Source organism: Eumetopias jubatus, unplaced genomic scaffold (assembly GCF_037043125.1).
Source record: "Eumetopias jubatus isolate StellerSeaLion01/CBP00866 unplaced genomic scaffold, mEumJub1_p1.0 scaffold_10, whole genome shotgun sequence".
NCBI lineage: Eukaryota > Metazoa > Chordata > Mammalia > Carnivora > Otariidae > Eumetopias > Eumetopias jubatus.
Genome location: NW_028274816.1, coordinates 61,815,350 through 61,955,610, shown reverse-complemented (window position 1 = coordinate 61,955,610; position 140,261 = coordinate 61,815,350). Strand labels below are relative to the sequence as shown.

Genomic DNA, 140,261 nt, shown 5'->3' with positions numbered 1-140,261 from the left:
GGGAGTTAATGCTTAATGGTTATAGAGCCTCTGTTTGAGGTGATAAAGACATTTTGTAAAGAGACAGAAGGGATGGTTGCCCAATGCTGTTAGTGTAATTAATACCACTGAATTGTACATTTAAAAATGGATAAAATGGGGAGTGCCTGGCTGGCTCAGTTGGAAGAGAATTGATCTCAGCCTTGTGAATTCAAGCCCATGTTAGGTGTAGAGGTTACTTAAAAATAAAATCTTAAAAAATGGATAAAATGTTATATATGTTTTACTATAATTAAAAAAAAAGAATAAAAGTATAAGGAATGTTTCTAAATCCATCCCTGTTGGAAGGCAGAGCAGAATCTGAGAATTTCTGTATTTTAAGTTTAACTCATTAGCTTGCCAGGGCTGGATGTAAGTACCTGAGTTTGCTTGCTTTATGCAGTTGGACTGTCTCATGTTATATTTTCTAAATGCATTTCCAAATGGTAAGACAATTTAACTCAGTTCCCAAAGGGCACTGATTAGTTAAGGGAGGTTTATCATGTTTATTTATTTTTTTTAAAGAATTTACTAAATGAACACTTATCTTGCTGAGCACCGAGTAATATATAGAACTGCTTAATCACTAGATCGCACACCCGAAACTCATATAACACTGTATGTGAACTGCACTGGGTTCAAAAAATTAAATAAAAAAATATAAAAACAACAAAAAGAATTTACTGGATGAGTCAGAAATAAACGAATTTGTGGTAAGCCACTGAGATGGTGGGATTTTACTATACTGAACTGAGCCATATGTTAACCAAGACCTTTCCAGTGCAATTTCAGTTTTACTTTAAAAATTTTTTAGCTTTATTGAGATCTCATTGACATAGAACGTTGTGTAAGTTTAAGGTGTACAAAGTGATGATTTGAGACACGTGTGTGTTGAGAAATGATTACCACAATAAGGTCACTCAACACCTCCATTACCTTACATAATTTCTGTGTTTTGTTGTTGTTGTTGTTTTTCTTTTTGTTTTGTTTTTGTGGTGAGAACATTCAGGATCTGCTCTTGGCAACTTTCAAGTATCCGATACAGTATTCACTGTTGTCACTGTGCTGTGCATTGGATCCCCAGAACTCATTCATCTTATAACTGGAGGTTTGTACCCTTTGACCAACATCTCCCCATTTCCCCCACCACGTTCTACTCTCTGTTTCCACTTTTTTAGCTCCACATATAAGTGATACCGTACAGCCCTTGTCTTTCTCTGTCTTATTTATCTGACTTAGCATCATGCCCTTAAGGTCCATCCATGTTGTTACAAAAAATGTGAGTCTCCTTCTTTTTCATTGCTGAATAATATTCCCTTGTATACCGCATCTTTAAGATAATTTTTGAAGTACAGTTGACATTTAATATTGTATTGTTTCAGATGTACAACATAGTGATTCAATGTTTCTATACATTAGGAAATGATGACCACATTAAGGGTGGTCACCAACCATCAAAAGTTATTATATTATTGATTATATTATTATCATCAAAGTTATAATATTATTGACTATATTCCCTAGGCTGTACTTGATGTCCCTTGGAAGTTGGTACCTCTTAACCCCCTTCACTCATTTTGATCATCCCCCACCCCCTCCCCTCTGGCAACCACCAATTTGTTCTATTTATGAGTCTCTGTTTTGTTTTGTTTGTTCATTTGTTTTTTAGATTCTGCATATAATGGAAGTCATATCTGCATTTGTCTCTGTCTGATTTACCTCACTTAGCACATTATCCTCCAGGTCCATCCATGTTTTTGAAAATGGCAGGATTTCCTTCTTATTTATACAACACACCTTCTTTATCCAATCATCTGTAGACACCTAGGTTGTCTCCATGTCTTGGCTATTATGAATAGTGCTGCAGCGAATGTGGGGGTGCAGACATCTCTTCAATGTACCTGTTTGCATTTCCTTTGGATGCATACCCAGAGTGGGATTGCTGGATCACAGGGTAGTTTTATTTTTGAGTTTTTGAGGAAACTTTACACTGTCTTCCATAGAGCCTGCACCAGTATTTTTGAGTTTTTGAGGAAACTTTACACTGTCTTCCATTGAGGCTGTACCAGTTTACGTTCTTGCCAGCACTGTTACCTCTTGTCTTTTTGATAATTGCCATTCTAGCAGGTGTGAGGCGATATCTCACTGTGGTTTTGACTTGCATTTCCCTGATGATTAGTGATGTGGAGCATTATTTCATGAGTCTGTTGTCCCTTTGTATGTCTTTTTTGAAAAATGTCTATTCAGTTCCTCTGACATTTCTTTCTTTTATTTTTTTAAGATTTTATTTATTTGAGAGGGGGGAGGGGCAGAGGGAGAGAGAGAATCTCAAGCCGACTCCATGCTGAGCTCGGAGTCTGATGTGGGGCTTGATCTCATGACCCTAAGATCATGACCTGAGCTGAAATCAAGAATTGGAAGCTTGGGATGCCTGGGTGGCGTCAGTCAGTTAAGCATCTGCCGTCGGCTCAGGTCAGGATCCCAGGGTCCTGGCATTGAGTCCATTGGGCTCCTTGCTCAGCAGGGAGCCTGCTTCTCCCTCTGCCTGCTACTCCCCCTGCTTATGCTCTTTCCCTCTCTGACAAATAAACAAAATCTAAAAAAAAAAGAATTGGAGGCTTGACTGAACCACCCAAATGCACCCCCTCTGACATTTCTTTTCTTTTTTTTTTATAATGTTCAGTTAGCCACTGTATAGTACATCATTAGTTTTTGATGTAGTGTTCAACGATTCATTAGTTGGGAGTAACACCCAGTACTCATCACAACACGTGCCCTCCTTAATACCCATCAACTGGTTATACTGTTCCCCACCCCCTCCCTTCTGCAACCCTCAATTTGTTTCCCAGAGTCCAGAGACTCTCATGGTTTGTCTCCCTCTCTGGTTTCTTCCCATTCAGTTTTCCCTCCCTTCCCCTGTGGTCCTCCATGCTATTTCTTATGTTTCACACAAAAGTGAAACCATATGTAATTGTCTTTCTCTGCTTGCTTATTTCACTTAGCATAATCCTATCTAGTTCCATCCATGTCGATGCAAATGGTGGGTATTCATCCTTTCTGACGGCTGAGTAATATTCCATTGTATATATGGACCACATCTTCTTTATCCATTCATCTGTTGAAGGGCATCTGGGCTCTTTCCACAGTTTGGCTATTGTGGACATTGCCGCTATGAACATTGGGGTGCATGTGCCTCTTCTTTTCACTACATCTGTATCTTTGGGTAAATACCTAGTAGTGCAATTGCTGGGTTGTAGGGTAGCTCTATTTTTAGAGCTTGAGGAACCTCCATACTGTTTTCCAGAGTGGCTGCACCAGCTTGCATTCCCACCAACACTGTAAGAGGGTTCCCCTTTCTCCACATTCTCGCCAAAACTTGTTGTTTCCTGTCTTGTTAATTTTTGCCATTCTAACTGATGTAAGGTGGTATCTCAGTGTGGTTTTGATTTGTAGTCCCCTGATGGCTTGTGATGTTGAACATTTTTTCATGTGTCTGTTAGCAATTTGTATGTCTTCTTTGGAGAATTATCTGTTCATGTGTCCTGCCCATTTCTTGACTGGATTATTTGTTTTTTGGGTGTTGAGTTTGAGAAGTTCTTTATAGATCTTGGATACCAGCCCTTTATCTGAAATCCTCCTCTGACATTTCTTAATCAGATTTTTATTTTTTTGTTGAGTTGTGTGAGTTCCTTATATATTTTGGATATTAACCCCAATCAGGTGTATGCTTTGCAAAGATCTTCTTCCATTCTGTTAGTTTACTTGTTATTTTGTTGATCATTTCTTTTGCTGTGCAGAAGCCTTTTAGTTTGATGTAGTCCCACTTGTTGATTTTTGCTTTTGAGGCTTGTGCTTTTGGTGTCATATCCAAAAAAATCATTGCCAAGACCAATGTCTAGGAGATCTTCCCCTATGTATTCTTCTAGGAGTTTTATGGTTTCAGGTCTACATTAAGTCTTTAATCAATTTTGGGTTAATTTTTGTGAGTGGTGTAAGATAGGGGTCCAATTTCATTCTTTTTTCTTTCTTTATTTTAATTTAAATTCAATTAGCCAACATATAGTATATCATTAGTTTTTGATGTAGTGTTCAATGATTTATTAGTTGCGTATAACACCCAGTGCTCATCTTTATTTATTTTAGAGAGAGAGAGCAGGCAGAGGGAGAGGGAGAGAGAAAGTCTTTTTTTTTAAAAAGATTTTATTTATTTATTTTGAGAGAGAGAGAATGAGAGAGAGAGCACAGGAGAGGGGGGAAGGTCAGAGGGAGAAGCAGACTCCCCACCGAGCAGGGAGCCTGATGCGGGACTCGATCCAGGGACTCCAGGATCATGACCTGAGCTGAAGGCAGTCGCCTAACCAACTGAGCCACCCAGGCACCCTAGAGAAAGTCTTGAGCAGACTCCCCGCTGAGTGCAGAACCTGAAGCATGGCTCAATCTATGACCCTCAGACCATAACCTGAGATGAAATCGAGAGTCTGATACTTAACCAAATGAACCACCCAGGTGCCCCAATACCATACTGTTTTGATTACTATAGCTTTGTAGTATAATTCAAAATCAGAATGTGTGATGCCCCCAGCTTTGTACTTCTTTCTCAGGATTGCTTTGACTATTTGGTGTCTTGTGGTTCTATATAAATTTCAAGATTGTTTGTTCTTTTGGAATTTTGAGAGGGATTGCACTGACTTGCACTGTTTTTGAGTAGTGTTCCATGATTCATCAGTTGGCTTTGGGTAGTATGAACATTTTAACAATACTAATTCTTCTGATCCATGAACATGGGATACCTTCCTATTTGTTGGTATCTTCTTCACTTTCTTTTTCTTTCTTCTTTTCTTTCTTTCTTTCTTTCTTTCTTTCTTTCTTTCTTTTCTTTCTTTCTTTCAAGATTTTATTTATTTGACAGAGAGAGAGAGCACAAACAGGGGGAGCAGCAGGCAGAGGGAGAGGGAGAAGTGGACTCCCCACCAAGCAGGGGCTCAATCCCAGGATCCTGGGATCATGACCTAAGCCGAAGGCAGCCGCTTAACCAACTAAGCCACCCAGGCACCCCTCTTCTTCACTTTCATCAAAGTCTTCGATGCATGGTTGTTCAGAGTGTGTTGTTTAATTTTCACATACTTGTGATTTCACAAATCCCACATTGTTGGGATTTGCTTTGTTTCCCAACTCATCCCTGGGGAATGGCTTTGTGTGCACTTGAGAAGAATGTGTATTCTCCTGCTCTTTGATGGAATGTTCTGTACATGTCTGTTAGGTTCATTGGTGTAAAGTGTAGGTCAAGTCCATTGTTTCCTGATTGATTTTCTGTCTGAATAATCTATCAGTTGTTGAAAGTGGGGCATTGAGGGGTGCCTGAGTGGCTCAGTCAGTTAAGTGTCCAACTCTTGGTTTTGGCTTAAGACATGATCTCAAGGTCGTGAGATTGAGCCCTGCATCAGGCTCCATGCTCAGAGGGGAGTCTGCTTGAGATTCTCTCTCTCCCTCTCCCTCTGCCCCCCAAGTAAATAAATAAATCTTTTAAAAAATATTTTATTTATCTGACAGTGAGAGAGACAGTGAGAGACAGTGAGAGAGGGAACACAAGCAAGGGGGAGAGGGAGAGGGAGAGGCAGGCTACCCACTGAGCAGGAAGCCTAATGTGGGGCTCAATCCCAGGACCCTGGGATAATGACCTGAGCCAAAGGCAGATGCTTAATGACTGAGCCACCAAGGTGCCCCCAATAAATAAATCTTAAAAAAAAGTGGGGCATTGAAATGACCTAATATTATTGCATTGTTATTTATTTTTTCCTTCAGATCTGTTAATAATTGCTTAATATATTTAAGTGTTCCAATGTTGGTTGTGTATATAGTTACAGTTGTTAGATCCTCTTGATTAATGGACCCCCTTTATTATTAGATAATGGCCTCCTTTGTCTCTCTTTACAGTTGACTTAAAGCCTATTTAGTCTGATATAATTATAGCTACCTCTGTTCTTTTGATTTTCTCTTGCTTGTGAGGAATATCTTCTTCTAGTCTGTCACTTTCAGTCTGTGAGTGTCCTTAAAGCTGAAGTGAGCTGAAGTGAGCTGAAGTGAGTCTGTTGTAGGCAGCATGTGGTTGAGTCATTTTTTTTTTTTAAATCTATCCAGTCATGGTGTGCTTTTTGATTGGAGAATTTAATCTATTTACATTCAGAGCAATTATTGATAGTTAAAAACTTACTGTCACTATTTTGTTAATTGCTTTCCGTTTTGGGGTTTCTTCATTCATTTTTCTTCTATTGCTGTCTTTCTTTGTAGATTATTGATTTTTATATTAGTATGCTCTGATTCTTTTCTCTTTCTCATTTGTGTATGGGTTATAGGTTTTTGCTTTAAGTTGCCAAGAGGCTTGCATAAAATATCTTATAAGTTTATTTCTTTCTTGTTTTCCCTTTTTTAGAAAATTTAAATTCAATTAGCCATCATATAGTACATCATTAGTTTTTGATGTAGTGTTCCGTGATTCATTAGTTGCGTATAATACCCAGTGCTCATCACATCATGTGCTCTTCTTAATATCCCATCCCCCATCCTACCTCCCTTTCTGCAACCCACAGTTTGTTTCCCGGAGTCAAACCTACGGAATGGGAGAAGATATTTGCAAATGACGTAACAGATAAAGGGCTGGTATCCAAGATCTATAAAGAAGTTCTCAAACTCAACACCCAAAAAACAAATAATCCAGTCAAGAAATGGGCAGAAGACATGAACAGACGCTTCTCCAAAGAAGATATACAAATGGCTAACAGACAAATGAAAAAATGCTCCACATCACTTGGCATCAGGGAAATACAAATCAAAACCACATGAGTTATAAGTCTATTTAAAGCTGATATCCACTTAGCTTCAATTGAATAAAAAATTTCTACACATTTACTTCCCTTCCTCACGTTTTATATTGTCGATGTTCCAAATTACATTTTTTAAAAGATTTTGTTTATTTGTTTGACAGAGAGACAGCAAGAGAGGGAACACAGGCCAGGGGGAGTGGGAGAGGGAGAATCAGGCTTCCCGCAGAGCAGGGAGCCCAATGCGGGGCTTGATTCCAGGACCCTGGGATCATGACCTGAGCCGAAGGCAGACGCCCAACGACTGAGCCACCCAGGCACCACATCAAATTACATTTCTTAAAAAGTAAGCTCTAATGCCCAACATGGGGCTTTAACTCGTGACCCTGAGATCAAGGGTCACATGCTACTGACTGAGCCAGTCAGGTGCTCCACCAAGTTACATCTTTTAATATTGTGTATCCATTTCTTCATTTCTAAAAGATGGATAATAACATAACCTTCAGATTTACACTACAGAGGACCTGATAAGAAACTGAAATCATGTTTAAAGATTGAATATTAAAATATTTTTACGGGGCACCTTGGTGGCTCAGTCAGTTGGGTGTCTGCCTTCAGCTCAGGTCATGATCTCAGGGTGCTGGGATGGAGCCTTGCAGCGCAGTGGGCTCCCTGCTCAGTGGGGAGTCTCCCCTCTGTGCCCACCCCCGATTATTCTCTCTCAAATGAATAAATAAAATCTTAAAAAAATATTTTTAGGACTTCTACTTCCGGATGAAGTAAGCATCACCTATCTTGGCAGTTCATCAAAACAATAGGGAAAGTGGGAAAATGCACAAAATAACTCTGAGGTATTGAATAACATGCAATATAGCACTGTGGTGTCCAAAAGACTGAAACAAACAAGTCTGGCCATATGATTGCTCAAGCATTGTGCATAGCAGTTTCCTCTGGACATCTATCCAGGAAGTACAAACCCCAGCAGAACACAACAACTTCAACAAGTTGAAGACACAGATACAGGAATTCAGGAAGCTGGGTTCATGGCCTCTACAAACTCAGGGTGGGACTGAGGACTACAGGGAGCTATGCAGACAAGAGCTCCAGAATTGCAGAAATCATGATGTGAGATTTGTGAAATTTATGAAATATATATGCAAGAAACTCTGTAAACCTCATTCAAGACAAACACAGAGAAAAAAACACACTGTACTGGAAATGGATATTAGAGAGTGATAAAGAATCCCTACTTTCTTAGTCATCCCCAGCAAGCTGAAATTGTCAGTTCATCTTCATTGAGATAACTGGACCAAGTGATGAGTATTATTTTTCAGAATGTTTTTTTTTTTAAAAGATTTTATTTATTTATTTGACAGAGAGAGACACAGTGAGAGAGGGAACACAGGCAGGGGGAGAGGGAGAGGGAGAAGCAGGCTTCCCGCTGAGCAGGGAGCCTGATGCGGGGCTCGATCCCAGGACCCTGGGATCATGACCTGAGCCGAAGGCAGACGCTTAACAACTGAGCCAGCCAGGTGCCCCCAGAATGTTTCTTATTAGTCAGGACATAAGTTTTGGAATTCAATAATTCTGGGAATTTTTTTTTCTTTACTTATGTTGAGTCTTTCCATATCTACTATTACTACAGAGCATACATATTTTACAAAGGAATTGGTCTTCCACATGTATTCCCTGAGTCTATGTTATCTTCAACCAATCAAGTGTGATCTTTGTCTACTGCACCAGGTTGTTGACTGCTTCAGTGGATTATACATATTTGATTAATTATTTTCTGACTGCATTTAACCTCTTTTTGTCAAAGCCTCTCTCAACTCTCCTCTGGTACACATGCAGACCATTCTGGCTGGTATTAACCTCATTCAGTAAAAAAACATCTCCTTCTTATAGATGAAGAGATCGAGCCTCCCTTTTTAGCCAGAGATGTGGGGTTGAGGTGGGGTACACGTGGATTCATGGGCTGGATTCTAACCCACACCCACATGGTGTGTTGTTCCAGTGCCTCTTAAGGAAGTGGGAAGGTGGGTTTCTTGACATCAGGTTGATCTGTAATCTCAGACTGTTTCTCCCACAGTGTCCTCTTCCCAGTCCTACATCTGGGCAGTGCCCAGTTCTGTGATTCCCTGGGGCAGTTCCATGACCATCTTCTTCAGGATTCCTCCAGGAGTGAGTATTTCATGTCTGCAGAGAAAAAGATCCTCTGCTCTGTGGTATGACAGAGAACCACACAGAGCCCTGCAGGTGGTTGAGTTCTTCATCCAGAATGTGACATACATCAATGCAGGGGTATGTGCTGTGTGTACCAGAAGCAAGGAGTCTGGTCAGGACTGAGTGACACACTGGACCTATGGTGACAGGTGAGGGACACACCAAAGGATGTTGTCCCCCAGCTTTGGTCTTGGCTGCCCCCCACACTGGAGCAGCTGTGTCCCTATCATAGACCCCTGTACTTCCAACTTATCTATCAGAGTCTCACTCTCTGTGTTCTGATATGGTCCCATATCCCTTCAGGGAGGCAGCTGGAGTCCCAAAGGGACTGCACCTCATGGGGACAGGCAGTCATCTTTTCCTATGTACATATGGCCACTCTATGGTCTTGGGTCATGGGAAAATAAGAAAAGTGGGTGTTTTGTCCTGGTGATTTCTGTAAATTGGCAAGGAGTTAATTTCCCCTTGACTTCATCCTTCCTTCTCTCAGGTCAGACCAAGAGAATGATAGCATTGGGTGTGGCTCCCCTTTAATAACGGGCTCACTGTGTTCCAGGAGTATACATGAAAGCACCCTCCCTGACCCCTTATCCAGGCACCAATGTGACCTCTGGAGAGAAGGTGACCCTCCTTTGTCACGTACCTTACCACTATGACATCTACTTTCTGTGCAAAGATCGAAGAACTGTCTTCCCCCAGGACTACTTACATCAGGATCATAACACATTCCTCATCTCCCCTGTGACCTCAGCCCATCGGGTGACCTACAGATGCTATGGTTCTTTTATTTTTATTTATTTTTATTTTTTATTTTTTTTGGCAGTAACACAGTCTTTAATAAGGTAGTCAAGTTTAAATGGTTACCATATGATATTTTGTATTTGTCTCTCTCCACAGTAAATTGTGTCCTAATGGAATACAGAGAATGTGACGAATTGATCTCTTGACATCTCAAAGTGATCTCTACATAAAATAACTACTTTTTTTTAAGTGATGGCCTTTACTTAAAGGACAAGACTTTTAGAAGTGTAAATATTATGGGGAAAAATTAAACTTCCAAATCTCTTAAGTTGACATAGCTTTAACAAGGAAAAATGAATGTTGTACAATATCTGCGGGGCTGTTGATTGTGGCATTTTTATAGTAAAGTATTACACCCTTAGTATTCTGGCTCTGATTTACTTCCTGATTCTTAAAAATCATTTGTTTAATTTGCCTGTATTTGAAGGAGCTATGGTTCTTTTAGATACAATCGGTTCCAGTGGTCACTGCCCAGTGATCCCCTTGAGCTTTCAGTCACAGGTGAGAAATGTCCTAGGCCGGCCACTTCCATCTTTGTGGCCTAGGATGTCCCACAAGGTGGTTGGGGAGGGAGGTCCAAGGCCAAGTGTGTGAGGTGCTTCTAGAGTTGCAGAGCATGTGGGGTTGTATGTAATGCAGCTCTGCCCATGTCAGGGTTGTCATGAAATTGTCATTAATCATGGGAATCTCTGGGTGATGTTGACAAAAAGATCTCAGGGCACTTGTGCCTTTTCTTGACTCATGCAAAGGTGTTATGTGCAAGGGGTTATCCTGGGAACTCTGAGCACAAAGAGATTGGATGCCTTTCATAATCCTCCTCAAACCATTCCCCAGATGTCAGTGCCTCCAGGTGTCATGACACAGAAGTCAGGAGAGGTCATAGTGTTAGAGTCTTCACTCAGGACTCATTTTGTCCAGCTCTCCATTTGTCTGACTGCCAGCTGGTCAGGCTGGATTGTGAAAATGACCTCAAGTAAACCGAGACCAGTGGGAAGGACTGCAGAAATCAAGAAAACAGTGCCTGTTGATGGGTGATCTCCTGGACCCCACATGAACAGTCAGGAGAGCCGAGCCCACTTTTCTATGGGGGGCTTGGTGTTCTGAGGCAAGTATTCCATTTGAGTGGAATCTTGAAAGACAGGCAGGAGTGTTGCAATTGACAAGCAAATGGATCTATATATAGGAAACCAAGGAGACCTGCATCAAGTGTGAACATGACAGGAAGCAGCAGGCTGAGGATGGAATGAGTGACAGGGGAGACAAGGTGACACGGACTGAGATTGGTGAATGCACTCAGAAGACTGGCAAGGGTGTTGGGAATATGAGAGATCAAGTGTGCAAGCCTTCCAGTGTCTGCTGGTGAATGTTGAATATATTTATGAAGCCCAAAAAGCTCCCTGAATTCCTGAATAGTGTATGTGACTCTCTCTCTCTCTATATATAAATTATGTCCAACACAAAGTTATATATAAAAATATAATACAGGGACGCCTAGGTGGCTCAGTCAGTTAAGCGGCTGCCTTCGGCCCAGGTCATGATCCCAGGGTCCTGGGATCAAGTCCCACATCAGGCTCCTTGCTCAGCAGGGAGCCTGCTTCTCCCTCTCTCTCCCTCTGCTTGTGCTCTGTCAAATAAATAAAATCTTTAAAAAAATATATAATACATAACATATTATATATTGTATTTATCCTGTGTATTTTATGTATTTAGCAAATATAATATATGTAAGAAACATATACATATTTATATCCTGAGATGCATGTTTTCCACATTTTTTGATTTTATTTATTTATCTGACAGAGAGAGACACAGTGAGAGAGGGAACACAAGCAGGGAGAGTGGGAGAGAGAGAAGCAGGCCTCCAGGGGAGCAGGGAACCCGATGCGGGGCTTGATCCCAGGACCCCGGGATCATGACCCAAGTGGAAGGCAGACGCTTAACAACTGAGCCACACAGGCGCCCCTGTTTTCCACATTTATCGACTTTAAAATCGGAATGTGATTACATGGTTTAACTGTCTGACTTCATTCTTTTCATCTCCATGTAAAATAATGATGTATCTTACATCAGTGGTCCTCTGTATTGGTTGGATCTCAGCAAACTGTATCACAAATTCCATTTTTGCAGAGTGCTCTTTTTTAAAATTTTTTATTGTTATGTTAATCACCATATATTACATCATTAGTTTTTGATGTAGTGTTCCATGATTCATTGTTTGTTCATAACACCCAGTGCTCCATGCAGAATGTGCCCTTTTTAATACCCATCACCAGGCTAACCCATCCCCCTAACCTCCTCCCCTCTAGAACCCTCAGTTTGTTTTTCAGAGTCCATCATCTCTCATGGTTCGTCTCTCCCTCTGACTTACTCCCCTTCATTCTTCCTCTGCTGCTATCTTCTTCTTTTTCTTTTTTCTTAAAATATGTTGTGTTATTTGTTTCAGAAGTACAGATCTGTGATTCAACAGTCTTGCACAATTCACAGTGCTCACCGTAGCACATACCCTCCCCAATGTCTATCACCCAGCCACCCCATCCCTCCCACCCCCCCAACCACTCCAGTAACACTCAGTTTGTTTCCTGAGATTAAGAATTCCTCATATCAGTGAGGTCATATGATACATGTTTTTCTCTGATTGACTTATTTCACTCAGCGTAACACCCTCCAGTTCCATCCACGTCGTTGCAAATGGTAAGATCTCATTCCTTTTGATGGCTGCATAATATTCCATTGTGTATATATACCACTTCTTCTTTATCCATTCATCTGTCGATGGACATCTTGGCTCTCTCCACAGTTTGGCTATTGTGGACACTGCTGCTATAAACATTGGGGTGCACGTACCCCTTCGGGTCCCTACATTTGTATCTTTGTGGTAAATACCCAGTAGAGCAATTACTGGATCAAATGGTAGCTCTAATTTCAACTGTTTGAGGAACCTCCATACTGTTTTCCAGAGTGGTTGCACCAGCCTGCATTCCCACCAACAGTGTAGGAGGGTTCCCCTTTCTCCACATCCCCGCCAACATCTGTCATTTCCTGACTTGTTAATTTTAGCCATTCTGACGGGTGTGAGGTGGTATCTCATTGAGGTTTTGATTTGGATTTCCCTGATGCCGAGCGATGTTGAGCACTTTTTCATGTGCCTGTTGGCCATTTGGATGTCTTCTTTGGAAAAATGTCTGTTCGTGTCTTCTGCCCATTCCTTGATTGGATTATTTGTTCTTTGGGTGTTGAGTTTGATAAGTTCTTTATAGATTTTGGATACTAGCCCTTTATCTGATATGTCATTTGCAAATATTTTCTCCCATTCTGTCGGTTGTCTTTTGGTTTTGTGGACTGTTTCTTTTGCTGTGCAAAAGCTTTTTATCTTGATGAAATCCCAATAGTTCATTTTTGCCCTGGCTTCCCGTGCCTTTGGCGATGTTTCTAGGAAGAAGTTGCTGCGGCTGAGGTCGAAGAGGTTGCTACCTGTGTTCTCCTTTAGGATTTGGATGGACTCCTGTCTCACGTTTAGGTCTTTCAACCATTTGGAGTCTATTTTTGTGTGTGGTGTAAGGAAATGGTCCAGTTTCATTCTTCTGCATGTGGCTGTCCAATTTTCCCAACACCATTTGTTGAAGAGACTGTCTTTTTTCCATTGGACATTCTTTCCTGCTTTGTCAAAGATGAGTTGACCATAGAGTTGAGGGTCCATTTCTGGGCTCTCGATTCTGTTCCATTGATCTATGTGTCTGTTTTTGTGCCACTACCATACTGTCTTGATGATGAAAGCTTTGTAATAGAGCTGGAAGTCCGGAATTGTGATGCCGCCAGCTTTGCTTTTCTTTTTCAATATTCCTCTGGCTATTCGGGGTCTCTTCTGGTTCCATACAAATTTTAGGATTCTTTGTTCCATTTCTTTGAAAAAAGTGGATGGTATTTTGATGGGGATTGCATTGAGTGTGTAGACTGCTCTAGGTAGCATTGCCATCTTCACAGTGTTGGTTCTTCCAATCCATGAGCATGGAACGTTTTTCCATTTCTTTGTGTCTTCTTCAATTTCTTTCATGAGTATTTTATAGTTTTCTGAGTACAGATCCTTTGCCTCTTTGGTTAAATTTATTCCTAGGTATCTTATGGTTTTGGGTGCAATTGTAAATGGGATTGACTCCTTGATTTGTCCCTCTTCTGTCTTGTTGTTGGTGTATAGGAATGCCACTGATTTCATATCCTGCTACTTTACTGAATTCCTGTATGAGTTCTAGCAGTTTTGGGGTGGAGTCTTTTGGGTTTTCTACATACAGTATCATATCATCTGCAAAGAGTGAGAGTTTGACTTCCTCTTTGTCGATTTGGATGCCTTTGATTTCTTTTTGTTGTCTGATTGCTGTGGCTAGGACTTCTAATACTATGTTGAATAGCAGTGGTGAGAGTGGACATCCCTGCCGCGTTCCTGACCTTAGGGGAAAAGCACTCAGCCTTTCCCCATTGAGAATGATATTCGCTGTAGGTTTTTCATAGATGGCTTTTATGATATTGAGGTATGTACCCTCTAACCCTATACTCTGAAGAGTTTTGATCAAGAAAGGATGCTGTACTTTGTCAAATGCTTTTTCTGCTTCTATTGAGAGGATCATATGATTCTTGTTCTTTCTTTTGTTAATGTATTGTATCACGTTGATTGATTTGCGGATGTTGAACCAGCCTTGCAGCCCAGGGATAAATCCCACTTGGTCGTGGTGAATAATCCTTTTAATGTACTGTTGGATCCTATTGGCTAGTATTTTGGTGAGAATTTTTGCATCCATGTTCGTCAAGGATATTGGTCTGTAATTCTCCTTTTTGATGGGGTCTTTATCTAGTTTTGGGATCAAGGTAATGCTGGCCTCGTAAAATGAGTTCGGAAGTTTTCCTTCCATTTCTATTTTTTGGAACAGTTTCAGGAGAATAGGTATTAATTCTTCTTTAAATGTCTGATAGAATTCCCCTGGGAAGCCATCTGACCCTGGGCTTTTGTTTCTTGGGAGATTTTTGATGACTGCTTCAATTTCCTTAGTGGTTATAGGTCTGTTCAGGTTTTCTATTTCTTCCTGGTTCAATTTTGGTAGTTGATACATCTCTAGGAATGCACCCATTTCTTCCAGGTTATCTAATTTGCTGGCATAGAGTTGCTCATAATATGTTCTTATAATTGTTTGTATTTCTTTGGTGTTGGTTGTGATCTCTCCTCTTTCATTCATGATTTTGTTGATTTGGGTCATTTCTCTTTTCTTTTGGATAAGTGTGTCCAGGGGTTTATCAATCTTGTTAATTCTTTCAAAGAACCAGCTCCTAGTTTCGTTGATCTGTTCTACTGTTCTTTTGGTTTCTAGTTCATTGATTTCTGCTCTGATCTTCATTATTTCCCTTCTCCTGCTGGGTTTAGGCTTTATTTGCTGTTCTTTCTCCAGCTCCTTTAGGTGTAGGGTTAGGTTGTGTATTTGAGACCTTTCTTGTTTCTTGAGAAAGGCTTGTATTGCTATATACTTTCCTCTCAGGACTGCCTTTGCTGTATCCCAAAGATTTTGGACAGTTGTGTTTTCATTTTCATTGGTTTCCATGAATTTTTTTAATTCTTCTTTAATTTCCTGGTTGACCCATTCATTCTTTAGTAGGATGCTCTTTAGCCTCCATGTATTTGAGTTCTTTCCGACTTTCCTCTTGTGATTGAGTTCTAGTTTCAAAGCATTGTGGTCTGAAAATATGCAGGGAATGATCCCAATCTTTTGGTACCAGTTGAGACCTGATTTGTGACCTAGGATGTGATCAATTCTGGAGCATGTTCCATGGGCACTAGAGAAGAATGTGTATTCCGTTGCTTTGGGATGGAATGTTCTGAATATGTCTGTGAAGTCCATTTGGTCCAGTGTGTCATTTAAAGTCTTTATTTCCTTGTTGATCTTTTGCTTAGATGATCTGTCCATTTCAGTCAGGGGGGTGTTAAAGTCCCCCACTATTATTGTATTGTTGTCAGTGTGTTTCTTTGCTTTTGTTATTAATTGCCTTATATAATTGGCTGCTCCCATGTTCGGGGCATAGATATTTACAATTGTTAGATCTTCTTGTTGGACAGACCCTTTAAGTAGGATATAGTGTCCTTCCTCATCTCTTATTACAGTCTTTGTTTTAAAATCTAGTTTGTCTGATATAAGGATTGCCACCCCAGCTTTCTTTTGGTGTCCATTAGCAAGGTAAATGGTTTTCCACCCCCTCACTTTCAATCTGGGGGTGTCTTTGGGTCTAAAATGAGTCTCTGGCAGACAGCATATTGATGGGTCTTGTTTTTTAATCCAATCTGATAGTCTGTGTCTTTTGATTGGGGCATTTAGCCCATTTACATTCAGGGTCACTATTGAAAGGTATGAATTTAGTGCCATTGTATTGCCTGTAAGGTGACTGTTACTGTATGTTGTCTGTGTTCCTTTCTGATCTTTGCTGCTTTTAGGCTCTCTCTTTGCTTAGAGGACCCCTTTCAATATTTCTTGGAGGGCTGGTTTCGTGTTTGCAAATTCCTTTAGTTTTTGTTTGTTCTGGAAGCTTTTTATCTCTCCTTCTATTTTCAATGACAGCCTAGCTGGATATAATATTCTTGGCTGCATATTTTTCTCGTTTAGTGCTCTGAAGATATCTTGCCAGTCCTTTCTGGCCTGCCAGGTCTCTGTGGATAGGTCTGTTGCCAATCTAATGTTTCTACCATTGTAGGTTACATATCTCTTCTCCCGAGCTGCTTTCAGGATTTTCTCTTTGTCTCTGAGACTCGTAAGTTTTACTATTAGATGTCAGGGTGTTGATCTATTATTATTGATTTTGAGAGGGGTTCTCTGTGCCTCCTGGATTTTGATGCCTGTTTCCTTCCTCACATTAGGGAAGTTCTCTGCTATTATTTGCTCCAATATACCTTCTGCCCCCCACCTCTTCTTCTTCTGGGATCCCAATTATTCTAATGTTGTTTCGTCTTATCGTATCACTTATCTCTCGAATTCTGCCCTCGTGATCCTGTAGTTGTTTCTCTCTCTTTTTCTCAGCCTCTTTATTTTCCATCATTTGATCTTCTATATCACTGATTCTCTCTTCTGCCTCATTTATCCTAGCATTTAGTGCCCCCATTTTTGATTGCACCTCATCAATAGCCTTTTTGATTTCGACTTGGTTAGATTTTAGTTCTTTTATTTCTCCAGAAAGGGTTTCTCTAATAACTTCCACGCTTTTTTCAAGCCCAGCTAGTATCTTTAAAGTCATGATTCTGAACTCTAGGTCCGACATTGTACTAATGTCCATATTGAGTAGGTCCCTGGCTGACGGTACTACCTCTCGTTCTTTTTGCTGAGGTGATTTTTTTCGTCTTGTCATTTTGTCCAGAGGAGAATAGATGAATGAGAGAACAAAATGCAAACAGGTTTACAACGTTCCCAGCAAATATGCTGTATACAAATCAGAAAAGACCTGAAACCAGGGGAAAAGAAAGGGAAAGAAAGAAAAAAGAAAGAAAGAAAAAAAAAGATAAAAACAAAAACAGAACAATACAAAAAAAGCAGAATATGATCAAATATGATCAGGCTAGTGCATAGATCAGTGCCACACACTGGATTTTGGGTGTATTTTGGTCTGTTAGAAAAAAGTGCCTCCTAAAATTTTAAAGGAAGAAAGACATATATGTACAAAATAAGGGTTGATACAATGAAGGGATGGAAGATGACTGTAAAGATGAAAATTATAAAAGATTTTATAAAAGGACTTGATAAGATAAGAAGTTGTTTGAAAAAAGAAAGAAGAAGATTTAAGAAAAAAAAAAGGAAAAAGGGAGAGAATGTGATCAGGCAGGAGACTAGAACAAAGCCATACACTAGTGATTTAGGGTATATTTTGATCTGTTAGAAGAAACTGTATCTCAAAATTTTAAAGAGAGAACAACTTATATATATATATGCCAAAAATAAGGGTAACTACTATGATAGAGATAAAATATGACTCTAAAAATGATAAATTTTTTTTTTAAAAGGGATTGATAAGATGTTGGTTGAGAAAGGGAAAAAGAAAAAAAAAACAGTTAACAAAAATTAACTTTGATGAACTAATGAATCATGGTAAAAAAAAGCCATGAATTCTATGTGCAGTATTCCCTTAGCGCTGGAGTTCTCCCGTTCTCCTTGATCGGTAAACTTGGTCTTGGCTTGCTGGCTGTTCGTGCTGATCTTCTGGGGGAGGGGCCTGTTGCTGTGGTTTCCAAATGTCTTTGCCGGAGGCTGAATTGCCCCGCCCTTGTCGGTCCGGGCTAAGGAAGCTACTGGGGTTTGCTCTCAGGAGCTTTTGTTCCCTGCAAGCTCTCGGTACAGCCTTGGAGGACCAGGGCAAAAATGGTGGCCTCCCAATCTCCACCCGGAGGAGCTGAGAACTTGGGGCCCCGCTCCTCAGTGCGCCCCCTGAGAAAAGCAGTCACTCCCATGTCCCCGGTCTCTGGCCGCACTCCGTGCTCACCCGGCCTGTGACCGAGCGTTTCTATCTCTGGCACCCGACCCCGTGTGGAGTCTCCAAACCCAGCAGATCCCTGCGGTGCGCTCCCACGCTGCTCCTCCCGGGGGAGGGAGGGGAGTCTCCCCGGCTCTGCCACCCGTTGGGTCCCTGCTGCAGGAGCCGTGCCCCGACTGGGCTGCGGATCACAGTTTATGGCCACCCTGAGCTGATAGCCCACGCCTCGGCTCCGTCTCTGCAGCCGGCTTCCCCGCTCCGACACCTGGGAGCTCTGCCGCACTCAGGCACCCCCGGTCTTTCTGTGACCCCAAGGGTCCTGAGACCACACTGTCCCGGGAGGATTCCACCTCCTGCTTAGCCACTGCAGCGACGTCCCTCAGCGGAGCCAACTTCTAAAAGGTCCGATTTTGTGTTCCGCGGCTCTAGCACTTGCCAGAAGCGGCCACCGGAGGCCCCTCCCCCGCCGTCTATCCTCCCGAATATCGCCTCGGATTCACTTCTCTGCACGTCCTACCTTCCAGTAAGTGGTCGCTTCTCTGTTCAGAGAGTTGTTGCTACTCTCCTCTTCGATCTCCTGTTGAGTTCGTAGGTGTTCAGAATGGTTTGATCCCTATTCAGCTGAATTCCTGAGACCAGACGAAATCCAGGTCTCCTACTCCTGCTCCACCCCCTGCAGAGTGCTCTTGATCAACACAATCTGTAACCTAAAAATCCTGCCCTCAAACTGTTTCCCTAGCACTGACACTTGGGTCTCCATCTTTCCTTTCTTTCCAGTGAAATATTTTTGTGCCTGTCTCAATTCCTTTCTTTCCCATAAAATCCACACCTAGTGGGTGAATACTTTTTTTTTTTTTAAAGATTTTATTTATTTGACAGAGAGAGACATAGCAAGAGAGGGAACACAAGCAGGGGGAGTGGGAGAGGGAGAAGCAGGCTTCCCACGGAGCAGGGAGCACAATGCAGGACTCGATCCCAGGACCCTGGGATCATGACCTGAGCTGAAGGCAGATGCTTCACAGCTGAGCTACCCAGGCACCCCATGGGTGAATACTTTTTTAAAAAGATTTATTTATTCATTTATTTTATTTTTTAATTTTTTTTAAAGATTTTATTTATTTATTTGAGAGAGAGGAGAATGAGAGACAGAGAGCACGAGAGGGAAGAGGGTCAGAGGGAGAAGCAGACTCCCTGCTGAGCAGGGAGCCCGATGTGGGACTCGATCCCGGGACTCCAGGATCATGACCTGAGCCGAAGGCAGTCGCTTAACCAACTGAGCCACCCAGGCGCCCCTATTCATTTATTTTAGAGTGAAAGAGCGAGTAAGCATGAGCTGGTGGGGGGACTGATCAGGAGAGACGCAGACTCCCCACTAAGCTTGGAGCCCAACACAGGGCTCATCTCAGACCCTGAGATCATGACCTGAGCCAAAATCAAGAGTTGGATGCTTAACCGACTGAGCCAGCCTGGAGTCCTGGGTGGACTATTATTTCTATGATTTCTATCTTGGAAGATGATTATGAGTTTGCAGATTTCTCTCCATGCCCTTAGGTGTTCTCAGGCACCTTCATATGTCACTGGAGTCTAGTTACATCCTCCCTACATGTCTTTATCTTCCACCACTGCCCGAAGCTGTGCTCCCTCCACATTGCAACTAAAGTGATCATTTCATTCTCAAACTCAACACCCAAAAAACAAATAATGAAGTCAAAAAATGGGCAGAAGACATGAACAGACACTTATCTAAAGAAGACAGACAAATGGCTAACAGACACATGAAAAAATGTTCATCATCTTTAGACGTCAGGGAAATTCAAATCAAAACCACATTGAGATACCACCTTACACCAGTTAGAATGGCAAAAATGGACAAGGTAAGAAACAACAAATGTTGGAGAGGTTGTGGAGAAAGGGGAACCCTCTTACACTGTTGGTGGGAATGCAAGTTGGTACAGCCACTTTGGAAAACAGTGTGGAGGTGCCTCAAGATGTTAAAAATAGAGCTACCCTATGACCCAGCAATTGCACTTCTGGGTATTTACCCCAAACACACAGATGTAGTGAAAAGAAGGGCCCTATGCATCCCAATGTTCATAGCAGCAATGTCCTCAATAGCCAAACTGTGGAAAGAGCCGTTCAACAGATGAATGGATAAAGAAGATGTGGTCCATATATACAATGGAATATTACTCAACCATCAGAAAGGATGAATACCAAACTTTTGCATCAACATGGATGGGACTGGAGGAGATGATGCTAAGTGAAATAAGTCAAGGGGAGAAAGTCAATTATCACATGGTTTCACTTATTTGTGGAACATAAGGAATAGCAAGGAGGACATTAGGAGAAGGAAGGGAAAAATGAGGGGGGGGAATTGGAGGGAGAGATGAACCATGAGAGACGATGGACTCTGAGAAACAAACTGAGGGTTTTAGAGGGGAGGGGGGAGGGGGGATGGGTTAGCCCGGTGATGGGTATTAAGGAGGGCACGTCCTGCATGGAGCACTGGGTGTTATATGAAAACAATGAATCGTGGATCACCACATCAAAAACTAATGATGCATTGTATGGTGACTAACATAACATAATAAAATTAAAAAAAAAAAAAAAGAAGACATCCAAATGGCCAACAGACACATGAAAAAGTGCTCAACATCACCCAGGGTCAGGGATATACAAATCAAAACCTCAATGAGATACCACCTCACACCAGTCAGAATGGCTAAAATTAACAAGTCAGGAAATGACAGATGTAGGCGAGGATGCAGAGAAAGGGGAACCCTCCTACACTGTTGGTGGGAATGCAAACTGGTGCAGCCACTCTTGAAAAATAAAAACAAGCAAACAAACAAACAAACAAAAGAAAGAAAACAGTATGGAGGTTCCTCAAAAAGTTGAAAATAGAGCAACCCTATGACCCAACAATTGCACTACTGGGTATTTACCCCAAAGACACAGATGTAGTGAAAAGAAGGGCCATATGCACCCCAATGTTGATAGCAGCAATGTCTACAATAGCCAAACTATAGAAAGAGCCTAGATGTCCATCAACAGATGAGTGGATAAAGAAGATGTGGTGTATATACACACACACTGGAATATTATGCAGCCATCAAAAAATGAAATCTTGCCATTTGCAAAGACGTGGATGGAACTAGAGGGTATTATGCTTAGTGAAATAAGTCAATCAGATTAAGACAACTATCATATGATCTCACTGAAATGAGGAATTTGAGAGACAAGACAGAGGATCATAGGGGAAGGGAGGGAAAAATGAAACAGGACGAAACCAGAGACGGAGACAAACCATAAAAGACTCTAATTTCAAGAAACTGAGGGTTGCTGGAGTGGAGGGCTGTGGGAGGGATGGGGTGGCTGGGTGATGGACATTGGGGAGGGTATGTGAGTGCTGTGAATTGTGTAAGATTGAAGAATCACAGACCTGTACCTCTGAAACAAATAATACATTATATGTTAAAAAAAAAAAGAAATAGGGGCGCCTGGGTGGCTCAGTCGGTTAAGCGTCTGCCTTTGGCTCAGGTCGTGATCCCAGGGTCCTGGGATCGAGCCCCGCATCGGGCTCCCTGCTCAGTGGGGAGTCTGCTTCTCCCTCTCCCTCTGCCTGCCGCTCTGCCTACTTGTGCTATCTATCTCTCTATCAAATAAATAAATAAAATCTTAAAAAGAATAAAAGAAAGAAATAACTGAGGGGAGGAAATAATGTGGATGATGGTGGGGAATGAGAGATGGTTGACCCTTGGTGGGATAGCATATCAGGTAAGACTGTAGACTCTGGAGTAGATGAGCTAACCTGGGTTCAAATTCTCCTTCTGCAACCACTGGCTGCATGATCACGTACACATTTAAAAATGATTCTCTAAGCCAGAAAGACATAAGTAATTTACAAGCTCAGGAAAGGGTGTGATGAGATGCTCAACATCATGAGGAATTAGAGAAAAGAAGATGACAACAATGATGTGATATTACTCCATACCCATCTGCTGTGGGCTGAACTGTGTCCCCTCCAAATTCATACATTGAAGTCCTAACCACCAGAACCTCAGAGTGGGACCTTATTTTTAGAAATAGGGTCACTGCAGATGCAGTTAGTTAAGATAAGATGAGGTCATATTGGAGTAGGGTGGGGCTCCTAATCCAATATAACTTGTGTCCTTATTTATAAGGAAGGAATTAAGGAATTAAGGAATTTCCTTAAAAAGGAAATTTGGGCACAGACATGCACAGTGTGTGTGTGTGGGGGAGAATACCATGTGAACCTGGAGGCAGAGATTGGAATTGATGCATCTATAAGCCAACGAGCACCAAAGATGGCTAGCAGCCCCCAGAATCTAGAAGAGAGGCATGGACTAGGTTCTCCCTCATGGTTCTCAGAAGGAGCCATCCCAGCAGACACCTTCATCTTAGAACTATGAGGCAATAAACTTCTGTTGTGTAAGCTGCTCAGTTAGTGATACGTTGGCAGCCCTGGCAAATTAGTGCACCATCTGCCAAAGATTAGGAGGCTGGGCAACCCCGGGTTTTGGGTGTGTGGGGAGGTCTGGGGACCCTCTTGCCCTGCTGTGGGAGAAGGAACTGGTACGTTGAATATGGAATGCCATTTGGCAGTGAGTAAATTAAAGATACACCGAACTCAAGATCTGGCAATTTCCTGTTGGATACATATTTTAAAGATATTCTCACATACGTTCAGAGGGGTACATGTAGGGTGATATTTAGCTCAGTATTGTTTACAGTGGAGATATTTGGGCATAATGTGGCTGTCCATTATTGGGACAGCAGAAAGATTAATGTGTCGAAGCAAGTAACTGTTCTGCAGACATATGAATGGTCTGGAAACACTGGGTGTGCTATGGAAAGACAAATGACTTCCACAGCATCACACAATTTACAACACAATATACGTTTGCAAGATACAAAACAAAGTTTTGCAGAGATGAACTAATTTGCATGGACCATTTCAGAGCTGCTCCTTGGAGGTGGATAATCGAAATGAGAACCACAGGGGAGAATGATGGCCCGGATGCGCGTGTGCTTGTGCTAAGCCAGAGGAAATCGATTACCCAGCTTCCAGCACCCAACTCTAACTAGAAAAATACATTTTCTTCTAAGTTCAGGTTTTCCCATTTGAATGGGACTGAAGCTTTTGATGTAGTGTTCCATGATTCATTGTTTGCGTGTAACACCCAGTGCTCCACGCACAACGTGCCCTCCTTAATGCCCATCACCGGGCTAACCCATCCCCCCACCCCCTCCCCTCTAGAACCCTCAGTTTGTTTCTCAGACTCCATGGTCTCTCAGGGTTCGTCTCCCCCTCCGATTTCCCCCCTTCATTAATGAATGGTGACTAACATAACAATATAAAATAAAATAAAATGTTAAGAAGAAACAAACTGAGGGTTGCTGGAGGGGAGGGGGGTAGGGGATGGGGTAACTGGGTGATGGACATTAAGGAGGGCATTGGGTATTATATAAAATCGATGAATCACTGAACTCTACCTCTGAAACTAATAATATACTATATGTTAATTGAATTTAAATAAAAAATTAAAAAAAAAATGAATGGGACTAAAGCTGCACCTGTTTCTCAGTCTTGTGTGAGGGTCAAACAAAATATGCCTGAAAAGTGAGTAGGATTACAAAGAGAGATCGTGTACCCAGGTTTATCTGGTCCATGGAGTCCCTGAATGATCCAACCCAGTGGTTCTTGGTTGGCCATGAGCCTCCCAGAAGCACAGGACAGCCTGCTCCCACTCCAACAGTCTCCCGGTTCCAAATGTCAACAGTGCCAAGGTTGGGACATCCTGATCTGACCTGTATAATCTCTTCAGTCTCAGCTTTATGGTCCTCGATTCCAGCCACACTAATCACTTACCGCTTATATGAAAATGCCAAGCTCTTTGCCTCGTCAAGGCTTTGGGGCGTGCTGAACATGCTGTTCTTCCATGAATATTTCTTACGACCAGGTATTATCTCAAATGTCACCCCTCCAAAGGAAAGCTCCATGAGACCGTTCTGTTAATGAGATCCATCAGATAATATTCCATCTCAGTGCCTCAAGAGGCAGACATAGTGTGATCCTGGGTTGGTGACAGAAGATAAATGAGCTTCTGGGAGCTTGTGTGCAAGTCATTCTACTGAGGGATGGCTCCAGCTTGATGAGCCTCACTTAGGAAAAGCCAGCCTGAGGGGGGAAGGGAGGAGAGGGTTCTGTATCCTCGTCACATCCTGCACCTCTGCTCCAGCCCCTGAAGCTTCCCTCCTGGGCTACAGAGCTCTGGACAGGCTGAAGAACCATGGCCCCATCCCTGTCTGCCCTTCTCTGTCTTGGTGAGTCCTGAGGATTGATCTGGGAAACGCTGAAGAATAGGCAGTGGGCTATGAGACTAAGAATGTTTTAAAAATTGCATCAGAACTGAATTTGAGGACAGCTGGTCACCTATGAGGGCCCCTTCCTTTGTTGGTTGGGAAAACCGGGACCCAGGGAGGCGGTGTTTGTCTGTTATTCTGTTCTCTTCTTGGCTGGGTCAGGAGAGAAACAGGTCTTCCAGTTTTGGGTGCAACTTTGTCTCTATACACTGTGTTTTAATTGTTTAATTATTAATTCATATTTTGTATGTGGACTTGGTGACATCAGGACTAGATTACAGATTTGTCAGCAAACCTCACGGCACGGGGACAAATAATCCCGCCATTTGCAACAATATGGATGGACCTTGAGGCCATTATGCTAAGTGCAATAAGCCAGACACAGAAAGAAAATACCGCACAATCTCACTTATATGTGAAATCTAAAAAAGTCAAACTCATTAAGGCAGAGAGTAGACTTGTGGTTGTCAGGGGCTGGGGAGTGGGAGGAAATGGGGAGATAGGTGGACAGAGTACAAGCTTCTAGTTATAAGATGAGTAAGTTCTGGAGATCTAATGCACAGCGTAGGGACTATAGGCAATAATACTATAGAAATTTACTGAAAGAGTAGATCTTAAGCATTTTCACCAAACCAAACCAAAAATCAAAACAACCTATGTGAGATAGTGGACGGGTGGTGCTAATTTGACAGTGTGAATGTCCATCAGATCATCATGCTGTACACCCTAGAATACAGTGTTTCTTTGTCAACGATACCTCAATGAGGCTGGAGTAAGAGCCTCCCGTAGTGGGATTGGTGGTAGGATTATGTGTGTTTATTGCCTGCCCTGGCTAGGCAGGTTGTGTGCACAGTTCCCTTATTTATTCAGAAGAGCCTCATTGCTAAAAGGATGGAGGCTCCAAGGAGCCAAGCAGGAAGGAAGAGCTGTGTTAAGGGGATAAGAAAACACGCCATGAGCACAGACCACCTGTCAGTCATTCATTAACACACACTCACATGGCACTTACTATGGGCTAGATATTACTCCATGTTTTTTAGCAGACACTTACTTAATTCCCAGAATGGCCTGACGAGGTAGGGCCTTTTTCGTACCCCCATTTTACAGAGGAGAAAGCTGAGGCCCAGAGGGATTAAGGAACTTGTTTAAGGTCACACATCTAGGGCTCAAATAAACTCAAGAGTTTAGTGCCAAGTTCACATTCTTTATCACTAAAATATGCTGCTGGTGTTTGAATCTACCTCCTACCAGCTGCAGGATGGTGGACAAGATACGGTCTCCATAGTCTGATCTGTAAAATGGGGCTAATAATGGTCCCTAACCAGAAGGACTGTGGTGATTCAGGGTCCATCCAGGAAGTTCTCAGAAGGGCACTGGGAGTATTTTCAGTCACGCTAGAAGGTTGGATGGAAACCCACGAAAAGACCAAGGTGGGGTTGTGTTGGGCAGCAGACAAAGGTGTGGGTAGAGCTTGGGTACAGGGAGCAGAACCTGGTGTGGATAGAGGTTCAGAGGGGCCTGGAGACAGGTGTGTCACCCCTGAGCTCTGGAGTCAGGGATGATCCAGGTTCTGCCACTTCTTAGCTGTGTCAGCTCAGAGAAACTGCTTAGCCTCTCTGTCCAGTTTCCTTATGTTTATCATGGAGACAGTAACTGCCCCTTCTCGTGTGTGTGCACACCTGAGCGTGTGTGTGTGTGTGTGTGTAAGGATAAGAGTTACCAGGTAAAATACAACATGCTCAGTGAAATTTAATTTCAGGTAAACAACAAATAATATTTTAAGCCTAAGTACATCCGATTATATTTTGTGGGTCATACTATGAAAAGAATTTTCATTGTTTATCTGAAATTTATATTTAAATGGGAGTCCTATGTTTTTATTTGCTAAATCTGTGAGACTACTGTAACCCTAGTGAGACTAAAACAGATTATGCTACCAACCCAGCAAAAAGGTTAAGAAAACTAATGATGTACTGTATGTTGGCTAACTGAACATTAAAAAAAAAAAAAAAGCCAGCTTGAGAGAAAAAGGCAGTTGTTCAACCTAGAGAAGGTAGAAGGCAGATGGAGGAAAAGCACCTCCACCAGAGAAAGTGGAATTGATTGATTATGCAGTTTGACAGGTGTGTAAAATTACACGGGGAGGCTATTTGGAACCGTGGAAAGAATCAGACACAGGGTCAAGGAAAACCATGCAGACGGCACTAAGCCAGACAAATATTGATTCCAGGTTCAATAAATAGGAAAAATATACAGGTACAATACTACACTCCTCAGGTGTGAATAATATTTGCACAGTCATAATGTAATTACAGAATATTGATTTAAACAAAAAGTTAGAACAGTGGGAAATCCATGATTAACACAGCCGGTGATCTCTAGACATGATAGAATGCAGTAGATCCCATCCGGATCTAATGTACAGCATCGTGATTTCTTTTTTTAAAGATTTTATTTATTTATTTGAGAGAGAGAGAGAGAGAGGAGAGAGAGCATGAACGGGGGAGGGGCAGAGGGAGAAGGGAGAAGCAGACTAACCACTGCGCAGGAGCCCGATGCGGGCTCAATCCCAGGACCCTAGGATCATGATCTGAGCTGAGGCAGACACTTAACTGACTGAGCCACCTAGGTGCCCCTACAGCATGGTGCTTATAGCCAATAACACCTTGTTGCCGAATATCCTGAATGTTCTCACCACAAAAAAAGAAATGGTAATTATGTGACGGGATACAGGTGTCAGCTAATGCTGTGGTGGAAATCATTTTGTGATATATAAACATCAAATCAACACATACCTTAAATTTACACAATGTTGTACATCAGTACTCTCGATAAAGCTGGGGGGGGAAAAATAGACCACATCCTGCACACAGCCCCCTTTTCAGAGAGGAGATAGTTCTCTTCACAGTTGTCAAAAGTGTGTGCATGGGGAGGGGGGGCGAGGAATCCCTGGCTGGCTTTTTAAAACTGTGGTAAAATAACAAACTTGACATAAAATGTATCATTAATGACATTTAGTACATTTGCAAGGCGTGCAAACATCACCTCTGCCTTGTTCCAAGACACTGTCACCCCTCCAAAAAGACACCATAACCCATGACAGTCAACCCGCAACCCTCCTTCCCCAGCCCCTGGCAACCACGGATCTACTCTGTGTGTTTCCAGGCAGACTGACCTAGTGAGCACGTTTCAGGTAAATGGAATCATACGATACGCGGCCTTTCATGGCCGGCTGCTTCTGGCACTTAAATTATGTGAGTGTGTGTGTCCTTAAAAAAAAAAAAAAATGAGGACAAGAGAAAGTTACTGCCTGCAAATGTCTAAAATCACCTGCTTTGCATGCAGAAGTGTGGGCTCTGGGAGGTCCTAGCCTTCGGTGCTTTTCTTCTCTGCTCAGGGCTGTGTCTGGGGCAGGTGGTGCAAGCTCAGCACGGTGAGTCCTTCCCCACCCCGGAGTCCCGGAGTCCCGGGTCTCTCCTCTGGGCTCGGGAGGGTGGGGGCGATGGGAGCCCCGGGAGGGGAAGTCTGTTTGGAAGCTGCCCTCCACCAGGCTCCACTTCCCTTCTAGGCCCGCTGCCCAAGCCCTCCCTCCAGGCCGTGCCTAGCTCCCTAGCGCCCCTGAAGACGAAGGTGACCATCCGCTGCCAGGGGCCCCCGGGGGTGGACTTGTACCGCCTGGAGAAGCTGAGGTCCGGGAATTACCAGGATCAGCCCATTCTTTTCATCCCGGCCATGGAGGAACGTTTCGCCGGGTGCTACCGCTGTTCCTATCAGAATGGGAGCCGCTGGTCTCCCCCCAGCGACCGGCTGGAGCTGGTTGCTACAGGTACCTGGTGGGGCTCGGGGCTGTACCCGTGGCCTGGGGGCTCCAGGAGGGTGAGGAGGGGGATGGCGATGACGGCGAACCCCGAGACCCAGGGGGCTGGGATTGGGGTGGGAAGTGAAGCGCTAGCTACGTTTAGGAGAGATGCCCCAAACCGCAGGGATCCACGTAAGTGATACATCAATGCACTATCTTTCCAAAACAACAAAAACCAATGCGAAAACATCCACGCTGAACAAAACACCACACTTTTAAGACAGAATCAGGCAGTGCCGTTTCAAACCATACCTGAGCCGGAGGCAAAAGGCGACATGCATACCCTCTCTCCACGTTCTAATGCCTTCTTTTTTAATTTTTTGATGAAAGAGAGAGTTCTCAGCTTGTCCTTTTATTTCTAATGCATTTTCAAATGGTTATTTTCTGAACAGATTTTGAAAATATCATTGATGAGTTTGTTTCCCTAAAGCCAGGAGAGGAAAAGGATAATGAATTCTTTAAAAATTTTTCTTGGTATAAATGAAAGAAACTTAAAACAACTTGTGAGTTCTAATAGCCTACTTTGAAGTTTTTCAATTTTTTTCAACTATGTTAATAGTGTGGAAAAAATTAACCATAAAAATACACAAAAGTGTTTTGAGCCTTTTGCCTCTCCACTAGGCACAGTTGGAGTCTGTTTTTGTTTAAAATCTTGGTTATTTTGTTCAGTATGAATTATTTACATTAATTCTGGTTTAAAAATTGCATTAAAATAGTAGGCTATTTTGTTACTACTGTCATAGTTTGGGAGCTCCCTATGCATTAGGCAACTATGCTAAGTTGCTTCATTCAGTCATTCCCATTTTCTTTTTTTAAAATTTAAATTCAATTAGCCAACATATAGTACATCATTAGTTTTTTTTTTTCACCTTTACAACTATGGAATTATCTTTATTTTTTAAATTTTTAAATTTTTTGGTTTTTTTTTAGTATGTTGTTAGTCACCATACATCATTAGTTTTTTTAAATTTTATTATGTTATGTTAGTCACCATACATCATTAGTTTTTTTTTTAAGATTTTATTTATTTATTTGAGAGAGAGAGAGAGAGAATGAGAGGGCAGAGGGTCAGAAGGAGAAGCAGACTCTCTGCTGAGCAGGGAGCCCGATGCGGGACTCGATCCAGGGACTCCAGGATCATGACCTGAGCCGAAGGCAGTCGCTTAACCAACTGAGCCACCCAGGCGCCCCATCATTAGTTTTTAATGTAGTGATCCATGATCCATTGTTTTCGTATAACACCCAGTGCTCCATGCAGTACATGCCCTCCTTAATACCTATCACCGGGCTAACCTTTTTTTTTTTTAAGATTTTATTTATTTGACAGAGAGAGACAGCGAGAGAGGGAACACAAGCAGGGGGAGTGGGAGAGGGAGAGGCAGGCTTCCCACAGAGCAGGGAGCCCGATGTGGGGCTCGATCCCAGGACCCGGGGATCATGACCTGAGCCGAAGGCAGACGCTTACCAACTGAGCCACCCAGGTGCCTCCCGGGCTAACCAATTTTAAATTTTTTTAAATTATGTTCAGTTAGCCAACATATAGTACCTCATTAGTTTTTGATGTAGTGTTCAATGATTTATCAGTTGCCATTTACAGTAAAGAACACTGAGGCACAATTTCTTTCATGAGTGTTCTGTAGTTCCTAGAGTATAGATCCTTTACCTCTTTGGTTAGGTTTATTCCGAGGTATCTTATGGTTTTTGGTGCTATTGTAAATGGAATTGTTTCTCTAATTTCTCTTTCTACAGTTGCATTGTTAGTGTATAAGAAAGCAACTGATTTCTGTGCATTGATTTTGTATCCTGCCACATTACTGAATTGTTAGATCTATAAAGAGCTTCTCAAATTCAACACCCAAAAAACGATCAAGTCAAAAAGTGGGCAGAAGACATGAACAGACACTTCTCTGAAGAAGACATACAAATGGCTAACAGACACATGAAAAAATGTTCATCATCATTAGCCGTCAGGGAAATTCAAATCAAAACCACATTGAGATACCACCTTACACCAGTTAGAATGGCAAAAATGGACAGGGCAAGAAACAACAAATGTTGGAGAGGTTGTGGAGAAAGGGGAACCCTCTTACACTGTTGGTGGGAATGCAAGTTGGTACAGCCACTTTGGAAGACAGTGTGGAGGTGCCTCAAAAAATTAAAAATAGAGCTACCCTATGACCCAGCAATTGCACTCCTGGGTATTGACCCCAAACACACAGATGTAGTGAAAAGAAGGGCCCTATGCACCCCAATGTTCATAGCAGCAATGTCCACAACAGCCAAACTGTGGAAAGAGCCGAGATGCCCTTCAACAGATGAATGGATAAAGAAGATGTGGTCCGTATATACAATGGAATATTACTCAACCGTCAGAAAGGATGAATACCCATCATTTGCATCAACATGGATGGGACTGGAGGAGATGATGCTAAATGAAATAAGTCAAGCAGAGAAAGTCAATTATATGGTTTCACTTATTTGTGGAACATAAGGAATAGCAAGGAGGACATTAGGAGAAGGAAGAGAAAAATGAAGGGGGGGAAATCGGAGGGAGAGATGAACCATGAGAGACGATGGACTCTGAGAAACAAACTGAGGGTTCTAGAGGGGAGGGGGAGGGGGGATGGGTTAGCCTGGTGATGGGTATTAAGGAGGGCATGTACTGCATGGAGCACTGGGTGTTATACGAAAACAATGAATCGTGGATCACTACATCAAAAACGAATGATGTATTGTATGCTAACATTAAAAAAAAAAAAAAAAAAAAAAGAACACTGAGGCACAGATAGAAGGGTAGATTGATCTCCAGGATCACACAGCCCCTAAGGAACAGAACCAGGATTTGAGCCTGGGCACTGCGATACGATCCTGGTTACGCTCCCTGAACCCTTTTGTGAGCTGGTGGCAGGGCCAGTGGCTTCTCTAGGATGGATATACCTGGAAAGTTCCCTAACTCTTAGGAGGTGGGGGGACCTTCCCACCCCCATGGCCACACACTGGCCACGGTCTTTAACACAAAAGCTCTTTTTTCTCCCAGGAGTTTATGCCAACAAGCCCTCGCTCTCAGCTCAGCCCAGCCCGGCTGTGTCCCCAGGAGGGGAAGTCACTCTCCAGTGTCGGAGCCAATACAATTTTGACCAATTTGCTCTGTACAAGGAAGGAGATGCTGGGCCCCAGAAGGGATCTGAGAAGCAGTACTGGGCTGATTTCCCCATCACCGCAGTGACTGTTGCCCACAGTGGGACCTACCGATGCTACAGCTTTTCCAGCAAGTTGCCGTACCTGTGGTCAGCCCCCAGCGACCCCCTGGAGCTTGTGGTCACAGGTGAGGGAGCTGCAGACCAAGCCTTTCTTCTTCAGCTCTTGCACACTCTGGTGGAAGTTCCAGGGGAGGGGCCAACAGGTGTGAAGAAGGTGGGAGGCCAGGAGAAACCTGAGGCTTTGGAGGGTGTATTTGTTTCTAGTAGTGCTGTCACAAATCACCACTAACACATTGGCTTAAAAAACCATAAATGTATTATTACATTTCCGGAGGTCAGGTACCGAATGGGTCTCATTGGGACAAAACAAAGGTGTCTGCTGGGTCATGTTCCTTCGGGAGGCCCCAGGGGAGAATCGGTCCTGTACCTTGTCCAGCTTTTAGAGGTGCCTGCATCCCTTGGCTCCCGTGGTCCTTTCCTTTGTCACGAAAGCCAGCAATGTAGCATCTTCAGTCTCTCTGTCTCAGACTCTTCTGCCTCCATGCCTCCTGCTTTCACATTGAAGGACCCTGTGATGATACTGGGCCACCTGGATAATCCAGGATACTCTCTCCACCCCGTCATCCTCCCACTTACCATGTAAGGTGCCATATTCACAGGGCCTGGGGATTAGGACTTGAGCATATTTGGGAGGCTGTTATCCTGTCTACTACAGAGTCTATACACTAGAAAAAATAATTCTCAATACCAGTGATAATGCCTTGAATCTTGTCTAGGTTTCAAACAAACAAACAGCAGCAAAAAGCTTATGGAAATTACTTAAAAAATGCCACTATAATAGGAAGGAAACTTTGCCTCCCTTTACACCACTAACACACACTCAGTCTTTCTTATTTGTAATAGTCTAAGCACAAGGTATCTGAATAACAAAGCTTGCTGCTAAATCCTTTACATCAACTGATGTAATTTAAAAACCATTATTGAAGTTTCCTGCTCATCATTGTTTTACAGTTATGTTCCATCACAAGTATTGAAGCAACTGAAGTATTTAAAGTCTATTTTATTTTTTTTTAAAGATTTATTTATTTACGAGAGAGAGCGAGAGAGAGGAAGAGAGCAGGGAAGGGCAGAGGGAAATTTTAGCAGACTCCAAGCTGAGTGTGGAGCCCGATGTGGGGCTGATCCCACCATGACTTGAGCTGAAACCAAAAGCCAGATGCTCAACCCGCTGCACCACCTAGGGGCCCCAAAGTTTATTCATTTATTTTTTATAATCTCTACACCCATCGTGGGCCTCAAACTCATGACTCTGAGATCAAGAGTGGCATGCTCTTCCTACTGAGTCAGCAAGGTGCCCTAGCAACTGAATTATTGAAAACACCTCAATAGGGGCACCTGGGTAGCTCAGTTGGTTAACCGTTGGACTCTTGGTTTTGGCTCAGGTCATGTTCTCGGGGTCATGAGACGGAGCCCTGCAGAGGGCTCTATGCTCAGCATGGAGGCTACTCAAGATTCTTTCCCTCATCCGCTCCCTCCCACTTTGCTCCTCCCCACCCTGCTCACGCACTCTCTAAAATTAAAAAAAAAAATCTTAAAAAAAAATGAAACGCCCCAATATACAAAAGACTAATGACTCTATTAGCAAAGGGAAAATTCTTATCCTTTTGGTCTCTAGTGGATTAATGCAGGGTAAAATGAAAATGTACTTGTATTCAGACTTATTTTCATTGAAATCTAGCTAGTGAGGTCATTATTCAGTAGAAATTGCCCTCCATTTTTTGTTTTATTCAGGTATGGTTTCTAGACCTACAAGGTTACCCACTTTAAGTGTCCATGGTCTTTAGTGAGCTCACAGAGTTGTGCAACCATCACCACAACCCAGTTAGCCCATCTCCATCACCTCCGAGGGATCTCTGGTGCCTGTTTGCAGTCATTTTCCATTCAACCACTAACTACTTTCTATTTCTATAAATTTGCCTCTTTGGGGGAATTTCATATATCTGGATTCCTAGAACATGTGGTCTTTTGTGACCGGCTTCTTTCAGTCAGCCTCGTGTTTTTGAGGTTTGCTCACACCGTAGCAGCTGTCAATCCTTCATTCTTAAAACATGCCTCTTTCAAAGAGGACAGCACAGTTCATAAAGAAAATGCGCATAAACACAGTGGAATATTATACAGCCCTAAAAAGACATGTGCTACAGTATGGATGAACCTGTAGGACGTTACACTATGTAAAATAAATCAGTCACAAAAGGCCATATACTGTCTGATTCCACTCACGGGAGGCATTGGAAAGTTGTCAAAATCAGAGGCAGAGAGTAGAAAGGCTGAGGGAGGGGGAAAGGGGAGTTAGTGTTTAATGGACCCAGAATTTCAGTTTTGAAGTTGAAAAAGTTCCGAGATTTTTTGCACAACAATGTGAATGCACTTAATACTATTGAACTGTACACTTAAAATAAATAAAATAGTACAGTTAATGCACATTTAAAAAGAACTTGAAAATTAAAAAAAAAGACACATTTTCCTGCTATAATACTCAGAGGCATTTTCTTGTAAATCTTGGTGTCTTGGCCCAACTCCTGCTTTCTACTACATCTCTGAAACCTGTCCCTAATGTGACAACTGAACACCTCCACGGCTCTACCATCCATCATGTAGAACTGGGTTATTCCATACTGGTCTGTGTCCACCTTTGTCCCCTTTAATTTTTTAATATTAATTGAGAGATAATTGACATACAACACTGCATAAATTTAAGATACAGCACATGTTGATTTGATACATTTATGTATCGCAACATGATTGCCACTGTGGCACTAGCTAACACCTCCAACCCATCACAAAATTGCCATTGCTTTTTTGTGGTGAGAACACTAAAGATCTGGTCTCTTAGCAACTTTCAAATCTGTAATATAGTGTGGTTGACAGTAGGCTATGCATTAATCTCCAGGACTTATTTATCTACTGGTTGCAAGTTTGTATACCTTTGCCCCTTTAGAATGTTTGCAAAACTATGGCAAGAGGAATCCTTTTAGAACAGGTTGTTAAAATCAGATGATTTTGCTCAAAGCCCATAGTGCTCCCTGATGCTCTGCCCTCATCCACTCTGCCTCAGATACACTGGCATCTTGCTTCCCCCCACCCCACTTTTAAATTGAAGACTAATTGACATACAATGTTGTCTTAGTTTCAGGTGTACAACATAGTGATTTGATATTTATATACATTATGGAATGGTCACCACGGATAAGTCTAGTTACCACCTGTGATGGTTATATTACTGACTACATCCCATCTTGCTTTTCCTTGAATATGCAGGCTCACTATGTCCTCAGGGACCTTGCACTTGCTGGGATGCTTTCTCCAGATCTCATGGCTCAATCCATTGCTTCCTTCAGGCCTTCTATCAAAGGTCACATTCTTGCCTCTCTGATGCTATCTGCCTCCTTCCCTGCCTAATTTTTCTCCATAGCACCTATACCTGTTCATACATTGTACTGATTTATGGTGTTTATCACCTGTCTGCCCCCTGCATCCTGGAATGTAAGCTCCAGAAAGACAGACGTTTGTGGCTGTTTTCTTTTTTCTTTTCTTTTTTTGAAAATAAACATATTAGGGCTTTAACCCTCTAAAATAAAATTTAAAAATTCAACATTAACATTTAAAGTGTACCAAGCGTGCAATTCTTGGATTTTGAGCAAGTCCATCTTACTGGGGATACATTCAGGTCATCAGTAACTAAGAGAGATCTGAACATTTCCACAAACAAATGAACAACAGTTCCTGGCACATAATAGGAACTTAAGTCACCTGTTTTAATTGTACAATGCAGTGGTTTTTAGTAAATTTAGAGTTGTGTGGTCACCACCACAATCCAGTTATAGAACATTTCCACCACCCTATCATATCCCTCATGTCCATATGCAGCCCCTTCCTCCTCCTCCCTCCAGCCCAAGGAAACCACTAATCTTCCTGCCTTTATAGATTTGTCTTTTTTTGGATCCCTGCTCATTTATTGCTTCTTTCATTGAACGTATTTCAAAAGTACCTATGCTTTTTGTGGCTGTTCTTTGCTGGGGACCTGAAGCTCTCTCTCTATTGTATCTTTTCCTTTACACACACCTATTACACACACACACGTAATACATACATATAGTAATTAGGATAAAGTCTTAAAGGGTATCCGATACCTGCATAGCTGTCGCTGTGACATGCATTATGAATTAGAAGTACATAGTGCTGTTAGAACCTAGAAGGGGAGGCAGTTCGGGAACACTTCTCTGAGCAGTCGCTGTTCGACCTGGATCTTAGGGCAGAGCAAGAGGTAAACAGGTGGATGGAGCAGTGGGATGGGCTGCAGGTGTGCAGGATTGTATGAGCAAATGTCCTGGGGTGAAAGGAGGTGGGCAGGTTGGTGCAGCTACAAAGCTAGGGTGGTGGGGGTGGAAAGGGGTTGTGTTTTGCTACATGGCCATCACCCCTTCTCCCTACACGTATCCCACGGCTTCTGCCTCATCTGCTTTCCAGGACTTGAGAGCCGGTTTTGCTCCTAGGGATAAAGTATGGTGCAGGTCACAGAGATCCAGAAAAAGGGACAGAACTGAAGTTCAAAAAGCAGGGAGGGCAGCTACAGAGACTGTCATTTTTAATTAGTCTCAGAATGCGCTAGATGTGCTATTTAACACCCATGACAGTCCAGTGATGTGAGCTTCTTTGTATTCATTTTCTAGGTGAGGAAACTGGGTCGCAGAAATGCTTTATTATTTGTTCAGGATCCATAGCTAACAGAGCACAGAACTCTCTTTTTCTGATTTCCCAGGGACCTCTGTGACCCCCGGCTGGTTATCCGCAGAACCACCATCCTCTGTGACAGGTAAATTCTGGAGGATTCATCCTGGTGTCTGGGGTATAGACCAATAGACCCCTTCTTTTCTTTCTCCCCTTTATCTAGATTTCTCAATTTAATTCACTTGTCTCTTTCACAAATTTGATTTAAAAAATCACTTATTTCCGCCTGTAAAGAAGATTGGTATAATAATATTAGATAGACATTACTATGCTGCCCTACACCCCCACTTCTATCCAGCCTTAGGTTGATGGTTTATAATGTCTAATGTGAAGAAGAATAATCTGAGTGGCTTATAAAATCATAGATCCCTCGACTCTAGTTTTGAGTCTCTGATTCCATTGTCCAGTGGTTCTCAAACATTAGGGGGCCTGAGAATCACCTGGAGGTGATCCAGGTTTCTGGACCCCACCAGTTCCTGATTCAGAAGGTCTGGGATGGGGTCCAGTTATGTTCATTTCTTTCTTTCTCTCTCTTTTTTTTAAGATTTTATTTATTTACTTGAGAGAGAGAGAGAGCGAGCGAGCACAAGCAGGAGGAGCGGCAGGCAGAGGGAGAAACAGACTCCCCGCTGAGCAGGGAGTCCAATGTGGGGCTTGATCCCAGGACCCTGAGATCATGACCTGAGCTGAAGGCAGATGCTTAACCGATTGAGCCACCCAGGAGCCCCCAGTTATGTTCATTTCTAACAAGTTTCCAGGTGACACTGATGCTTCTGATCTGGGGATGTCACTTTGAGAGGGACTGCACTAAATTTTGAGTGAGCCATCATATTCTCCCATCTTCAAAGTATCTTAGTTGATTCTGGTGTGTTGCATACCACCCTGTGCCTTAAGAGACTGTGCATTAGTCTGTGGCATTTCTAACATTCCCTGTGTCTCAGGGTAGACCCAAATTCTGAGGAACAGAAGCATGTTGAAAAGAGCCAAGTTGGACAAGAACGTGCTGACTTGTGTGGTTGAGGGTGGTATGGAGGCTGTCATGCTAAACGAGGCACACTGCGTGTGCGCATGTGTGTGCATGTATTTCTCATTGGAATTGTAAAACTTTTATTTCTGAGATGTAGGTTCACAAGAAGTTGCAAAGACAATACAGAAGAATTCCCTGTACAGGTAGCACCTGTACCGTTTGCCTAAATTTCTCCAATGGCTATGCCTTGCATAATTAGAGTACAACATAAAACCAGGAACCTGACGTTGATACAATATTTGTATCTAGTTCTATGGCAATTTATCACATGTGTAGATCCATGTAACTACCACTGCACTCGAGATACAGAACTCTTCCATCCCCACAAAGATATCCCCCTCAGACTACCCCTTTATGGTTATATCCACCCACTCCCCTCCCACCGTTCCTACCCCCTGGTAAGTACTAATTTGTTCTTCTATTTAACTTTGTCATTTTGACAATGTTATATATAAAGGGAAAGGTTCGCCTATCATGGACTGTTTTGGGATTGACTTTTCTCATTCAGCGCAATGCCCTTGAGATCCATCCAAGTTATTGTGTTATCAATAGTGTGTTCCTTTTTATGGCAGAGTGGTATTCCATGGTATACATGTACTTCATGTTCAATCTAAATTCAAACAAAAATTTATTTATTTTTTTGAGAGACAGAGTGCATGCATGTGAGATGGGGAGTGGCAGAGGGAGAGAGAGAATCTTAAGCAGGCTCCACCGTCAGTGCAGAGCCCCACATAGGGCTCCATCTCAGAACCCTGAGATCATCACCTGAGCAGAAATCAAGAGTTGGATGCTTAATGGACTGAGCCATCCAGGTGCCCCTCAAACAAAAATTTATTAATGAGGCTCACAGGAAGAGAAATAACAGAGAACAAATAATATCCAAGGTCTTACTATACCACAGATAGGTGAGCATAAGCTAGGCTTTGATGAGCTGGTTCCACCATACAAAGATTGTCCCCAGCCTTAATAGGAGCTACATATTTATAGGTTGTAGGGTTTTAGGAGATATTTTGGTGCCCATGTAACTGGGGAGGTCCCTGGTTAAGAAAATGGCCTTAATAGGGAGGGGAGCCTCTTGTGTTCAGAGGCTGGCACCAACCACTGAGCTTGCACAGATCTACCGGTCCACTTCTTACTTTTTAAATTGAGATATAAGTCACATACCATGAAACTCATCATACCCACCAGAATGGCAATAGTAATTAATAATAATAATAATAAAGCACAACAACAGGTGTTGTTGAGGATGTGGAGAAATTGGAACTCTCATACATTGCTGGTGGGAATGAAACATGGTGTCACTGCTGTGGAAAACATTTCAGCATTTCCTCAAAATAATCATCATATGACAACATCATAAAAGTACCACAGGACCCAGCTATTCCACTTGTAGCTATATGCTCTCCCCACAAATAAAAAAATATATGGCCATTCAAAAATGTGGACCTAAGTGTTCATAGCAACATTATTGATAGTAGCCCAAAAGAGGAAATAATGTAAGTCCATCAGTGGATGAATGGATCCATTTCTTATTCAGCCACTGAGGGATAGAAGATAATATGTCTTATAGCAGCTCTACATTTGTCTCTCCTCAGTGTCTATGCAGTGTGTGTCAGAGAAAGGGGTTCTGGGAAGCCCAGATATCTCAGAAGGGCTATGCAGAGTAGGGACTCCCTGGGCAGACTGACATTATCCACTTTCTTATTACCCTCTTGCCTTCCCAGAATTCCCAGAAGCCTCCAGGAAACTGAGCATCGCACTCATCAACAAGAGCTCTACAATTGGTGAGTAACCAGGCGCTCAGAGCCCAGCAGAAAGGATTATGAGGATAGGTTTTTCTCTCATCATCTAAGGCTTTAAGTCTGCTTCAGGAGATCACCTGACTCTCCCAAGGAAAGTCCTTGGCTTGAGGATCAAGGATGGGATAGAGGTGGGCTCTGAGCATGGGGACAGATATGCATTCTGGGTAATGTGGCCATTTCAAAGATGGCGGAGCCAAGGCTATGATGGGAAGACCATCACTCATTCCTACACACTGCTCTTCTGGCTTTGCTCTGGTCCATGTGTGTAACTTTTGTCCCCTATTTTTCACTGCCTCCTCTTATCATTGCAGTCCCGTGCAACATACCTCCCTCACGCTGTAATTCTCTTTCCCCTCACTTTTCCTGGAAAAAGTATCCACTTCCCTCAAGACAGAAACCTTGACAGATCCCCTGAGGATAGGTCCAATATCTCCACTGGGTCCACCAGACTTGAGCTCTGTTAGACTCCTGATGCCAGTAAGTTCTTTCTAAGACCCTGATGAGATTCTTTATCACCCTCTGTTCAAAATCCTTCTGGGTTCCCAGTCACCCTTAGGATATAGCCTGGGGTTCTCAGCTTGATGTTCAATGCTTTTAGATGCAATGCCCTTAGATCAGCCACTGTCTGATCCCTCCAGGGGAGGGACAAGATCCCTCCATTCTTGTCTTCATTCCTCATGCAAATCTCAGCCACACAGAGTCAGATGAAGCTCTCCTGGATCCCTGGCACCTCCTCCTCACTCTGCATCCAAGCCACTTGCTCTGCTTTTCCTTCCATTTCCTCCTGGCTTCAGTCCCTCAGGAGAGCCTTTTCTGACACTGGGTTGTATAGTTTCCTCTGTCCTATGGACTATTATAGCGATTTACACAGTATATTAAAACACATACCTGTCTGATGTGTATGGCTGAGCACCTGGAAAGCCTCTGGAGATATTTGTGGAATTAGACAAGAGCTACCATGTGTGGGGTGCTTAACATATCCCAACCACTGTGCCTTATGCTGTTATTGTTATTGGTTTAAATTTCACATTAACCTGTGATGTATTATAATTATTTTCACTGGACAGATGGAAAAACTGGCTCATAGATACTAAGTCTATTGACAGAGGCCCCACATCTAATTAGTGATGAATCTAGGGTTCAAATCTAGACAGTCTGACTCTGTAGTTCATGTTTTTTTTTTTTTTTAAGATTTTATTTATTTATTTGACAGAGAGAGACACAGTGAGAGAGGGAATACAAGCAGGGGGAGTGGGAGAGGGAGAAGCAGGCTCCCCACGGAGCAGGGAGCCTGATGTGGGGCTCGATCCCAGGACCCTGGGATCATGACCTGAGCCGAAGGCAGACGCTTAACGACTGAGCCACCCAGGCGCCCAGTTCATGCTCTTCTTATGGTCATGGGATTCTTCCTCAGAAGTGTGTGCATTCAGGATAGGAGCAGGAACAGGGCTAGGGGAGATGACCTTATCCCTTTATACTTTCCCTTTTTGATTCCCAGAGCCTTCTAGGACTATCACCATCTCTCCAAAGGGGCCAGAGTCTCCAACTGGTAAGTGGTTCTCTCTGGACCTCTTCATTTCCACCCCTGTATTTTCCCCTAAAGCTGACTGCTTTCCCTGTACAGAGGCTACAGATCTATGGTCTTGGGTCCTGGTGTATAAAATACTAAGGGGAGGGTAAGTATCCATACTTGGAACTCAGAATTGGGCAATAAGATCAGGTGGGAAGGTTGAGGTAAATCTAGACAGCCTGACTCTGTAGTTCATGCTCTTCTTATAGTCATGGCATTCTGTCTCAAAAGTGTATGCATTCAGGATAGGGGCAGGAACAGGGCTAGAGGTGACGATCTTATCCCTTTATACTTTCCCATTTTGATTCCCAGAGCCTTCTAGGACTATCACCATCTCTCCAAAGGGGCCAGAGTCTCCAACTGGTAAGTGGTCCTCTCTGGACCCTCTTCATTCCCACCCGTGTCTTCCCCTAAAGCTGACTGCTTTCCCTGTACAGCACTATGATCTTGGGTCCTGGTTTATAAAATATTAAGGGGAGGGTAAATATCAGTAGTTGGAACTCAGAATTGGGCAATAAGATCAGGTGGGAAAGTTGAGATTTTCTAAAGGATCAGGGAAAGATAAATTCCATCTCTTTCCACTCCTTGTAACAGTCTTTTCTGCTGCAATTAGCCAATGGCCAGGTAGTGTCTGTGTGTGTGTGAAGGGGTTGTATCAGAGGCCTATGAGGGGGTTGTATGGAAGAAATGATATTTAGAGAATTGGGCTTATCTAGCCCTAACCTTGGTGAGGAGGGGAGGAGCCCTCTAGGAAGGAGACTGACATTCTAGATAGCAGAGAATAGGGTCTCGGATGAGGGATATGGCTATGAGAAACCCAAGATGTACCTTGAAGTGGGTCCTAGAGATAGGCTTTCATCACCTGCTCCTGTCTCTCTTTGTTCCTCCAGATCTTGCCCAGCAGCACTACACCAAGGGCAATCTGGTCCGGATATGCATTGGGGCTGTGATTCTAATACTCCTGGTGGGGCTTCTGGCAGAAGATTGGCACAGCAGAAAGAAATCCCTGCCACGCCGGGTCAGACCTATCCGCAGGCCACTCCCACCCCTCCCGCAGACCCAGAAACCACACAGTCAGCAGGATGGGGGTCGACCAGATGGCCATAACCATGGGCACCACCATTAGAACTCCAAGGCTTGGTTGTATCTATGAGACAGGGGATGTAAAACCATGTGTGGAGTGTATGGAATGTATGAGCAGGAGGATAGTGGTTATAACTGTGGAGGAGGAGGACCTTGGGGCCTCTCCTTGGTGTCCCATCAAGGAGCTGTTGAGCCAGTGTCTATTTGGCTTTCCATCCAAGGACTCCCTTCATTTGGGATTGGAGGTATCTAGTGGATGCCAGTATCTTCTCACTCATATCTTGCACCTTGTGGATCTTATGGCACCCTAACTGGACCGTCACACTGACCTCTTCAACCTTTCCTAATACATATTCCAGATTGACTTCTGTATCCCCAAGCCTCATAGCTGACCCTGTTCTATCCTCTGTACAAAACTCTCCCATGCTTCCTGTTGGCTCCTGTGTTTTCTCTGGATATCCATGGTTTAGCTGATTAATTCAGACTAGTACTCATTTCCTGAGCCTCTCAGCCCAGGCTCTCCCCTAACCAGAAACATTTGGTTATATGTGTGAGTACTCAGGGCTTGCCCCACCACACCTCCCCACCCTGAGGATGCCCTTCTCCTACTCCTTGATCTCAAATGCCATTTCCTCAGACATGGGCTTTGGGTTCATCAATTTATGGCCACATCCTCCTCCTATCTTGCTCCATAGTTAATACTACACTCACAGAATCTCTAAGTCACAGGTGAAATTGGCAGAGTATCTGTCCCTAAACTGATGCACACAGGCTACTCAATTTCTTTTCCCCTAAAGGGGGCAACTATGGGGCATTTTGCACCCAAGGGATATTTGTCAGTGCCTGGAGATATTTTGGGAGGGAGGTGCTGGTATTTAGTGGGTAGAGGGTAGAGATGCTAACACTCTAAGAATGCACAGGACAGTTTCTCTCTCCTCAAGTATCTCTCCATTTTGAGATACACTTAAGATAACAAAGAATTATCTGGCTCCAAGTGTCAATAGCACAGAAATTGAGAAACCCTCAGCTAGAAGACATTGAGATTCCTTCCTAGCTTTAAAAAATTGTGTGCCTCTTTCTTCTTTTAACAACCCCACCCACTCCCACTGAAGGCAGCTACCACACCTCAGACCCTGAGAATGAAGATGCTCTAGGAAAGACCTATATCCAGCTGAACAAGAGCCCTTGAGAGAGAAACAGAAGGAAACTTGTAGGAAAATCCAGGAGCCCACACCATATGCAGGGACATCACTGAGATGATGACACACAAGCACATTAAATGGAGGTTTGAAGGGGATGTCTGGGAATGTGGCGTATTTGGTGAGAATGATGAATGAATGGACCCCACTGAAGAAATAGGGGAAAGTAGGATGATTGGAAGAAAAATTTAAATATTAGTGCTTAATAAAAAAAAAAGTGATTCTTACAGTTGTTGCTTTAAGGACTTTTGGGATTCTGTCTGTCACAAGGAAATGAGGGGGACTCTATGGGAAAGAGCATACCATGAAGTACATACCATGAAGTTATGTCTTCTGTAAGTAAGGTTGGAATTATTAAAAAGCTAATCAGAGCAAGGACATGATCATATAAGGGCTTCACTGAAGTACTTAAGAATGCTACAAAATATTGTAGGATTGGTGGAGAAATACTCTACAAGGAAGACCTACTAGGCAGCTGTGCAGGCAGGTCAAGGAATGCCAGAACTGGGCAGTGACTGGCAAGGTGAACAGACCAGTATGATCACAAACATTTCTGTCCCCCTTTTCTTTCTGGGTTAGGTTCTCCCCAAACAAAGAATCTTCTGTCTAAATTTGGTCAGAATCCATTAATAAAAACCTCCTTCATGAATGCTTTCATGCCTTTATTTCTCTTGATAGACTCGAGATATAGGCATTCCATCCATAATGGGGTAAGCCACCCGTGTGTGTTTCATGGAAGCCAAAGCATAACCAAGGCTACCGTAACATCTGGCCAAGCACCTAACATCACTGAGAGGGCTCAGAGGAAGTTCACCATCACCTCGATGATTCTGGACTTTACTGGGGAATGAATAAGTCCAGGGGATTCAGAAAATAAAGTCATTTGAAGAAGGTTGGTTATTGGCTGGATCTGGATTATCACTCTCAATTGTCAGTTGTGGGTCATGTTCTTGGATTTCTTTCAGCAGCTTCTGGATTCGAGGATCAGATTCATCTATCTTCAACCTGGAGTTACAATGGAGCAAAAAGAATGTTTCTTGTTGCTTCAAGGAGATTCATTCCAAATGCCCAAGTGCCTGCAAGTCTCATGCTTTAGAGCAGGGGCAGGGGCAGTCTTTACTGATTACTGTATGCTCTAAAGTAGGGTTCCATATTGATTTGGTAGGGAAAGAGAGACAATACCAGGTTAACATTGTAATGCTTTTGCATGCTTAGATGTTCTCAGGCGATCCTCATATCATGCTTGGAGAGATGGAATTGATGGATACATCTGTGATGTAGTTCTAACACCTTCCTACTCCATAGCTCACTTTGGCAACTTCTACTTGGTGGATCCAGGACAAAACACATACATTTGAACCAAGTTACTCAGACCAGACTTCAGTCCCCCTTGGCTACATATACTAGCTGACCAATACCTTTTATTTGACCTGTGATAGTGACAGCTTCATTTGTAGGATTCATCTTGTGGTAACCATATACATCTGTGTGATGTGGAAATGGGGAACAGGGTGAGGGGGGAGCAAGAGGGAATAAAGCAAAAATATGTATAGGGAGGAGGCAAGATGGTGAGTAGTAGGGGACCCCACTTCAACTAGTCCCCTGAATTTAGCTAGATATCTATCAAACCATTTTGAATACCCACAAAATCAGCCTGAGATGTAAGAATATATATCTGGATCTCTACAAGCAGAAAAGCAACTGTTTTTGGCAAGGTGGAACATATGGAATCCTGAATCTGCAGGGAGATATCAGAAGCTACACAGAAGGGGAGGGAGCTGCCATAAGCTGGTGCCTGGAAAGTGACACAACACCAGGGCACAAAATTGGAACCCTTAGAAATCTGCTCTAGTAAGAGACACCCCTCCCTGAAGGGGCTTTGGAAATGAAAAGGCAGAATTCTAGGTAGGGCATTATGGTCTCAGATTATGAGGGACCACAGAGCAAAGGGAGATTCCTGAAATGGTAGAGGGCCCAAGCATTGGAGCCAGGAAGCAGGTTCTGGTCAGTGAGCCCAGGAAGGGACTCTCAGCTCGAACTGCCAGAAACCATGAACTGGGAGGGTTGATATCCACTCTTTTCTTGAACAGCCTGAAAAAATCTGGAACCTGCGCCTGCAACTGGGCAAAAACTCACAGAGCAGTAGTGGCTGGGAAAGGGCTTTAGGTCGGAACCCAGACCTGATTCTGGAGCTTTGGGTGCACATGGGAGCCCACAGCCCCTTGTGGTTTTAGGAGCACAAAGATACTTCTGGACCCCTGAAAACACTTCTCAGAGAGTAGCTGTGGGCATGCACCATGGGTGGCTGTGGCTTTCAGAGGTGCAAGCAGAAGTGGAGACTGTTTGTCCTGGACAGTTTATTAAAGATGGAAGACTGCAAATTTTCTGCTCTGGGCCAGAGGTTTGGCTGTGGCCATTTTTGCTCTGATCCCCTGAATAGGTGTTCCCCAGGGAACAAAAGAGGCACAGAAGACTGGTTTCCACTGAGCCCACCCCCTGAGAGGGGGTGGGGCAACTCTGCATATGCACCATGTCCCTCCCCCAGAATATAGGCTGGAAGAACAGGTGGATGACAATCCTTTGGATTCCATAAGACTGTAAAATCCCAACGCCAGGGGAAAATTGTATATTGAGCTCCAGGTTGTGGCCTAATGACTGTTTATTTTTCAGATATAATTCTCATTTTCTTTTTTTTTCTTTCTCCTTTTCTCATGCCATTTTCCCCTTCTGTATTTTTCTTTATACCTTCTCATTTTTAACTAGATGTCTATTATACCAACTCATTATTCATAGTTGCTTTTTGAACTTGTATTTTTACACACCCATATTTTTTATAGATATATGCTTTATTTTAGCCCATGTTTAAGTTAGTTTTACCTTTTTATATATACAAGTTTTACTTTCCCAATAATTTTAGGATGTAGTGTCCTCTAACACAGAGACCAAAATACACCCAGGAACAACTGAAACACCCTGCTCTGTCCACATTGAGAGATTATAGCTCCCTTTCCTCTCCCCCCTTTTTAAAAATTTATTTTAATTTATTTTTATTTTTTCAATTTTGTTCTTGTGTTTCATTTTGGCTTTGTATTTTCAGTGGTGGCGTCTGACCACTCTGGATTTTGTTAGGGTGCATCTAGCTTGGGTTGTAGTTGACATTTTGGAATCCATCCATTCACTCAACCATCCCTTGACAGAATGACTAGGAGAAGGAAGTCCAACAAAGAAAAGAACCAGAGACAATGTCCTCTGACACAGAACTAATGGATATGGATATAAGAAAGATGTCAGAGATAGACTTCGGGAAATCATGAAGTCAATATCTAGGCTTGAAAAAAGCATTAGTGACAATATAGAATCTCTAAGGGTGGAAATGGGATCGAATCAGGCCAAACTTAAAAAATGCTATGAATGAGATGTAGTTTAAACTGGATACTCTAACAGCCAGGGTAAATGAGGCAGAAGAAGGAATTAGTGATCTAGAAGATAAGCTGATAGAAAGGAAGGAAGTTGAAGAAGACAGGGATGGGCAGCTAGTAGCAGATGAAAATAGACTTAGAGAGATCAACTACGCCATGAAATGTTCCAATGTCAGAATTATTGGGATCCTCGAGGGGAGAGAGATAAAGAGAGAGAGAGAGGACTAGAAAGTATATTTGAGTAAATCATAGCTGAGAACTTCTTAATCTGGGGAAGGAAACAAGCACTTGTGTCCAAGAGGCAGAGAGGACCCCTCCCAAAAACAATAAAAATAGATCAACACCCCAACATGTGAGAGTGAAACTTGCAAATCTTAGAGCCAAGGAAGCTATCATGAGAGCAGCTAGTGGGAAGAGATCTCTTATGTACGGAGGGAGGAACATCAGAATAACATCAGACCTGTCCACAGAGACCTGGCAAGCCAGAAAGGGCTGGCAAGACATATTCAGGGTACTAAATGAAAAGAACAGGCAGCCAAGAATACTTTATCCAGCAAGGCTGTCATTCAGAATGGAAAGAGAGAGAAATAGCTTTCAGAACAGGCAGAAACTGAAAGAATATGTGACCACCAAGCCAGCCCTGCAAGAAATATTAAGGGGGACTCTGTAAGTGAAGAGAAACCCCAAGAGTCACATAGTCCAGAAAGAAACAGAAAACCTACAGAAACAGGGACTTTACAGGCAGTACAATGGTACTAATTCATGTCTTTCAATAGTTACTCTCAATGTGAATGGGCTGAATGCTCCCATCAAGAGACACAGGGTTTCAGATTGGATAAAAAGCAGGACTCATCAATATGCTGTCTACAAGAGACTCATTTTGAACCTAAAGATACCTCCAGATTGAAAGTGAGGGGATGGAGAACCATTTACCATGCCAATGGACCTCAAAAGAAAGCTGGGGTAGCAATGCTCATATCAAACAAATTATATTTTAAACCAGAGACTGTATTAAGAGATGTAGAGGGACACTATTTCATACTTAAAGTGTCTATGCAACAAGAAGATCTAACAATTGTAAATATCTATGCCCCCAACATGGGAACAGCCAATTATATAAACCAATTAATAACCAAAATAAAGAAACATATGGATAATAATACATTAATAGTAGGAGACCTCAACACTCCACTCACAGCAATGGACAGATCATCTAAGCAGACAATCAACAAACAAGAGCTTTGAATGACACATTGGACCAGATGGACCTCATAAATATTTACAGAACATTCCACCCTGAAACAACAGAATACTCATTCTTCTCAAATGCACATGGAACTTTCTCCAGAATAGACCACATACTGGGTCACAAACCAGGTCTCAACTGATACAAAAAGATTGAGATTATCCCATGCATATTTTCAGACCACAATGCTGTGAAACTGGAACTCAATCACAAGAAGCAACTTGGAAGGAACTCAAACACTTGGAAGTTAAAAAGCATCCTGCTAAAGAATGATTGGGTCAGGGGTGCCTGGATGGCTCAGTTGGTTAAGTGTCTGCCTTTGGCTCAGGTCATGATCTCAGGGTCCTGGGATCAAGTCCCACATATGGCTCCCTGATCAGCAGGGAGTCTGCTTCTCCCTTTCTCACTCTCCCTTTGCTCTCCCTCTCTCTCTCTCTCTCTCTCTCAAATAAATAAAAATCTAAAAGAAAAATAAAGAATGATCGGGTCAACCAGGAAATTAAAGAAGAACTTAAACAATTCATGGAAACTAATGAGAATGAAAACACATTGGTCCAAAACTTATGGGACACTGCAAACGCAGTCCTAAGGAGGAAATACATAGCCATCCAAGCCTCTCTCAAAAAATTAGAAAAATCCCAAATGCACAAGCTAACCTTACACCTAAAGGAACTGGAGAAAGAACAGCAAATAAAACCTAAACCAAGCAGGAGAAGAGAAATAATAAAGATTAGAGCAGAATCAATGAAATAGAAACCAGAAAAACAGTAGAGCAGATCAACGAAACTAGAAGCTGGTTCTTTGAAAGAATTAATAAGATCGATCAAACCTCTGGCCAGACGTATCCAAAAGAAAAGAGAAAGGACCCGAATTAATAAAATCATGAATGAAAGGGGAGAGATCACGACTAACACCAAGGAAATAGAAACAATTATTAGAAATTATTACCAGCAACTACATGCCAACAAATTAAGCAATCTAAAAGGAACGGACGCATTCCTGGGAACTTACAGACTACCAAGACTGAAACAGGAAGAAATAGACAATCTGAACAGACCAACCAGCAAGGAAATTGAAGCAGTAATCAAAAACCTCCCAAAAAACAAGAGTCCAGGGCCACATGGCTTCCCAGGGGAATTCTACCAAACATTTAAAGAAGAAATAATACCTATTCTCCTGAAGCTGTTTCAAAAATAGAAATGGAAGGAAAACTGCCAGACTCCTTCTATGAGGCCAGTTTTACCTTGATCCTAAACCCAGACAAAGACCCCATCAAAAAGGAGAATTAGAGACTAATATCCCTGATGAACATGGATGCCAAAATACTCAATAAGATTCTAGCCAATAGGATCCAACAGTACATTAAAAGGATTATTCACCACGACCAGGTGGGATTTATTCCTGGATGCAAGTGTGGTTCAACATTCACAAATCAATCAACATGATGGAGCACATTAATAAAAGAAAAGACAAGAACCAGATGATCCTCTCAATTGATGCAGAAAAAGCATTTGACAAAATACAGCATCCTTTCCTGATTAAAACTCTTCAACGTATAGGGATAGAGGGAACATACCTCAATATCATAAAATCCATCTATGAAAAGCCCACAGTGAATATCATCCTCAATGGGGAAAAACTGAGAGATTTTCCCTTAAGGTCAGGAACATGACAAGGATGTCCACTTTCACCATTATTGTTCAACATAGTAACAGAGGTCCTAGCCTCAGCAATCAGACAACAAAAGAAATAAAAGGCATTCAAATTGGCAAAGAAGTCAAACTCTCTTCGCAGATGACATGATACTTTATGTGGAAAACCCAAAAGACTCCTCCCCAAAATTACTAGAACTCATACAGCAATTCAGCAATGTGGCAGGATACAAAATCAATGCACAGAAGTCTGTTGCATTTCTGTGCACCAATAATGAAGCAGCAGAAAGAGAAATTAAGGAATTGATCACATTTACAAGTTCACCAAAAACTATAAGATACCTAGGAATAAACCTAACCAAAGAGGTAAAGGATCTATACTCTAGAAACTATAGAACACTTATGAAAGAAATTGAGAAAGACACAAAGAGATGGAAAGACATTCCATGCTTATGGAGTGGAAGAATAAACATCATTAAAATGTCTATGCTGCCCAGAGCAATTTACACTTTCAATGCCATCCTTATCAAAATACTACTGACATTTTTCACAGAGCTGGAACAAACAATCTTAAAATTTATATGGAATCAGAAAAGACACCGAATCACCAGGGGAATGTTGAAAAAGAAAACCAGAGCTGGGGGCATCACAATGCCTGACTTCAAGCTACATTACAAAGCCATTGTCATCAAGACAGTATGGTATTGGCACAAAAACAGACCCATAGACCAAAGGAACAGATTAGAGATCCCAGAAGTGGATCCTCAACTCTATGGTAAACTAATTTTTGACAAAGCAGGAAAGAATATCCAATGGAAAAAGACAGTATCTTCAATAAATGGTGCTGGGAAAACTGGACATCCACATGCAGAAGACCATTCTCTTACACCATACACAAAGATAAACTAAAAATTTATGAAAGACCTCAATGTGAGACAGGAATCCATCAAAATCCTAGAGAAGAACATAGGAAGTAACCTCTTTGACATTAGCCTCAGCAACTTCTTTCAAGATATGTCTCCAAAGACAAGGGAAACAAAAACAAAAAGGAACTTTTGGGCCTTCATCAAGATAAAAAGCTGCACAGCAAAGGAAAGAGTCAACAAAACTAAGAGGCAATCCACAGAATGGGAGAAGATATTTGCAAATGACATTTCAGATAAAGGGCTTGTATCCAAGATCTACACAGAACTTCTCAAACTCAACACCCAAAGAACAAATAATCCAGTCAAGAAATGGGCAGAAGACATGAACAGACACTTCCCTGAAGAAGACATACAAATGGCTAACAGACACATGAAAAAATGCTCCACATCACTTGTCATCAGGGAAATACAAATCAAAATCACAATGAGATACCACCTTACACAAATTAGAACGGCAAACATTAACAAGACAGGAAATAACAAGTGTTGTCGAGGATATGGAGAAAGGGGAACCCTCATACACTGTTGGTGGGAATGCAAGCTGGTACAGCCACTCTGGAAAACAGTATGGAGGTTCCTCAAGATGTTAAAAATAGAGTTACCCTATGACCCAGCAATTGCACTACAGGTATTTACCCAAAGATACAGATGTAGTGAAAAGAAGGGGCCCATGCACCCCAATGTTCATAGCAGCAATGTCCACAATAGCCAAACTGTGGAAGGAGCTAAGTTGCCCTTCAACAGATGAATGGATAAAGAAGTGTGGTCCATATATACAATGGAATATTACTCAGCCATCAGAAAGGATGAATACCCACCATTTGCATCGACATGGATGGAACTGGAGGGGATTATGCTAAGTGAAATATGTCAGTCAGAGAAAGACAATTATCATACAGTTTCACTCATATGTGGAACATAAGAAATATCGTGAAGGACCATGGGGAAGGGAAGGAAAAACTTAATGGGAAGAAACCAGAGAGGGAGACAAATCATGAGAGACTCTGGGAACCAAACTGAGGGTTACAGAAGGGAGGGGGGGTGGGGGAATGGGGTAACCGGGAAATGGGTATTAAGGAGGGCACATGTTGGGATGAGCACTGGGTGTTATACGCAACTAATGAATCATTGAACACTACACCAAACACTAATAATGTACTATATGTAGGCTAACTGAACCTAATAAAAATTATGTATAAAAGTAAGAGACTGAAGATATTAGCTGCCATGTTTCTTGTTGGCATTGTAGTCCTGGTTTTGCTAACACACACACATACATTTTTGCCCCTACTATTACATTTTACTTATTTTTTTAAATTTTATTTTATTATGTTATGTTAATCACCATACATCATTAGTTTTTGATGTAGTGATCCACGATTCATTGTTTTCGTAGCATATATATTTTTTAAAGTAATTTACACACCCAATATAGGGCTTGAGATCATGACCTTGAGATCAAGAGTCACACATTCTATTGACTGAGCCAGTCAGGTGCTGTGGGAAACAGAACACCACAACGACCACTGGTGCATGTTCATTCAGACTGAGATCTCTGAGAAAACTCGAGATTGCAGGGTTAAAAATAACCCGAAAGGATCAGAGTGAAATGCCCTTGGGACATGTGTGGTCTGTTCTAAAGTACGCAGCAGAAGATGTTTTGTAGATAGGAAGCCAGCTGTAAACAGCACACTGTGCATTCCCTTCTTTGTTCTCTTAACCTGTGTTAAGGGCCGAGTACAATGGTGTTTACAATTAATTGATCACAGCCAGTTACAGATTTCTTTATCCCTTCTCACTCCCATTGCTTCACTTGACTAAGCCTGTGTATGTGGAAGAATGTGCCTTATTAAGCCCCTGTTGTAAATCATTATAGATCTATATCACTGTAGAAGGTATATTAGATTATGGAAAATAAACCTCGGCACCTCGGGCTGTTTGCTCAGGGTCCCCTGTGCCTCGCTATACTGTCATCTCTTTTTCTCAGTTCCTTTGCCACCCCAGGTCCCCGACTCTCTGAGGTTGACAAGGTGCCCCTGGCTTTGCTAGCATATTAATCTATTTTTGTTTTGTGGTTTAAGATTCACAATACATCCATGCAATAAGGCTTCAGTTACAAGTTCTGGAGGTCTAATGTACAGCATGGTGACAATTAATAATTATGTACCATATACCTGAAATTTGCTAGGATAGTAGATCTTAAGCGTTCTCACCACACACGTATACACAAAAGGTAACTATATGAGGTGATGGATGTGTTAATTAGCTTGATTATGATGATTATGTCACAATATTTACATACATCAAAATCACAATAAAATAACTTTGGTTAAAGTAAGGGCCAAGGAGCTTCAAAATATTTTCAACATGACCCTCCAAGGTCAAATTTAATTTTGTCTATTCATGATTGTTGGAGGTTAGTCATGGTCTGCAGTAGAAGCACAAAATTAGTTCCCACAGTCAAGCTGTGTCTGGCCAAGTGATGAAGGAATCAGAAACAGTGTCACCATGCAAGAGAAAATGACTCTAGTTAACTTAAAAGAGCATATCAGAAGGATATGGGGTAGCTGATAAAATCAAAGAACTAAAAACCACATTCTGAATCCAGGGTCTCTGTGCCTGTCTAGGATCTGTGATTCAGGAAGAAGACACCCCTGCCCCCAATTGCTCATCTTGAGATTCAAAGACTCAGGAAAGAACATCTAAAGAAACAGCTCAAATGTTGTCTCTGTGTGGGCTTTACGCCTGGAATAAAACTCACTGATATTATGTAAAGTAAGAGGGCTAGCTCACCAGAATGGGGCTAAAAACAGAAACAAACACCAGAGTCTACACATTCCTTTCGACTAGCAAGCTACCTTGTTAAGTATACATATAATCTGTTTCTTCTACATAATTACCATTTCAAGCCATCAGTTGTCTACATTGCATCTGAGAATTTAAACAAGTCTGTGCAAGACAAAGAAGAGTTGTAGGGTTCTCTGTTGCCATGGTAGCAAGTAGACAACACAGCTCAGTGGCAGCTTGCTTTGATGACCAACAGAGGACACAGACTCCTTTCATTCCAAGTCAGACTCACTCCAGAGAACATGCTTCTAAGGCAGACCTACTGCCAGACCTCTGTTACCAATACGGCCCCAACACAAACTTTTTCAGGACACCACAGGAGAGCTGCAGCTTGATTTTCCTAACACAACAATGGCCGGCTGCCATAACTCTCCCTCACTTAGAAGAAGTCTAGCTTCTTGGCTTCAGACAGGGTTTGGGTCTCATCCTTTGACTCAGTTTCTCAGCATTAGCAACAGAAGGGACCAACGGGAGAATTATCAGATAATCAAACATCAATGGATGAAAACTAAATGTTAGCTGTAGTTGCCTACAACAAATTCCTATGGTTCGCGCTCCCCCCACAAACCTACCATTCCTGGAGGCAACACCGTGAGCAGCAGGAGGATCATACCTGAGTGTCCGGAGGAAGGAACGCTGAAGTTTCAAGGTGTCACACAGCATCTTTATTCCACTATACCCCAAGGAATTCTGGCCCAGGTCCAGAGTGACCAGGCTCTGATTGCTGCCTAGGGCAGATGAGAGGATTTCAGAGCTGAAAGGGGTGATGGCACATTCCTACAACCTACAGGGGAGACACAAAATTATTTAGTTCATTCAACCAATGTGTACTGATATGGTCCTATACCCCAGGCACACTCTTGGGTATTGGGGATCCAACAGGGAACAACAGAAGTCTCTTCCCTCTGAGCTCATGTACTAATAGGAAACAGATGTCTGTTGTGTGTCATATCCAATAAGGTTATGAAGGGCAAAGGGAGAACCTGGGGGGTGCCCACTACAATGGTTGAAAAAGACCTGAGGGGTGAACCATATGAACCATAGAGAGATCTGGAGTAGGAGCTCCCAGGCAGAGACATAGCTTGTGCAAAGGCCCTGAGGTTGTGTAGGATTATCATGTAAAGCAATACTGAGGTAGCCAGCTTAAGCATGAACCAGGGAGGGTTGAAAGAGATGCGGTCACAGATAAGAGGGAGCCATCTCACAGAAGGTTCTTAAGACATTGTAAACTTTGGATTTTACTTGGAATGAGATGGGGAACTATCGAGGGTTTTGAGCAGAAACATGACAAGAGCTATAATTTAGAAGTTATTCTTAGTACTTGGTTGGAAAACTGTAGGGAACAGAGAAGGCAGAATACAGACTAGGCTGAAGGCTATACAACCACCTGGATGTTACCAGGAGGTATTGGGGGTATGAGAACAGATTCTAGATATCTGGAAGACGGCAGCAGTAGGCTTGGATTTGATATTTGAAAGAAAAAAGGAATAAAGGAGTTTGTTTTGAGCAAATAATATTGTACAAATGTTCAAGGGGTTTGCATATATATGTGTACACACACAGACACACACATGAGATTAGGTCATACATTTAAGTATTTCCCAGGATTTAGAAGAGGCTAAACTTAACACCAAACATTTAGCATACTTCCTGGCACACTGAATAACATGGAAACATATTTCATGATCATAGCCAACTCTTCTGGTGAATACAACCAACTCCATTTCCTAGAACACGTAACTGAGATGATACCATCAGGAAGTCAAGGCTTACTAGATACATCCCTACACCAGTAGTGCATGTGGTTAAGAGAGCCCCCTCCTCATCATTATTAACATCACCAGCCTCCTGCAAACAAGCACCTGCCATGAATTGTAACAACCAGAGGTTTCCCCACCTGCAAGCTCGAGGATTTGTTCAGTTGGCATCCTCACCAGTGCTGGGAGCTTTACAAATACTGTTGTCTGGGTCTTGTGGAGATCCCGATTTGAGTGGTCTGAGGTACAGCCTGGGTGTTGGGATCCTCAGAGCTGCAAGCATTTCTACTACACAGTAGAGGTTGGACACCCCAACTCTGCCTTATCTTCTTGCGCTGTAGAGGCCAGAAAACTAGCTACCATCTGAGAGTCCCTCACAAGTAAGGTTCCAGATTCAAGTACGTTTGAGTGATGGTACCTAACTCACACAGGATTGTGAGACAGAACTGAGTTGAAGCCATTTATCTGCTCATGGAGGTGACATTTTCTGCAGTATCGAATTCCTAGCTCTCTGGAGGCTGGGAGCTGGGGCGGCGACTCCTTCTCGATGACTTAAGTGTTGCAGCTTAACATGGTCCACAGGTGGCCTTTGGATGACCTAGACTAGAAGCTCTTCCTTTAACCGTTCTAGTGAATTTTCTCCCCCAGCTTTACTGATGTATAATTGACAAATAAAAATTTTATGTATTTAAGTTGTACAATGATTTAATATATGTACATACTGTGAAATGATCACCACAATCAAGTTAATTAACACATCTATCAGCTCACAGAGTTACCATTTTTTTGTGTGAGAACAATTTATTTGCTGAGAACTGTTTTATTGTTGAAAAGTAGAAGTTTTGGAGATTTTCTTTAATCTTTATGGAGATATAATTGACATAAAACATTGTGTAAGTTTAAGGTGTGAAATGTGTTGATTTGGCACATTTACATATATTGCAAGATGATTGCCACTGTACTGTTAGCTAACACCTCCATCCCAACACATAATTTCTTCTTTTGGTGAGAAAATTTAAGATCTATTTTTTTTAAACAGGCTCTTAACTACAAGGGAACAAACCAATGGTCACCAGAGTGGAGGTGTATGGGGGAATTGGAAAAATAGGGGATGGGGATGAAGGAGTGCACTTGTCCTGATGAGCACTGGGTGCTGTATGGAAGTGTTGAATCATTATATTGTGCACCTGAAACTAATATAATACTGTGTTAATTGCACTGGAATGAAAAAAATCTATTCTTTTAGCAACTTTCAAGTATATAACAGTATTATTAGCTATAATCGCCATGCTATATGTTAGATATCCAGAACTTATTCATTTTTTTAAAAATTTTACTTATTTGACAGAGAGAGACAGAGAGAGAGGGAACACAAGCAGGGGGAGTGGGAGAGGGAGAAGCAGGCTTCCTGCTGAGCAGGGATCCTGATGCAGGGCTTAATCCCAGGACCCTGGGATCATGACCTGAGCCAAAGGCTGATGCACAATGACTGAGCCACCCAGGCGCCCCTGGAACTTATTCACCTTTTAACTGGAAGTCTGCTTTTTTTTTTTTTTTAAGATTTATTTTTTTTGACAGAGAGAGAGAGACAGTGAGAGAGGGAACACAAGCAGGGGGAAGTGGGAGAGGGAGTAGCAGGCTTCCCGCTGAGCAGGGAGCCTGATGCGCGGCTCGATTCCAGGACCCTGGGATCATGACCTGAGCTGAAGGCAGACGCTTAAAGACTGAGCCACCTAGGCACCCCTGGAAGTCAGCAACCTTTGATCAACACCCCTCCCCATTTCCTCCCACCCCTTGGCCCCTGGCAATCACCACTCTACTTTGTCTCTATGAGCTCAGCTCCTTTAGATTCCACATGTAAGTGGTATCATACAGTATTTGTCTTTGTCTTATTTTACTTAGCATAATACCCTCAAGTATCATCCATGTTATCTCAAATGGCAGGATTTCCTTCCTTCTCATGGCTAATATTCCATTGTGTGTGTATATATTTCACATCTTCTTTATCCAATCATCTGTTGGTGGACACTTAGATTGTTTCCTATCTTGGCCATTGTGAAAAATGCTGCAATAAACATGAGAATGCAGATATCTTTTCAAGATCCCGTTTCGTTTCCTTTGGATATATATCCAGAAGTGGGATTGCTGGATCATAAGATAATTCTATCTTTAGCTTTTTGAGGAACCCCCATATAGCTTCCAGAGTGGCTGCACCAGCTTGCATTCCCATCAACAGTACACAAGGATTCCCTGTTCTCCATGTCCTCACCAACACTTGTTATCTCTGTTCATTTAATAACAACCATCCTGAAAGGTATGAAGTGATAGTTCATGTGGTTTTGATTTTCATTTCCCCAGTGATTAGTGATGCTGAATATTTTTTCATGTCCCTGTTGGCCATTTGTCTGTCTGATTTGGAAAAAAAAATCTCTTCATGTTCTTTGCTCATCATTTTTATTTATTTTTTGCTATTGAGTTGTATAAGTTCCTTATCTATTTTGGATATTAACCCCTTATCAGATATATGGTTTCCAAATATTTTTCTGTAGGTTGCCTTTTCATTTTGTTGACTGTTTCCTTTAGTAGACAGAAGCTTTTTCATTTGATGAAGTCCCCCTTATTTATTTTTGCTTTTGTTGCCAGTGCTTTGACCATCATATACAAAAAATCATTGCCAAGACAAACGCTGAAGAGCTCATGTCCCATGTTTTCTTCGAGGAATTTTACAGTTTCATGTCCTAAGTCTTTAATCCATTTTGAGGTAATTTTTGTGTATGGTGTAAGGGTTCAATTTCATTCTTTTGCATGTGGATATCCAGTTTTTTTCAAACCTATTTATTGAAGAGACCATCCCTTCCCCACTGAGTATTCTTGGTGCCCTTGTCAAAGATTAGTTGACTGTGTATGTGGGGGGTTTATTTCTGGGCTCTCTATTCTGTTGTTTTGGCTTATGTATCTGTTTTCATGCCAGCACCATGCTATTTTGATACTATGATTTCATAATATAGTTTGAAATCAGGAAGTGTGATGCCTCCAGCTTTGTTCTTTGTCAGAACTAATTTGGCTATTTGGAGTCTTTTGTGGTTGCCCACAAATCTGGGGATTTAAAAAAATTGTGAAAACTGCTATCCTACTGGATTTTAAAAATAATCAGGTTTGTTCCAATCTCTTGTATTTGCGCTGGGGGATTTGCTGCACCAATATTTTATTTCAGATAGAGAATAAAGTAAAAAAACCTAACTTACCATAGACATTTGAGGTTACACGTTGGCTTCTTCAAAGCCTCACACAGAAATTTCAGTCCAGCAATTCCTATGTGACTCAGCCCCAGATCCAAGTGTGTAAGGCTTGAATTTTGCTGGAGAAGTGTTGACAGATAATTGCAGCCACTGCTGGTTATGCTGGAGTACCAAAGCCTAGAAATCAATCACATGAAGAAAATAAACTGAGTCCTTCCTGAGGAGATGTACCAAAACCAAGCTCGTTGACCTCAAGCCACAGGTTTTACAGAAGCTTGCAGACAATGAGACATGGAAATGAAATCATGGGTGGAGTTATAATTACTATATAAGTGATTATATAGGCCCCACCCACCCCCTCTACTCCACACGTGCAAAGATGTCTACATCCTAATCCCTGGTCCCTGTGAATATTTGATGTTATGTGTAAAGAGGACTCTGCAGGTGTGGTTAAGGATCTGGAGGTGGGGAGATTATCCAGGTGAGCCAATGTAATCACAAGGATCCTTACAAGAAGGAGCATGAGAGTCAAAGCCAGCAAGGGGGAGAGGTAACGAGACAGACAGAAGGACACTGAAGACACTACACTGCTGGCTTTGGACATGGGGGAAGGGGCCATGAGCCAAGGGATGCAGGCACCTCTAGAAGCTGGAAAAGGCCAGGAAATGGATTCTTCCCTGGAGATATCAGAAGGAACACAGCCCTGTGGACACCTTGATTTTAGCCCAGGGAAACCCATTTTGGACTTCTCGCCTCCGGAACTTTAAGACAATGAGTTTGTGTTGTTTTAAGCCTCCGAGTTTGTGACAATTTGTTATAGAAACAGGAAAGTAATACAAATGGTATTTATTATTTCTACCCTAACTATGGGACAGAGAATATCCATCTTGCCTTGACTTGCAACTTCTATTAGGGAAGGGGCCAATTATACTTCCTAAATCCAGTTATTAGACAGGTAGTATCTAGAGGTAGAGGGCACCAGTTCTCATCTGGACAAGTCTGGCACTAGATCTTAGATATCCATTAATCAGCTACACAGGATATCAGTGGTACTTCTTCTTAAGCATTGAAAAAAAATTTTTTTTTGCCTTTCCCTGGTTTACTATTAGTGTTCTGAACTTGATATTAGCAGAAAACCAGAGATGATTGAACTTATCATTGGCTACTTTCATAGGCAGAATAATGTCCCTCAGAGACGTCTGTGCTCCAATCCCCAGATCTTACATGGCAGTTGAGATTGAGACTAGGGATCCTGACATGGTGAGTTACCCTGGACTATACAGAGGGGCTGAATCTAATCATAGGAGTCCTTTCTTACTGAAGTGGAGAGAGACTCAATATGTGGGCTTGACCCACTGCAGCTGGCTTTTTTTTTTTAAGATTTTATTTATTTATTTGACAGAGAGAGACACAGCGAGAGAGGGAACACAAGCAGGGGGAGTGGGAGAGGGAGAAGCAGGCTTCCCGCCGAGCAGGGAGCCGGACGTGGGGCTCGATCCCAGGACCCTGGGATCATGACCTGAGCCAAAGGCAGACACTTAATGACTGAGCCACCCAGGCATCCCCCCCAGCTGGCTTTGAACCAAGGAGCACAGCAGCTGTTAGGGGACAAGGCCAGCTCTCAGCTTGCAGGGACCCCCATCCCACAGCCACAAAGAGGCAAATTCTGCCAACAGCCTGAATGAGCAAGGGAATGAATCCCTTCCTAGAACCTCCAGAAAGGAACACGGCCCTGTGCATACTGGTCTTCTGGCCTATGGAAGTATACAAACCATGTTAAGCTGATAAGCTCATGGTAATTTGTTATAGCAGTAATAGAATACTACCATGGCTGCCTTTTAGTTTCAGTGAACTTTACTAAGTGATTGTATCGGCCTTGGCTCCTACAAGGGCCCCCTGTCACATTGCCAGACCCCAGGGAATAGCAGTCATGTGATATATCCAGGGATGTGGGGCCAGAGGCAGCCTTTCAGAGGAACTAACACACACCCCCGTGGCTTGGAAATTTGTAAATTTATAGAAACTTCCAGGACTATGGGGTAACAGAGGAAGGCCCAAGCAAGTTCTGACAACTTAGTAAAGTGGGGACATAGCTCACAAACAGAATTGAGGTCCAGAAAGAAGAGGTCTTGACCTGTAGTTCCTTAGAGTCCTACCTCCACAGGGGTGCAAACACGATGACATTTAACGTCTGAGTCTTAGCTTTCGCACTGCAAACTGGAGAGAAGATATTTATTTTATAAGGCTGGCTGAGTAAATGAAAAAAATCTCTGGCAAGACCTTAGGAAAATGCCTGGCACATATTAATTAATTCAGGTGCTTGATAAGTGTTGGCCATCACTATTTTTTCTGTTTAGATGCTTTGGGTGGCAGTAACATGTAACATAACTTGAAGACAAGAGCTAGTGGGTTGGTAGCATCTTAATTCATATGGAACTTTATATTATTTTAGAGTTTGGGGGCTGAGACAGAGGGGTAAAATCCTTTCCTTCTACCTCTCTCCAGCCATGAACTGAATGCTTCATGGAATTTTAAGTGAGTGAGTAGTTGTTGGATATTGGGTGCCTTAAGGAATATCCTAGATTAAAACTGGTTTATAGGAAATGCTGACAGTTACTGTCAGAGGTGATTTTGTAGATGGCAAGAACACTGGAGATGTTAACACTGAATAGAATCTCTGAGTAGAAACAGTCGATGCAGCTCCATTCCTTTCTCAAAATTTGTCCTATGATTTTAGTGTTAACAAGAGGATTTTACATAAAGTATCATGTCATCTGTGAAAAGAGAGTTTGACATCTTCTTTGCCAATCTGAATACCTTTTATTTCTTTTTGTTGTCTGATTGCTGTTGCTAGGACTTCTAGTACTATGTTGAATAACAGTGGTGAGAGTGGGCATCCTTGATGTGTTCCTGATCTTAAGGGAAATGCTCTCAGCTTTTCCCCATTGAGGATGATAAAAGACTTCACCCCCAAATTACTAGAGCTCATACAGCAATTCAGTAATGTGTCAGGATACAAAATCAATGCACAGAAATCAGTTGCTTTCTTATTCACTAACAATGCAACTGTAGAAAGAGTATTAGAGAAATAACACCAAAAACCATAAGATAACTCAGAATAAATCTAACCAAAGAGGTAAAGGATCTATACTCTAGGAACTACAGAACACTCATGAAAGAAAATGAAGAAGACACAAAGAGATGCAAAAACATTCCATGCTCATGGATTGAAAGAATGAACATTGTTAAAATGTCTACACTACCGAGAGCAATCTATACCTTCAATGCCATCCCGATCAAAATTCCAATGACATTTTTCAAAGTGCTGGAACAAACAATCCTAAAATTGTATGGAATCAGAAAAGACCCCAAATCACCAAGGAAATGTTAAAAAAGAAAAACAAAGCTGGGGGCATCACATTGCCCGATTTCAAGCTATATTACAAAGCTGTGATCACCAAGACTGCACGGTACTGGCACAAAAACAGACATATAGACCAATGGAACAGAATAGAGAGCCCAGATGCGGACCCTCAACTCCATGGACAAATAATCTTTGACAAAGCAGGAAAAAATACGCAATGGAAAAAAGACAGTCTCTTCAATAAATGGTGTTGGGAAAATTGGACAGCCACATGCAGAAGAATGAAACTGGACCATTCTCTAACACCATACACAAAGATAAACTCAAAATGGATGAAAGACCTCGATGTGAGACAGGAATCCATCAAAATCCTAGAGGAGAACATAGGCAGTAACCTCTTCGACATTGGCCACAGCAACTTCTTTCAAGATTCATCTCCAAACGCTAGTGAAACAAAAGCAAAAATGACCTTTTGGGACTTCATCAAGATAAAAAGCTTCTGCACAGCAAAGGAAACAGTCCACAAAACAAAGACGCAACCCACAGAATGGGAGAAGATATTTGCAAATGACACTACAGACAAAGGGCTGGTATCCAAGATCTATAAAGAACTTCTCAAACTCAACACCCAAAAAAACAAATAATCAAGTCAAAAAATGGGCAGAAGACATGAACAGACACTTCTCTGAAGAAGATATGCAAATGGGTAACAGACACATGAAATTCATTAGCCATCAGGGAAATTCAAATCAAAACCACATTGAGGGGGCACCTGGGTGGCTCAGATGGTTAAACGTCTGCCTTCGGCTCAGGTCGTGATCCCAGGGTCCTGGGATCGAGTCCCGCATTGGGCTCCCTGCTCCTTGGGAGCCTGCTTCTCCCTCTGCTTCTCTCTCTCTCTCTCTCCCTCTGTCTCTCATGAATAAATAAATAAAATCTTTAAAAAAAAAAACCACATTGAGGGGGCACCTGGGTGGCTCAGTTGGTTAAGCAACTGCCTTCGGCTCAGGTCATGATCCTGGAGAGTCCCGGGATTGAGTCCCACATCAGGCTCCCTGCTCAGCAGGGAGTCTGCTTCTCCCTCTGACCCTCTTCCCTCTCATGCTCTCTGTCTCTCATTCTCTCTCTCGCAAATAAATAAAATCTTAAAAACCACATTGAGATACCAACTTACACCAGTTAGAATGGCAAAAATGGACAAGGCAAGAAATAACAAATGTTGGAGAGGTTGTGGGGAAGGGGGAACCCTCTTACACTGTTGGTGGGAATGCAAGTTGGTACAGCCACTTTGGAAAACAGTGTGGAGGTGCCTCAAGATGTTAAAAATAGAGTTACCCTATGACCCAGCAATTGCACTCCTGGGTATTTACCCCAAAGACACAGATGTAGTGAAAAGAAGGGCCAAATGCATCCCAATGTTCCTAGCAGCAATGTCCGCAATAGCCAAACTGTGGAAAGAGCCGAGATACACTTCAACAGATGAATGGATAAAGATGTGGTCCATATATACAATGGAATATTACTCAGCCTTCAGAAAGTATGAATAGCCACTATTTGCATCGACATGGATGGGACTGGAGGAGATGATGCTAAGTGAAATAAGTCAAGCAGAGAAAGTCAATTATCATATGGTTTCACTTATTTGTGGAACATAAGGAATAGCAAGGAGGACATTAGGAGAAGGAAGGGAAAAATGAAGGGAGGGGAATCGGAGGGAGAGATGAACCATAAGAGACTATGGACTTTGAGAAACAAACTGAGGGTTTTAGAGGGGATGGGGTGGGGGGATGGGCTAGCCCGGTGATGGGTATTAAGGAGGGCACATACTGCAGGGAGCACTGGGTGTTATATGAAAACCATGAATCATGGATCACTACCCCAAAAACTAATGATGTATTGTATGGTGACTAATATAATAAAATTAAATTAAAAAAACAAGAGGATTTTAATGAGCTTGTTGGCAAATAACTCCACGTACACTCAGTTGCAGGTAGAGCTTACGTTACATGGTACTAAGAACATGCATAGGGGATGCCTGGTGGCTCAGTCAGTTAAGTGTCTGCCTTTGGCTCAGGTCACGATCCCAGGGTCCTGGGATCCTCCTTCTCCCTATGCCTGCTGCTCCCCCTGCTTGTGCACACTCTCTCTGACAAATAAATAAAATCTTTAAAGGGGGCATGCATTAAAAACCCCCAAACCTGGAAACCAGCTACATCCCCAAATCCCTATGAAATATTGACACTATGTTTTGTATTTTTTTTTTTCTAACACCCTCCTGTCAGGTCTCACCAGATTTAAATGCCAGCATTATAATTGGGGTATTCAAAGGAACTATTGAATGCTTGCACCTGTCCTCTTTGAATCCAGCATGCACACATGCACACACACAGCAGCACAGACTTACACCAGCATCTGTAGTTGACAGTCAGGGTAACTCAAGCCTTCACACAAAAGCTTTACGCCACCATCTCCCAGGACATTCTTTGCCAAGCACAGGTGCGTCAGCCTCTGGTTGATGATCAAAGCAGAGGAGAGCTCCTTGCAACAGGCTTCTGTAAGGCGACAGTTTTCCAACCTGCCAAAGTGTCACACAAGTGGTAAGAGGGTGAGAACATTTCCAAAGCCCAATTTTCTTGGCTGTCGCCAAAGGCTAGAGTCTCCAGCTACAGCTCTTCTTGTTAGCCCCCTTCTTCTCTCATCATGTGTTTAATGCTCAATCATGAAGGACCAAGAGTGAGAGAAGGGTAAGATGCATGAGCCACCTGCCTGGGACCAGAAATGGGAACCAGGTGTCCACATCAGTAGGAGGTCCCATAGGGGTTTCCCTGTATGTCCCGTAGTACTATTGCTCTTCCCTCTGTGGCCCCAGACTTAAAACAGAGATGCTCCATGGGAAGAGAGGCAGTACTTATGATAGCCTCTGCAGGAAGCATCTTGGGCGTCTCAGAGTTGTGCACAACAACTTGGCACTCTCCTCCGGGAGCTCATTTGCTGTGAGGTTCAGGCAAGTGAGGGACTGGTTCATCTTGAGGGAGGAGGAGAAATGGGCCCATTGCTGGATGGTGGCAGAACAAGTCACCAACCTGCCAGAGAAATGGGAACAAGTCATTCTTAAGAATCAACCACTGGATAACTGTCTCCAGTTTTACCCCTCATTCCACATTATGTCATGTCCTGGACTAAATGATGTGGAGCAGTGGCTAAGTGTGGTCCCTGGACCAGCTGCATCAGCATCACCTGGGAAGCAGTTAGAAATGCAAATCCTCAGAAACTCTGGATGCAGAACCCACTGATTTCTGTTTTAGGGTGTCCTGTATCACCTGGAAGATTCCTGGGCCACATCCTCAGAAGTTGATTCAGAGGATCTGAGTGAGACCCAAGAATTTGGGTTTTAACAAGTTCCCAGGTGATGCAGCTGCTGCTAGTCTGGAGACCACATGTTGAGAACTACTTATTTAGAAATCAGTCAATCAAGCATATCAGGCAACAAGGTGCCCATATTCTATCCCTGGAGAGAATATTCTTACCATGGAGAATGGAATTTCATTGGGACATTATGTGTATCATGGCCTTTGGAATGAGGTTTCTAAAAAAAAAAAAAAAAGTTCTGCCATTTATTGTATTCGAAAATGTGGCCAAGTTACTTAACTTCATCAAACCTCATTTCCATCTTTAAATTGGAAACAAGTCATACACTCATGTTGAGTGTTTATTAAAGTTGATAATTCACATGAAGTGCTAAGTGGACTATGTACCATATAACTAAACTTAAGTAAAATTCAATAACACTTTCTTCTCTTAGAGTCTAACCTATAATAGAGGAACCAAAGTTAACTTGGGCATTGGAACACAAAGTAGAGTATTTAATGGCTTCCCATAAAATAAAACAAATTTCTATGGAGTCTCCTCCTTCCATTTTGGGTATCCATTTACTCCTTGAGAAACAAGTTAATACCCCCAATCTTCAAATTTCACACTTGTCCTGGTGAATCCTCACAGGGAAAAGAAAAGAAGGTCATTGGTAACAGTCAATTATGACAGTGGCTACTATCAATAATGCAACAATGAATACATGTGTGCTTGGACTTGGTTTCATTCAGTCCTCAAATCCTTATGAGATGTGCATTACTCCATCCTATTGATGGGGATAAGACCTAGTTAAATAGCCCAAAATCATAGCAGTAGAGGCAGAACCACAATCTGAGACCAACAGATCACCTTAAACTATGTTCCTATTGCTACTCAAAAGTGGACAAGTGAGGATCAATGGAATCCCATGATGATTAATGAAAATCCTCACAGAGAAATCACAGGGAGTACATCCCAAGGTGAGATCTCTCAACCCAGAGGACTACCAAGAAAGGGAAAACCTGATGCTCTCAAAGCATCCTTACCTGGACAGATGAATCTGGACAGAATCTGGTATTCTGAATCATGACATAGGAGAAACATAAACCATGAACAAATTCTGAGAGAGGACTGTATCCAGTTTCTGAGCATTTCTTTGGACTTTTATGGATAGTTGTTCAGGTTGTTCAATGATCAATACAAGTGGAAACTAAACTCCAGCCCATTTTCTGTTCTGGGCCATGTGCCCTGAGTAGGACTGTTTCTAATCAGAATAAGGGATTTCTCCCCCTAATTTATAGAGTTGCTATATAGGCTTGTGGCAGCTCTGTGCACATGCTGGGAGTTTTCAGTGATGGTGGGATATACCTTAGGTATTGCAGATTACATTTTGGGTGTCTTAAGATCTCACACAATATGGGGAGCATATCATTCTGGTCATTTCCTTGAAGGGTCAAATGCGTGAGAGTCTCATGACCACCAAAAACAATGCAGAAGTTCTAATAAGCATCTGCTGGGAAAATATTTTTGAGGCTAGGGAAATGACAAGAGAGGTGAAATCTTGCATTTCTATATACATGGGAACAAAGGGCCACAACAGGTTTAAACATGGGAAACGGTTCATATTTTTCACCTCCACTGAGGTGTGGTAAAAAAACTATATATATTAAGGTATAAAACTTAATGTTTCAATATACTCCTACCTTGTGAAATCATCACCACAATCAAGCTAGTGAACATACCTATAATTCACATAATCACTATTTCTTTTTTTTTTTTGGTGGTGAGAACACTTGAGATCAAGTCTCTTAGCAAATTTCAAGTATACAACGCAGTATTGTTAACTGTTGTCACATTGGTGCACAGTTACATCTCCAGAACTCATTTTGCATTAACTGAAACTTTGTACAGCTTAACATCTAATTTTAGAAACTATCGGAAGCCCCAGTTTCTTTAGTCATCTCAGACTTTTGCAAAGGGGAAGTTGGTCATCAACAGTCGTTTCAGACAAAAGCTGTTCTGTGACTTTTTGAAAAAGATAAGGAAGGGTAGTAGCTTCTTCCCCTGAAGTGTTACCAATGGGCACATTTCAGGAGCACTATGTCCTGCTCAACATCTTGCATGTAGAATCAGGATCACATGGCTGGTATAACCCTAAGTGGCAGAAGAGCTCCTTCTTTCTTTACATTGAGAAAGAAACCTGTGAAAGAGGACACCTGCATCTGGAGAGGGTCTTGCTGGTACCAAAGCCCATTTTGCTGACTAAATCATGTTTGCTCTCCTTCCCTAAACCTCCCCCACAGTCTGCCCATGTGTAATCTTCCAGGACTTTTCCAGCACATGAGCAGCACAGGTGAGCCCCACAGGAAGACCCTGAGGTGCTGTCATAGGTGAACATGAGCACACTCTATTCTGATTACGAGTATTTAACTTGTGTAATTACCTTTTTCTGGTACTTCTGAGCCCCATCATTTCTTCCCAACTTCATTCAACTACATAGATTTTTGGATCATATTCAGACATACCCAGCCCAGGTCACAGGCCTGTCTCAGCACATCGACACCATCTCTTCAACAGTGCTCCCAGTCAGGGGTGATTTTGTACCCCCTGGGGACACCTGGCAATGTCTGGAGACATTTTAGGTTGTCACAACTGGGCATGTGTGGGTGCCACTGGCATCTGGAAGGTAGAGGCCAGGGCTAGGGCTAAAAATCCTATGATGCACAGGACAGGCCCCCACAACAAAGAATTATCTAGCCCAACCCCAGTGTCTGCAGAGGTCGAGAAATCCTGTTTACACACAGCCCTATGGTTGTCTTAATGGTATTAAAGCTGCCCCCAGGATCTGGATGTTCATCACAGTGTTTCATGGACAGCCAAATCATATTTCACATTGCATTAAAATTACTTTATAAGAAAAAGTGAAATGGTGGTTGCCAAGGGCTGGGGAGAAGGGATCATGGGGAATTATTGTTTAATGGGGGCAGGGTTTCAGTTTTGTAATATGAAGAGTTCTGGAGATGGATGGTGGTGGTGGTTGCATAATTATACATTTAAAAATGCATAATTGTGAACTTAAGAATGGTTAAGATGTTAAGTTTTAGGTTATACCACAATAAAAAATTGGAAAAAAGTGACTTCATATGATTCAGTAGACAAATGTAAGGTATGAACCGTCTCAATTATGTCTTGAGTACCCAGTTGGACTTTGGGAAAGGAATTCAAATATTGCTCCAATATTAAAAATGTAAGGAACGTGGTTATGCCCTAGGGGTTTTAATCCTGGGATTAGCTTCTACTTACACCACTTTCCGAAGATTATGGGTAGCAGAGTCCATTTTTTCACAAAGAAGCTTCACTGATGAGGTACTAAGGAATGTCTAGAAATACTGGCTGATGTCTAGAAATACCAGATTCTTGTTTGAGTTGAACACGGAAAAAAGATCCATCCAGAAAGGAAACACATATTGATCATTCTGGAACCTACTGGGAAGAGGCAAAGGATGGAGGGTGCCTGGGTGGCTCAGTTGGTTAAGTGACTGCCTTTGGCTCAGGTCATGATCCTGGAGTCCCGGGATCGAGTCCCACATCAGGCTTCCTGCTCAGCAGGGAGTCTGCTTCTCCCTCTGACCCTCTTCCCTCTCGTGCTTTCTATCTCTCATTCTCTCTCTCTCTCTCAAATAAATAAATAAATAAAATCTTAAAAAAAAAAAGAGGCAAAGGAGGGAATTTACCAAATATTGCTGGAGAGAAAACTAACATTTGTCCATCACTGTGAAGATATTTGGGGGGAGGTTTCTCTGGGCATATAGCCCTAATAAATAAGTGTAGCTCTGAAAGTCAGATGATTTAATCACTTAGCATCACTATCAGACCACTCATCACAAGACATATCACTGGAGAAAGAACACAAACGTCTTTTTTTTAAAGATTTTTTTATGTATTTGAGGGACTTGGGAAAAGATGGTGGAGGAGTAGGCGACCCTATTCCAACTGGTCCCCTGAATTGAGCTGGATATTCACCAGACCACTATGACCACCCACGAAATCAGCCTGAGATGTAAGAAGATATATCTGGATCTCTACAAACAGAATATCGCAGATGGTTGGTTTTGAGGTATGAAGCAGGGAGCCGTGATTCCACAGGGAGATAATGGAAGATAAACAGAAGGGGGAGGGAGCCATTGGGATCCTGCACCACCGGTGTGTGAAAGCCTCCCACGCTGGGGACAGGGCACAGACTTGCAGACTGGTAGCAGTGGGGAAAGGACTTTAGGGCAGGCCCCTGGACTGAAACCTGGAGTGGCAGAGCTGCACGTGTGAACTGGGGGTGGCTGGTGGTTTTAGAAGCACAAAGGGCGGAGACGTGCCCTGACCTGGAGGTGAGGACTGGGAGTGCTGCTGAGGGGCGCACAACCCAGGATGCTGTTTTTTAGCAGCATAGACAGAAATGGAGATAGTGTGGCCTGGAGTGCTCACTGAAGAACTGTGATCTCTCTGTTCTGAGGCAGAGGGTTGGAAATGGTCTCTTCTGCTCTCTCAGAAGAGACGTGGAAAGCCACCAGGGAAAGCCACCAGAGAACAAAAGCCCCCCAAAACTGGTGTTTGCTGAGCCCATCTCCTGCCACAGGGGGCAGGGCAACTCTGCCCAAATAGGGTTGCCTGAGTAACAGTGTGGCAGGCCCCTCCCACAGACGACTGTGGCTGGGAGAACAAGAGGCTGACAACCCTAAGGACCCTATAAGATAGGTGCATCTTGCTTGGGTTGTGGTCAATAATTTGGACTCTGTACATTCCCTCAACCACCCCTCAACAGAATGACTAAGAGGAGGAACCCCCAAGATCGAAAGACTCAGAGACTATGACTTCTGCCACTGATTTACAAAAGGATACAGATATAACCAGGATGTCGGAAATGGAATTCAAGGTAGCAGTTGTGAAGCTAGAATAGCTACAATAGCTAGAAAGGAGAAATCGATTAATGGCAACATAGAGTCTCTAAGGGCAGAAATGAAAGCTGAACTGACAGAACTTAAAAATGCTATCAATGAGATCCAATCTAATATTGATACTCTAACAGCTAGGGTAAATGAGACAGAAGAATGAATTAGTGATCTAGAAGACCAATTGATAGAAAAGAATGAAGAAGAGGAGGCTTGGGAGAAACAGCTCAAAATCCATGAAAACAGAATTAGAGAAATAAGTGACACCACGAAATGCTTCAATATCAGAATTATTGGGATACATGATGGGGTGGAGAGAGAGAGAGAGACGACTAGAAGATATATCTGAGCAAACTGTAGCTGAGAATTTCCCTAATCTGGGGAATGAAACAAACATTTGTGTCCTAGAGGCAGAGAGGACCCCTCCCAAGATCAAGGAAAACAGACCAACACCCCAGCATGTAATAGTAGAGCTCTTAGAAATCTTAGAACCAAGGAAACCATCTTAAGGGCAGTTAGGGGGAAGCGATTCCTTCAGTACAGAGGGAGGAACATCAGAATAACGTCAGACCTATCCACAGAGACCTGGCAAGCCAGAAAGGGCTGGCAAGACATAACCAGGGTACTAAATGAAGAGAACATGCAGCCAAGAATACTTTATCCGGCAAGGCTGTCATTTAGAATGGATGGAGAGATGCAGAGCTTCCAAGACCGGCAGAAAATGAAAGGATATGTGAACACTAAGCCAGCCCTGCAAGAAATATTAAGGGGGGTTCTATAAAAGAGAAAGACCCCAAGAGTGATATACAACAGAAATTTACAGAGACAATCTATAGAAACAAGGACTTCACAGGCAACATGATGACAATAAATTCCTATCTTTCAATAATCACTCTCAACGTGAACGTCCTAAATGTTCCCATAAAATGGCACAGGGTTGCAGATTGGATAAAAAGACAGGATCCATCCACATGCTGTCAAGAGACTCATTTGGAACCTAAAGATACATCCAGACTGAAAGTGAAGGGATGGAGATCCATCTTCCATGCCAACGGACTTCAAAAGAAAGCTGGGATAGCAATTCTCATATCAGACAAATTAGATTTTAAGCTAAGACTGTAGTTAGAGACACAGAAGGACACTGTATCATTCTTAAAGGGTCTATCCAACAAGAAGATCTAACAATTGTAAATATCTATGCCCCCAACATGGGAACAGTCAACTACATAAGCCAACTATTAACCAAAATAAAGAATCATATTGATAATAATACGTTAACTCTAAGAGACCTCAGTACTCCACTCTCAGCAATAGACAGATCACCTAAGCAGAAAATCAACAAAGAAACAAGAGCTTTGAATGACATACTGGACCAGATGGACCTCATAGATATATACAGAACATTCCACCCTATAACAACAGAATACTCATTCTTCTCAAGCTCACATGGAACTTTCTCCAGAATAGACCACATACTGGGTCACAAATCAGGTCTCAACTGATACCAAAAGACTGAGATTATTCCCTGCATATTCTCAGACTATAATGCTTTAATGCTGGAACTCAATCACAGGAAAAAATTTGGCAGAAATTCAAACACCTGGAAGCTAAAGACGACTCTGCTAAAGAATGTTTGGGTCAACCAGGAAATCAAAGAAGAACTTAAACAATTCATGGAAACCAATGAGAACGAAAACACATCGGTCCAAAACCTATGGGATACTGCAAAGGCGGTCCTAAGGGGGAAATACATAGCCATCCAAGCCTCACTCAAAAAAAAAAAAAAAATAGAAAAATTCCGAATTCACCAACTAACTCTACACCTTAAAGAACTAGAGAAAAAGCAACAAACGATGCCTAAGCCACGCATTAGAAGAGAAATAATTAAGATTAGAGCAGAGATCAATGAATTAGAAACCAGAAACACAGTAGATCAAATCAATGAAACTAGAAGCTGGTTCTTTGAAAGAATTAATAAGATCGATAAACTCCTGGCCAGGCTTATCCAAAAGAAAAGAGAAAGGACCCAAATTAATAAAATTATGAATAAAAGGGGAGCGATCACAACTAACACCAAGGACATAGAAACAATTATTAGAAATTATTATCAACAACTATATGCCAATAAACTGAGCAATCTGGATGAAATGGATGCCTTTCTGAAAACCTATAAAACGCCCAAGACTGAAACAGGAAGGAATTGACAACCTGAATAGGCCAATAACCAGTAACAAGATTGAAGCAGTGATCAAAAACCTTCCAAAAAACAAGAGTCCAGGGCCTGAAGGATTCCCTGGGGAATTCTACCAAACATTCAAAGAAGAAATAATACATATTCTACTGAAGCTGTTTCAAAAAATAAAAACAGAAGGAAAGCTTCCAGACTTATCCTATGAGGCCAGCATTACCTTAATCCCCAAACCAGGCAATGACTCCATCAAAAAGGAGGATTTCAAACTGATATCTCTAATGAATATGGATACCAAAATCATCAACAAAATCCTAGCTAATAGGATCCAATAATACATTAAAAGGATCATCCACCACGACCAAGTGAGATTTATTCCTGGGATGCAAGAGTGGTTCAACATTCACAAATCAATGTGAGAGAACACATTAATAAAAGAAAACACAAGAACGATATGATCCTCTCAAGTGATGCAGAAAAAGCATTTGACAAAATACAACATCCTTTCCTGATTAAAACTCTTCAGCATAGAGGGATAGAGGGAACATTCCTCAATTTCATAAAATCCATCTATGAAAATCCCAGAGTGAATATCATCCTCAATGGGGAAAAGCTGAGAGCCTTTCCCTTAAGATCAGGAACACGTCAAGAATGCCCACTCTCGCCACTATTGTTCAACGTAGTACTAGAAGTCCTAGCAACAGCAGACAACAAAAAGAAATAAGAGGTATTCAAATTGGCAAAGAAGAAGTCAAACTCTCTCTTTTTGCAGACAACATGATACTTTATGTGGAAAACCCAAAAGACTCCACCCCCAAATTACTAGAACTCACACAGCAATTCAGTAATGTGGCAGGATACAAAAATCAATGCACAGAAATCAGTTGCTTTCTTATACACTAACAATGCAACTGTAGAAAGAGAAATTAGAGAAATGATTCCATTTGCAATAGCAGTAAAAACCATAAGATACCGCAGAATAAACCTAACCAAAGAGGTAAAGGATCTATACTCTAGGAACTACAGAACACTCATGAAAGAAATTGAAGAAGACACAAAAAGAAGGACAAGTATTCCATGCTCATGGATTGGAAGAATAAAACTGTTATAATGTCTATGCTACCCAGAGCAATCTATACCTTCAATGCCATCCTGATCAAAATTCCAATGACATTTTTCAAAGTGCTGGAACAAACAATCCTAAAATTTGTATGGAATCAGGAAAGACCCCAAATCACCAAGGAAATGTTGAAAAAGAAAAACAAAGCCGGAGGCATCATGTTGCCTGATTTCAAGCTACATTACAAAGCTGTGATCACCAAAACAGCATGGTACTGGCACAAAAACTGACATATAGACCAATGGAACAGAATAGAGAGCCCAGATATGGACCCTCAACTCTATGGTCAAATAATCTTTGACAAAGCAGGAGAAAATACGCAATGGAAAAAAGACAGTCTCTTCAATAAATGGTGCTGGGAAAATTGGACAGCCACATGGAGAAGAATGAAACTGGACCATTCTCCAACACCATACACAAAGATAAACTCAAAATGGATGAAAGACCTCAATGTGAGGCAGGAATCCATCAAAATCCTAGAGAGGAACATAGGCAGTAACCTCTTTGACATTGGCCACAGCAACTTCTTTCAAGATTCATCTCCAAAGGCTACTGAAACAAAAGCAAAAATGAACTTTTGGGACTTCATCAAGTTAAAAACTTCTGCACAGCAAAGGAAACAGTCAACAAAACAGGGAGGCAACCCACAGAATGGGAGGAGATATTTGCAAATGACACTACAGACAAAGGGCTGGTATCCAAGATCTATAAAGAACTTCTCAAACTCAACACCCAAAAAACAAATAATCAAGTCAAAAAATGGGCAGAAGACATGAACAGACACTTCTCCGAGGAAGACATACAAATGGCTGACACATGAAAAAATGTTCATCATCATTAGCCATCAGGGAAATTCAAATCAAAACCACATTGAGATACCACCTTACACCAGTTAGAATGGCAAAAATTGACAAGGCAAGAAACAACAAATGTTGGAGAGTTTGTGGAGAAAGGGGGACCCTCTTACACTGTTGGTGGGAATGCAAGTTGGTACAGCCACTTTGGAAAACAGTGTGGAGATGCCTCAAAAAATTAAAAATAGAGCTACCCTATGACCCAGCAATTGTACTACTAGGTCTTTGGCCCAAAGATACGGATGTAGTAAAAAGAAGGGGTACATGCCCCCCAATGTTCATAGCAGCAATGTCCACAATAGCCAAACTGTGGAAGGAGCCGAGATGCCTTCAACAGAATGGATAAAGAAGATGTGGTTCATATATACAATGGAATATTAGCCATCAGAAAGGATGAATACCCACCATTTGCATCAACATGGATGGAACTGGAGGAGATGATGCTACGTGAAATAAGTCAAGCAGAGAAAGTCAAATATCACATGGTTTCACTTATTTGTGGAACATCAGGAATAGCAAGGAGGACATTAGGAGAAGGAAGGGAAAACTGAAGGGGGGAGAATCAGAGGGGGAGACGAACCATGAGAGACTATGGACTCTGGGAACAATCTGAGGGTTTCAGAGGGGGGAGGTGGGAAATGGGGTAGCCCAGTGATGGGTATTAAGGAGGGCACATGTTGGGATGAGCACTGCGTGTTATACGCAAATATTGAATCAGGGAACACTCCATCAAAAACTAATGATAGACTGAATGGTGACTAATAAAAAAAAAACAAACCCCTACTACCCTGGATACGTACTGTGGCTACTTGAGGGTAATGGAATGGAAGCACAGGAAAGTATCTAACTCACCGTACATCATCACATAGTAACAGAGTTCTAATACAGAACTCAAAGTGAGACAATAAGATCCCAGCACCTACGTTACCTCCTACCATCTTCCATCCCTCAGCCTATAACCGTGCTCAGCTGATTTGAAATCAAGGAATCCGGTTTCCAGATCATAAAAATTTATCTGAATAATTGACTTCTTATATTCCACTCTGCCTCTAAGTCTTGTGAGGCTGGTCATTCATGTCACTCTGTCTTCTGAAGGATAATTGTCCTTTCTCCTACAGATGGGCAAGGCTACACAAGACCGTGTTTGGGGGTTGCTCTTCCAAAGGCACTAATGGAAGAGTAACTTTATTTGAGTCAATGTGAATATCTTCCTGTTTCAAAAGAGCCGGGAGAAGAAATAAGCAGTTTATAAAGGCAAGAAACTTCATTAGTAGATTTGACTCAACAGCAAGTCCTACACAAAGTAGACATTTTGTGGTTTGAAATAAGGGAAGGAAAAGAAGCCAGACAGAACTTAGATTCTGTCACCTCTAGTGCCCATGGCTGTTTTTTTTTTTTTTTTAAGATTATTTATTTGACAGAGAGAGACAGCAAGAGAGGGAACACAAGCAGGGGGAGTGGGAGAGGGAGAAGGAGGCTTCCCGCTGAGCGGGGAGCCCGATGCAGGCCTCGATCCCAGGACCCTGGGATCATGACCTGAGCTGAAGGCAGACGGTTAACGACTGAGCCATGCAGGCGCCCCGCCCATGGCTGTTTTAAGACAAGGTTATACCTTTGGTTTTATTAGTGGTGCTTGCCTCAGTGAAAGACATATTTAAAATTAACAACCTCATTGTAGAACTTGAAGCAACATGAGGAGGACAAGCCATTATAAAGCTAGTTTGTGACTTTCAAAGAGCATGGTCTATATGCTCTGGGGAGAGAAATCTGAGGCTGTGTAGGGTTAGTGCAATGGTCTTATCAAGGTAAGATAATCAAGCCATTATGTAGACCGGGCTCCTTACCACCCTTCTACCTAAGGAAGTGACCTGACTGAAAGCATCTTGTGATTTAAGCATCCCAGGAGTTACAGACCAGCAATGCTATGGGCCTGCAGAAAGGAAAGTGGCAAAAAGCACCTGAAAGGAACGTTCATGAAAAGCATCAGTTTGTGTTTTGGATAAGAATGACCACAATCACACCTAAAGACATCCGTTGCCTTCTTCTCAGATGGGGGGCTCCGAGAACCAAGCAGCCCAACTGTGGTTAATTACCTGTCATTTCAACGTTGGCACCATTGCTGGTTTTAACCAAACCAAGGTTAAAAAAGAAAAAGTAAAAATGGAGACTATTTTGACTTGGGATCTTGGATGGGATAGGGAGAGGAGGCTATTCGTGCAATCTCATTTTCATTCAAAGCAGCTCTTTGATGCCCTCCTGCAGAAGAAAGATTTAGGTAAATCAGCATGTGGGCCTGTGTAAACGCTTGAATGAGAGAAGAAACAAAATCCGGACACAGACAAAGGGATAAGGTCTGTGGACTCCTGGTGATCTGCGAGGTGGAGAAATGTTTGTGCCCAGCTGTCACGGTCCTAACACCCCCTGGGGTGACTTGAGTTCATGGCTCTCTGCTAAATGGGGAAGGAATGTGAAGGAAAGTTAAGGGAATGTGTAAAACAGACACCTCCAACAGGAACGCCAGGAGGGCATTTTATTCTGGCTCCGTGAATATGCATGAGGATTTCAGATACTGAATTTGGATGATAATCTAGGGTTGAGGAAGAGGCAAGTTGATAAAATGAATGTCAGTATGTGTGTGTAGGGGGGAGGGCCCTACACAGGACCATGAGCAGTGGTCTTGGGTTGTGACAGGAGGACTTCATAAGCCAGCAGACTGGAGTTCTAATCCCACTCAAGCACGATTTTCTGAAACCAGGATCCTCAACATGGATTCCTCAACATGGAAGATTACACGTAGCCACCAGGTGATAAATAGTATTTGGAAAGTCTTTATGAGCTGAGCTGATGTTACTTGAGCCTACATCAAGAATAGAAAAGCCTCATGACTGACTGGGGTAATTTCACTGTGCCAGTTGTGTTAGGCAGGTACCCATGATCACCGATGGGGGCCAGCTTTCAGAAACCTTGTGGAATCAACCTCTGACTTCACATCTTTAATGCCTTTCCAACTGTCATGCAAAATGGGACAATCCCATACAAATGGGCAACCTAGACAACCAACATGAGGACTGAAATAAGGTAGAACCATCTGCAAAAATTGCTCAAAGAAAAAAGGAGACAGGTCTCAAAACAAGGTCTGGTTCCAAAGACCCCACTATTAATCTGAGCTTCGTGCTCCCCACCTTGAATGGCAAGCTGGCAGAAGAAATTCTGGCAAGAAGAAAATTCTGACCCTAAGCCACAGGGAGCAGGACACTCTGCCCTGTTCCTAATGCAGCAGGGGATGAGGCTGAAGAGGGCGACACTAACAGAGTGAACAGGGCAGGTCCTTACCGGTCAGCCTGAGCCTCTGATTCCCATGCAGCATCATTCTCCAGGAACATCCCCCTTTCTACCCACAGCCACATTCTCTGCAAGTTTTCACAATGCTTGAGGCAGAATGCTGCGTGCACCGTGTCCGAGGTATCTTGCAAATGCAGGGACACTTCCGTGACCTGGGCCATGGCCTCCTTCACAAGCAGCTCCTCTTGGGATTCAGAGACAGTACAAAATTTCCTTCGTGTCAGTCACCGAGAAGGGTCTGTTCTCGGCAGACCTTATTCTGCATTCCAGTAGCTCCTGCTTGACCTCCGTGGACACCGGGCAGCCAAACGTGGTCCCCAGCTCCCTGGCCCTCTTTTCATTGGCGAGGCCGAATAGGAAGTGCACCACGGGGGCCAGGTGGGGGTTCTTGAGTCCTTCTTCCTTGGACAGCAGCCTCTGCACACCCCCAATGTTCCAGCCGGGTCTCCCCGCGTCTTGGTGGTCCTCGCTGCCCAGAACGTAGAGCGCAGCGGCCAGGAACTGCTGGACGCTCAGGTGGACGAAGCAGTAGCAGCCCTCACAGTCTCTGCCCTTCTGGAGGATACTTGTGTCCAGGAAAGGGCGCAGGTCAGACTCGTCCATGCCCAGCCTGCGCAGGTCGTGTCCATCGAACACCGAGGTCTGCGCCCACGTGCCCTCGGCGGCCAGCAGGCACAGGGTGCGCAGCGCAGCCGCGAGGGCAGCTGCCCCGCACCGGTGCGAACCGACTGCAGAGAAAGCACAGCAGCAGCGACGTGGCGGTCTGGCAGGTGGGGCGGGGGTCCTCGGCCTCGTCCATCTGCAGCCTCAGGCAGGTGCACACCATCCAGCACACCGCGGGCGCCGCGCCCATGCGGAACAGTGCCGCATTGCTCTTCATCAGGTGGAAAGCGCGCAGCGCCCGAGCCTCCTCTCCAAAGTGTCGCAGGAAATACGCCCTCCTGTCGCGTTCTGAGAGCCCTTCCATCTCCACCAAGAGTGGGCGCTCCACCAGGAACCGCAGCTCCCTCAGGGCCTCGGGCCGCGTGGTGACCAGTAGGGTGGCCGTGGGTAAGAGCTTTCTCTTCAGCAAGCTCCCCAGGAGGACAGGCGCAGGTCTCTGCGTCCTCCAGTCGCCACACAGGTCGTGCACCAGCGCCCCCACCCCCGAGGGCACGCGCAGCTCCTCAAAAGCATCAATGACGAACAGGAGTTTCTGCGCCTGGGCGAGGACCTGCGGAAGGGCATCCTGCAGGTCTGGGGCGCTCTCGGCCAGCACCTGTGCGAAGGAGCACGTCCCCTTGCGGCTGAGCACCTTGCAGCTGAGGTAGAAGGCGCGGGGGCAGGTCTGTGCGAGGTTGTCCTGCGTCCAGTCCAGCATGCACTTCTTGGCCAGAGTGGTCTTCCCCGCGCAGGTGGGGCCACCGTGTGTGGAAATGGCCCTGCAAGCATTTTCGGATTACAAAATGGGACCAGTGTCTCATATCTTTGGGTGACAGTGTGAATGTTTTCACTGGCTCCAGGCCAAAAGTTCTTCTTCCAGATTTGCTGGACCTTCTTTTTGAAAATACTTCTATATTTATCCTGTTTACCTTCAGTGATAGGAGGTAGGGGATAGGAAAGATATAGCTGATTATTCATTAGGAAAAAAAATACTTTGTGTTAAGTAGGAAAGAGACAATAGAGAAGTTTACAAAGAACTACCTGACACCAAGCTCACCCAGGAAGATAGGATACAGACCTGGCTTTTCTCCTTTCAAAACTTCCTTTGCTTCTTCTGGGTTTCTGACATCTTCTTCCTGTACATGTGTAAGTGCTACAAAAAACAAATTAAAAATGAGCTTGACACAAATACATGTGAATTTCTTTTACCAGAGATATGGTGTTAAAGCAGGCTCCAAGGAGTGCAGAATCTAATCTCTGTCTATATCGTGTGCTGGGAGGTGCAATGGCCGGGTTTATACAGATGAACAGAGTAAATGACCTTCTAAAGCAAGTCACCTGCCTCTCCTCTGTAGACCCATAACAAGAAATATTTGTTCTAGTTGCTCTACCAAAACTCAACGTGATCTATTGAAACTACTTGTCTATCTTTCCCGCTGGACTAGACTGTGCACCAGGATATCAGGAGATAGATCTTCATACAGCCCAACCCATTATAGCTGCTCAAGTATCTGAGTAAATAAGTCATGTCATGCCTGTGTGGAATGCCAGACAATTCCTGAGTATCTGCCCAAGGTAAATGAAAACGTGTGTACGCCAAGACTAGCACATGAAGGTTCATAGCAGCGTTATACAAGGCAGTTACAAAGTAGAAAAAATTCAGACATCCACCAATGAACGGACAATCGAGTGTGGCATATCCACACAATAGAATATTATTCTGTAATAAAAAGGGATGAATCAGTGATACAAGCAATAATACGGACAAACCTCAAAAACATTATGCTAAGTGATGAAAGATGACAGGAAAGACCACATGTGTCCAGAAAAGGCAAGTCTAGAGAGACAAAATAAAGGGTTATGAACCATGAGAGATGATGGACTCTGAAAAACAAACTGAGGGTTCTAGAGGGGAAGGGGGTGGAGGGATGGGTTAGCCTGGTGATGGGTATTAAAGAGGGCACGTTCTGCGTGGAGCACTGGGTTTTATGCACAAACAATGAATCATGGAACACTACATCAAAAACTAATGATGTAATGTATGGTGATTAACATAGAGATAACAATAAAAAAATTAAAAAAAAAAGTAAGGGTTACCTGGAACTGGGGGACAGAGACCAGGGAGTGACCACATGTGGACATGAGGGAACTTTTTGGGTTGATGTAAATGTTGTAAAATCAGATAGTGGTGATGGTTGCAAAACTCTGTACATTTATTGAAAGTTAGTAGTAGCACATTTAAAATGATTGAAATTTATGGATACATAGGTTGTACTTCACTAGGGTCATTAACAAAAAATACTAGCAGGCTGACTTGAGCAACTCACTGACATTAATCGAACCACAGTGCCTGTTGAGGCGAGTCACCCACCTACAGCACATCTCAACTTTCTCATCCGGGAGTTGAGATTACTAAAGTCTGAACATCTGAGATTGAAAAATCAAAGAAAAACTCCGTATGGTATACTAATTTTCTGTGAACTGAAAGAATTCCAGTTCTCTCCAATGGTCCTTTCCTTGCTTTGTTCTTAAGTGAGGGAGGAAGGCATTCTCTGTGAGACAACTGGTGATTATAAATAGTGGAGAAAATGAGGTTGGGGAGATGGAGCTCCCAAAGGGTGGGGGCAGAGAGGACACAACGGGGTGGGGTATGTGTCACTTGGCTTGCTCCAACCCTGGGTGTTCTAAGACCAACCTGGCTCCTTTTCTTCTGCACACTGTTGGGTTTCTTCTAAGTTTGCACATTTTGGTTCTGGAGTCCTGGTGATGCCTGAGGAAAGAGGGGGCATTATAGACTTGTCACTAGGTTAGTACTGAAACTTCTACCTGGGGAGAGAGTGGGACTTCAAGAAGACTTATGTTTGACAACTGGGTCTCATACTTAAGCCCCGATGACATAAAAAGGACCTTAACATGCTACTGGAGATAAAATTAAAGTGTGTCAGGCCACGATCTCAGGCTGCCATGCCTCTTCTGGCTTCCTGTGGTGGCTTCTTATGCAGTTGAGAACACACAGTGAGTGTTCCATGGGAGGGAGGTGTATGCACAATAATCTCCAAAGGCCCAATGAGCCATAAGACTGAAGAAAAAGGCTGACCAGTCCAGCTTGATGAGAAATGATTTGTTTAAAAATTTTATTTATTTGACAGAGAGAGAGCACAAGCAGGGGGAGCAGCAGGCAGAGGGGGAGAGAAGCAGAATCCCCGCTGAGCAGGGAGCCTGATGCGGGGCTCTATCCCAGGACCCTGGGATCATGACTTGAGCTGAAGGAAGATGCTTAACGACTGAGCCACCCGGGTGCCCCCAAGAAATGGTTTATTAAGGGGATAGAAGTGTGTCTTGGGTAGCTCCAAGACCAGCCTATCTCCATGACCCTGCTTTCCTAGCCCTAGAGGCTGGGAGTAGGAGCAGGGGTCCACCCAGGAGGGGGGTGAGAGTGGGTGTGTGCCACAGTCCCATCTCCAGAGCAGGTCAAGGACGACGTTATGCCCTGAGGGTGTACTTAAGGGTGTAAACAAAAGGAGAGACTGTGAAAGTGTGTGTGTGTGTGTGTGTGTGTTGGGGGTGTGGAGCTCAAGAAGGCTGCAGGTCACAGAGCGCTCATCATGGTGGATTTATCCTAGGTGGCACCAGTCAAGTTCACACAGTGAGAGAAATGAGCACGTGTGCCCCATTACTCTGTCTTGAGGGCATCAGAAAGCTTTCATGGATTAATTTCCTGGTTTCTGATGAGGTAGATAAAACCACACTGTCCAGGGAGGGAATATAGGAACAGGGTGGAGTCCTGAAAGGAGAGGAAGTACTTTAAGCTCAACACTGGATAAAGAAGAGGTGAGTCTAGGAGAGTCCAGAAGAGATTCCCAGGAGGCAATGGGCTGTGGGCATCTAAAGTTCAGGGAAAATGCTGGTCTGAAGTTATCCTTTGGAAAGACTTCAGGCATAAATAGCCAGTAAGACTCCAAGGGATATCTACCAGGACCAGGATGCTGAGTGGTAAAATGGCCAGCCAGTCATCCATTTTGAAGATGAGGCAGAAGAACAAGAATTCTGAAAGAACGGAAGAAAAAATAATCCTTAACAAGCAACAAGGCAAAGGCAACAATGTCATAAAAGCCAAGAGCAGGATTCTGAACGAAGAATTCTGTGCTTTTAGCCCAAACACTTAATGGAATGGATACCAACTTTTTAAGCAGGCAGTATTCCTTTAAGTACTGCCAAATGTAAGATCTGACGGACCACCAGTCTACCTTTGATCTTTATTTAGGTCATCATTGTGGAACCTTTTAACACATCTGTGTATTGGTAGAAGTCAGGACATCCGGGGTTGAGATTATCAATGGTTGTGCCTTTGCTCTTCAAACCACCCTCCTGTTTACTGTTGCCTTGAGCCCAAGTCCTGTCATTAAGGATACTGGTGATTTGGGATGTTGAGAGGAGAGAATGTTGAAAATCACTAACTCAAAAATCCTTTTGGCTGGGGTTAACAAACTTAATTTTCTTGCTCCTGCAAAAGGCCAGACAGTAAATATTTCCTGCTTTTCGGGCCACACCTCTCATCTCTGTCCTTGTAGGGCAAAAGCTGTCACAGACAACATATAAGCAAATAAGTAGGCCGTGTGCAAAGAAAACTTCGTTTATGAATAATGAAGTTTGAGTGAAAACCCTCACCTGTCCATTGAAGACAGGGAACATTAAACTAAAAACAGATCCCTTGCTGGAATAAAACTGGTCATTTTTTTTTTTTAAGGAAAAAGAAATTGTAGGTAAGGCAGAGCCGTTTTGAATACCCTTGCCAAAGAGGAAGACAGAAAAGGTCCTCTAGAGCAGAGTGCTCTCCAAAACAAATATAACACCTGTCACAAAAGCAAGCTACCTATGTAATTTTGTATTTTCTAGTAGCCACATTATGAAAGGTATAAAGAGGTACAACTCATTTTCATAATTTTTATGTATCTAAAATGCTAACACTTAGATGTGTAGTCAGTGTAAGAGTTGCTCATGAGATGGTACATAAAAGCATGCAGTTAAAAGCCCATGTGTATTCTAGCCTTGTAGCATGCTTGAATCAAACCAGCCATGTGCCAAGGGTGTACTAACTGCATATGGCCACTCTGTGAGGCAGCAGAGCCCTGGACATTATAAAACCTTGGGTGCACACAGGCATCATCTGAGAAGCTTTCAAGAACCCCACACCTAGGGGAGACACAGATCATTTAGCTAAATCAGAGTCTCTGGTGACCAGTTCTGGACATCAGTGTATTTAAGCTTCTGAGGACATTGCCCAGAATGGTGAAAGTTGACAGCCACTGCCCTAAAACACTGTTCTCTACTCAGGGGCCATTTGGCAGTGCCTAGAGACATTTTTGGCTGTTGCAAGTGAGGGGACTGTGCTCCTAGCATCTCATGGGTAGAGGTGCTGGAATGCTAGCACTGGGGTCCCAGGGATGCTGCTAAATATCCTGCAATGCAAAATATGTCTCCTCACCCAGCCCCAAATGCTATTAGTGCAGCTGATCGAAGGGAAGGTAGGGGTTTCTGAGTGTGTGGAAGGAAACATGAGTGGGAGCTGAAAACCAAACAGAAGGTGTGTAATAATTTAACATCTTGGATGTATAAGAGAATGGGATCCAGAATATACTCCAGGAACAGTCTTAGAAAAGAGAAGGGATATAGACTGAGGAGACCAGGGAAGGTATACAATACCTGGACAGAGTAGAAATAGCTAGAATGAGAGATGCCACCAGACTTTATGAAGGTCTAGCATTTGAGTTCAGGACAGGTGGCCTCTCCAAGGCTCAATGTTATTCCTATACGTGTAAAACCCTGGAGGCTACTCCTCCTTCCTCCTATGACACTGTGTGGGCTCGTTTCTACTTACCCCTGATCTCATCCTTTGCTCTCTCAGACAGATCTGTTCGGTTCATCTTGTCAAAGACCTGGATGGTCACCATCTCTACCCAGAGGCTGGGGCAGTGATTGGTGAGAATTTCTGCCAGTTGCTTCCCATCGGCCTCCTCTACCTCTGTCTCAGGGATGTGCTGTAACTCATCTTGCAGGGAAAGGGGCCTCAACAGAGACTTGAACTGGCTCAGCTCATCCTGGCTGAGCTGCTCCAGGAGGGGCTGCAGGCTGAAACCCAGCTGTGCAGAAGGTTCCATCTCACCCTGCATGAGAGATCCAAGCTTTGGGCATTAAAGAAGTAAGGAGAGAAATGAAAGAGACAGCAAATTGGTATTCCTGTCTTAAATACTGGTTGCTTCTGTGCCAGAAACTGGGCAATTCTCACTCCTGACCTGCTGCTTTAGGAACCAACTCTCCAAGATAGGAAAAATTCACACAAAACTCCCCTAGTTTTTGCCTTAACACAGCGGTTCCCATTTTGAGAGTCTGGGACTCTTTTGAGAGTGTGCAAATCCCTGACGATAGGTAGGAAGTCCATGCAGAGGCATCTTCTGAACCTAGCAGATCATGTTAATTTTTAGTAAATTTGGTGTACAAATGAGCTAATGAGAACTACTCACTTTAGCTCTCTAGAACAACCTGACATGTTGTTGTCTTAGTATGTTTATGGACCTTGACTACAAAACGGTCTCAAGTTGAAAATATCTCAACAGAGACTCACCAAGCAGTTGGATGGTACACTTTTTCAATTTGCCATTGCTTACAAAGAGTTATTTCCTAACCTCAACAGACATGGGTTTGAAATTCTATTCATTGAACAGATGAGCATTTGAGTCAAGGGTCCAATGGCCAGATTTCCAGTTGTAAAACAAGTATGCCATCACCCACCTCATTAAACGGCCATGGGCACTAGTTTATTCAAAAAAATTTCCCGTTGGGTGCCAGGAACAATTTTAGAACTAAAGGGACAGTTACAAAGATGGGTAAGAACCCTGCCCACTTGGGGTTTATACTCAATTTGGGTACACGTATAGGGTGCGAGAAGCAGACATTTCACAGATCAATTCAAACAGAAACAAGTGACATAAAAATATGAAGACAGTATGATACAGAAGCAGAATGAGGCAGATTTTACATCACATGAGCATGGACATTTTCTCAGAGGAAATAGGTCATTGAGAACATGAAGACAAGGAGCTACTAGCTGTGAGTTTTGTGGGGGGTAAAGTCTAAGCAGAGTGAATGAGTATTAAAGCTCGGGACTGAGTGGAGTTCAGCATGGGCACTCATTGAAACAGATGAACACAGGATGGGACTCATACCCTAGGGTCAGATCTCTGATCATGAAGGCAGTGGCTAGTTATATTTGGATTTTAAAAATTTGATTCCAGGTATAACAGGAAGCAGGTCTGAGGTTTCTAGCAGGGATGCCACATAATCTGACTTATACACAGAAGCACTTTCTCTTGCTGCATGTGGAAGATGGAGAGCCACACCAAGAAGCTGGTAAAGGAAACTTTTCATGACCCTTGAAGATGGTAAGGAAGGCTTTATTGGAGAGAGGGAGCTGCTGCTAGGGTTTGGAGGTAGGGGAGAGATGTGGAACTCAGCTCCCAGCACAGCAAGGACAAGTGGGGCAGATCCAAGGAGGTGGGGGTCAATGGGTGGGCAGTCACCAAGATTTGTGCTGAGGCCGACCAGGTCAGACCTCCACTGTGTTCCTGAGGTGCACGCCCACTCTACCTGCTTCTTCGTCACCAACTCCGTTCACAAAACCATGTTTCAGCCAAGAGCACTCAAGGAACATTGCTAGCCAGTGAAATCAGCTTAAGCCTTTTCGGTGGGGCTTTCTAGAATGTTATTTTTGTCCTGATAAAGAGAGGGCAGAAACAGCTGAGTGGCCTTTGACCTTTGTTCCTCCACCCTGCCAGGCACGTGGAGAGGGTACCTGCAATTGGGAAGTTGCAGTAGAGCTGCAAGAGGGAAGCTGGACCCTGGGGAATTAGCCTGCAGAACCTGCATCTGCTCCAGACCTTGGTGTGAGGGATGAACTCAAATGAAGCATCACAGGTGTCCACATCCTACTCTGTAGAGACATGTCCCCCCCTTCCACAGGTACCAAGGCTGCTGGAACACACAGCTAATAATTCTGTTTGTATTGGGTTTGAAACCAATCTTCTTGACCATTCAACTTTCTTTGTCCATGTAAGCATAGATTTCTCTTTTCTTAAGGTAACATTCACGTAAAATTAACCATTAACCATTTTAAGTGAACAGTTCAATGGCATTTAGGACATTCACAGTGTTGTGTAACCACCACCTTGGATTAGTTCCAGACACTTTCATCCCCCCAAAAGGAAACCCCATACCCATTAAACATTTGCTCCCCATTCTCCCTTCCCCGCAGACCCTGGCCACCACCAGTCTGTTTCCCGTCTCCATGGATTTGCCTGTCCTGGAAGGTTCCCATAAATAGTCACACATTACAAAAACTAACTCAAAATGGACTAAAGAACTAAATACAAGGGAAAAAACCACCTAACATTTTGAGGTATTTATGAGCTGCCTGAAGTCTTATGCCAGTTTAAAAGGAAGGACATTTTTCTAGTGTTTCTTTTCATATTAATAAGCAACTATGATCCTCCCTGCCCAGCTCCCTTCCTCCCTCTGAAGGCAGAGAGCCACTGCTTGAGATCCTCAACATCTTGGTTCCCCCTCCCCCACCCCAGTCTGCAGAGTCCTTCCTGGCCCTATGGTCTCCTCAAATTTGACTTCAGGTCACATTTACCAACAGATTTCATAGGTCTTCCTTTTTTATTTTTATTTCTTTTTTTTTAACGATTTTATTTATTTATTTGAGAGAGAGAGAGAGAATGAGAGATAGAAAGCACGAGAGGGAAGAAGGAAGAGGGTCAGAGGGAGAAGCAGACTCCCCGCCGAGCAGGGAGCCCGATGCGGGACTCGATCCCGGGACTCCAGGATCATGACCTGAGCCGAAGGCAGTCGCTTAACCAACTGAGCCACCCAGGCGCCCAGGTCTTCCTTTTTTAAAAGGGATGATGTCAATGTCCCCCGCCCAAGTGCCATTTATAGGCCAATCAAGCCAGGTGTTCAGCATATAATTTAGCCCTGTTGAAAGAATTGGATGGGGTCATTGGGTAAAAATGATCCTTAAAAAGGCAGAGAAGAGGAATTTACAGAGGTTGCGTGCCAATTCTCACCCAGCTGTTAAGTGTTGAAGACAGTATTCTACTCAAAAGCAGTCTTATCCCAGAACCCATGATCTTGATTCCTCTAATTGATTCAAATAGATGCCACTCTAAAGGCTACAATAATTATACAGAAAAAATAAGGACAATTCAGAAGAGTAAAATCAACTAAAGACAGACTAAAGTATTCTGTTAAGCCAGCAGACAGATTCAGCAAATTGTGTCAAAACCTGACGGATTTTCACGGCTGGTGATCATTATACAATATTCACTGTATAATTACAGTGGAAAGAGAAAAGTTACACTTGCAATGTTGTTTAGAACTGCAGCAACGAAGAGAATCTTATATGGAAATAGTATATATATATACCCAAACATTCTGCAGTCGTATTAACAATGCAATGCAATGGAGGATTCTTATTGCCAGCCTTAGTCTTTAATTAGCATGCATTTTATTTGCAAAACATATTTAGTAGGAAAACAATTCGGCTACATTTTGGAGACTTGTCAGAGAAGGACCAAAAAATATCCTTCGCATTTCGCAGACAAAATCTTAAGAAGAGCAATTTCAGGAGAACAGTAGGACAAGCAACTAGATTGCAATGAATAAAAAATGCACAAAATTCTTGGGTATATGGGCATAGAATGCTGCTTCTAGAAACTCAACTCGAGAGAGAGAAACCTTTGCACAGAAAGGAGTTTCACTTGAAATCTCCCCAATAACCCTCAAAGGTGTGACACCCAAACATTCAAAGAAAGGGAGGAGAAATTTTTATTGTAGAGACTGAACAGTTGAAAAAAGAAATGGAGAAATGAAGTAAAGAAGCGGGAACGTTACTCACCTCCCCAGCCCTAGACCTCCTCTCTGACTGTGAGTGCTGCAGACACATAAAGCCTCCTATATAGGAGTTGCTCCAGACCCAAGCTCTGTGATTGGCTCTTAGGAGCCTTTGCAGAGAACGCCCTGCATCCACAGGTGGAGGCCATTTCCCGAGGGTGAGCCTCACCTTCTCCTAGACTAGAGGTTAACCTTGTCTGCCTATAGAACCCACCACCCTGGGGCATCATTTCAAAGTATCCGTTCCCAGAGATTCTGATTTATGAATCAGATTGGGGCTGCCCAGACATTGGGTTTCTTTAAAGATCCCCAGATGGTAATTGGGGGATGGGCATTAAGGAGGGCATGTGATGTGATGAGCACTGGGTGTTATATGCAACTGATAAATTGAACACTACATCTGAGACTAATGATGTATTATATGTTGGCTAATTGAATTTAAATTAAAAAATAAAGAACCCCAGATGATTGTTATTGCAGCCTATCTTGAAAAGCACTGCTCAAAGCCTTCAGCTGTGAATAGCTGCCCTGTTCTGTCATACCAGATATTTAAAAGTCCACCCACATTTCACGTTAAATATAAGTGACATGTAAATACAAAAGGTATATCAATAGCCAAGTTCATCAGTTTTACACTGACAATATTAATTTTTGTAGATACATAAATAACTTCAAAATTTTAGTGTTCAAAGTTTTTGAAAATTTTTTTAAATTTTATTATGTCACCATACAATACCTCATTAGTTTTTGATGTGGTGATCCACGATCTATTGTTTTTGTATAACACCCTGTGCTCCATGCAGTACGTGCCCTCCTTAATACCCATCACTGGGCTAACCCATCCCCCCACCCCCCTCCCCTCTAGAACCCTCAGTTTGTTCCTCAGAGTCCATAGTCTCTCATGGTTCATCTCCCCCTCCGATTCCCCCCCTTCATTTTTCCCTTCCTTCTCCTAATGTCCTCCCTGCTGTTCCTGATGTTCCACAAATAAGTGAAACCATATGATAATTGACTTTCTCTGCTTGACTTTTTTCACTTAGCATCATCTCCTCCAGTCCCATCCATGTTGATGTAAAAGTTGGGTATTTGTCCTTTCTGATGGCTGAGTAATATTCCATTGTATACATGGACCACATCTCCTTTATCCATTCATCTGTTGAAGGGCATCTTGGCTCCTTCCACAGTGTGGCTATTGCGGACATTGCTGCTATGAACATTGGGGTGCATATGGCCCTTCTTTTTACTACATCTGCGTCTTTGGGGTAAATACCTAGGAGTGCAATTGCTAGGTCATAGGGTAGCTCTATTTTTAAATTTTTGAGGAAACTCCACACTGTATTCCAAAGTGCCTGTAGCAACTTGCATTCCCCCCAAGAGTGTAAGAGGGTTCCCCCTTCTCCACAAACTCTCCAACATTTGTTGTTTCTTGCCCTGTCCATTTTTGCCATTCTAACTGGTGTAAGGTGGTATCTCAATGTGGTTTTGATTTGAATTTCCCTGATAGCTAATGATGATGAACATTTTTTCATGTGTCTGTTAGCCATTTGTATGTCCTCTTCAGAGAAGTGTCTTTTCATATCTTCTGCCCATTTTTTAAATTTTTTATTGTTATGTTAATCACCATATATTACATCATTAGTTTTTGATGTAGTGTTCCATGATACATTGTTTGTTCATAACACCCAGTGCTCCATGCAGAATGTGCCCTCTTTAATACCCATCACCAGGCTAACCCATCCCCCTGCCCTCCTCCCCTCTAGAACCCTCAGTTTGTTTTTCAGAGTCCATCATCTCTCATGGTTCGTCTCCCCCTCTGACTTACTCCCCTTCATTCTTCCTCTCCTGCTATCTTCTTCTTTTTCTCTTTTCTTAAAATATGTTGCGTTATTTGTTTCAGAAGTACAGATCTGTGATTCAACAGTCTTGCACAATCTTCTGCCCATTTTTTAAAAATGATTTTATTTATTTATTTGACAGAGAGACAGAGATAGTGAGAGAGGGAACACAAGCAGGGGGAGTGGGAGAGGGAGAAGCAGGCTTCCCGTGGAGCAGGGAGCCCGATGCGGGGCTCGATCCCAGGACCCGGGGATCATGACCTGAGCCAAAGGCAGACGCTTAACGACTGAGTCACCCAGGCGCCCCTTTCTGCCCCTTTTTTGATTTGATTATTTGTTTTTTGGGTGTTGAGTTTGAGTTTTTTTTTTTAATTTTATTATGTTATGTTAGTCACCATACAATACATCATTAGTTTTTGATGTGGTGATCCATGATCCATTGTTTTTGTATAACACCCAGTGCTCCATGCAGTACGTGCCCTCCTTAATACCCATCACTGGGCTAACCCATCCCCCCTCCCCCCTCCCCTCTAAAACCCTGTTTGTTTCTCAGAGTCCATAGTCTCTCATGGTTCATCTCCCCCTCCGATTTCCCCCCCTTCATTTTTCCCTTCCTTCTCCTAATGTCCTCCTTGCTATTCCTTATGTTCCACAAATAAGTGAAACCATATGATAATTGACTTTCTCTGCTTGACTTATTTCACTTAGCATCATCTCCTCCAGTTCCATCCATGTTGATGTAAAAGTGGGGTATTCATCCTTTCTGATGGTTGAGTAATATTCCATTGTATATATGGACCACATCTTCTTTATCCATTCATCTGTTGAAGGGCATCTTGGCTCTTTCCACAGTTTGGCTATTGCAGACATTGCTGCTATGAACATTGGGGTGCATATGGCCCTTCTTTTCACTACATCTGTGTCTTTAGGGTAAATACCCAGAAGTGCAATTGCTGGGTCATAGGGTAGCTCTATTTTTAATTTTTTGAGGCACCTCCACACTGTTTTCCAAAGTGGCCGTACCAACTTGCATTCCCACCAACAGTGTAAGAGGGTTCCCCCTTCTCCACAACCTCTCCAACATTTGTTGTTTCTTGCCCTGTCCATTTTTGCCATTCTAATTGGTGTAAGGTGGTATCTCAATATGGTTTTGATTTGAGTTTCCTTGACGGCTAATGATGATGAACATTTTTTCATGTGTCTGTTAGCCATTTGTATGTCTTCTTCAGAGAAGTGTCTTTTCATATCTCCTGCCCATTTTTGGACTTGATTATTTGTTTTTTGGGTGTTGAGTTTGAGCAGTTCTTTATAGATCTTGGATACAAGCCCTTTGTAGTGTCATTTGCAAATATCTCCTCCCATTCTGTGGGTTGCCTCCCTGTTTTGTGGACTGTTTCCTTTGCTGTGCAGAAGCTTTTATCTTGATGAAGTCCCAAAAGTTCATTTTTGCTTTTGTTTCACTAGCTTTTGGAGATGTATCTTGAAAGAAGTTGCTGTGGCTGATGTCAAAGAGGTTATTGCCTATGTTCTCCTCTAGGATTTTGATGGATTCCTGTCTCACATCGAGGTCTTTCATCCATTTTGAGTTTATCTTTGTGTATGGTGTTAGAGAATGGTCCAGTTTCATTCTTCTGCATGTGGATGTCCAATTTTCCCAACACCATTTATTGAAGAGACTGTCTTTTTTCCATTGTGTATTTTTTCCTGCTTTGTCGAAGATTATTTGACCATAGAGTTGAGGGTCCACATCTGGGCTCTCTATTCAGTTCCATTGGTCTATATGTCAGTTTTTGTGCCAGTACCATGCTGTCTTGGTGATCACTGCTTTGTAATATAGCTTGAAATTGGGCAACGTGATGCTCCCAGCTTTTTCTTTTTTTTTTAAAGATTTTTATTTATTTATTCATGAGAGAGAGAGAGAGAGAGAGAGAGGCAGAGGGAGAAGCAGGCTCCCAAGGAGCAGGGAGCCCGATGCGGGACTCGATCCCAGGACTCTGGGATCATGACCTGAGCCGAAGGCAGACGCTTAACCATCTGAGCCACCCAGGTGCCCCAGCTTTGTTTTTCTTCTTCAACATTTCCTTGGCAATTCGGGGTCTTTTCTGATTCCATACAAATTTTAGGATTGTTTGTTCCAGCACTTTGAAAAATGTCATTGGAATTTTGATCGGGATGGCATTGAAGGTATAGATTGCTCTCGGTAGCATAGACATTTTAACAATGTTTATTCTTCTGATCCCTGAGCATGGAATATTTTTCCTTCTTTTTGTGTCTTCCTCAATTTCTTTCATGAGTATTCTATAGTTCCTAGAGTATAGATCCTTTACCTCTTTGGTTAGGTTTATTCTGAGGTTTTTTGGTGTTATTGTAAATGGAATCATTTCTCTAATTTCTTTCTACAGTTGTGTTGTTCGTGTATAAGAAAGCAACTGATTTCTGTGCATTGATTTTGTATCCTGCCACATTACTGAATTGCTGTGTGAGTTCTAGTAATTTGGGGGTGGAGTTTTTTGGGTTTTCCACATAAAGTATCACGTCGTCTGTGAAAAGAGAGAGTTTGATTTCTTCTTTGCCAATTTGAATACCTTTTATTTCTTTTTGTTGTCTGATTGCTGTTGCTAGGACTTCTAGTACTATGTTGAATAGTGGCGAGAGTGGGCATCCTTGATGTGTTCCTGATCTTAAGGGAAAGGCTCTCAGCTTTTCCCCATTGAGGATGATATTCGCTGTGGGTTTTTCATAGATGGATTTTATGAAATTGAGGAATGTTCCCTCCATCTCTATACTCTGAAGAGTTTTAATCAGGAAAGGATGTTGTATTTTGTCAAATGCTTTTTCTGCATCAATTTTGAGGACCATATGGTTCTTCTCCCTCCTCTTATTAATGTGTTTTATCACATTGATTGATTTGCGAATGTTGAACCACCCTTGCATCCCAGGGATATTCCCACTTGGTCGTGGTGGATGATCCTTTTAATGTATTGTTGGATCCTATTAGCTTGGATTTTGTTGAGGATTTTGGAATCCATATTCATCAGGGATATCAGTTTGAAATTCTCCTTTTTGATGGGGTCTTTGCCTGGTTTGGGGATTAAGGTAATGCTGGCCTCATAGAATGAGTTTGGAAGTTATCCTTCTGTTTCTATTTTTGAAACAGCTTCAGGAGAATAGGTATTATTTCTTCTTTGAATGTTTGGTAGAATTCTCCAGGGAATCCATCAGGCCCTAGACTCTTGTTTTTTGGGAGGTTTTTGATCACTGCTTCAATCTCGTTACTGGTTATTGGCCTATTCAGGTTGTCAATTTCTTCCTGTTTCAGTCTTGGCAGCTTATAGGTTTGCAGGAAGGCATCCATTTCATCCAGATTGCTCAGTTTATTGGCATATAGTTGTTGATAATAATTTCTAATAATTGTTTCTATGTCCTTGGTGTTAGTTGTGATCTCTCCCCTTTCATTCATAATTTTATTAATGTGGGTCCTTTCTCTTTTCTTTTGGATAAGTCTGGCCAGTGGTTTATTGATCTTATTAATTCTTTCAAAGAACCAACTTCTAGTTTCGTTGATCTGCTCTACTGTGTTTCTGGTTTCTAATTCATTGATCTCTGCTCTAATCTTAATTATTTCTCTTCTAATGTGTAGCTTAGGCATCATTTGTTGCTTTTTCTCTAGTTCTTTAAGATGTAGAGTTGGTGAATTCGGGATTTTTCTATTTTTTTGAGTGAGGCTTGGATGGCTATGTATCTTCCCCTTAGGACCGCCGTTGCAGTATCCCATAGGTTTTGGACCGATGTGTTTTTGTTCTCATTGGTTTCCATGAATTGTTTAAGTTCTTCTTTGATTTCCTGGTTGACCCAAACATTCTTTAGCAGGGTGGTCTTTAGCTTCCAAGTGTTTGAATTTCTGCCATATTTTTTATTGTGATCGAGTTCCAGTTTTAAAGCATTGTGGTCTGAGAATATGCAGGGAATAATCTCAATCTTTTGGTATCAGTTGAGACCTGATTTGTGACCCAGTATATGGTCTATTCTGGAGAAAGTTCCATGTGAGCTTGAGAAGAATGAGCATTCTGTTGTTTTAGGGTGGAATGTTTTGTATATATCTATGAGATCCATCTGGTCCAATGTGTCATTCAAAGCTCTTGTTTCTTTGTTGATTTTCTGCTTAGATGATCTGTCTGTTGCTGAGAGTGGAGTATTCAGGTCTCCTACAATTAACGTGTTGTTATCAATATGACTATTTTGGTTAACTGTTGGCTTCTTATGTAGATGGCTGCTTCCATGTTGGGGGCATAGATATTTACAATTGTTAGATCTTGTTGGATAGACCCTTTAAGAATGACATAGTGTCCTTCTGTGTCTCTAATTACAGACTTTAGTTTAAAATCTAATTTGTCTGCTATAAGAATTGCTATCCCAGCTTTCTTTTGAGGTCTGCTGGCATGGAAGATGGATCTCCATCCCTTCACTTTCAGTCTGGATGTATCTTTAGGTTCCAAATGAGTCTCTTGTAGACAGCATATGGATGGGTCCTGTCTTTTTATCCAATCTGCAACCCTATGCCATTTATGGGAGCATTTAGTCCATTCACGTTGAGAGTGATTATTGAAAAATATGAATTGTCATCATGTTGCCTGTGAAGACATTGTTTTTATAGATTGTCCCTGTAAATTTCTGTTGTATATCACTCTTGGGGTCTTTCTCCTTTTACAGAACCCCCCTTAATATTTCTTGCAGGGCTGGCTTAGTGTTCACATATCCTTTCATTTTCTGCCGGTCTTGGAAGCTCTGCATCTCTCCATCCATTCTAAATGACAGCCTTACCGGATAAAGTATTCTTGGCTGCATGTTCTTCTCATTTAGTACCCTGAATATGTCTTGCCAGGCCTTTCTGGCTTGTCAGGTCTCTGTGGATAGGTGTGACGTTATTCTGATGTTCCTCCCTCTGTACTGAAGGAATCGCTTCCCCCTAACTGCCCTTAAGATGGTTTCCTTGGTTCTAAGATTTGCAAGTTTTACTATTACATGCTGGGGTGTTGGCCTGTTTTCCTAGATCTTGGGAGGGGTCCTCTCTGACTCTAGGACACGAATGTTTGTTTCATTCCCCAGATTAGGGAAGTTCTCAGCTACAGTTTGCTCAAATACATCTTCTAGTTGTCTCTCTCTCTCCCCTCCCTCTGGGATTCCAATTATTCTGACATTGGAACGCTTCATGGTGTCACTTATTTCTCTGATTCTTTTTTCATGGATTCTGAGTTGTTTTTCCCTGGCCTCCTCTTTTCCCTTTTTATCTATTAAATTGTCTTCCAGGTTGCTTATTCGTTCTGCCTCACTTACCCTAGCTGTTAGATTATCTAGATTGGATTGGATCTCACTGATGGCATTTTTAAGTTCTGCCAGTTCAGCTTTCATTTCTGCCCTTGGAGACTCTATGTTGCCATTAATTGATTTCTCCATTCTAGTTATTGTCTTCACAATTGCTAGCCTGAATTCCATCTCTGACATCTTGGTTATATCTGCATCCATTTGTAAATCTGCTGCATAAGTCATAATCTCTGAGTCTTTTCTATTTTGGGTGTTCCTCCTCCTAGTCATTCTGTTGATGGGTGGTTGAGGGAATGTACAGAGTTCGAATTATTGACCAGAACCCAAGCAAGATTCACCTGTTTTCTAGCGACCTTAGGGTTGCTGGTCTCTTGTTTTCCCAGCCTGTCTTCTGGGGGAGGGGCTTGCTGGTCTGTTACTCAGGCAACCCTGTTTGGGCTTTCAGTGGGAACCAGTGTTTTGGGGCTTTTGTTCTCTGGCGGCTTTCCCTGGTGGCTTTCTGTGTCTCATCTGAGAGAGCAGAAGAGACCGTTTCCAACCCTCTGCCTCAGAGCAGAGAGATTGCAGTCTGTTCTTTAATGAGCTCTCCAGGCCACACTATCTCCGATTCTGTCTGTGATGCTATAAACTGCAGCATCCTGGGTTGTGCGCCCCTCTGCAGTGCTCCCAGTCCTGCATCCAGGTTGGGGCACATCTCTGCTCTTTGTGCTTCTAAAACTGCCAACTGCTCCCAGTTCTCATGGGAGACCCCGCCACTCTGGTTTCTGTCCTGGGGGCTGCCCTAAAGTCCTTTCCCCGCCGCTACTGGTCTGTGAGGCTGTGCCCCATCCCCAGCACAGGAGGCTATCACTCACTGGCGGTGTAGGATCCCCACGTCCAGGCTCCCTCCCACTGCCGTTTATCCTCTGATATTTGCCCATGGAATCACGGCTCCTGCTTCGTACCTCAAAGCCGACCGCCTGCGATATTCTGTTTGTAGAGATCCAGATCTTCTTACATCTCAGGCTGATTTCATGGGTGCTCAGAGTGGCCTGGTAGATATCCAGCTCAATTCCGGGGACCAGTTGGAATAGGGTCCCCTACTCCTCTGCCATCTTTTCCTGATGGAAAAGTTCAAAGTTTTTAGAACAAATATATATCTACATCTCTATCTCTCATCTGTCTGCTCAAATTTGAAGAGTCTCCAGACCAATATGATATACAATAAATGGAATACAATAAAATACTTTAATACAATAAAATAACAATATGCATGCACTCTGAACCACATGTGTAATTGTAAATTTTCAAACAGACATATTAAAAAGGGAAAAAGAACAAGGTAAAATTAATTTTTACAATACTTTACATCCAATATATCCAAAATATTATTTCAACAAATAGTCAATGTAAAAATAATTGGGGTATTTTACATTCAACATTTTGTACTAAGGCTTCAAAATCTGGTCTGTACTTCATACTCATAGCACATTTCAATTTAGATGACCCACATTTCTGGTATTCAATAGCCATCTGTGGCTAGTGGCCACCATATGGGTTAGGTCTAGACCCAAGGACAGGAAAGTGACCACTGGTTTTAAAAAGGAGGGTCAAGAGATTGAAAGGGTTGGTCTCCTGGCATGAGTTTATTTCTACAAGGCTCTTGATGTATCTATCAAGAGTCCCTTATTCCACAACTTCTCGAACATTTGTGGTTTCTTGCCTTGTCAATTTTTGCCATTCTAACTGGTGTAAGATGGTATCTCAGTGTGGTTTTGATTTGAATTTCCCTGATGGCTAATGATAATGAACATTTTTTCATGTGTCTGTTAGCCATTTGTATGTCTTCTTTGGATAAGTATCTGTTCATGTCTTCTGCCCATTTTTTGACTTGATTATTTGTTTTTGGGTATTGAGTTTGAGAAGTTCTTTATAGATCTTGGATATCAGCCCTTTATCTATAATGTCATTTGCAAATATCTTCTCCTATTCCATGACATTAGGAGAAGGAAGGGAAAAATGAAGGGGGGAAATCAGAGGGGGAGATGAACTGTGAGAGATTGTGGACTCTGGGAAACAAACTGAGGGTTTCAGAGGGGAGGGAGGTGGGGGAATGTGTTAGCCCAGTGATGGGTATTAAGGAAGGCCTGTATTGCATGGAGCACTGGGTGTTATACTCAAACAATAAATCATGGAACACTACATCAAAGACTAATGATGTATTATATGGTGACTAACATAATAATAAAAAAAAGAGTCCCTTAAACAGACACATGAAAAAATGCTCAACATCACTAGCCATCAGGGAAATACAAATCAAAACCACAGTGAGATAACACCTTACACCAGTTAGAATTGCAAAAATTAACAAGACAGGAAACAACAAGTGTTGGCGAGGATGTGGAGAAAGGGGAACCCTCTTACACTGTTGGTGGGAATGCAAGTTGGTACAGCCACTCTGAAAAACAGTATGGAGGTTCCTCAAGATATTAAAAATAGAGCTACCCTATAACCTAGCAATTGCACTACTAGGTATTTACCCAAAGATACAGATGTAGTGAAAAGAAGGGCCACATGCACCCCAATGTTCATAGCAGCAATGTCCACAATAGCCAAAATGTGGAAGGAGCCCAGATGCCCTTCAACAGATGAATGGATAAAGAAGATGTGGTCCATATATACAACGGAATATTACTCAGCCATCAGAAAGGATGAATACCCACCATTTGCATTGACATGGATGGAACTGGAGGGGATGATGCTAAGTGAAGTAAGTCAAGCAGAGAAAGACAATTATCATATGGTTTCACTCATATGTGGGACATAAGGAACAGCATGGATGACCACAGGGGAAGGGAGGGAAATCTGAAGGGGGAGAAATCAGAGAGGGAGACGAACCATGAGAGACTATGGACCCCAGGAAACAAACTGAGTGTTTCAGAGGGGAGTAGGGTGGGAGGAGGGGGTAACAGGGTGATGGGTATTGAGGAGCACACATGTTGTGATGAGCACTGGGTGTTATACATAACTAATGAATCACTGAACACTACACCAAAAACTAATGATATACTATACAGTGGCTAACTGAACATAATAAAAAAATAAAATAAAATCCTCTTCCCTTAAAAAGAAGACAGTCCTTTAGTAAGAGGAGGTGAAGAGGAGGTAAACTCTGTGCCTCAGTTTCCTCATTTGCAAGATGGGGATAACAACAGCACCTGCCTCATAGGAGAAGAGTATTTTCCCCACATTCCTCAGAAAGATGAGATGTCAGCAAACATCCTCCTGACAGAAAACATAAGGGATTAAGTTAATTTCCCTTCACTCTTGTAGACTTCTGTTTGTACCTTGACCCTTCTCTCCCAGACTCACCAAGATACAGCAAGGTGGGAAGAACCACGGACATGCTCATAGGTCCCAGAAACCCCTTGGCCTCAGTAATGCTGCTTTTATGAGGAACAGACTTCTCTGGCAAGTGACACAAACCCCCCAGGAAGTGTGAGAGGGACCCCACTCCCGACAGGGAGCAAAGGCAATTCTCATCCTCTTTCCTCCTCCCTCCTCGGTGGGGAGGAGCCTTGCAGAATTACCTGACATCACGAAGATGTTAATCATCTGAACTTCCTAATCTGATTCCTATTTCCTGTTCCCAAATTCCATACCAGCTTTTCAATCTTTCTATATAATGCAAGGGGTAAGAAAATCACAAGATAAAGAACAAGAAAGAAATAGTTTCCAGTCTGAGCCCTGCTCTGAAATACTGTGAACTCATGGCCTTTGCTTCTTAATTCTGAATTCCCTTCTTTATATACAAAGTAGAGGGAATGATAATGAGTTCCTGAAAAGCTACAATCACAAGGTGTGTAAATGGTCCCAAATAGACCTTGCTAGAGGCAGTAGTGTAATTATTATCCCCCTCACACTTGGCTTCCATCTCTATTCCCAACATAATGTCAGCATTGATTCTCTCCATGGGTGTCAATGTTGAACCTAAAGATGTTTACATTAGGTTAAGTCACATCTTTCTTCTTGAGTATTCTCACTGGCTGAACCTCCCTGAATAGCTAGGCCATCTTTTCTCCTGGATAAACATGTAGTGATGACTTAAAGTCTTCCCCTGTTATACCCTCATGATGCTATCTTTGCAAAAAACCTAAAACAATGTATAACCAATCTTTTATGAGTTTTCATTTTGCTCCAGACAGGTACATTATGTGGAGCAGGTTTGCATTTAGTCTTCACAAAAAGGTTCGTAGCTTGGATTATTATGCCCAATTATGTAGTCATCCATGTAATCATACTGTGGATCTAAGCCTTTTCCAGTTGGATTCCATCAGGACATCGGGACTACCATGAGTGATGTGGTACACAAGCTTTATTACAGGGATTAGAATGTATGTGGTTGTGATTGAAGATGCATCTGGTAGTCATCCCGATGCCACTGAAGTTCAACCAGACTGGGTGTTGAGAGGAAAAGCTGGATGTGGTGTGGAGCAGACAAAAAGCATGCTAGAACTTTCAAGAGAAATCAGTGTCAGTCTATCACCACCTCCAACCTCAACGATGCGTGGTGTTCTTCATCACAGACCTTCAGTAGTGCTGGTGCAGGTGCCAGTGGGCATGGTGGTGGGCTCACACCCATGGGGGTGAGCCAGCGGGTCCTGTGAAACATGTGTGGGCTGCAACACAAAGACACTGCACTTCCCACATGCACCACTTGAGGGCCAGCATACCTGTGGCTTCCCTTCCACCTTCTACGTATTGTGCCAATTTCTGTTGTCATCCCTGACCCAGAACCACAGAGGGAAGAAAAATTCTAGGAAACATAGTTCATGTTTAGCTAAATTGACATAGTGCAAAGCCACCAGTCTGCTCCTCATCACCTTGGTTTCCAAACACTTTTAAACCATACCTCCTTTCCAAATATGGCAACAGCAAAACCGTGGTTTCACTTGACATGTGCTCTTCATAAAACTAGACATGTGTGATCTCCTCTCAGGTAAAGGGGACAAAGGCTTCTTATCCATCCACTGATGTTCATTCCTTTCCTAGCTGAATCATGCTCTTCCTTTGATGACTTGTCAGGTAAATCACTGAGAAATGACATTAAATAGCTAGTAAGTCTTGACTTCAGCAACAACCGGAAATTTGGTCAAGTCTCCCTCTCTCTTTTTAAAATATTCGTACTGCATGAAGCACTGGGTGTTATACAAAAACAATGAATCATGGATCACTACATCAAAAACTAATGACGTATTGTATGGTGACTAACATAATAAAATAAAAAATTTTAAAAATATTTATTTATTTATTTATTTATTTGAGAGAGAGAGTTAGAGCCAGAGAGGGAGCAGGGGAAGGGGCAGAGAGAGAGGGAGAATCCCAAGTAGACTCCCCAATGAGCACAGAGCCTGACACAGGTATGGATCCCAAGACCCTGAGATCAAGACCTGAGCTGAAACCAAGAGCCAGATGCTTAACTGACTGAGCTACCCTGTTGCTTCAATCAAGTCTCTTTTTTTAAAATAAGGAAGGGTAGTGGACACGGAGATGGAGACAAGGCAGGAGCAATGCGAGTGATACATGGAAGATACACATGCCATCGTGGTGATCACCCACATCTCTGGTTTATTTACACTTACCAGCATCTGACGCTCATGTCATGTTCAGGCAAGTCCCACTTTAGCATTCTTCCTGGGGTGTGGTGATGACTTCTTCCTGGACAGGAGCAGTCACTGCTAGGTGGTCCTCCCCCAGAGCCTCTGTCCCATGAGATCCATTTCTCTGGACATGGACAGATAAGCCAGCTGTGACGTTCAGTACCTATGCTCCTCGTGGCTGCAGTGTGCTGATACTGGCATTGTTGTGTGTAATTGCAGTGAAATGTGTTGATATCACAGTGGTGGAAGCTGGGACACGGTATGGTCTCTGACAGAAACAGTAGTGCCCACATCTGACCTGGCACATGGGGAATTTAGGGAATGAGGCTCAAGGCTCATTCACCAGCCCTCCAAATCACTCTGAAGCTTCACACTGTTATCTAATGCTCATTTTAAATGAATCAACAGTGATAGATTCCATGACACAAATGAATGGAAAGATATTCCATGCTCATGGATTGGAAGAATTATAATTAAAATGTCCATACTATTCAAAGCAATCTACAGAGTCAATAAAATCCCTATCAGAATACCAACATTTTTCACAGAACTAGGACAAATAATCCTAAAATTTGTACGGAACCCCCAAAGACCCCAAATGGCCAAAGCAATCTTGAAAAAGGAGAACAAAACTGGAGGTATCACATCCCAGATTTCAAGATACTACAAAGCTATAATAATCAAAACAGTATGGTACTGGCACAGAAATAGAAACCTAGATCAGTGGAACAGAATAGAGAGCCCAGAGGTAAACCCATGCTTAGATAGTCAACTAATCTTTGACAAAGCAGGAAAGAAAATCCAATGGGAAAAAGACATTCTCTTCAACAAATGGTGCTGGGAGAACCAGACAGCAACATGCAAAAGAATGAAAATCGACCACTTTCTTACACTATACACAAAAACAAACCCAAAATGGATTAAATATCTAAATGTGAGACCTGAAACCCTAAAATTCTAGAAGAAAACATAGGTAGTAATTTCTCTGACATTGGCCATAGCAACATCTTTCTAGATATGTCTCCTGAGACAAGGGAAACAAAAGCAAAAATAAACTATTAGGACATCAAGATAAAAATCTTCTGTACATGAAGGGGGCGGAGCAAGATGGCAGAGGAGTAGGAGACCTGGATTTCGTCTGGTCTCAGGAATTCAGCTGAATAGGGATCAAACCATTCTGAACACCTACGAACTCAACAGGAGATCGAAGAAAAGAATGGCAACAACTCTCTGAACAGAAAAGCGACCACTTACTGGAAGGTAGGACGTGCGGAGAAGTGAATCCGAGGCAATATTCGGGAGGATAGACGGCGGGGGAGGGGGCCTCTGACGGCCACTTCTGGCAAGTGATAGAGCCGCGGAGGACAAAATCGGAACGTTTAGAAGCCGGCTCCGCTGAGGGACGTCGCTCCAGTGGCTAAGGGGGGGGTGGAACCCTCGCGGGACAGTGTGGTCTCAGGACCCTCGGGGTCACAGAAAGACCGGGGGTGCCTGAGTGTGGCAGAGCTCCCAGGGATCGGAGCGGGGAAGCCGGCTGCAGAGACGGAGCCGAGGCGTGGGCTCTCAGCTCGGGGTGGCCATAAACTGTGATCCGGGGCACAGTCGGGCCACTGCTCCTCCAGCAGGGACCCAACAAGCAGCAGAGCCGGGGAGACTCCCCTTCCTCCCCCAGGAGGAGCGGCGCGGGAGCGCACCGCAGGGATCTGCTGGGTTTGGAGACTCCACACGGGGTCGGGTGCCAGACATAGAAACACTCGGTCACAGGCCAGGTGAGCACGCAGTGCGGCCAGAGACCGGGGACACGGGAGTGACTGCTTTTCTCTGGGGGCGCACTGAGGAGCGGGGCCCCGAGTTCTCGGCTCCTCGGGGCAGAGATTGGGAGGCCACCATTTTCACTCTCGTCCTCCAAAGGTGTACCGAGAGCTTGCAGGGAACAAAAGCTCCCGAGAGCAAACCCGAGCAGATTACTTAGCTGGGACTGGCAAGGGCGGGGCAATTCCGCCTCCGGCAAAGACATTTGGGAACCACGGCAACAGGCCCCTCCCCCAGAAGATCAGCACGAACAGCCAGCCAAGACCAAGTTTACCGATCAAGGAGAACGGGAGAACTCCAGCGCTAGGGGAATACTGCACATAGAATTCATGGCTTTTTTTACCATGATTCTTTAGTCATTCAAAGTTAATTTTTTTAACTGTCTTTTCTTTCTTTTTTTTTTAATTTTTCTTTTTCCCTTTTTCAACCAACATCTTATCAATCCCTTTTTTAAAAAATATTTTTTATTTTTCATTTTTAGAGTCATATTCTATCCCTTTATAGTAGTTACCCTTATTTTTGGTATATATATATATAAGTTGTTCTCTCTTTAAAATTTTGAGATATAGTTTCTTCTAACAGATCAAAATATACCCTAAATCACTAGTGTATGGCTTTGTTCTAGCCTCCTGCCTGATCACATTCTCTCCCTTTTAAAAAAAAATCCTCTTCTTTCTTTTTTCAACCAACTTCTTATCTTATCAATTAATTCCTTTTATAAAATCTTTTATAATTTTTATCTTTAGTCATATTCCATCCCTTCATCATATTAACCCTTATTTCTGTACATATATAAGTTTTTCTTTCTTTAAAATTTTGGGAGGTACTTTCTTCTAACAGACCAAAATACACCCAAAATTTAGTGTGTGGCACTGATCTATGCATCAGCCTGATCATATTTGATCATATTCTGTTTTTTTGTTTTGTTTTGTTTTTGTTTGTTTTTATCTTTTTCTTTTTCTTTTTTCTTTCTTTCCCTTTCTTTTCCTCCAGTTTCAGGTCTTTTCTGATTTGTTTAGTATATATTTTCTGGGGACGTTTTTACCCTGTTAGCATTTTGTTCTCTCATTCATCTCTTCTCCTCTGGACAAAATGACAAGACAGAAAAAATAACCTCAACAAAAAGAACAAGAGGCAGTACCAACTGCCAGGGACCTAATCAATATGGACATTAGTATGATATCAGAACTAGAGTTTGGAATGATGATTTTAAAGATACTAGCTGGGCTTGAAAAAAGCATGGAAGTTATTAGAGAAACCCTTTCTGGAGAAATAAAAGAACTAAAATCTAACCAAGTCGAAATCAAAAAGGCTATTAATGAGGTGCAGTAAAAAATGGAGGCTCTAACTGCTAGGATAAATGAGGCAGAAGAGAGAATTAGTGATACAGAAGACCAAATGATGGAAAATAAAGAAGCTGAGAAAAAGGGAGATAAACAACTACTAGATCACGAGAGCAGAATTTGAGAGATAAGTGATACCATAAGATGAAACAACTTTAGAATAATTGGGATCCCAGAAGAAGAAGAAAGAGAGAGAGGGGCAGAAGGTATATTGGAGCAAATTATAGCAGAGAACTTCCCTAATTTGGGGAAGGAAACAGGCATCAAAATCCTGGAGGCACAGAGAACCCCTCTCAAAATCAATAAAAATAGGTCAACACCCCGACATCTAATAGTAAAACTTATGAGTCTCAGAGACAAAGAGAAAATCCTGAAAGCAGCTTGGGAGAAGAGATCTGTAACCTACAATGGTAGAAACATTAGATTGGCAACAGACCTATCCACAGAGACCTGGCAGGCCAGAAAGGACTGGCGTGATATATTCAGAGTACTAAATGTGAAAAATATGCAGCCAAGAATACTAGATCCAGCTAGGCTGTCATTGAAAATAGAAGGAGAGATAAAAAGCTTCCAGGACAAACAAAAACTAAAGGAATTGGCAAACACAAAACCAGTCCTACAGGAAATATTGAAAGGGGTCCTCTAAGCAAAGAGAGAGCCTAAAAGCAACATAGACCAGAAAGGAACACAATATGGTATTATGTACTTGAAAGTTGCTAAAGTATCCAATACATTAAAAGGATCATCCTCCACGACCAAGTGGGATTTATTCCTGGGATGCAAGGGTGGTTCAACATTCGCAAATCAATCAATGTGATAGAACACATTAATAAGAGGAGAGAGAAGAACCATATGGTCCTCTCAATTGATGCAGAAAAAGCATCTGATGAAATACAGCATCCTTTCCTGATTAAAACTCTTCAGAGTATAGGGATAGAGGGAACATAGCTCAAGTTCATAAAATCGATCTATGAAAAACCCACAGTGAATATCATCCTCAATGGGGAAAAGCTGAGAGCCTTTCCCTTAAGATCAGGAACACAACAAGGATGCCCACTCTTGCCACTATTGTTCAACATACTACTAGTAGTCCTAGCAACAGCAATCAGACAACAAAAAGAAATAAAAGGTATTCAAATTGGCAAAGAAGAAGTCAAACTCTCTCTTTTTGCAGATGTCATGATGCTTTATGTGGAAAACCCAAAAGACTCCACCCCCAAATTACTAGAACTCATACAGCCATTCAGTAATGTGGCAGGATACAAAATCAACGCACAGAAATCCATTGCTTTCTTATACACTAACAATGCAACCTGTAGAAAGAGAAATTAGAGAAATGATTCCATTTACCAAAGCACCAAAAACCGTAAGATACCTCAGAATAACCAAAGAGGTAAAGGATCTATACTCTAGGAACTACAGAACACTCATGAAAGAAATTGAAGACACAAAAAGATGCAAAAACATTCCATGCTCATGGATTGGAAGAATAAACATTGTTAAAATGTCTATGCTACCCAGAGCAATCTATACTTTCAATGCCATCCCAATCAAAGTTCCAATGACATTTTTCAAAGTGCTGGAACAAACTATCCTAAAATTTGTATGGAATCAGAAAAGACCCCGAATCGCCAAGGAAATGTGGAAAAAGAGAAACAAAGCTGGGGGCATCACGTTGCCCAATTTCAAGCTATATTACAAAGCAGTGATCACCAAGACAGCACGGTACTGGCACAAAAACAGATGCATAGATCAATGGAACAGAAGAGAGAGCCCAGATATGGACCCTCAACTCTATGGTCAAATAATCTTCGACAAAGCAGGAAAAAATATGCAATGGGAAAAAGACAGTCTCTTCAATAAATGGTGCTGGGAAAATTGGACAGCCACATGCAGAAGAATGAAACTCGACCATTCTCTAACACCATACACAAAGATAAACTCAAAATGGATGAAAGACCTTGATGTGAGACAGGAATCCATCAAAATCCTAGAGGAGAACATAGGCAGTAACCTCTTTGACATCAGCCACAGCAACTTCTTTCAAGATACATCTCCAAAAGCTAGTGAAACAAAAGCAAAAATGAACTTTTGGGACTTCATCAAGATAAAAGCTTCTGCACAGCAAAGGAAACAGTCCACAAAACAGGGAGGCAACCCACAGAATGGGAGGAGATATTTGCAAATGACACTACAAAGGGCTTGTATCCAAGATCTATAAAGAACTGCTCAAACTCAACACCCAAAAAACAAATAATCAGTCAAAAAATGGGCAGAAGACATGAACAGACACTTCTCCAAAGAAGACATACAAATGGCTAACAGACACATGAAAAAATATTCATCATCATTAGCCATCAGGGAAATTCAAATCAAAACCACATTTAGATACCACTTTACATCAGTTAGAATGGCAAAAATGGACAGGGCAAGAAACAACAAATGTTGGAGAGGTTGTGGAGAAGGGGGAACCCTCTTACACTGTTGGTGGGAATGCAAGTTGGTACAGCCACTTTGGAAAACAGTGTGGAGTTTCCTCAAGATGTTAAAAATAGAGCTACCCTATGACCCAGCAATTGCACTCCTGGGTATTTACCCCAAAGACACAGATGTAGTGAAAAGAAGGGCCCTATGCTCCCCAATGTTCATAGAAGCAATGTCCACAATAGCCAAACTGTGGAAAGAGCCAAGATGCCCTTCAACAGACGAATGGATAAAGATGTGGTTCACATGTACAATGGAATATTACTCAGCCATCAGAAAGGATGAATAGCCACTATTTGCATCGACATGGACGGAACTGGAAGGGGTTATGCTAAGTGAAATAAGCCAAGCAGAGTTCATCCCATTTCTCTCTCCAGCCTTGGGAAATCTACCTTGGATCTCTGTAGGTTTGACTTTCTTGGAAGTTCCCTATGAATGAGTCTCATGATAGGAGGTGTTTTGCATCTGGCTCCTTTCCCTTGGCATAAAGTTTTCAAGGTTCACCCATGCTGTAGTCTGTGTCAGTACCTCATTCCTTTTATTTTTATTGATTGATTGGGATGGAATTGACATATTACACTGTGTAAGTTTGTGACTAACGTAATAAAATAATAAAAAAAAGAGAATAGTAAGAAGAGCAGAGGTGAAGTCCTGACCAAAAAAAAAAAAAAAAAAAAGTGTGCAAGCTGTTGACCTGATACATTTTTTAAAAAATGTTTATTAATTTTTTTGAGTGTAGTTGACACACAAAGTTACATTAGTTTCAGCTGTACAACATGGTGACCCCATAAGTCTATAGGTTATGCTGTGCTTACCACAGGTGCAGGTGCCATCTGTCCCATCACATTGCTATTACAGTATCATTGACTGTATTCCTTATTCTGTGCCTTTTATTCCTGTGACTTATCCATACTGTAACTGGAAGCCTGCATCTCCCGCTCCCCTTCGCCCATTTTGCCCATGCCCTACCCCCTCTCCTCTGGCAGCCATCAGTTTGTTCTCTGTATTTACATTGACCTGATGCATTTATATATTACAATATGATTACCACCAAAGCATTAGCTAACACCTCCATTATGCCACATAATTACCTTTGTGTGTGTGTGTTTGGTGAGAACATTTATTTTTTTTAATATTTATTTATTTATTTGAGAGAGAGAGAGAGGATGCACATGAGTGAGGGAAGGGGCAGAGGCAGAGAATCTCAAGCAGACTCCCCACTCAATCTCACGACCCTGAGATCATGACCTGAGCTGAAACCAAGAGTTGGGTACTCAACTAAATCACCCAGGCGCCCTAGGTGAGAACATTTAATATCTACTCTCTTAGCACCTTTCAAGTACATAATACCATATTGTGTGGGGTTTTTTGGGGGGGAGGGGGTGCGGAGCCCAATGTGGGTATTGATCTCATGACCCCAAGATCAAGACTCAAGCTGACAGAGGGGAGTCTGCTTAAGGATTCTCTCCTTCTGCCCCTCCCCCCACTTGCTCACTCTCCCTCTCTCTAAAATAAATAATATCTTAAAAAAAAGAAAAAAAAAAGACCCAAGCTGAAATCATGAGTCAGACGCCACCCAGGCACCCCCATAATACCATATAGTTAACTGTCATCTCCATGCTGTACATTAGATCCTCAGGACTTATTCATCTTATAACTTTGACCAATGTCTCCTTATTTCCCCCACCCCCTGGCCCCTGGCCCCTGGCCCCAACCACTCTACTCTTTGTTTTTATGAGTTCAGCTTTTTTTAGATTCCACATACAAGTGAGATCATACAGTGTTTGTCTTTCTCTGTCTGACTTGCCTCACTTAGAGAAACACCCTCATGGTCCATCCATGTTGTGGCAAGTGGCAGGGTTTGGAGAGCCTACTTAGAAGATGGTGAAGGCTTTTTGTCTTGATGAAGTCCCAGAAGTTCATTTTTGCTTTTGTTTCCCTTGCCTTTGGAGATGTGTCTTGAAAGAAGGTGCTGTGGCCGATGTTGAAGAGATTACTGCTTATGTTCTCCTCTAGGATTTTGATGGATTCCTGTCTCACACTGAAGTCTTTCATCCATTTTGAGTTTATCTTTGTATATGGTGTAAGAGAATGGTCCAGTTTCATTCTTCTGTATATAGCTGTCCAATTTTCCCAGCACCATTTATTGAAGACTTTTTTCCATTGCATATTTTTTCCTGCTTTGTCGAGGATTATTCGACCATAGAGTTGAGGGTCCATATCTGGGCTCTCTCTTCTGTTCCATTGATCTATGCATCTGTTTTTGTGCCAGTACCATGCTGTCTTGGTGATCACAGCTTTGTAATATAGCTTGAAATCAGGCAACATGATGTCCCAGCTTTGTTTTTCTTTTTCAAAATTTCCTTGGCGATTCGGGGTCTTTTCTGATACCATACAAATTTTAGGATTGTTTGTTCCAGCACTTTGAAAAATGCCATTGGCATTTTGATTGGGATGGTGTTGAAAGTATAGATTGCTCTGGGCATCATAAACATTTTAACAATGTTTATTCTTCCAATCCATGAGCATGGAATGTTTTTCCATCTTTTCGTGTCTTCTTCAATTTCTTTCATAAGTATTCTGTAGTTTCTAGAGTATAGATCCTTTACCTCTTTGGTTAGGTTTATTCCAAAGTATCTTGTGGTTTTTGGTGCTATTGTAAATGGAATCGATTTCCTAATTTACAATGGAATATTACTCAGCCATCAGAAAAGATGAATACCGCCCATTTGCATCGACATGGATAGAACTGGAGGGGATTATGTTAAGTGAAATAAGTGAAACAGAGAAAGACAATTATCATATAGTTTCAATTATATGTGGAACATAAGGAGTAACGTGGAGGACAGTAGGGGATGGAAGGGAAAAATTAAGGGGGGGGAAATCAGAGAGGGAGATGAACCATGAGGGACTATGGACTCCGGGAAACAAACTGAGGGTTTTAGAGGGGAGAGGGGTGGGGGGATGCATTAGCTGGGTGATGGGTATTAAGGGGGGCATGTATTGCATGGAGCACTGGGTGTTATATGCAAACAATGAATCATGGAACATTACATAAAAAACTAATGATGTACTGTATGGTGACTAACAGAACGTCATAATAATAATAATAATAAAGAAGATGGTGGAGGCAATTTAAATGGTGGGTTTTCTTTCTCCCTCTGAGGATGACAGTCCTGCCTTGTGCAGGAGAGACTCCCCCTGGCTTAGACAGGTTCTAATGGCACTGGGCATGCTGCTGAATTATTTTTGAATCATGTTTTCTTATCAGTTCATGCAGTGGCCTGTTCCGGACACATAGTTCCTCTTTTACAAACTCAACCAGCTCTGCAGGTACTGTCTACCCCCCATAAAACTCATTCTGACAGAAGTCTGCTTAAACCTATCCTTCTCCCCTGCGGCCGATCAACTTGGGGATGTTACTTAACATTTCTGTCTCAATTTCTTCATTCGTAAATGAGGATGTTAAGAGCACATGTACCTCACAGAATTATAGGATGATTAAGTGAAAAAATGTAATGACTAGCTCATGGTGCATATTTCAGGGATAAATATGGGATTATTGGTCTTTCTAGTTGATTTTCTGAACCCTAAAGTGTGTGAATAAACAAGCATACACTTTATGCATTTGGTTAGTTAGTTAGCTAGCTAGTTATTGTGCTTAGTTGTAGTTCAGGGCACTGGTGGTCATGCAATACTATCTTGATTTGAATCCTGGATCAGCCAGTTACAATCCTGTAACTGAGCATTAGTTTTTTATTTAAGATTTTATTTTTTATTTATTTTTTATTCATTTATTTATTTTTATTATGTTCAGTTAGCCCCTGTATAGTACATTAGTTTTTGATGTGGTGTTCAATGATTCATTAGTTGTGTATAACACCCAGGCAAAGACCCCATCAAAAAGGAGAATTACAGACCAATATCCCTGATGAACATGGATGCCAAAATACTCAACAAGATCCAAGCTAATAGGATCCAACAGTACATTAAAGAGGATTATTCACCAGAACCAAGTGGGATATATTCCTGGGATGCAAGGGTGGTTCAACATTTGCAAATCAATCAATGTGATAGAACATATTAATAAAAGACAAGAACCATATGATCCTCTCAATTGATGCAGAAAAAGCCTTTGACAAAATACAACATCCTTTCCTGATTAAAACTCTTCAGAGTGTAGGGATAGGGGGAACATTCCTCAATATCATAAAAACCATCTATAAAAGTCCACAGGGAATATCACCCTCAATGGGGAAAAGCTGAGAGCTTTTCCCTTAAGGTCAGGAACATGACAGGGATGCCCATTCTCACCACTACTGTTCAGTATAGTGCTAGAAGTTCTAGCATCAGCAATAAGATTTTGTTTTATTTACTTGAGACAGAGAGAGAGAGAGAACATGAGTGGGGGGTGGGGGCGAGAGGTAGCGGAGAGGAAGAACAAGAAGCAGACTCCCTGCTGATCAGGGAGCCTGATGCGGGACTCGATCCCAGGATCCTGGGATCATGACCTGAGCCAAAGGCAGATGCTTAAATACCTGAGCCACCCAGGCACCCCTGAGCATTAGTTTTTAACATCAGTAAAAGTGAAACGTTAATCGTACCTCCTTCAAAATTAATACACATAAGAATTAATACAAAAGAAGTCAAATGAATACACATTTAAATGTCAACATAAATCAATACCATCAACCATAGAATGAATGAACTTGACCGTTATGATGAATTTTAGTTAACATAGAGTATGGATGAATCTTAATATACTTGGTTTGAAGGCAGGAGGTAGCTAATTGCAGCTACATCAGCGATTCTGAAACAGGGTGATTTCACCCCCCATGGGACATTTGGCAATGTTTGGAGACATTTCTGGTGGTCAAAACGGGAGGGTGTTATTGATATTGAGGGAGTGGTGGCCAAGGCTGCTGGTAAACATCCGGCAGAGGCGCAGGATGGTCCCCTCAGCAAAGAATCATCCATCTCAAAATGTTGATGGTGCGGAAGTTGGAAACCCTGATCCAGATGGTCTAGGACAGAGAGTGCACATTAGAACTGCCTGGGAAGATTGTAAAGCCCCCTGCTTCCTGGAAGCCCACGCCAGACCAATTCAATTAGGATCCCTGAAAGAGGCTCCAGGTAATTTCAATGTGGGTCTCATTTTTTAAAGATTGAAAACCACCCCTTGGTAATCATAGTGGGAGCAATTTCACCCTGGGCAGGAAGACCTGATCCCATCCAGGGTCCTGCCAGCCAGTCATCGAGCTTGGGCCAGCAGAGTAATTCTTATTGGAGATTTTGTTTGCATAGAATACCCTCAGGCTGCAAGTAAACCAAGCCTAAGAGAGGTGAGTGCCAGTTCTAATTTTTGTTTTACTTATGATATTTTTTCTTTCCTTTATTTGAGTATAGTTGACACACAATATTATATTAGTTTCAGATGTACGACACAGTGACCTACAAGTTATGCACTATGCTGTGCTCACCACAGTATTGTTGATATATTCCAGTCCTTGTACCTATTGAAGTAAACAGCAGTGCTTGGTTGAGTCTCTACCACAGAACTTTGCAAGCTTAATGGGTGGCCTGAGGCTTTTAGAAGGGTGTTTGAGGTCCTCCAGCTGAAGTCTCTAAGTATGAGAAAACAGATTTGGAGCAGACATTGTGATTCCAGATGTAATTTTTTTTTCTTATGTTATTCTAAAGTGTCCACTGAGGTGTAATCATCCTGTAAAATCTGCCCATTTTAAGGGAACAATTTTTTAAACAGACTTACAGAGTTGTGCAACCATCCCTCAAACCAAAGTCAGAACCTCTTCCTCACCCTAAACAGCACCTTCATGCTCACGTGCACTATCCTCGTGTTGCCACCGTCACCACGGACAGGGCACCCTGCCTGTGAGCCGAGCTCGGTCTTCTGTCTGTAATTTGGGATGGCATCCTAGATTCGCAAAGACAGGCGTGGTGTCACAGGTCATGTAGACTGAAGGACTGCCGTGTGCTCATGCAATTTACGGGTATTACCCCCCAATACTTGTGGTGACAGAGCATCAAGGATGAGCTGCTGCTAATTATGCGTGTGGCACCTAAAAATTTTGTAGTTTTAGGGTGTAGCCTATTGCTAGCTCCTTGCCCAAGGGGCCTTGCTTTTACAAAGCCTGGTCTTCCTCCTGTGTTACTGACCCCTATTCAAAACCAAGGCCTGCACCTCCAACCCGGAGCCCATGGGGATTCGTCTCCTTTGCCAACCCACTTGCTGTCCTTTCTCCAAGGCTGCCTCTCAAGGGCTGCTTTTATCTGACTCTGCACATTTCCAGCTGCTGACCCCCTTCTTTTCTGAACCCATTCCTTCAGGGGCGAGGGAGCAAACCTCTTCACAGTGGCTACACCAAGGTTGTGTCTACTGCCATGATCAAAGGGCATATCACCCAGGGAAGGAGCCTCTGTGTTTGCACAGCTCCATGTGAGGCTTGTTTTCCACAAGCTCCCAGAAGATGCAGCTGGTCTGAGGGCCACATTTGGGGAACCATGGCTCTAGGCCTCCGATGCACCACGAGAAGCACAGATAATAGAATTTACCCTATCACACTTTGCAAGGATTAAATGGGATCTATGGAAGAGCCTATAATAGTCCACAGCAGATAGAAAATACTCAGATGTTAATTATCATAATAGCTCCTTAAAAAGACAGGGATTACAGACACATGTGAAGGAAATTATCCAGTTAGAGAGGTTACATTTATAACGTGAACATTTAATGCAATCATATTTTCATATTTTGCCCTTTGCTTAATTCTGTCACTTTTTGCATTAGAATATAATTTTATTTTAATTTAAATTCAATTAGCCAACATATAGTATATCATTAGTTTTTGATGCAGTGTTCAATGATTCATTAGTTGCATATAACACCCAGTGCTCATCACATCATGTGCCCTCCTTAATGCCCATCACCCAGTTACCCCATCCCCCATCCCCACCCCCCACTTCTGTGACTCTCAGTTTGTTTCCTGAAGTCAAGAGTCTCTCATGGTTTGTTTTCCCTCTCTGATTCTGTCATTTCTGAGTAAAAAAGCTATGCTAATTTCCTCTTAATTCTTGAAAATGCGTTTGCATTTGTATGTGCACTTGTGTATACATACATATAAATCTCTAGTTGTTTATATATGTTGATATTAACCATCATAATTTTTAAAAAAGTTTTTATTGATTTATTTGACAGAGAGAGCAAGCACAAGCAGGGGGAGCAGCAGAGGGAGAGGGAGAAGCAAGCTCTCCACTGAGCAGGGAGCCCAACTCGGGACTTGATCCTAAGACCCTGGGATTGTGACTTGAGCCAAAGGCAGACACTTAACTGACTGAGCCACCCAGGCGTCCCATATCATTAGGTTCTTAATTTGCATTTCCCTCAGGTCTAAAGAGGTCGAATGCCTTTTCTGTGTGCTTATTGGTCATTCTCTTTTTTGAGGTGCCTTTTCCAATTTTCTGATTTCTTTCCATGGAGTTCTATTTTGTTTTAACACACACTCGCTGGAATTCCTTGCATGCATTACGTTCCTTCTGAAAATATATATTTCAAAATATATGTCTTTTGAGTACGTATCCTCCCAGCTTGTAGCTTGATGCTGTCCTTTTAGTTTTCAGGCTTTTTTCTTTTTTTGGATAAACCTAAGGTCCCAATTTTTTTTTTAAGATTTTATTTATTTACTTGACAGAGAGAGACACAGCGAGAGGGAACACAAGCAGGGGGAGTGGGAGAGGGAGAAGCAGGCTTCCCCCTGAGCAGGGAACCCGATGCGGGGCTTGATCCCAGGACCCTGAGATCATGACCTGAGCCGAAGGCAGACACTTAACGACTGAGCCACCCAGGAGCCCCCTAAGGTCCCAATTTAAAATCAAATTTGGGTGATCAGTTTTTACCTTTACGGCTGCTACATTATCTTGATTATTTCCAAGAATGGGGATAGTCTTTATTTTTCTTTTTATGAGCTTTATTGACTTGCCTCTCACAATTAAGATTATAATCAATCTCCGATCAGTTGTGTGTGCTGTGATGCAGGGATCTGAGTTTATTTTTTGTGTGGATATGCAATTGATGCAGCACCATTTATGGAAGACTGCTCTTTCCCACAGCTCTGTGCCGTAGGATGCTGACTCTGTGCTGTAGGATGCAAGTCTCTAGTGAGCTGGCCCCCTTGTCTCATGGGTCCTTTGTGTACCTTACACCAGTTTCCTGTCATTTGCTCTAGTTTATAGTAAGTCTTTACCAGGGTCAGTACTAGGGTGAAGCAAGTGTGTGTCACCATGTCTCCTCCCAGTCTAAACCCTCATGTTCTGGAGTGACTTCCAACTCTTGTTTCTCTGCAAGTGGCGTTATTTTATATCTTTTCATCTCCACATAAACTTGAAACTTCACAAGTAGATGAATCTACAGAAACAGAATGCAGATTAGTGGTAGCCAGAGCCCGGATAAGGGGGAAATGGGCAGTGACTGCTTCATGAGTCCGGGTATCTATGTGGGTGATGAAAATGTTCTGGCACAAGATGATGGCTGTTTTCTTTTTTTTTTTTTTTAATTTTTTACTGTTATGTTAATCACCATACATTACATCATTAGTTTTTGATGTAGTGTTCCATGATTCATTGTTTGTGCATAACACCCAGTGCTCCACCAGAACGTGCCCTCTTTAATACCCATCACCAGGCTAACCCATCCCCCCACCCCCCTCCCCTCTAGAACCCTCAGTTTGTTTTTCAGAGTCCATCGTCTCTCATGGTTCGTCTCCCCCTCCGACTTACTCCCCTTCATTCTTCCCCTCCTGCTATCTTCTTCTTCTTTTTTTTCTTAACATATATTGCATTATTTGTTTCAAAGGTACAGATCTGTGATTCAACAGTCTTGCACAATTCACAGCGCTCACCGTAGCACATACCCTCCCCAATGTCTATCACCCAGGCACCCCATCCCTCCCATCCCCCACCACTCCAGCAACCCTCAGTTTGTTTCTTGAGGTTAAGAATTCCTCATATCAGTGAGGTCATATGATACATGTCTTTCTAAGATGATGGTTGTTTTCAATGCCACTGAATTGTACACTTTAAACTGGTTAAACATTTTATGCATATTTTTACCGTAATAAAAATGAAATATTTTTTTTGAAAATGAAGATATTTAAAGTTCTCTTAATCTACAATACATGATCTACAAAGTACAGATAACCCTATGGGTCAAGCTCTCCCCCATGGGTATTTTACAAAGTGCAAAAGTGCAAAAAAAGACTGGACAACTGGAAGCTGGGGGAAGCAGAAGGGGACTTGCTGGTTAGAAAAGCCAGGTGGTTCAGTACTGTCTTAGAAGTTTGCTGTTTGGTAGCACGCAAGATAACTTGCCTGTTCTTGGTATTCCTCGTTTCCAGTCCTTTACAAAGTGTATTTTCAAGGTGAGTATCATCACTGACACCCCAACTTTGTCCCAACCCATATCACTACAGGTGAAGAGGAGTGAAGTAGAAACGCAATGGAGGAATCTTCTATCCTGAAGACCTTTTCGCCAGGAAATGGTGATGAATTTCACTACAACGTCACTCAGAGAAGCCAAAGGTTCTTATCTTTCTTGAATTCCAAAACACCCACACAGCGAAAGTCACACACGGTGGTGCTGCACGGTCCCGCGGGCGTCGGGAAGACCACTCTGGCCAAGAAGTGCATGCTGGACTGGACGCAGGACAACCTCGCACAGACCTGCCCCCGCGCCTTCTACCTCAGCTGCAAGGTGCTCAGCCGCAAGGGGACGTGCTCCTTCGCACAGGTGCTGGCCGAGAGCGCCCCAGACCTGCAGGATGCCCTTCCGCAGGTCCTCGCCCAGGCGCAGAAACTCCTGTTCGTCATTGATGCTTTTGAGGAGCTGCGCGTGCCCTCGGGGGTGGGGGCGCTGGTGCACGACCTGTGTGGCGACTGGAGGACGCAGAGACCTGCGCCTGTCCTCCTGGGGAGCTTGCTGAAGAGAAAGCTCTTACCCACGGCCACCCTACTGGTCACCACGCGGCCCGAGGCCCTGAGGGAGCTGCGGTTCCTGGTGGAGCGCCCACTCTTGGTGGAGATGGAAGGGCTCTCAGAACGCGACAGGAGGGCGTATTTCCTGCGACACTTTGGAGAGGAGGCTCGGGCGCTGCGCGCTTTCCACCTGATGAAGAGCAATGCGGCACTGTTCCGCATGGGCGCGGCGCCCGCGGTGTGCTGGATGGTGTGCACCTGCCTGAGGCTGCAGATGGACGAGGCCGAGGACCCCCGCCCCACCTGCCAGACCGCCACGTCGCTGCTGCTGTGCTTTCTCTGCAGTCGGTTCGCACCGGTGCAGGACAGCTGCCCGGGTCCACACCTCGCGGCTGCGCTGCGCGCCCTGTGCCTGCTGGCCGCCGAGGGCACGTGGGCGCAGACCTCGGTGTTCGATGGACACGACCTGCGCAGGCTGGGCATGGACGAGTCTGACCTGCGCCCTTTCCTGGACACAAGTATCCTCCAGAAGGGCAGAGACTGTGAGGGCTGCTACTGCTTCGTCCACCTGAGCGTCCAGCAGTTCCTGGCCGCTGCGCTCTATGTTCTGGGCAGCGAGGACCACCAAGACGCGGGGAGCCCCGGCTGGAACATTGGGGGTGTGCAGAGGCTGCTGTCCAAGGAAGAAGGACTCAAGAACCCCCACCTGGCCCCCGTGGGGCGCTTCCTATTCGGCCTCGCCAATGAAAAGAGGGCCAGGGAGCTGGGGACCACGTTTGGCTGCCCGGTGTCCACGGAGGTCAAGCAGGAGCTACTGGAATGCAGAATAAGGTCCGCCGAGAACAGACCCTTCTCCTCGGTGACCGACACAAAGGAGATTTTGTACTGTCTCTATGAATCCCAAGAGGAGCTGCTTGTGAAGGAGGCCATGGCCCAGGTCACGGAAGTGTCCCTGCATTTGCAAGATACCTCGGACATGGTGCACGCAGCATTCTGCCTCAAGCATTGTGAAAACTTGCAGAAAATGTGGCTGCGGGTAGAAAAGGGGATGTTCCTGGAGAATGACGCTGCATGGGAATCAGAGGCTCAGGCTGACGGGTAAGGACCTGCCCTGTTCACTCTGCTAGTGTCGCCCTCTTCAGCCTCATCCCCTGCTGCATTAGGAACAGGGCAGAGTGTCCTGCTCCCTGTGGCTTAGGGTCAGAATTTTCTTCTTGCCAGAATTTCTTCTGCCAGCTTGCCATTCAAGGTGGGGAGCACGATGCTCAGATTAGGGGTGGAACTTTACTTTGTTCAGTGGTATAGCTTACCTGTGGGGCACAAGTCCAGGGCATCCCTAGACATTCTAGACACCTCACATATTTTCCTTAACAATTCTTTATCCTTTCCTTAAACTAGAGCCACCATACTGTACCCATTCCACCATCCCCAGGACTTCGATCTGAAACTTCGTACCTACTGACCACTCTGACCCTGCCTCTGGCAACCACCCATCTGTTCTAGAAACTCATGGTTTTTTTGTTTGGTTGGTTTTTTTCTTTTTTTTCAGAGTCCACATAGAAGTAAGATCATACAGTATTTGTCTTTCTGCCTGACTTTATTTCACATAGCCTAATGCTCCTCAGCATTGTTGTCACAAATGGCAAAATTTCCTTTTTTGTGGCTGAATAATATTCTGTCAGATACACATACCATATTTTCTTTATCCATTCATCTATCAGTGGACACTTAGGTTGCTTCCACATTTGGGTGTTGTAAATAATGGTGCAGCGAATGTGGGAGTACAGATACTTTATCAAGAGTGTGATTTCAAAAAAAAAAAAGTGTGATTTCATTTTCTCCAAATACCCAGAAATGGGATTGCTGGGTCATACTGTAATTCTAATTTTTTGAGGAAACTCCATACTGTTTTCCATAGTAACTGTGCCAATTTACAGTCCCACCAGCAGGGCACGAGGATCCCCATTTCCCCACATCCCCCCAACACTTACTCCCTGTCTTTTTGATGACAGCCATTCTGACTGGTGTGAGATGATAGCTCATCGTGGTTTTGATTTGTATTTCCCTGATGACGAGTGATGTGGAGCATCTTTTCTTGGCCATCTGGATGTCTTCTTTGGAAAACCATCTATTCAGTTCCTCTGTCCATTTTTTTAATTAAAAAATTTTATTACGTTCAATTAGTCAACTTCTAATACATCATTAGTTTTTGATGTAGTGTTCAATGATTCATTAGTTGTGTATAACACCCTGTGCCCATTTTTAAATCAGTTTTTTTAAATGAATTGTATGAATTCTTTATATATTTTGGATATTAACCCCTTGTCAGGTATATGATTTGCAAATATTTCCTCCCATTCTGTAGGCTGCCTTTTCATTTTGTTGGTGGTTCCCTTTGGGGGACTGTCTATCAGTTTTGTTACTTCTCCCATACATGCTTTTCAGTAGGTGCTCTGGTCCATCCCTTCCTTCTAGGTCACAGCACGACCATGTCTTTCTCCATCTCTGGATTGATCTCTGCTCGGTGTTCAGTTCAAATGAGAATCTGTGCTTCTTGGATGTGAGCCAAAGCTTCCTAAGTCACTCCTCAGTGAGGATTCTTTGTGAGCAAATCACCCGTGTCACCTGTCATCTCCAGAAATTGGTGTAAGTAGACACCAATCCTGTAACGATGATCCCCAGGCGTTTTTAATGTGGCAGCAGTATTTGAATGCCTGACCAGGCTCTGACCAACCAGGTGCTCAGAACACAAAGAATTGAAATGGTAGCTAGTGGGAGAATCGTATGTTGCATTGAGTTATTGTCATGAAATTTGGATGTTTCCATACATCTGCATATTTGAAACTCAGCCTGTGGGAAACAGGTACATGCATATCAGAAGGACACCTGGTGGGAACTGGGGAAATATTCCAGAGAGCACAGTTTTAAATACATGAATAAGAACGTGTCGGCGAGGGGTACCTGGGTGGCTCAGATGGTTAAGCGTCTGCCTTCGGCTCAGGTCATGATCCCAGGGTCCTGGGTTCGAGTCCCGCATCAGGCTCCCTGCTCCTTGGGAGCCTGCTTCTCCCTCTGCTTCTCTCTCTCTCTCTCTCTCTCTCTCTCCCCCCCTCTCTCTCCTCCTCTGTCTCTCATGAATAAATAAAATCTTAAAAAAAAAAAAGAACGTGTCGGCGAGGCAATGATGAATTTATAACCAGTGTGTGGAACAGGATTGAGAGAGGAGTCTGAGTAAGGTAGGTTAGGGCAGAAGCAAATCATGATGGAGCCGCCTGGGCAGGTGATTGTTAGGGTTTAAAAGGTTCAACCGACACATGTCCAAGTGATAAACTTTGTAAGTTCTGTTCAAAATTACAGACGGATACATTACTGAAACTCCCCCCACTTCCCTAGAACAACATGCCTTAGAAAGCTTAATTAAGCCCCTGAAAATGTGCTATTTACTTGGGATAAATACCTATGCCAAACATCAGTTGACTTGCTTGTCTCAGAATGCCATGGGACTTGTGTGTTCAAAGCAATGAAATCTGACATGGGTTGGTGTCAGCAAAGATAGCAATTTCTTCTGTATGGCCTTGAAAGTTTACATTGCTCTGTAATGCTCAAGGCCTTACATGAGAAACAAGAATTAGAAGGCACCTGTAATTTGTTCTGCTAAGAGTTTAGGACAATGTAAGCAGAGGTTCTGAAAGGCTGGCATCCCCCTTAATCTGGTTCTCTCTGTGCTGAAAATTTCATTTTGAAGCCTCTTTTGGATAAGCTGCAGGGAACATTCATTATCTGACAATGAAGGGTCAAGGGTCATAAGAGCAATTGTGGGTTTAGGAAGAAGTGTGGGTTTAGGGAGAAGAGAGTATCCATTCCCCCCCCCCCCCCGCCAACAGGGGGATGGATTGCCAGGTTTGGAGGTACAACTTAAAAACAGGCGAAGAGCCTCTAGAACTCAAGTGAAAATGAACATCTGAAATAGGAGGGTAGTGGACAATAATGGTGTGTGCGGAGTCTATCCCAAATTAGGATGCATTAAGCATGCTTCAAAAAGAGGTCCTGAGAAAGTGCTTTCCCACTTATTCCTGCTATGCACACAGGATCACTTATGGGCTAGATTCATTATGTATAACATGAGCTTGATTGACTCTTACTCTAAAGAAGGTGGCACAGTCCAGGTGCCGGAAAAAAATCTTACTATTTTTTTTTTTTAATGCTGAATTATTTCTTGAAGCCCACAGTTGGATTAGAGAAAATCTATGTTCTTTTCCACCTAGGATTTATTTTAATCCTATTTGAAATTCCACGTTCATGCTGGCGGAGAGGGAAATAAAAAAACCAACCAAACAAAACCCCCAACTCTTCATGGTCCACACCTTCAAAGAGTCTAATTTATTGGCTAACTCATAAACGATAACCTAGTGTAACCTAAGTGGAAACTGATCTGTGGGAATGCAAATGGCTGCGTGGGGCGATAGTAAGAAATACTTATTCTTGCTAGGAGAAGTCAGGCACTGAGGAGGAGGAGGTTGGGAGCTGAATGCTGAAGGAGATACAGGGTAGGACACAAAACTCAGGGAGAGGCTAGATGGCTCCTCTGAAGAACAGCATGAGCCAGGTCACAAGGGAGACCAAGCCCTCCAGCATCTGACCCATCTTCCCCCACCACCACAGACTACCTTCTTTGCAGTCCCTGCTTCTCTTTGTTCCAGCTGTCCCTCTGTTAACTTGCCCTTCACATCAGGGGCTTTCTTGACCATCTTCCCATTGTCCACCTTGTCTGGAGACCACTCCTCTCCCTGTGTTCACAGCACTCAAGACGGAATCCCTTTTCATTTTTTCCTAGGATTAAAAATGTTTCCCCTGCTGATGCTTACCGGGACTTGTGTCTAGCTCTTGTTGGTAAGAAGACTCTGACGCACCTGGTCCTGGAAGGTGGCGTCCACAGTGACAAGCTGCTGCTTCTGCTGTGTGAGACTCTGAGGCACCCGAGATGCAATCTGCGGTATCTGAGGTAGATCTCACAGTCCTTCCTCTTCTCAGCCGGGGGATGCTGTGCATTCCTCTGTCCCCCTGCACTTCTGGCTGAACTGGAAGGAAGGCAGAGCCACATGTCAGGACACCATGCCAAACAGAGGACATAGTCTCAAACAGAGGCAGAAAGCCCATCCACATTCTCTTTCTCCAGCCAGCTTGTCTTGTGCATTGAAGAGTGAGCCCCGAGGGCAAAGGAACACCCAGAATTCTGCATCCCCCTCTAGCCTGGGGACTTGGTATTTTAGACCCCGTGTTGTCTACCCGTTGTGGTTCAGAGCATCCATCATGACCACTCAGTAACATTGCAGAAGAATCCACTGTCCTGGGTCCTGGTATGTCTGGTCTGAGCCATTCCTCAGTGAGCCCTCCTAGTGAGGGCTCTGATTGTCTTTACCTGTGTCTAGGGGACCATTTTTTCCTTCCCTCCTTTTAGTTGAGTGGCAGCCTGCAATACTGGCTAACAGCACAGATTTTTTTTTTTTTTTTGGATTGGAAATGAGCTCAAATCCTTGCTCTAACATTTATGACCACTAGGATTTTGAGCTGCTTCCTTATCCATAAAGCGGGGTTTTAAGAATTGATGTGACCTGCTTTGCATAGGGGCCAGGCACAAAAGGTAGCTCTTACCATATTGATGATTTCTGATGCTGTGTCTCATTTACTTAGAAAAACATCTGTTGCTCTGAAGTTTTGGTAATGGATGTTTTAAGTGGATCCACTGAAGTTCCAAAAGACAAATAGCTGACTCAGAATCTCCCATTTGTGCTCACACGATTTGAGACCCTTCACATTCCACCCTGTGTTCCAATTACTTAAGTAAACGTAGGACATCCTTATTATATAGGCTAATCTGAGGGAAGAAAGGTATTCATTTTAAGAACTCCCAGTTTTACCTATGACATACATTCTACTGGGCACAGAATATGGATGGATTATATTCTCTAATTGCTGGACATGAAGGTATTGTCTCCCTGAAAAGCACAGATGGGGAAAGATATTACAAAGGTTTAGTAATTTGCAAAGATTCTGAACATAGTAAAAGTGTGATGCAAACAACAGACGTGTACTAGAGTCCTGTAGTCTGATCTTTGTGTGCAAGAGTAGCTGGGTTTTAAAGCCCGGTATAACGGATTAATGGATTTCCTCAATGATCTCCAAAACAGCTGTACTCTATTCATATGCTCATCAACAGAAGGAGTACCCAGTTTTTATTTTTGCAACACTTAAACTCAACAAATTTTGGACCTGGCTGCCCAGGTGTCAAATGGTATCTCCTTGTTTTAATTTGCATATTCCCTAATAATTCATGAGGTTGACCCTTCTGAGTATCAGGCATCAATTTTTTCCCTATAGAATTGCATATTTAAATCTAAGTCTGTCCTAATTGGGACACACTCAGGCAGGGAAAGTGATCGTATAAAATGTAGGGTTTGAGAAATAACAGCCACAGTAGTGAAACTACATGCATACTTATATTACAGATTTTTTTTCTCTTAGATGATGTTGGATGTTGATCAGATGGCAGCGGGGATAATTGAAGAAGCAAAGGAGATCAATTCAGGCCAGGGCTGAGCACCTACTGGAGTAGGATGAAATAGAACTCAAGGGTATAATCTTCAGGGAAACATAATAAGCTGATGTGGTCTCTCTGTCCTCTCAGAAGAATGACTTTCCCCCCATTTATCCCACAGGCTGGGGTCTTGTTCTGACACCACTCAGCAGTGGGCTGATTTCTCCTCGGCCCTTGAAGTCAACCAGTCCCTGAAATGCCTGGATCTCACAGCCAGTGAGCTCCCGGACGAGTGCACCAAGTTGCTGTGCATGACTCTGAGACACCCAAAGTGCTTCCTGCAGAGGCTGTTGTAAGTACCGCCTTTCTTCCCAAGGAGCATCTCCGTTTTAGGTCTGGGACCACACGGGGAGGAGCAATGGTAGTACTGGATGTACAGGGCAACCCATATGGGACCTCCTACTGATGTAGACACCCAGTTCCCAGTTTTGGTCCCAGGTGGATGACTCATGCATTTTGCTGGCCCTTTTCTCATTCATGGTCCTTCAGGCTTTGGTCATGAGCACAATATATAGAGGGTATAGAATTAACAAGAAGGGCTGTCAGCTGAGGAGGTTGGGCTTTGGAAATGTTCTAACCATCTTGCCAATTATGTGGTGCTTTTTGCAGGTTGGAAAACTGTCACCTTGCAGAAGCCTGTTGCAAGGAACTCTCCTCTGCTTTGATTGTCAACCAGAGGTTGACGCACCTGTGCTTGGCCAACAACAACCTTGGGGATGGTGGGGTGAAGCTTTTGTGTGAGGGTCTGAGTTACCCCGACTGTCAACTACAGAATCTGGTGTAAGTCTGTGTGTGCACACACCGGGATTCAGGTAGGAGAGATAGAAGAGCACTTAATGATTCTACTTGAATGAAACTGGCAAGATCCTGGCATAAATTAGGGAAAGGACAGGCAGAAACATATTAATATTTGCATGTCTTTCAGGCAGGGATTACCTTCTCGCCTCTTCCTATGGTGGGAATTTGGGATGACCAATTGGTTCTCAGGTCTGATGTTTTGTGTATGTTTTTAAAGTTCACATGATCTATTTCTTCCCATAACTGGGAATGGATTGAGTTCTGTGGTAGGGCTCAATACATTTTTTTTTCCTGCAAAGGGCCAAATAGTAATTATTTTAGACTTTGTGGGCTATATGGTCTCTTTTGCAATTATTCAACTGTGCCGTTGCTGAGTGAACATGTAAGGACATCAGTGTGGTTGTGTTACAATAAAACTTTATTCACCAAAAACAGGTGGTGGGCTGGATTTGCCCCATGGGCTGTCATTTGCCCTTGTTATATGGGAACAAGCCCAGCATGGAGTACCTGTTCCCACTAGAAGCATACATAGTTAGGGTAACATTCAAGAGATTGTGTAGAGTATGAGGCTTATTTCTGTTCAGAAATTTTTTCTTGGCTTTGATTTCTCTGAGGCTCTTGTTCTACTGGGAAACTTCTGTCTGCCCCTTAGCTTTACGGCTTCCAGCTGGTCCTGGAAACTCTGTATTAATCTAGGATATCCCTTAATCCAGACATGCCCCAGTCATTTAAGACTAAAAAGAGAAAACAAGTATTCAGCTTTTGGTGGTGGACAGAGAAAATGAAAACATCTAATGAATACTGTTTAGGTAGACATACGAAGAACATAAAACTTCACAGGGCTGTCTACATAGTGACATCCTATCTTGAGAGTTGGCTTAGGCATCTAAACAGACAATAAAAAAATGTCCAGTCCTCATCAAGCACTCACTGTATATGAGGGACTCTACCAAATTTTGCAAAGGTTTTTTAAAAAATTCTTACAACCTCATGATATAGTTACTTTTATTTAAGATTTACTAACTGGGAAACCAGTGCTTAGCCACTTAGCTTGCATGTGGTCACATCTGTGTGGTAGGTATGAAGGCCCCTCTATCAACTGAGTTGCCGGCAATCATTGCTTTAAATACATAGAGTCAACATTGGATCAAGCCTCCACTTAGACAACATACAAAACTTAATCTTATACTTTTATACCATCGTCCTCCCCAAACGCCTCAGGTTCACTGATGACTTTAGGATCTCACACACTATGAAGCATGGTGTCCTTTGGTCTAGTCAACCTCCATCGTTCTTAACAGTGGCACTTCAGGATCCACAGCCTCTGTTGCAATTGTGCCATGCTTGGGGCATAGGGCTGGGAGGGTCTGCTGCAGACCCACCTGCCTAAACTTACCATGTGACCATCCTCCTATGTGGTCTGGCCTCCCAGCTGGAGGACTCCTAGAAGCCTAAGCTTGTAGGAGAGTCTGCAGAGTTTAAATGAGAAGCCCAGTCACTAAGATATCAGGGATGTTGAGCTTTTGGTGTGCCACAATTCTGCTCAGACGATTAAATACAAGACATGAAATAAAACATAAAACACCTCTCTCTAAAGGGAAAGAAGTAGAACCTAACCATGCAGAGCATAATAGGGGCCTCAGATTCAGTCTTGGGTCTGTCTGACCCCAGAGCCTAAGTTCTTGACCTATAGGCTATGCTGCTGCTTTAGGAAAATCTGTGTCTTTGGAGATGTGCGTCTGCTTCTCCACAGTTTATAAAAGGTGGTGGGCGAAGGCCAGTGTAACCTTCTGCCACCTAGGCAGGGTGGGAATGATGTAGTCATCATCATTTTACTTGTATGTTTTCACATACAGGCCTACCTGAACGTATATATCTTGCAGTAGAAGGTGTGTGCTCTTGGAAGTAACAACCACCTCACAGGGCGTAAGTCACAGATGAATGGGATTGTCTTTGCAGGTTATCGCATTGCAACATAACCAGACGCGGCTGCAGGTACATCTCAAAGCTCCTCCAAGAAGATTCGAGCTTAACAAACTTGGATCTGGGTCTCAATCCCATAGCTACTGGATCGTGGTTTCTCTGTGAGGCCTTGAAGAAGCCAAATTGTAACCTAAGATGTCTAGGGTAGGTACTTTTGCTCATTTTTAAGGTGTTTTGGAGATAGTTTATCTGAGATATTTTAGATATTTTAGAATGTAGACTGCAGTAGTGTCTCTCCTGCTCCGCTTTAGGAGGTAAATCCCTGCAGAAATTGTAAGCACCCAGTTACCTGTATTCAAAGTCATTCAGAGGCCCTGGAGGAGTGGGATGCAGGTGGGGACGACCTCCAGAGGAGTGGGCTTCAGGGGCATACTGCTTCTGCTGGGATCCAGTGAGCAGGGCACAGTGGGCCTGTCCCAGCTCAGTGCCTAGGGGACCATGGATGGTTACTGCCCCCAGGAAATGCAGTGGCTTCACCAACAGGAGGGTGGGCTGTGCATCATTTCTCCCTCACAAGTCTCCATCAAATGCAACTCATTGATGCAATGTATTTTACAACTAAAACCCTAATGTAAACTGAATCTGGGTCATGTAAATGCTTCCCTAGTCTTGTAGAGATGAGAAAGAACACCAGAACACATGGCGATTTTTGTTTTATGTCTTGGCCGTCCCTGGAGAACTCTTAAAATTCTTAATGGTCAGACTCCTCACAAAATTGATTAAATTCAGGAGAAGTAGAGCCTGGCATCAAAATCTTTAGAGATATTCCAGAAGATTCCAATATTCTCTAAGTTTGAGCTCCCTTGAATTAGAGGTTGGAAGATGCTAAACAAGAAAATCCACAGTGTCCACAGGTTGGGGTCTATCTTTTTCAATTGGGGCACAAGGACTCTGCATCATAGCAGGCATATTGAATAGGGTCTCTGACTTCAAAATGTGGTTCAGATCCCATCTGATACTTATTAGCCGTGACTTCTGACATTCCATTTTCCCCTCATGGTATGCATGATTCGTCTATAGGACAACTTCTCACAATGGTGCACTTCTTGCGTTTATGGAGTTACATTGTGGGCTTGTCAATCTCATGACAAAGTTTTATGCGGCAAACACATGAATCAACATTTGTTACCAAATCTCAGGGTGTTCCCTATGCCCGAGCCCCTTTCTCTCTAACTTCATCTCGGCTTTTTCTCCCCACCTTGGGGCACATCTTCAACCAGCTTCTTTTCAGTTCCCAGAACACACCCCATTCCTTTCCACCACAAGGTCTTTGTTCTTACTGTTTGGTTTCCTTTTTTCTGACTAGAGCACTCAGACCCTGCAGTTTGCAGGGCTATCTGCTAATATTTCACTTCTCACCTTGGCTGTTATGGGGGACAACAAACTAGCTTTGATAGTTCCAGATCTCCTGACTATCCTATTGAAGTGCTCTGTTCTCTATTGATTGGGTTGGAAAATGGCACAATTCGTAGAACTATAATTTTTTGTTTAGTTTTTTTATTGAAGTGAAATTCACCTAAAATTAGCCATTTTAAAGTATACAACTCGGTAGCTTTGGAATACTTACAATCTGTTTGGTCACCCCAAATGGGGCCTCCAGACCCCTCTGCTTTGTCTCCATTCTGTACCTATCCTGCTATCCATACTAATTCTGTATATTTCATATAAAGAGAGTCATACATATAATAAGTGGCTTTTTGTGTTGGGCTTCTTTCAGTAACTATAGTATTTTCAAGATTGATCTATGCTGTAGCAGGCATAAATACCTCATTCCTTTATATGGTGGAACAATATCCCATTGTAGGAATATACTGCAACTTGTTAATCCATTTATCGATTGTTTTATTTCTGAGGGAATGGGATGCATTTCCTGTGTCTTCAGTGCCTATTATAGTGCCTGGGGCAGCAGAAGGATGGTTAGTGATGCGGCATATAGATGTGCAGGTGGTGGAGTGCTCAAGGGTCCATGGCTAAGGGAACATGGGTCAGCCCACTGGACTCTATATAAGCTAGCACGAGGCATATTTACCCTAAATGGTCCCACCCTCTGCCCTCCACTGGCAAATGCATCTTTTAGTCTGGAAGAGCTCTGGGACAAGGAGATGAGGGATGGAGGTGATGCTAATATATTTCACATTACTGAGTATAATTAATTCACTTTAAGGTCTAGGAGGAAACAGTGTTTGTCTCTTCACCAACTCGAAGGCTTCTGTTTTTTTTTTTTTTTCTTCCTGCCTTTATATCACAACCTCACATTCACATCACTTTGAGGCATCTCCTTCCAGATACCGAGCAGATGACCATCTACACTTCCAGTGCTAACACTCTCATTTGGGCTGCCAACTCTCACATGGAGTGTTGTGCAGTCTCAGAGTTGGTCCTTGATTTCCAGGTTTGTTTCAGTCTGCAAGCTGGACCAGGACACGTCTATTTCAAAAGACTCAAAAGCTCCCCAGGCCACCGCAGATAAAATCTGAAGATTTTTCCAGCAGTCTACAAGACTCTTTTCCAGCTGGGCATTTCAGCTTCACTGGCTTACATCCCACACTTACCATAATGGCTCACTCTCCTTCTTTCACTTTTTTCTCCTATCACTTTCCCAATGAAGAATTTACCAACCACCATAAAGCTACCTAATCCTTCTCTGGCCAATTTACCCTAATCCTGTTCCAGTGCCATCATCCACAGTCTTCAATGTTCTGATGGAAGTCACTAAAATAAGCTCTATGAAGAAAACTATTATTTTTTTAAAAAATTTTTTACTACTAGTTCCCCAGCAAGCCAAGAGTGTGCCTGGTAACACAGTAGGTTCTAAGAAAGAACTGACTGGGTTTCTGTGCTCTTTCCCCACAGGCTCTGTGGCTGTTCCATCACTTCTTCCTGTTGTCAAGGCCTTGCATCTGTTCTCATCAGCACTCAGAGGCTGGAAACTCTGGACCTGGGCCAGAATATCTTGGGGCAAAGTGGAATAACGGTGCTCTTTGAGGCTTTAAAACAGAATAACAGCCCCTTAAAGATACTCAGGTTGGAGATAGATGAATCTAGCGTGGAAATCCAGAAGCTGTTGAAGGATGTGAAAGATCACAATCCAAATCTGACCATTGAATGCAGTGATGCCAAAGCAAGCCTGTCCCCATGTTGTGAATTCCTGTCTTGAACACCCTGAGACCGTCTTTAGTGACTATGTGTCTTGAAGGGGGTGATCTGATATCTCTAAGACACACCATGAACTAGAGGGTCACATGTGAATTACTGGATCAAAATATAGAATTTAGCACTGGCTTTTCGTCTCTGGTTTATGAGAAATTCTGCACAAGTCACATACCAACTTTATGTCAAAATGTCTGTTATTTCACAAGGACACAAGCATAATAAAAGGCAAAGAACTTTGTTTGAAGCTGTACTTATTAATGTGCCCAAGACCTAATTTAGAGTTATCTTCACACTAGGGATACCAGTCTAGGAAAAAAATATCACTACTTCATAGATGGCTATGTTGGTTTCTTTCATTTTTTTTTCTGCCCTAGCTCAGGTATTTCTGGGTCAAATTTAATAGATGCTTGATGAGTCTACATGACTAGTGTGGCCTGTGGCTTCCTTCATCAGTTTGAGGATATTTTTTAATTTTTATTATTTTTTTTAAAGATTTATTTGAGAGAGAGAGCACAGAGGGAGAATGAGAGGAAGAAGCAGACTTCCCGCTGAGCAGAGAGCCTGACGCAGGGCTTGATCCCAGCACCCTGAGATCATGACCTGAGCCAGAGGTAGACGCTTAACCAACTGAGCCAACTAGGTGCTCCAGTTTTAGGATATTTTAACCCAGAAGTCAGTAAACTTTTTCTGCAAAGAGCCAGATAGTAATATTTTAGGTTTGTAAGCCATATGGTCACTGTCACAATGATTCCATTTTGCTGTTGTAGTGTGCTAACAGCCATAGATAATATTTAAATGAATAGGTGTGGCTATGTTCCAATAAAACTTTATTTATAAAAATAGGCAACAGGCCAGCTTTGGCCCATGAGCCATAGTTTGTCAACCCCCATTCTAATCTAGCCTGTTATTTATGAGGTACAAATCTGACCACATCATTATTTTTAAACTTTTTTTAAATGTTCATTGATTCATTAGTTGCATATAACACTCATTGCTCATCACCCAGTTACCCCATCTACCCACTCACCTCCCTTTCTGCAACCCTGTTTATTTCCCGGAGTCAAGAGTCTCTCATGGTTTGTCTCCCTCTCTGATTTCTTCCCAGTTTTCCCTCCCTTCCCCTCTGGTCCTCTGGGCTATTCCTTATATTACACATATGAGTGCTTGTGTGTGTGTAATCTACTACATTGGAAAACACAGCTTTCCCTAAGTTATCCACATTCTGTTGCTGATAACTCACAGAAAATGTGGGAAAACCACTCTAGAATTTTCTTAAAAAAATGCAAAATCACTACTTAGCACTGATTCCCAGACACTGACAAAAGTGAGTGATCTATATCCTTACTTAATTTTTCTACCAAATTTCAAGTAGCCCTATCATGCATCCCTAAGACTGAGAACACTGACACAGGGATGTTCCAAAAACAATGACCTGTAGTTAGTGATCCAGGTTAACAGCTTAAATAACATAGAATTGTTCCCTTTGGATTTAGGAGAATACTTATTTCAGTGACGTTTTCTTCCCCAACATTTTCACATGATGGAACTATAAAAACCCCCAATTACAATTTTTTAGGGGAGATGAAAAGGTCTTCTTAAAACCTCATTCTTGAAGAATAATTGCCTGCATTAAATTGAAAGCTGACAGGTGTTTGGGAGGTTCCGTTCCACACTCTGTCCTTCATTGTTGCTGCTGGGATGTCTGCTCCGGTCTAATTGGGGCCACTCTGTGGGCAATGGCTCCTTTCATTCTGGCTGTTGTCGAGCTGATTTCCTCTGTCTGTGCACTGATATTTTCTGGTATGGGGTTCCTTCCTTGCCTTTCCTATTTTTTATTTATTTTATGCTGCTAGGGATTCAGTGGAAAAAAGACAAGCTCTTCAGCAAATGGTGCTGGGAAAATTGGACAGCTATATACAGAAGAATGAAACTGGACCATTCTCTTACAACCATACACAAAGATAAACTCTAAATGGATGAAAGACCTCAAGGTGAGACAGGAATCCGTCAAAATCCTAGAGGAGAACATAGGCAGTAACCTCTTCGACACTGGCCACAGCAACTTCTTTCAAGACACATCTCCAAAGGCAAGGGAAACAAAAGCAAAAATGAACTTTTGGGACTTCATCAAGTTAAAAAGCTTCTGCACAGCAAAGGGATTCAGAATTTTGGAAAAAAATTCAGCCTTTATCTCATTCTGTACTGTCCCTCTTCCATGTTCTGTACGGTCTCATTTCATCTTCCTTGTCTCTTTAATCTCTCTTGCGCATTTTTCTCTGCTATTTTGTGGGTTGCACATCACATTAATTAGTTGAAAGAGAACTAGTCAGCAGGAAGTTCAAGGCCACAAATTAACACAGGATTCTTCTATCTCAAGGATGGAAGTGGTGTGGCTTACTTAGCCACTGGGTGGCACATGGAAGGACCCAGTTTCTTCTACTGTTTGGCGTTGCAGACTTAATCAGGATAAATGTCCTCAAGCGCTCATGGCTGTGTAGTATTTGGTGTTCCACTCAGGGGATATTGGCTTCCCAGGCTTTTGGATAATCATGTTTACCAGGATGTGGACAGGCGAGGATTTCAGGGAGGTGTGCGGTGGGGAAACTGAGTATGACTCAGGGGAAGGGATCAAGTAATTGGAGACGGGGCTGAGGTCTTCATGTGGATACAAAGCGTTTAAGGAGGGCATGTATTGCATGGAGCACTGGGTGTTATATGCAAACAATGAATCATGAAACACTGCATCAAAAACTAATGATGTAATGTATGGTGATTAATATAACATAATAAAAAAATTAAAAAATATACACAGTGGCGGTGGGTTGTGATTGAGAATGTCTGGGTCAGACCCTATATTGGATATCAGGTATTTAAAATACATGTTTGTATTAAGGAGGGCACATGTTGTGATGAGCACTGGGTGTTATAGGCAACTAATGAATTGTTGAACATTACATCAAAAACTCATGATGTACCATATGCTACCTGAACACAATAAAAAAAAATACATGTTTGTTGAAACTTTGCAGCAGTCCCCCTAGCCCCTAAAGGTCCTATTATTTTACCCATTAATAAATAAGGGGACACAGGGGCACCTGGGTGGCTCAGTCGTTAAGCGTCTTCCTTCGGTTCGGGTCATGATCTCGGGGTCCTGGGATCGAGCCCCACATTGGGCTCCCTGCTTGGCAGGGAAGGCTGCTTCTCCCTCTCCTGCTCCCCCTGCTTGTGTTCCCTCTCTTGCTGTCTCTCTCTTTGTCAAATAAATAAATAAAATCTTAAAAAAAAATAAGGGGACACAGTGAGAGGGTTCAATGGTTTGATAGGACATAGCATCTAAGAAGCAGATGGACTTGAAACTAGTGTTCATCAGATGGTAAAGTCTAGCTCCCTTTGTGCAGAAATCAAAAGGTCTTATGGATTTGCAAAACAGCATAGAGTCTGAGTGGTTCTCAGCAGGAGTGACTTGCCACCCATGGGACATTGGGTAATGTTGGAGATATTTCTTTGTCACCACTATGGGGTGCTCCTGGCATCTGATGGGCAGAGACCAGTGATGCCGCTAACATCGTACAATGCACAGGACAGCCCCCACAGCAAAGAATGGTCTGGCTCAAAATTTCAGTAGTGCTAAAATTGAGAAACTCTACAGTCTCTGCATTCATTACTACAGAATAAGTGTCCTCAACCAGGGGACACTTGGCAATGCTTAGAGACTATTTTTACTGTGATAAAACACACATAACATCAAATTTACTGTTGTCATGTTAAAGTGTGGAGTTTAGCAGCACTTAGTATATTCAACACTATTCATCATCCCCAGTATCTAGTTTCAGAATGTTTTCATCACCCCAAAGGGAAACTTCATACCCACTAATCTGCTTCCTGTCCCTCTGTGTTTGACTGTTCCAGATTTTTTTTGGCTGCAACTGGTTGTGCGACTAGCTTCTAGTGGGCAGAGACCCAGGGTGCTGCTGACCATCCTACAGCACACCACGCCCCCACAAAAAAAAAAAAAAAAAAGAACAGAAGCAGACTCATAAATACAGAAAACAAACTCTTGGTTGCCAGAGGGTGGGTGGGTGGGGAATAATCAAAATAGGTGAAGGGGGTTAAGAGGTACAAACTTCCAGTTATAAAATAAATAAGTCACAGGGATGAAAAATACAGCATAGGGAATAAAATCAATAATATAATAACATATGGTGACTACACTTATGGTGAGCATTGTGTATAGAATTGAATCACTATGTTGTACACCTGAAACTAATAAAACATTGTGAACTATACTTCAATAACGATGATAAAAAAAATCCCATCATTCTGGGGTTGAAAACCCCACAGCAGTGGACAGCTGCGAGGCTTCCTGCCTGATTCTATGTCTTCAGGACACTGCACCATGCTGGGTAAATAAACACCTAGGAGGAGGAGTCTACTCTTCCTCCTCTCTACCTTCCACAGGGCAGGTATTGGAGACCTCAGCCTCCTGGTGTCAGGTGGGCCCCACTCTCTACGCCTGTGCCTCCACAAGACCCCCCCAAATCAGCCCCTTACTAGTTCAGCTCTGCAGGTGCACGCCAGCTGGGGAATGACCATCGTGCCTTCTACTCTCCCATCCTGCTGAGCCTGGGGAGTCCAGAAAGAAGGTGCTGGGCCAACCTGCGCCCAGGATGGGATAGAAACCCTGCAGGTGTGGGGTGCTCTCACCTGGGCTTCTCTTCCAGCGCTGTGTCCAGGCCCAGGATCCCCTAGTCAGAGATTCAGTCCTGCCCCCCACCACATGCTTACTTGACCTTCTTGGTTACAGGGTGGCTGGGGAAGACAGATGTGGGGTTATAAGCTTCCTTCTCCTATAAAAAGCCTCAGGATGGAAGGTGGCCCGGAGAGCTGAATCCAGGAAGATTCAGGGTTTGATCCTACTTGCCAGACACACTTGCTAGCCCTTCTCTTTCAGGTCTTCCCAATTCCGTGATTGCAAATGGGTGGCCTGTAATTGCAAACAGGTGGTCTGGGTCAATCCATGACAGACTCTGGGGGAGTCAGAAGTGGAACATTCCATCATGGACAAGGAGGGGGAGCCAGAAAAGGAACATTCTATCATGGGCCAAGGTGGGGGGAAGAAGTGGGATATTCCATCACGAGCCAAGTGGGTGGGAAAGGAAATCCAGAAGTGGAATAATCCATTATGGATCAAGGGGGTTGGAAAGCCAGAAGTGAAAGGATCCATGATAGAACAAGGGGGAACCAGAAGTGGAACAATCCACCGTAGGTTAAGAGGGGAGCCAGAAGTGGAACAATCCATCATAGACCAAGGGGGGGAGTCAGAAATGGAACAATCCACCATTGACTGAGGGGAGAGTTAGAAGTGAAACAATCCATCACAGACCCAGGGGGAGTCACAAGTGGAACAATCTACCGTAGGTTAAGAGGGGAGCCAGAAGTGGAACAATCCATCATAGACCAAGGGGGGGGAGTCAGAAATGGAACAATCCTTGGGGCGCCTGGTGGCTCAGATGGTTAAGCGTCTGCCTTCGTCTGCCTTCGGCTCAGGTCTTGATTCCAGGGTGTTGGGATCGAGCCCCACATCGGGCTCCTGGCTCAGCGGCGAACCTGCTTCTCCCTCTCCCTCCCCCCCATCATGCTCTCTCTCTCTTTCTCTCTCTGTATCTCTGTGTCTCAAATGAACAAATAAAATCTTAAAAAAAAAAAGTGGAACAATCCATCATAGACCAAGGGGGGAGTCAGAAATGGAACAATCCACCATAGGCCCAGGGGAAGTCAGAAGTGGAACAATCCACTATAGACTGAGGGGGGAGTCAGAAGTGAAACAATCCATCACAGACCCAGGGGGAGTCAGAAGTGGAACAATCCACCGTAGGTTAAGAGGGGAGCCAAAAGTGGAACAATCCATCATAGACCAAGGGGGGAGTCAGAAGTGGAACATTCCATCATAGATCGGGGGGGGGGAGGACCCTGACACTTGGGTAGGGAAAAATCTGCAGTGTCCAGAGCACAGGCACAACAATGCACAGCTCAGAGATGGATCCAGGTGGACTAGGGAAATACCCTTCTTCCTGCAGAGGCAGAGGACCCTGGACAGAGTTCAGGAGAGACAGGGCTGGGCTGGGCTCTCTGCCTCACATCCATTGCCCAACATCCCATTCGACATCTCTGTCTGTTGGGGTCCCACTCAGACTCTCCCTCAGCGCCTGCTGAGTTCCAGCTCCGATGCCCAGGCTAGCCTCCTGGATCTCTCTCTAGACCCAGTGGTTCTCAACTTGGGGTGATCCTTCTCCCACCCCCTTAATGTCCAGAGACATTTTTGGTTGTCACCACTGGGGGAGGGGAGCTACTGGCGTCCAGAGAGTAGAGACGAGATGCTGTTACACATCCTGCAGTGCACAGCAGAGCATCCCCTGCTCCAGTCACAAGCAATTATCTGGCCCCAAATGTCAGTAGCGCTGAGGTTGAGAAATGCTGGCTTAGATGATTCTCTGCCAGAAGATAAGAACCACCTTTGACCACTCAGTGTGGAGTAGATGCAGGGTTACAATTCCAGGGCAATTCTCCTGACTCAGCTTAGAGTAAGACATCTCTATTTTTCAGAGAACTGGCATTAGGTTTCGTGTCTATCTGACCTTCTGACCTTGTCACTCAACTTCCCGGAGCTCACTCGCTCTAACCATGCTGGGCGCCTGCTATTTTCACAAGCACGCCCCCTTCAGCTTCCCCTGCTGTTCCCTCTGCCTGGGGGTAGGGCTCACGTGGTCACCAGCTGTCCCCAGGCCAGACCTCATGCCACTGCCCTGTTTATGTCCTTCTAGGCCTGAGGTTCTTAACCAGGGGTGATTTTGTCTCCAAAGGGACATTTGGCAATATCCAGAGTCAAGGTTAAGGGGGTGCACCTGGCATCTAGTGGGTAGAGACTGAATTGTGCCCCCTCTCCCCCAGATGCATAGCATGAAGCCCTAATCCCTACTGGGGCTTTTAGGGGATCATGAGGTTTAAACGAGGCCATACTGGTGGGCTCCTGATCTGACAGGATTGGTGGTCTTATCAGAACCTGTGCCGGTACTGAGGAAAGGCCATCTCCCTGGCAGGAAGAAGTCTTTACTAAGGAGCCGAATTGACCGGCACCTCTGTCTTGGACTTCCCAATCTCAGGACTACAAGAAAATAAATTTCTGTTGCTTAAGCCACCCAGTCTTTTGGTATTTTGTTATGGCAGCTGAGCTGATGGAGGCAATCCCCCCCCACAGTACAGGATCAGCTGGCCCCAGATGAGAGGAGGGCCGAGGCTCCCCTAACATGCCGCATTTGAGGGTCTCAGACGTACATGTGCAAGCAGAGATGTCCCAGTGGGTGTCTGATTTGCAGGCAGGTGACTGTCCTGGTCCTTCACACTAACCATGACGGACTTAACAGTTACATTAAATTGACTGTAAAGTTAACTATTACAATGTGGATGTATGATGTATGTGTGTACGTAAGGAAATAGCTAATCTAAAGACAAAGGCGTTTGGCGGAAAGATTGAGGACCTTTGTGTTGGGGTTTTTGAGGCCTTTTACATAGAATAGAGGAATACAGAGGTCAAAGGCATTTACCAACAATGACGCACAAATTAAAGTGTGAGTTGCAGTTGATACCATATATCAGAAAAACACTGTGACATGAATGGAACTGAGGAAATTATCCATATAATATATAATATATACTATATATATTAAACACTTAAAATTTATGACAATCTTTTAAAAATATTTATTTGTTTGTTTGTTTGCTTATTTATTTATTTATGTAGGTTCCATGCCCAGCATGGAGCCCAATGTGGGGCTTGAACTCACGGCCCGGAGATCAAGACCTGAGCTGATATGGTGATGGGCATTAAGGAGGGCACGTGTTGGGACGAGTACTTGGGGTTATATGTAACTGATGAGTCACTAAATTCTACTCCTGAAATCAGTACTGCACTATATGTTAACTAACTTGAATTAAAAAAAAAAAAAAGTTAAACGCTTGACTGAGCCGCACAGGTGCTCCCAAAAATATTTATATATAAGATCTTCACCTGGTTCGACTTCCAAAAGGCAAACTGATGAAAGGACACTTGTTAGGAGATATAATAAAAATATCAATATCTACCCACAAACACGTAAATGGCAAATGCATCATTACCTGCTAATTTGTGCGGCACTTCCTCCCCGCAGCGATCAGAGAAGAAGCATGAGTATAGAAAAGAGCAAAGGAGCCGTGAACAGAGTGGGGAGTTTTCCAAATGAGAAGAACAACTTTGGTGGTAGGAAGATGATGAGTCCAGGCTGGCTGGAAGAACCTGATAAAATAACCCGAAGTTCCAGAAAACAACAACAACAACAACAACCTTGGGTTCAGAGAGACAGATTTGATTTGAGCATCTGTCTTAGAGAAATTGAAACCACGGCATTAAATGAGATCCACCCAGACTTGTATCCAGAGAAAGGCGGGTCTACCATGGAACCCACAAGCTCTGAGGGTGGAGAGCCTGCAAACTGAAGGTACAGGACAGTCAGAAAACGAGTGGAGGAGGCCAGTGAAGCTAACTGTTTCAAGGAGGAAGTGGTCATACAACCAACAGAGGAACAAAGGTGAGACACGGGCTGAGAAGCGTCCACTGTGAGTTCCAGGAAGCCATTAATGTTTATCACAAAAACAGCTTCAGCGGAAGTGTGTGTGGGGGGAGAAACCAGCTCCCAGTGGGTTGATGCCTGAGTGTGAGGGGCCAAGCAGAAAACTGGTCTTCAGAGCCATAGACCAGTAAGAGTAGAGGGATGGAGCTTTCCCCACATAACTGTCCGTGTTCTGAAGCTTGAGCTCCCATTGATAACTCAAAGTTGGAAAAGTCAGGTCCCGGTGGTGGTGGAACATTGACATATCTCTAGGGTGACATCACATCCTTATAACATTGCTGAGAAGGAGCTACTGTTCCTCCTTTTGGCAAATGGAAGGTGGAAATAGAGGGGACCTACCTTGTCTCAGGAACACAGGTTTTTCATAGAGACTGAATTTGGTCCTTTCCCCGCTACCTCCTGATTCTGCACTAGATTTGTTGTATGAAACGAGATGAAGAAAACAGGGCACACAGCCTGGAGAGCCAGTCTTATTGTAATTAGGAATATGGAAGAATCTGGGGTAAATGCAGAAAGAAGGGAGGTTGGACTGAGTAGGGAAAGGAGGTGTCACTCAGCCCTCAAACATCACCTTACCTAATGTCTGTGAGACCAGGCTACTGTAGCACCAACCTGTCCAGCACCAGAGACAGTCTAGCACCAGAGCCCCAGTGATGTGCTGTAGAGTGATGAGCGTGCCTGCTTCTCGAAAATGCTTTCATGTATTATTCAGCATGAGAAAGAAGGAAATCCTGCCATTTGTGACAACATGGGTGAACCTTGAGGGCATTACTAGAGGTGAGATAAATCACACAGAGAAGGGCAAATACCGTATGTTGTCACTTATATGTGGAATCTGAAAAAGCTTAACTCACAGAAACAGGGAGGAGAGTGGTGGTGGCCAGGGGATGGGGGTGGGGGAAATGGGGAGACGTTGTTTGAGGGTATGAACTAGCAACTAGTAAATAAGAAGGTCCTGGAGGTCTAATATAGAGTACAGTGATTCCAGACAATGATATTGCATCATTGTTAAGAGACTACATCTTACTCATTCCCACCACAACAAAGAAATGATTATGTGATACAACAGAGGTGTTCACAAACACTACAGTGACAATCGTATTGCAATATATAAGTGCATATTGTGTATCAAACCAGCTTGTGGTCCATCTTAGATTGACACAATGTTATACGTCAATTATATTTCAATAAAAAATGAAACCTTTTCAGTTTGGGAAGATGGGCCATTAATTTGTATCTCTGACTTTGCCCCAAATGTATCTTCTTACCGTGCAGCTCATGGTTCACCTGTGGGTAGGAGTGAGAGGGAAATGTCCCCTTCTTCATCCACCCAAGTTGTCCAGAGTCCATCGTCCAGAGCTGATCCTGCTACCTGCTTAGTCATCGTTTCTTTTTTTTAAGTTTTTATTAAATCCCAGTTAGCTAACATACAGTGAAATATTAGTTTCAGGCGCATAATTCAATGATTCAACACTTCCACACATCACCCAGTGTTCATCATGACAAGTGCACTCCTTAATCACCATCCCCTCACCCACTTCCCCTCTGGTGATCATCAGTGTGTTCTCTATAGTTAAGAATCTATTTCTTGGTTTGTCCCCTCTCGTTTTTTTCCCTTGTTCATTTGTTTTGTTTTTTAAATTCCACATATGAGTAAAATCATATAGTGTTTGTCTTTCTCTGATTGACTTATCATAACTTATCATCAATTAGCATAATACACTTTAGCTCCATCCACATCATTGCAAACGGCAAGATTTCATTCTTTTTGATGGCTGAGTAATATTCCATTGTATATATACACCTTCTTTATCCATTCATCAGTTGATGGACATTTGGGCTGCTTCCATAATTTTCAGCCATCATTTCTAAGCAATAAAATGAAATATGACTTATGTGCCTAAAATATGTCAAAGGTCTCCACTTTCTCTGAACCATTATCAACTGTCATCTAGAATAATGTAGGAGTCTCCTAATTGGTCTCACTGGATATGTTCTTTCTCATTTGCAAATGGAAACAAGCTTAGCAGAACCAGAATACAAAGGAATTTTCTTACTGGGACAATGAATATCTACAAAAAACTATAGCAATTTGCTTACTCAGTGGTAAGATATTAAAAATATTCCCCATAATATTGGTACTAAGAAAAGGATCCTTGCTATCCATTAATGTGCTGGAGGTTCTAGCCAGGTAGTTAAGACAGTAAAAAAGAAATCAATTTTACAAAAAATTCTAAAAAATTTTAAACCTAGAACTAATCTTAAACTGTCAAAATTAAGTGAAATTTGCAAGACCACTGAGTACATATTAGATATACAAGAGCCAATTTTATTTTTATAATACCAGCAATAAACAACAGTGATAAAATTATTTAAAGAATGATACCACTTACAAAATAAAAGTCACATACCTAGGAATCTATCTGGGGATGATATAACTGGAGGATATATCTTGTGGAAATCTAACAAAAGATGTGCACATTCTGTACACAGAGGACTACACGATATTATTTAAAGAAATCAGGGAACATGTAAATACATGGCAAAATA

General features: G+C 42.9%; 3 protein-coding genes across 3 annotated transcripts; 2 read left to right on the top strand and 1 right to left on the bottom strand.

Moving 5' to 3' along the window:
• Positions 1-31,753: 31,753 nt before the first annotated feature.
• On the top strand, positions 31,754-129,052 carry LOC114202080 (NACHT, LRR and PYD domains-containing protein 7-like). The gene is made up of 11 exons (XM_088027904.1): positions 31,754-31,918; positions 36,613-36,652; positions 59,515-59,532; positions 113,768-113,793; positions 116,037-117,617; positions 118,995-119,165; positions 121,354-121,521; positions 123,236-123,406; positions 123,724-123,894; positions 125,872-126,039; positions 128,749-129,052. Exons 1-11 carry the CDS (start codon positions 31,845-31,847, stop codon positions 129,050-129,052), a joined length of 2,892 nt encoding a protein of 963 aa, XP_087884030.1. The 5' UTR covers positions 31,754-31,844.
• On the top strand, positions 37,552-43,911 carry LOC114202059 (uncharacterized). The gene is made up of 6 exons (XM_088028081.1): positions 37,552-37,643; positions 39,204-39,300; positions 39,332-39,392; positions 40,909-40,959; positions 41,293-41,339; positions 41,867-43,911. Exons 1-6 carry the CDS (start codon positions 37,552-37,554, stop codon positions 42,104-42,106), a joined length of 588 nt encoding a protein of 195 aa, XP_087884207.1. The 3' UTR covers positions 42,107-43,911.
• Positions 77,700-84,307, bottom strand: LOC114202079 (NACHT, LRR and PYD domains-containing protein 7). The gene is made up of 5 exons (XM_088028077.1): positions 84,028-84,307; positions 80,845-80,919; positions 79,191-79,302; positions 78,285-78,928; positions 77,700-78,235 (listed from the first exon to the last, which is right to left on the bottom strand). The coding sequence occupies exons 1-5, from the start codon at positions 84,305-84,307 to the stop codon at positions 77,700-77,702; spliced, it is 1,647 nt and encodes a 548-aa protein (XP_087884203.1).
• Positions 129,053-140,261: the final 11,209 nt, after the last annotated feature.

What these genes read in the sequence shown, in the direction of transcription:
- LOC114202080 (XM_088027904.1), top strand. Translation starts at nt 31,845, where the DNA reads ATGCTACAGCTTTTCCAGCAAGTTGCCGTACCTGTGGTCAGCCCCCAG. An exon ending in TGTCATCTCCAGAAATTGGT is followed by an intron (nt 119,166 to 121,353) that starts GTAAGTAGACAC and finishes ATTTTTTCCTAG; the next exon opens with GATTAAAAATGTTTCCCCTG. An exon ending in TGCTTCCTGCAGAGGCTGTT is followed by an intron (nt 123,407 to 123,723) that starts GTAAGTACCGCC and finishes TGCTTTTTGCAG; the next exon opens with GTTGGAAAACTGTCACCTTG.
- LOC114202059 (XM_088028081.1), top strand. Translation starts at nt 37,552, where the DNA reads ATGTTGAAAAGAGCCAAGTTGGACAAGAACGTGCTGACTTGTGTGGTT. An exon ending in GGGGCCAGAGTCTCCAACTG is followed by an intron (nt 40,960 to 41,292) that starts GTAAGTGGTTCT and finishes TTTGATTCCCAG; the next exon opens with AGCCTTCTAGGACTATCACC. An exon ending in CAAAGGGGCCAGAGTCTCCA is followed by an intron (nt 41,340 to 41,866) that starts ACTGGTAAGTGG and finishes CTCTTTGTTCCT; the next exon opens with CCAGATCTTGCCCAGCAGCA.
- LOC114202079 (XM_088028077.1), bottom strand. Translation starts at nt 84,307, where the DNA reads ATGGAACCTTCTGCACAGCTGGGTTTCAGCCTGCAGCCCCTCCTGGAG. An exon ending in AGCAAAGGATGAGATCAGGG is followed by an intron (nt 80,920 to 84,027) that starts GTAAGTAGAAAC and finishes CTCTTTCCTCAG; the next exon opens with GCATCACCAGGACTCCAGAA. An exon ending in CTGGGTGAGCTTGGTGTCAG is followed by an intron (nt 78,929 to 79,190) that starts GTAGTTCTTTGT and finishes AAATGCTTGCAG; the next exon opens with GGCCATTTCCACACACGGTG.